General features: G+C 38.0%; 2 protein-coding genes across 9 annotated transcripts in view; both read left to right on the top strand.

Annotated features, from left to right (window-relative positions):
• TENT2 (terminal nucleotidyltransferase 2) overlaps positions 1-47,445 on the top strand; it is a 68,419-nt gene extending 20,974 nt beyond the window's left edge. For 6 of the 7 annotated variants that reach the window (XM_032335877.1, XM_032335875.1, XM_032335873.1 and 3 more), the window contains 11 exons: positions 5,543-5,657; positions 5,747-5,838; positions 8,058-8,136; positions 10,221-10,290; positions 16,979-17,055; positions 17,719-17,847; positions 22,829-22,872; positions 30,569-30,705; positions 37,875-37,966; positions 44,338-44,417; positions 45,983-47,445. In XM_032335877.1, the coding sequence (XP_032191768.1) occupies positions 5,543-5,657; positions 5,747-5,838; positions 8,058-8,136; positions 10,221-10,290; positions 16,979-17,055; positions 17,719-17,847; positions 22,829-22,872; positions 30,569-30,705; positions 37,875-37,966; positions 44,338-44,417; positions 45,983-46,057 (990 nt within the window). In that variant the 3' untranslated portion in view covers positions 46,058-47,445. The remainder of the gene's footprint in view (positions 1-5,542; positions 5,658-5,746; positions 5,839-8,057; positions 8,137-10,220; positions 10,291-16,978; positions 17,056-17,718; positions 17,848-22,828; positions 22,873-30,568; positions 30,706-37,874; positions 37,967-44,337; positions 44,418-45,982) is intronic. The other variant, XM_032335879.1, reaches the window with a different exon arrangement.
• A 2,477-nt stretch (positions 47,446-49,922) lies between these two features.
• On the top strand, positions 49,923-140,032 carry CMYA5 (cardiomyopathy associated 5). 2 transcript variants are annotated; one of them, XM_032335872.1, is made up of 13 exons: positions 49,935-50,351; positions 84,779-95,222; positions 98,398-98,493; positions 99,857-100,090; positions 101,859-101,881; positions 106,219-106,337; positions 113,030-113,179; positions 115,734-115,880; positions 117,008-117,155; positions 130,568-130,701; positions 131,957-132,056; positions 134,176-134,349; positions 138,905-140,032. In XM_032335872.1, the coding sequence occupies exons 1-13, from the start codon at positions 50,203-50,205 to the stop codon at positions 139,149-139,151; spliced, it is 12,165 nt and encodes a 4,054-aa protein (XP_032191763.1). In that variant the 5' UTR covers positions 49,935-50,202; the 3' UTR covers positions 139,152-140,032. The 2 variants fall into 2 exon arrangements, 1 of the variants encoding a protein (XP_032191763.1); XR_004283929.1 differs by lacking the exons at positions 101,859-101,881; positions 115,734-115,880; positions 117,008-117,155; ... (2 more) ...; positions 134,176-134,349; positions 138,905-140,032 and having other exon boundaries at positions 49,923-50,351; positions 113,030-113,136.
• The last annotated feature ends 4,147 nt before the right edge of the window (positions 140,033-144,179 follow it).

The raw sequence follows: 144,179 nt of genomic DNA, 5'->3' as shown, positions 1-144,179 counted from the left end.
AATGAACGTTTATATTTGGAAGGAACACTTATTTTAGTATTTTATATGGAGGTGAGACTTTTGTACAGTTTTGAACAGATGCAACTTTTACTTATAGTGAGAAAGAGATACCTTCTACAAGTACTTTTAAATTAAAGTAATAGACTTTGGGAGGTGGCCTAAACAGGTAGTATTGTAGACATTGAAACAACTATAAGAATAATCTATTTTATGAATACTTTGTTGGAGTAATTTTTTAAATCAACATGGGAAATATATACTTCTGAGTAAAACAAAAGCAATTAAAGAAAGTTCCTAAAGAGCTGTTACTCATAGTCACCTTTGTATTACATACATGATTTGAATATTTGATGACTGATACTTATTAGCCGAGGAGAATTCATATCATACATTCCGTCCCCCTCTGAATTAGAAGAACGTTGAGCCATCTTCTGAAATATTTCTCTAAACTTAAGTAGTAGAAGTCATATTTCAGCATGTATGTACATGTATTTTGCGTTTTATTTCATTTGTACTCTATATTCTATATGGTGTCTGTTCTAGGATGCAGGAACACAATTTGATAATGTGAATCCCGAAGTAAATAGCTAGATAGTGAGGAGAATTCTTTTGTATAGAAACCTGTTAGTTCTCCATTATAGCAGTACTTGAAAGAGAAGAAATGTTTCCATGAATGTAAAAAAAGGGAAAGGAGTAAGTATATAGAATTTTATATTTTTCACATAATCAAAAATTTTTTGTATAGGGATGTTTCTATATGGATATCATTCGGATGAAAGAACTTCCTAAATATGAGCACTGTTATGAAGAAATTTCTTTTTGCTACCCAAGAAAAGTAGTCATATGTAGGATAGTATCTACTATTAGTTCTAGGATTGTGTTGATCTGCCTAACTGATTCTCTAGATCATGGGATTGGCAAAACTTTTTCTATAAGGGCCAACTAGTAAATATTTTAGACATAATGGGGTATGTGGGGTTCTTCTGTTAAATATTCTTTTTTCTTTCTTTCTGAAACAATGCTTAAAAAATATAAAAATTATTTTGTTACTGCCTCTGCAAAACAGTCCTGGGACAGTATTTGGCTTATAGGCTGTAGTTTGCTAGTTCTGCAAATGAATAAAACTCAGGTTCAAGTGTTATTTAAGATTTTATATTAACCACTTTACTGGCAACTTCTTTCAAATCTTTTATAAACTTGGATGCTTTTAAAAAGTTTTTTTTTTTTTAAAGATTTTATTTATTTATTTGACAGAGATCACAGGTAGGCAGAGAGGCAGGCAGAGAGAGAGGAGGAAGCAGGCGCCCTGCTGAGCAGAGAGCCCGATGTGGGGCTCGATCCCAGGACTCTGTGATCATGACCCAAGCCCAAGGCAGAGGCTTTAACCCACTGAGCCACCCAGGCGCCCCTTTTAAAAAGGTTTTTATGGAAAATATAAAATATATGCAAAAATAGAATATAGTGACATAAATCTTCATATCACTGATCTTTGAAAACTACCAACATAACTATGAATTTTGTTTCATCCATACCTGTCTCCCTCATTAGTGTGAAGGACATGAAAGGTATATTATATTCATGAATATTTCAGCATTTTTTGTTATCTTTTTAATCTATCCTTTTGCTTATGCTGTACTTTTCTTTCTTGTTTACTGTAACTGTTACGGTAAATAAGGCAAATTCTCCCAACTTTCTTCTTCCCTTTTTTTTTTTTTTGCTATTCTTGGTCTTTTGCCTTTCAAATAAAATTTAAAATTACTTTCTCAACTTCTAGAAACAAACCTCCTGGGTATTTTAATTTGTTTTGATGGTATTGACTCTAATTTCAGGAGCATTAACATCTTAACAATAGTTACCTGATCCATGAACATGGTATAGCTCTGCATGTATTTAGATTTTAAATTTCCCACATCAATGCTTAGTAATTTTAAGTATACAAGTTTTATATATCTTTTGTAAATATATTTCTAAATACTTACTGTTTTTTTGCTGCCTTTGATAAGTTTTTAATATGTAGATTTCCAAATTTTTTTGTTAGTACTAGTATATATGCTTTATAGTCACTTATCTTTTTGGAAAATTAAAACATAAGAGAAAGAGCTCTGGCTTGATATATTATGTTTAAATTTCCAGTAGTTTTATGGACAGGTCTTTATGGTGTGCTTTATTATCTGTAGGAGTGTTACTGTATTCTCAGTTTTTTTACAAAAACTTTGTGTGAAGGGTGCTTGGGTGGCTCAGATGGTTGGGCATCTGCCTTGAGTTCAGGTTATGATCTCCAGCTCCTGGGATTGAGCCTCATGTTGGGCTCCCAGCTTATCAGGGAGTCTGCTGCTCGTTCTCAGCCTGCTTCTCCCCCGGTCAAGCTCTCTCTCTGTATCTGTCTCAAGTGAATATATAAAATCTTTTAAAAATAAAGCAAGAGAAGAAAACAAACAAACAAAAAAAACAAAAACCCAAAAAGACAAAAATGACAAAGAATTGACCAGAGTCCTTTTTAGGCATTATTTTTTTCTATCCTCTCATTTTCACCTTTCTTTCTGAGATACCAAAATTTGCATTTAACAAATACGAATAAAAGTGAGGTGACTTTTCCTGTACTAGTTTTAAATTAGAATGCTTGGGCAGACTAGCTTTCCTAGATATATGGCTTTAGGAATCCTCTTGTCTAGTTATGTAGTATTCAGAAATACACTTTCTGAGACCTTTTTTCTCCTTTCTCTTAACTTTTATCTGGACTAGGATTTTTCAGCATTTTGGGTCAGATAAACTTTGCCATGAGGGATTGTCCTATTCATTGTAGGCTATGTAGTGGCATCCTGGCCTCTCACTTGTAGATTCCAGTGACCACCCTGTGGCACATGTCTTCCCTCCAGTTATGATAACTAAAAATGTTGCCAGATGTTGTCAGATACTCCTGGGAGTCAGAATCATTTTCATTCTGGACTGTGTTTTCTTTGTCCCTATGGCTCTCTACTGTTTAGTTTAGATTTCTCTTCCTGGTGGTTCCTGCTGGTGTGTTGCTCTAAGAAAGGAGCTTTCACTTTGTTTTGAGATTTCTGATCTTTCTGTGATCCTCTTGCATTTACCTGTGAACTCTTGGGTATAGTCTATGCAGCTCTCCTCCAGTTTTGGTTGCTGTTCTACACTGAATTGGATTCCTCAATTTGAGGAAAGGGTCAGGAAGTAGTACTACCTATAGGCAGTTTGATTTCTGGATGGTCTGGCTTTGGGACTGTCCAAAATATTTTAACTTTTTTTCTTCTTAATGGGTCTTGCTGCTGTTTGGTCTTGCTATGGGTATTTGGTCCCAGTTGCTCATATTTTGGGGTTCATGAGTAATATGTAATCATTTGTATTTGTTAGCCCTGTTTTATTTTATTTTGGTTTGGTTTTATATGTTTGTTTTATTCTGGTTGCTCTATTTTTGGAGGGAGGGTTATTAAAAACTATTAAAATAATAATGTTAAGTATATTAATATTGTTGTCAAAGGAATATTAAGAAATGATGTCTCTTTCATTGCCTAATTGCCCAGACTGCCTCTGCCTTCTTAAAATGTGTATTCTAAACATGACAAAATGTTTTGTTTATTTTTTGTCAGTCTATTTAAAAATTCATTTTTTTAATTAAAAAAACTGTTTCTAATGAAGTACAGTTGACATATAATAATATATTAGTTTTAGGTGTATAATATAGTGATTTGACAATTATGTATGTTCGGAAATGCTCATAACATTAAGTGTAATTATTCTGTCACAATGTAAAGTTCTAAGTTACATTATTATTGATTATGTTCCCTATGTCCCACCTTTCAAATCTATAACATAGTTATTCTGTAACAAAATTTGTATCTCTTAATTGTTTACACCTATTTTGCCATTCCTTCACTCACTCCTTTTGACAACCACCACTTTGTTTATCATGTGTATGAGTCTGTTTCTTTGTTTTGTCTGTTTTAAGAAAACATTTTAAATGATGAGTGAGAGTTGTGCCTGGTCATGGGGAAGGCCTAGAGAGGGAGAGGTTGGAAATGCAAGAGAGATAAGGAAAAACTGATGGAAGTATTTGTGCCCTGGAAGGGACCAGGAGGCTTGGTACAAAAGTATTGGTAGAAGTATTAACTTTGAACAGGGAAAGAGAACAGTTTGTCTGACAGAAGGAGTAAAGAGATGAGATTCATTCAGATGTGTTAGTTTGCAAAAAGTTTGCAGTTAGCAAGCTGAGGAATGTTATATCTGCTATTTTCAATTTTCTTAGTAAACTTTATGTAAAGTTATTTGCTAAAGAGAATAAGGTAAGTATAGGGGACTTGAGGAAAGAAGTAAAGATTTTAGAATGATGATGATGAAAAATGAAACCATACCTCTAACCAGAGGTATGGAAGTCTCAATGATGCTAAGGACCAACCTTAGGCTAGGCTTTAAAATACTAAGTTGAAAGATACCAGTTTTATGATTTAAAATTTTTTTTCAGTTTTATTTTCTGATGTAAGAGCTAAGGATTTTTCAGGACAGGTGTTAGACTGAGCATGACAAGGGAATAATGTTAAAGCATGATAAAAGAGGGTGGTTGAAGGGATGGACTTTGTGATATAGACTGGACAGGGAAGCAAATTATACCATTCAGGTGCTAATGAGCTGGGGAAAAAAGGGAGGATTCAGAGGACTCCAGGTCTGTGTGGTTCTGGAGCAGGGGAGTAAAAGAGTAAGAATTGGATAAGAGATTGAAGCCAAGATAGTATATTGGAATTTAAAATATCAGTGGTCTGTTCTTTTTCATTGTAAAGGCCATGTTATGGCTGTGGGAGTTATGCTGATGAAAAATACTGAAGTAAGAGAAGTTCAGAAATGGTGGGAGTATGTTGAGATATCTAGCCCATTGTAGATGAGGAAATTAGCTGTGATGAGGTTGAGAGTTGGGTTGTAGGGGAAAGTGTGAACCGGATAGGTAGATGAGCAAGATCTCTATCTATAGATGGCAACAGGAAGACAGGGTTCAGGTCAGTACTGTAAAAATGGGGAAAGTGGGTGGTTTGCATGGGCAAGGACAATCAGGGGCTTTTCTTCTAAAAGTTTGTTAATATTTATTATTGGTAGTGTGAATATTGGGTTGGGCAAACTTCTTTTTTAAAGGGACAGATAGTAACTGTTTTAGACTTTGCCACTCATATGTTTCTGTTGCATACATTTACTTGTTTGTTTTTATGACCTTTTAAAAATACAAAAACCATTCTTAGCTCATCTGCCTTCCCAAAACAGGCAGCAAGTGAAGATTATAGTTTGCTGTGCCATGGGTTATACTCATTAAGAATTTTCAGTGACCAACTGTACTTTTCTGTGATTTATCAATGATACTTTGGAAAAGTTAGGAACTATTTCAGTTTTTAAGTAACTATTGAGTGACAGTAGTTTGGAAGGTGTTAAGGAGATAATAAATACTCATTTTTAAAATACTGTTGGTAGTGTTGTTTTATACTTCTTAGTATGATAATTACTTTAAATTTCTGAACAAAATTTTTGCTTTTTTTGTGGTGGATTCAAGTTGAGTCAGCAGATACTGGAGTTATTTGAAGCATGTCAGCAGCAAGTAAGTGATTTAAAGAAGAAAGAACTGTGTCGAACACAGCTACAGAGAGAAATTCAGCTGTTATTTCCACGTATGTTTCCCTATTTTGCATGCCCTTTTTATATGCATTCCTACTTTAAATTTTAAATAATACCTTATAATTCCATTCTGTTTCTCTAGAAAGCAGACTTTTTTTGGTTGGGTCCTCTTTAAATGGATTTGGTACCCGGAGCAGTGATGGTGATTTATGCTTAGTTGTTAAAGAAGAACCAGTAAGTAATGAAACATTTATTGCAATTGTTCTTTTCATGTTAAATCATTCAAGAGGTTTCATATAAAAATTACTGAGGAAGGACACCTTGGTTGGCTTAGTTGGTTAAGCTCTAAGACTCTAGATCACAGCTCAGGTCTTGATCTTAGGGTCGTGAGTTTGAGGCCCACTTTGGGCTCCGTGCTGGGTATGGAGTCTATTTTTTTTTTTTTTTAAGATTTTATGTATTTGTTTGACAGATAGAGATCACAAGTAGGCAGAGAGGCAGGCAGAGAGAGAGAAGAGCGGAGGAAGCATGCTCCCTGCTGAGCAGAGGGCGCCATGCAGGGCTCGATCCCAGGACGCTGGGATCATGACCTGAGCCAAAGGCAGAGGCTTTAACCCACTGAGCCACCCAGGTGCCCCTGGAATCTATTTTTTTAAAAAAAAGTCGTAGAAGGAAAAATTTTGTTTTGTTTTAATTAGTTCTTTGGATTCTCTGTTCATGGTAATTAAAGGAAAGCCAGGCAATGCTGCTTTTTCTTTTAAGGTGTGTGCACATACACAAATAAACATAACAGAGATTTTAGCATTAATTTATTTTTAAGTTGTTGAAGCAAGGTGGCTTCACTGTGTTTGCTCCGCCTCTGTTTTGAAATGTCATTGGATTGGATATGTTGCCAGGATACAACAAGAAGAGTATGTGTCAGTATTATTTTGATATATTTCCTTTCCATTTGAATTATCAGTGATTCTATTTTTAATCTTTCTTTACCCTTTGAAAATGCTATAGGGTTTGGAGTTCTTATTTTGGGAATACAAAAAGGGATTACACTGACTGACTTTTTAAAAAAAAGACTTGTGATTGAATATATTTTTCTGTGGTATTTGGGGTTTGTTTCTTTTTATTTTTGTTTAGCAACCAAATTTTGTTATTTAGTTTTATATTTGAATTTCCTATTAATCGATAACTCTTGTTTGTCCTTAGTACCACAGCAGTTGGTGTTCACTAAGCTAACTTGAAGCAATCTCTTTAATATGCTGAGGTTTCTTCTGAATTACTAAAGATTAATTTAACTATAGTTTTAATATGCCTTATTACATGCCACCTCTTTGAAAACAAGAAAAAATCTACTGAATCGTAGTATGTATCTTTATTATTTTTATTTCATTAACAAAATTGGCTTCTAGTTACTACAAATCAGAAAGAGATCTATTTATTCCAGGAAAGAAACTGACACGTTTCTAGGCTTTGAAATCATGTAAAGGAAAACTTTGAAAAAAAGCTTCAGAAATAATAAACATAGTGAAGAATCCTGGAGTTTTATTTATTTATTTATTTATTTATTTGACACTCTCAGAGAGAAATCACAAGTAGGCATAGAGGCAGGCAGAGAGGGGTGGGGGGAAGCAGGCTCTCCGCTGAGCAGAGAGCTCGATGCGGGGCTCGATCCCAGGACCCCGAGATCATGACCTGAGCCGAAGGCAGAGACTTAACCCACTGAGCCACCCAGGCGCTCGAATACTGGAGTTTTAATTAAATCTTTCTCTCAGAGTTAGACTCTACTCAGCCCCATCTCACTAATACTCTTTTGTTCATATGTTTGAATCATGTTAGAACTTAGAGTGAGACACCATAGATTTGAACCTTATCCTTAAGAAGCTCACACTCTAGATAGGGAAATGTAACAAGTTATAGAAGTTAAAATTCTGTTCTTTTTTTTTTCTTTCTTTCTTTCCTTTTTTTTTTTTTTTAAAATTTGAAGATTTTATTTGAGAAAGAAAGAGAGAGAGGTATCAGGAGTAAGGGGCAGGGGTAAAGGAAGAAGGAGAAGCAGACTCTTTGTTGAGCATGGAGCCTGGTATGGGGCTTAGTCCCAGGAACCCAGGATCATGACCTGAGCTGAAGGCTGACACTTCACCAACTGAGGCACCCAGGTGCCCTCTCTTTTGCTAGGAGAAGACTGTTTTATGTACATTTATATTAAAGTTAAAAAAAATGACAAATAAGGCTGTTTTAATATTTTTAAAATTTTGCCTTAAATTTATAATTAGGAATTGATTTAGGAATGTTGATGTGAAAGACAGCATATAAGTTGACATTTTCTATAATGTAATTAAATGTATATTAAAAAGAAAGGTCTACTCTGGTTTTTTTTTTTTTTTGATGAGAAACATTTAGAAAATAAAACACTAAATTTAGAAAGATAATGAAAAAACACTTTATTTTTAACTTTTCAGTGTTTTTTTCAGGTAAATCAGAAGACTGAAGCACGGCACATACTCACCTTAGTCCATAAACACTTCTGTACTAGACTTTGTAAGTCTCATATGCCTCAAGTTCATACGTCATCTGACATAATTATTTAATATGTCTTTCACTTTATTTTCTGGTAAGAGTTGTTTATCTGGTCACGATAGGTATAATGTGGATCTTTTTTTTCAAATGAATTCATTTTAACTCTTGATTAGAAAGATAACAGTTCTTTATTGAGTTTACTTGTAAGATAATCCCACAGCATGCACTGGGAATTCAAGTATATATAAGCTTCAGTTCTTTTTCTATTCAACAGGGAAAGCCAAAACATGAATATGAATAGCTGTAGTGCAAAGTACCTATGAAAAACCAAAAGAGTGATAGATAAAGTATTCATGTGGGGAAGTGAGAATTTCAACTGTTTTGCAGTGACGTGCAATTTACGACGTCACATTTTAAAAATAGGATCACTGAGCATGAAGCCCATAAATGAATTACTCCAACAAAAAGCAAAATTATTGACTTAGGCCATTTATTATAAGATTTTATTCTTGATGAAGTGAGCTAAGCGGATTTTAATCCACATGTTAAGCCATCTCAAATAATTTATTTTAAATTTCCATGGAATATTGTGGACAGTGGAAGTCATTGTACCTATGTGATGTTGGAAAGGACTGTGTCCATTTATTCAACAGATACTACTATGTGTCAGGCTTTGACCTGGAAAATACAAAGTAAAGTGACCAGTTATTGCCCTGGACAAGTTCTGTTTTTGGTGAAGAATCAAGTGATTTATTTTAGTGGACTGGTAAAATAAAGGAGTAATTCATACCTTAAATGGATTTTCCACAGCTATTATTAGAATAATCTAAAAATGTTAAAACATGTCTTATATCTAAATAATATAAATAATAATAATAAATATAAATCATTATTTATGTATTTATTATATATTTATATAATATACTGTTTAAATATATCTGATAAAATAGAAATATATTTATTATAATATATAATTTGTATATTTATATATAATTCATATTATTTATATATATTTTTATATTTAATATATAATTATTTATATAGTAAATGATATTAATTAAATTAAATTTAAAATTAAATAATATATATAATTTATATAATATAGAATATAAATGATATATAATATATAGTTATATTAATGTATAATAATATAGTTTATATTATAAATAAAAATATATAATATAAAATAAGTAATATAATCTAAATAATCTAAAATAATGTTAAAAACAGAAGGGACATTAGAAATCATCTAATTCATAGGTATTTTTGGTTGTTATTTTTCGTAGTTAAGGAGAATGATGATCAGTGGTTTAGTAATTTGCCTGAGGAGCATAGTTGGTTTGTTGCTGTCAGAACCTGTACCTGGAACTTGGGACTTTTAACTCTTAATTTTATTTTTCATTGAACCTCATTGAATTCCTGCACACAAATTATATTTGAATCTTGACACATTTTATGATTTTGGTGGTAAAAGCATTGTAACAGTAAAGTTTTTCACTTTTAAGTCTGGTATTATGCTTTTCTTTAATTATAGCATTAGGAAATTTTTCCTTGGGGAAAGTTAGCTGTTTGTTTTTTTAAAAATAATTTTCTATAGTTTCCTAATTTCATATAGTAGATCTGTATTATTTAAAAAATTATGAAGTTTGATGGAATAAAAATATGAATACATGTGTTTTTCCACTTAGAGATTATACTTACTTAAATGTATCACTACTCCATGTATCATGTTGTAGGCCTTTCCCATTAAAGACTGTTTATAAATAGGATTTTTATGGCTGCCATAATATTTTGCCTTGTGCTGTACCAGAATTTATCACCTTGATGCTAGTCTAGATATTTTTCATGTTTATAGTGCTGTGATGAATTTCTTTATGAATATTATTAGATATTAGATGACATTTCTGGATTTAAATATAAATCCCTGTAAATAGTATTGGGAATTTCAGTCTTAGAAGAATGTGATAGTGTCCTTCCTTTGCTTTCTTATCAAAGACTTTTACATTGTTTTGGTTTAGTAAAATACCATTTTAAAAAAATGTTCATTGGAACACTATGAATTTGAAAAACATTTACAGGTACTTACATTATCTTTTATCCTTCAGCTGGCTACATTGAGAGACCTCAGCTGATTCGAGCAAAAGTGCCAATTGTGAAGTTCAGGGATAAAGTCAGGTAAATAATTACTGAATTTTTGTTTTTCAGTTGCTTTAAATCATTTTTAGATGTTCTTTTAATGTAAATAATTAAGAAATATATGCTACAGTGTAATAGCTTATCTTTATCAGTTTTTAGAACTGCTTGATTTGGTCTTTGAGATTTTTTTTGGAATAGTCTGAGCAGTTTTTTATGCTTAACTGTACTTAGTTATTCTGCTTGACATTTCGAGTGTTTGAAACTATCTGTTTAAAAAAATATATATTTAGTTATACATTTCACATTTATAAATGATCTCTTGCCTTTTGGAAATGTAGTCACTCTTCAGAATATATCTTAATTGATGAAATTTGTTGTGTATTTCAAAATTTGATGTGTATTTCTATCAAGGGGGTTGTTGTAAATGTAATTACATCTGTCGGTACACTCTACCAGCCTGGATTCTGAAATTCTGATTGGATTTCTAATTGGCATTGAGATTGGAATCTTTTGTATAATATCTGAACATAAAATGTAAATAGGTGTTGACTATTTCATTGGTTAAACAAGATGTGTTGTTTTCTAAAGAATAGATGGAATTGTGAATATTAGGTTTTCTAGTCCAGTTTTGTAAAAGTAATACTGAAATTCTTTATGTAAATATAAGTGCAAATATATACATGCTTGAACCTCATTATTCATGGATTCTTTTACGAATTTGCCTACTTGATGAAATTTATTTTGTAACCCTCCAAATTAATACCTGGAGCAGTATCATGGTTATTTGTAGACATGTTCTGAGTGGAGAAAATTCCGAGTCACTCAATGCACAGGTTCCTAACTGAGGTTAAAGAATGTGACCCTTTGCCTTCTTGTTTCACCTTTTGTATTGTTAAATAATTATTCTTTTCACAGTCCAGTTCAGTGCCATGTTTTTTACATTTTGATACTTTTTATGAGTGCCTTTGCTGTTTAAAATAGTCCCCTGGCATAGTGCTGAGTTACTGTCTATTGTTTATGTATATAAAGCTGTGATGTGCCTTATGGAGGAAGTACATGTATTAGATATGCTTTGTTCAGGCATGAGTTACAGTGGGTTTGGCTATGAGTTCATTGTCAGTGAACAAGTTGTCTTTAAATGGAAACACATAAAAAAGAGTTATGTTTTGATCAATTGATGAAAATGTTTTGACTGAAGACTTGGGGAAACCTAACCTCTTATTTCCCCTAGGAACAGTGGTTTTGTATTCATTAATTCAGTGTTTACAGTGCTGTTGTAGAGCATACCTACTCAAATAGTTAGAATTGACTGAATATGTATTTTTAATTTAATTTAATTTTATTATTATTTTTTGAATATATATATTTTAAACAAATTCTTAGATTTGGCTCATACCGTCCCCTCCATTCATCCAAATATCCATCCAGTGTATAAATATTTATTGAATTTTTGCCAAATAAATAATGGTAGACTTTTCTAAAGCACTTTATAGGGAGATAAACTAAACATAAATAAAACTATTAGCTTATTATAATTTTTAAAAAATATACGATTGTAGTAATCATATAAAAATTTTATTCCTTTCCTTTTTTTGTAGTTTAAAAAATTTTTTAATTAAAAACAAAATTTTTTAAAGTAGGCTCCATACCAATGTGGGGCTTGAACTCACAACCCTAACATCAAGATGTTAGGGGTTGAGATGGAGAGTCAGATGTTTAACTGACTGAATCAGCCAGGTGCCTTCCCCTTCTCTCTTTTATTTTAAGTTTTAAATTTTAATTCCAGTATTGTTAACATACAGCTGTATTAGTTTCAGGTGTATAGTGATTCAACAATTCTGTGCATTTTTCAGTGCTGATCATAATAAATAATAAATCTACTCTAATCCCCATCACCTATTTCACCCATTCCCCTACCCATCTACCCTCTGGTAACTATCTCTTTGTGCTCTATAGGTGAGACTCTTTTTCCTGGTTTGTCTTTCTCATTTGTTTTTCCTTTGTTCATTTTTTTTTTTTATTCCACATGAGTGCAATTATATGGTATTTGTCTTTCTCTGATTGACTTAGTTCACTTGGTGTTATTATACTCTTGTAACTCCATCCATGTTGTTGCAAATAAGATTTTTTTTATGATTAATACTCCATTATGTATGTTTGTATATGCATATATATATATAGACACATATATGTGAGATCTCTCTATGAATCTATGTAGATAGATAGGTATATCGCCAGTCATCTTTTGGTGAAAATTTTGTTTGCTTCCAAACTTGGCTATTATAAATTATGCTATAAGTAGTATTGGGGTACATATATCCTTTCAAATTAGTGTTTTTGTATTCTTTGTATAAATGTCCAGTAATGTGATGTGATGACTGGATTATGGGGTAGTCCTATTTTTAATTTTTTGAGAAACTTCCATACTGTTTTCTACAGTGGCTGCTTTAGTTTGCATTCTCACCAACAGGACACATAGAGGGTTCTTTTTTCTCCACCTTCTTGCCAGCATTTACTGTTTCTTATATGATTTTAGCCAGTCTGACAAGTGTGAGGTAATATCTGATTGTGATTTTGATTTGCATTTCCCTGATGATGAATGATGTTGAGCATGTTTTTACATGTCTGTTGGCCATCTGTATATCTTTGGGGAAATGTCTGTTCATGTCTTCTGCCCATTTTTTAAAAATTGGATTTTGTTTTTTGGGTGTTGAGTTGTAGAAGTTGTTTGTAAATATCTTCCCCCATTTAGTAGGTTGTTTTAGTTTTGATGATTGTTTCCTTACTGCACAGAAGCTTTTTATTTTGATGTAGTTTATTTTTACCTTTATTTACCTTGTTTCAGAAGACACATGTAGAAAAATGTTGCTATGGCTGATGGGAGAGAAATTACTGCCTGTGCTCTCTTCTAGGATTTTTATGGTTCCAGGTCTCACATTTAGTGGCTAGAGTGAGCATCCTTTTCTTGTTCTTAGGGGGAAATCTCTCACTTTTTCACTGTTGAGTATGATGTTAGTGTTGGGTTTTTCAGTATATGGCCTTTATTATGGTGAGGTATGTCCCCTTTAAACCTATTTTGTTGAGGGTTTTTAGTATATACAATTGGATGTTGTACTTTGTCATGTACTTTTGCTGCATGTATTGAAATGATGGTATGGTTTTTAGTCTTTCTCTAATGGATGTGATGTGTCACATTTATTGATTTGCAAATAGCACCACCTTTGCATCCCAGGAATATATTCCAATTGATTGTCATGAATGACTTTTTTAATGTATTGTTAAATTTGGCTGGGTAATATTTTGTTGAGGATTTTTACATCTGTATTATCAGAGATACTGGCCTGTAGTTCTCTATTTTTGTAGTATTTTTATCTAGTTTTGGTATCAGGGTAATCGCAGGACTCATAGAATGAATTTGGAAGTTTTCCTTTTCTTCTCTTTTTTTTGGAATAGCTTGAAAAGCTTACTTACTAACTGTTCTTTGAACATTTGATAGAATTCACCTGTAAAGACTTTTGGTCCTGGACTTTTATTTCTGTGGAGTTTTTTGATAACTAATTTAATTTCATTGCTGGTAATTGGCCTATTCAAATTTTCCTTTTCCTTCTGATTCAGTTTTGGGAGGTTATAGGTTTCTGGGAATTTATCCATTTCTTTTAGATTGTCCAATTTGTTGTCACATAATTTTTCATAATATTCTCTTAAAATCCTTTGTATTTCTGCCGTGTTGGTTGTTATTTCTCCTTTTTCATTTGTGATTTTATTTGAGTGTGCTTTTTTTTTTTAAAGATTTCCTTTATTTATTTGTCAGAGAGAGAGAGAATACAAACAGGGGGAGTGGCAGGCAGAGGAAGAAGCAAGCTCCCAGCTGAGCAAGGAGCTAGATGCAGGACTCAGTCCTAGGACACTGGGATCATGACCTGAGCTGAAGGCAGATGCCCAACTCACTGAGCCACCCAGGCACCCTGCTCTTTTTTTTATTTTTTATTTTTTATTTTTGACGAGTCTGGCTGAAGGTTTATCAAGTTTGTTGATCTTTTCAAAGAACCAACTCCTGGTTTTACTAATTTGTTCTGTTGTTTTTTGTTTGAGTTTTTATTTAATTTATTTCTGCTCTAATCTTTATTGTTTCTTTCCTTCTACTGGTTTGGGGTTTTGTTCTTTTTCTAGCTTGTTTAGGTGTAAGGTTAGGTTGTTTATTTGAGATTTTTATTCCTTTTTGAGGTAGGCCTATGTTGCTATAAACTTCCCCTTTAGAACCACTTTTGGTGCTTTACAGAGATTCTTGGTCATTGTGTTTTCATTTTCACTTGTCTCTGTGTATTTTTTGATTTCCTCTTTGGTTTTGTTTTGGTTGACCCATTCATTGTTTGGTAGCATGTTATTTAATCTCCATTTGTTTTTGCTTTTTCCAGATTTTTTTCTTGTGGTTGATTTTTGTTTCATAGCATTGTGGTCAGAAAAGATGCATGGAATGACTTAGGTCTTTTTTAATTTGTTGAGACTTGTTTTGTTGCCTAATATATGATCTGTTCTGGAAATTTCTGTGTGCACTTGAAAAGAATGTGTATTCTGCTGTTTTAGGGTGGAATGTTCTGAATATATCTGATAAATCCAGCTGGCCCAATATGTTGTTCAGAGCCACTGTTTCCTTGTTTATTTTCTGTTTGGATGCTCTGTCCATTGATGAAAATGGGGTTTTAAAGTCCCCCACTATTACTGTATTGCTGTTGATTATTTCCTTTATGTTTGTTATAAACTGCTTTAAGTATTTGGGTGGTCCTGTGTTGGTTGCATTTCTTTTTCTATTTAAAATTATTAAACAAGCTTTTTCCGTTTTTAAGTATTCTTTATAAACACCATTTTATATTCTCTATACAGACCATTTTAAAGATTTTATTTATTTATTTGACAGAGAGAGAGCACAAGTAGGCAGAGAGGCAGGCAGAGTGGGGGTAGGGGGGTGGGGGGGCAAGGGGAGGAAGCAGGCTCCCTGCAGAGCAGAGAGCTGGATGCTGGGCTTGATCCCAGGATCCTGAGATCATGACCTGAGCCAAAGGCAGAGGCTTAACCCACTGAGCCACTCAGGCACCCCATATACAGACCATTTTTTTTTTTTTAAAGATTTTATTTATTTATTTGACAGAGAGAAATCACAAGTAGTCGGAGAGGCAGGCAGAGAGAGAGAGAGAGGGAAGCAGGCTCCCTGCTGAGCAGAGAGCCCGATGCGGGACTCGATCCCAGGACCCTGAGATCATGACCTGAGCCGAAGGCAGCGGCTTAACCCACTGAGCCACCCAGGCGCCCTACAGACCATTTTTTTAAAAAAGTCTACTTTTAACACTCAAAGATAAGTGATACTAACATTTTGGTATAAAACTTTTAGTCCCTCTTCTATGCATATGAATGCATAAGAGTTTTTAAAATTAAAATTAAGATTATCCTTTTTTATTTAATCATATGTCATGGATATTTGTTTATACCATTGATTATTTTCTGGCTTCATTTTAATGGCTTTACAGTAGTATTTCATTGAGTGAATATGTTGTGATTAACTTACTTATTCCCCTGTTAGAATAAACATTTTGTACATAAACTTTTTGCCATATATATAGGATTACTTTAGTATTTCCAGAAGTAGAATTTGAAGCAAGTACTGTGGATATTTTTAAGGTCTGAATTCCTATTTTTGGAAAAGTTTTTAATTGCAAACTGGTTTCGTTCTGGTTTTTTCCTCTGTATTGAGTTATATAGAGGAATTGCAGACTGGTTTCAATATTAGCCTTGCACAGACACAATTAGAGAATGTATCTTCATTGTTGCCATAAGTTTCCCGAAGACAAATATATATGATATCTGAAGTGGTAATACTACTATGCATGTTTAGTTGAAAGATTATAGGGTTTCATTTCCCAAAACAAGAAAACCTGAATTGGTAAATTTCAGATTTTGTAATTAAAAGTTTGTAGAAAGGAATTTTGTTAAGTTTTTATTTTAAGCAGTCTTTCTATAGAAAAATTCAGTGTGCAGAAGAACTTGGACCTCATAATGTAATTTTCATTAATCTTTCCTTTTATTTTGGGTTTAGGCTTTCTTTTTAGATCCCATCATTAATGCCCTATTTTCTAAATTGCAAATTGCATGGTATCTTTGCTTTCAAAGAATTAACCCTTCTGTTATGTGTTTCACTGTTCTTTCCAGATTATCAGTAGCTAAATTTGGTATAATATTATAACTTATATCTTATTTATGTCTTACCCTATAATGTATAACCTTCTATGTTTTTCATCTGTACTTTATGATTTTATTTCTATTGTTTTAAAGCAGTGTTGCTTTAATTCCAAATTAGTTGAGGGTATATAACTCAGTAGGATAATTTGGCCAGAAATGTTTTTTTGGTCACATAATTTTGTTTATCTATAAAGGACTGCGAAATTTTGAAATTTGTTTTATTAAGGATAATTGGAGCCTTAGTAGTACATTATGGATCTTGCAACTGTAATCCTGTTTTATATTTTTAATATACACTTACTCATATGTACTGAGTATGCATTTATTCTTATTCCTTTAGTGCCTCATTTTAAAGTATTTGGCCTTTGGGCTCATGCTGTTTTTGCATGATAGGATAGATGAATATTAATTTAGTTACAAGGGAGTTAGTTGGTTTGAAAACATTTGAGCTAATGTTTAAAAACACTTGAGCTAAGGTGTTTTTCTCTCTTCATAGTTGTGTGGAATTCGACTTGAATGTAAACAATATTGTTGGAATAAGAAACACATTCCTTCTCAGAACTTATGCATACCGTAAGTTTTTTATTTCCAAATAATTACCAGCTTCTCTATCCTTCATTCTTTATTCCTTTTTTTTATTTTTAATTTTTTAATTTTTTAATTTTTTAATTAACATATAATGTAGTATTAGCCCCAGGGGTATAGGTCTGTGAATCACCAGGTTTATACACCTCACAGCACTCACCATAGCACATACCTTCCCCAATGTCCATAACCCTACCACCCTCTCCCTACTCCCCCTCCCCCCAGCAACCCTCAGTTTGTTTTGTGAGATTAAAAGTCTTTTATGGTTTGTCTCCCTCCCGATCCCATCTTGTTTCATTTGTTCTTTTCCTACTCCCCTAACCCCCTACTTTTTATTCCTTTTTAAAGATGTTTGTAATAAATACTGACATCTGTTTAATTATATTTATGTATAGTGTCTTTTATTATATTTATAAAAATTGCTACACTAAATTATATACTACTAAAGTTACAGGTCAATAAAATAAATTTTAATGATAATCTTTAAAAGGTGATTAAGATACCTTTTAAAAGCAAGACAGGTTTATGGTGAGCAAAGTGTTTAATAAATAGGGAGGCAATGTTCTTTTTGTTGTAGTTTGGAAATGATAGAAGCTTTCAAAGAAACCATAATATTTTCTTACCATTTTTAAGTTTTAATTTTACTTTCAGTTGAAAATCGAGTTCGTCCGTTAGTACTGGTGATTAAGAAGTGGGCGAGTCACCATGAAATAAATGATGCCAGTCGTGGTACTTTAAGCAGCTATAGTCTTGTATTGATGGTTTTGCACTATTTACAAAGTAAGTATTTTCGTCTTTTTTCCCAATTTTTAAAATGAAAACACAGTTGAATTTCATTATGATGTCTTCTCTGTTGACTCTGTCTTCAAACAGCATTGTTTTAAAAAGTTCTTTCTAAAGCCCAGAAAACCATGTTTCCTAATTCGTTGCTTTGAATAGATGTTTTAGAAATATTATTCCTGGGGGTGCCTGGATGGCTCAGTCAGTTAAGTGTCCTATTCTTGATCTTGGCTCAGGTCATGATGTCAGGGTTGTGAGATCAAGCCTCATGTCAAGCTGAAGTACTTTTTGGAAAGTACTTATGGCTCAAGCTTAAGGATTTCGCTCTCCCTTTCTCTCTGCCCAACCCTTCCTCCCCCCACAAAAAAGGGAAGAAATGTTATTCTCTGGAAAACATTATAAAGGAAGTTTTACTGTGTTTTTTATTTTTTTTGACAGTTTTTCAGTATTTTATATTCAAAGAACTTCTACTGTGTTGTGGACCCATTATGTTGAGGCATGTGCATGTTCAGAAGGTCTATAAAAATAAGCTCAAGCACCATTCATCATGTTTTTTTATTTTTCACTTGAGACAGGATTTTCTTTTTGGTCAAAGAAGTTTTATTCATTGTGAGGTGGCATGGAAATTGGTTAAAAGACTTGATGTTACTGTAACAGAAGAACCTTTATCAGGATGTTTAGGGTCTGATCTAATGATATTTCCATAGTTTAGGAAGCAGTGTTGTAATATTTATGTTTTACCCTTTGACTCAGTGTTTTTCAGTGTTTGCATTTCTAGGAATTAATCCCAAGGTAATATCAGAGATACGTGTATGGATTTATATATCAGGCTGATTTTGATCGTGTTTATTGAGATAACAGAAGATTCAAAATAATCTTAAGTTTTTAGGAATGGATACGTTATGATGGAATTAATTATAATGTTAGCCAAAAGTGATCCTTTTAGGATATTTAATGATATAAGAAAATACCCATGATATACCCTTATATGCAACATGATACCAATTTTATTTTAAAAATAGTATCTGTATTAGAGTTTGTATATATACATATATATAAATATTGAGAAGTTATGTGCCAAAAATTTATCAGAGTTGTTTAGGTTTAGTCAAGTGTACTTTTTAAGTTGTAACTGAAACTAAAAAATGAATAGACCCCTAGTTATGATTTAAAAATTAGATATGACTACAGCATTTAACATGTATGAACATCTATAATATGTGTCCTTTCTTTCTATTTTTATGGGTTACATTAGAAATTTTAGTTTAATTGTCGTCTTTAGAAAGATCTACTTTTAGGGATACCTGGGTGGCTCAGTCTGTTAGTTGTTGGACTCTTGATTTCAGCTCAGGTCCGTGATCTCAAGGTGGTGGGATTGAGCACTGAGTCAGGCTCTATGCTTGGCAGGGAATCTGCTTGAGATTTTTTCCCTCTCCCCCTTTCTCCTTTTCAAATAAATAAATCTTGGGGGAATAAAAAAGAAAAATATACTTTAATCACAGATTCCCCAAGGTGGTTTGGCAAGAGAGTTGAAAGTTCTGGTGTTAATATTTCACCAGTGTTAAGAAATCATGCTAAAATTTTGCTAATGTATTTTAAGCATATTTTATTTTTGACAAAGTCCCGTTTACTGAGATGATTTTTAACTAATGGCTTTCTCATGAACCGTTTCTGGATCTTTGTTAAAGAACCTTACCTATGCAGAGCTAAAGTATAACTCAGTTATTTGCCAAATTTAAGCTGCCCCTTACTAGAAGAAATTAGATTGAAATAAGTAGGTGCATTTATCTATCTATCTATCTATCTATCTATTTATTTATTTATTTTTGGGTCATACAGGAGTCTTCAGGATGTCTTGGGCAGTTCCAGTCATGCCATGGTGAAGTAGTGTTTATAATTTTGGCCAAATTACTCTACCTTTCTGATCTTAATATTCTTATCTATAACAGGAATAGCTGGATTAGATGGACCTTTAGGTTTTATTTAACTTCATACATACTTTTAATGTCTTTTTTGCCATGAATAGAGCAAAGGGAACAGTCTTCTGAATGTAGAAAGGTTGAAAAATTTCAACAGTCAGTAAGAGACTATGTATGCTTGAAAGGTGACTGATGAAAGTATGAGGGGTAAAAATCTGATGAGAAGAGCTTTTAATGGCAATCTAAGATTAGTAATTAATAAAAAGGCAGAAGTATCAACTGGTTAGAAATAATGATACAAATGACTATTCATAGAATATTTACCATTTCCTAGGTACAGAACTATCTCAGGCATTTTAAATTGTGTCAGAATTGTTGCTTAGTGTTGTCGAAGATACGCTTTTTTTTTTTAATTTTTGATGAATCAGAATGGAATGTTTATATATATATATAAATCTGTGGGGGCTTGACCAGAAAACCCTCATCTGAAATGGAAGCAAAAATAAAATCTTAGCAGAATAGTTATTCTGAAAGTGTTATCAATTGATCAGATACTGCAATACTAAGTTTTATTTTATATAAAGCTTTCGAGAGAGAAATTTAAAAGATTGCAGTCCAGAATTTTGAAGTAAAAATAGATGTTATAGCCAGATTCTTTCTGAATGTGTTTTGCTTTGAGTATAAAATAAACATTGAAAAATTACTCTGAAGGCTTTGAGATTACTATGAGAATAGTGTTAATAAATAACTGCCATAGTACATCACTTGCTCTTAATGTGTTGGCCTTGAAAAAACAAAAGAGCCAATTTTTTTTTACTTACACAATGAGTTTATTCAAGAATAACAGAGGAATTGAAGTTCATTACAATCAAAATGGTGACCCAACCATTGGCAAGTCCAGAGAATGGAGGCCAGGGACTTGCCTTTATAGAGGAAGGGGAAGAAGATGGATGGGGCTGTTTCTCATTGGCTGGGCTGTTGCTGGGCAAGGAAAAATTCTTTCTTCATTCTGCTGGGGTGTGTGAAGTAAACTTCTTTTTATTAGGGAATACAGGGTATACTGTATTCCCTTTCAGGACTTCCTCACTCCACTGTAAATGAGGTTTCTTCTATTTCTTTTCACAAGTGACTAGTGTTCTTAAATCTCTAAGGTTGTCAGACATGGGATTTATGAGTGATACCCCTGCCTACCAGAATTTCCAAATTGCTTAGTTCTTTTACTTACTTTTTATATTATTTGTTTATTTATTTTGAGACAGAGAGAGGGAAGGCACATCTGAAAGAAAGTGAGAGTGGGAGAGGAGTAGAGAGCTTGGGAGAGAGAATCTTAAGTAATCTCCACACTCAGTGTGGAGCCCCATGTGGTGCTTGATCCCATGACCTTGAGATTATGACTGAGCCGCAATCAAAAAGAGGTGCTTAACTGACTGAGCCACCCAGGTGCCCCTCAAAATGCTTTATTTCTAAAGGCTCTTTGTCTAAGAACAGACCCTAACCCAGGGTTAGTACCTGTATTTCTATTCTAGCATTCTAGTTACGATTCTAGAATGAGGTAAGGTTTTTTCTAATTCTCTATAACCTTCTTATCATTTTTTAAATTATAATTTTATTTTACTAGGAGTATTCAGTGAGAAAGGAATTCAGGTTTTTAATTAAGTAAACTAATTCTAGTAAGAGTTTCTAGTTTGACTTCTGTATTATAGCAAAAATTATTAGAAAGTCATTAAAATGTTACATGAATATAAAGACTTTTAGAATTAAAGTAACTGGGGCTTGAGTTTATTTGTAGGATCTTCTAGAATTTTGAGCACTTGAATGCCTCTGGGAAAAAAATATTTTTACTTCCTAAGAGTGGTTCTGGTAAGTAATAAGTTTTCCCCCTCAGTTGCACACTGTGAACATTCCAGAATATCATGGAATTTTATTTTAATTTCCACTTCGGAATGAAGCATGATACAGACGAAACATTTAAATACTATGCAGTAGGAATTTATACATTTATAATCATAGTTGGAGGTTATGTAAGTTGGTAATAATGGTTGATTATATGTATATTAATGTATTCAGAAGTCATTTGAAAAGGTTTTTGCTAAATTGCAAATTAAAGGTAATGATAGTCACTGAATTTACTTATTACTACAATGTATTTCTAATTCTTCAAATACATAGCTTTTATAGTATTATATTTTGTCTTTAATCTTAAAGAAATCTTGAAAATACATTACTTGTGTCTTACCTTACTCAAGACATTGTATTTTATAGTTTTTTAAATTGTGAATATTAAGCACTTTACCTTTCATGTTCTTCCCTTTATACTATAATGATGTGAAATTACGGTTAATGCATTTCATGAAGTTGGATTTCAGTTAAGCTATTGGAGAATGAAGAATGACAGTTGAAAAGAAAATCACATATGAAATAATGAGTCTCTTATATGAAATTTTTATTTTTTATGGAAAATTGGTATAAATATCCTGATATATATTTCTAAACTTTGCTGAGGCCTTCTTTTTAAAAATTTGTGAAGTTGAAGATTTTTTTTCCAGTTTTTTGCCCCCAGCAAATCTATCTCCTGAAACTATTAAATTTTGATATTATTGTTTATGAGAATTAAAAATAAAGGGACAGTTATGATACAGCTGTTGTTCTTTTATGATACAGTATCATTGGACTGTATTTAAAAATTTTCTTTTTGGTAGCTACATCCATTTTAACAATGTTCATTCAATATCTGTAGAACAGTCAATCAATCCTTGTCTTGCTTATTTCATGTGTGTGTCTGATGTTGGACCAAATGATGTGTGTTCATTGATGGCCTGTTTTTCTAAAACCATGTAAGGAACATTGGTTTACATAGAAATATACATAATTTATTAATAAACCTTAAGTTATCAACTTAGGTATATTTGGAATTGAAATTTTTAGGGATCAGAATTCACAAAATATATGGAAACTATTGAATTTAAGCAGAAACCCTTAAACCTGGGGTATAGCTGACAAATTATTGCTTTGTAAATTGAATTATGTGAATCACGGAAGCTTTAAACTTTTTTTTTTTATAGCCCTACCTGAACCCATCCTTCCATCCATCCAAAAAATTTACCCAGTAAGTGTTTCTTATAAATTATTACAATACATATTATGGCAAGTATATGTGGAACTATTATATGTAGCATTAATGTGACTATAAAAGGTGTAATAGTTACCTTCTAAGTATATGATAACATTTTCTTTATAGGCTAAGGAGTTGGCCACTAGCACATTAAAAATATTTCATAAACTTTTTTGAAAGACTGATATTTTATTTGGTTATTGGCAGATAGTCTGGTCATTTATGTAAATGGTAGAATTTTTCATGTGATGTTCATGATTATCACTAATAGCAATTAAATATACTCAGTTGGGAAGGCTCAGTTAGGCTTCAGTTAGGCTTATTCTAGTTTTCTTTATGGTATTTTCAAATATAGTTTTATAGCATTTCTTTAGTTACTAACTCAGAAGTTTTTAGGCCAATGTATGTATACTTTGAAAGCAGGAGGAAAAACCAAGAATTTGAACAATTGAATAATCGTTTTATCTTTCATTTGATTTTACCAATACACCAAGAGAAGTAATATCAGTTTACTATTTCTGTGCACAATATTAAGACTCCTGAAGTTAATTGGAAACATTAAAGAAGTAAAGGGTGCTTACTAGAAAAATTTTGGTATGTACTCAGTTTGAGTTTAGAAAAACCTAGGTTAGTATACATACTCACAATCTTTTATACTCTTGTTTCATTTCCAGTTTTTTGTGTTCTTTTTTCCCAGAATTCTGTTCCCTTGTTTTATAGTCCTACTGTTTCTGTTTTCCTCCATAGTGATCCTTATTCCTGGTTTTATTTGGAATGATATTTAAGCTGTTTAGAATGTTTAACCTTCTGAAACTGTGTAATTTTTACCTGTTTTGTAAACTTATAAAAAGAACTGTTTTCTAAACTTACTAGTCAAATTGGAAAATGTAATTTCTAGCTTGAGTGATAAGTTTTCAAAAGACATACTTATTCTGCCTGTATCGTATAAAATATAAATCTACTTGATGTGGAATCTAAATTAAATATAACTTAATCTTTGATAATTGAGAAGAACTGATGTGTTTGTTTTTGAACATAGGTTCTTACTGTAATGCATACATTCAAGGTGCTGGATAATAAAGGTGTACTGTAATAGAGTTTTGCTGTAGTGGGGGCTTCTTAGTTTGTAGTGAGTCATCTGGTAAAGACAATATCTATAAGAATCTTTTGGAATCTGGATATCTTATCTTCCTCATTTTGAAAATTAATTTCTGCTCTTATGAACTGTTATAATGAATTTCAGTTATTTCTAAGGATCAGTATTTATGCTTTCATAAACACGAAAATGAAAGCATCAATAAGTGTAGAAATAAAAGTAACTTGAACTTTTGGCCTTATCCTTGAATGTTTTTCTCCCTTCAATAAAGTATTAATTCTTTAGCATATACTGAAAGGTCAAAGATGATAACTGGGTGTTTACAATTTCATTTTTTTGTCTCAACTTTTTGGTTAAGACCTAGGTTTCAGTATAGAAAGAACTGTATATTTTTTTCAGCATACAAAACAGCTAATAGTTAAACTTCCCTTTAAAGAGTCTATTATTGTGTATGGAATAGTCGTTTCTGCAGAAATCCCACTTAAAACCCTCGCTGCATGAACTCTTTTTAGTAATATAAAATACTAAGGAAATCTCAATTTAATGTACTATGTTGGAGAACAGAACAGACATATTGCTTTTATTATAGGATATCCAGGTTCTTTCTGGTATGTTCTAGTTTGAAGAGCCTCATTCTTTTTCACTTTTGTTTCATGTTTTTCATTATCTAGCTTTCCCCCATGTTGGAGTCCTGACTTCTCTTCACATACACCATCTCTTACCCTATACTCTCTACTGCTGTTTTGCTAATAATCATATTTCTGTACCTATAACAGGGAAATAGATTTAGTCCAGCCCCAAGGCCTTAAAAAATACTAATAGCAAGACTTGCTAGATTTAAGAATGTCTTAATTTGCTTTCAGGTGTGGTCACGTTGTCATAAATATTTAAAGTACATTATCTTTACTATAAGGTTGATGCTTACATGGGTAAGGACTTAATATCCACTCTAAAAGGATTTTAAATTGTATCTGAAACCTGTAGGTGATTGATCAGTAGAGGACTTTTCTCAGTGGTCCATCTAATAGAACAGACAAATCAGCTTATTTCTTACTATTAATAACTGTCACTTATTTAGTATGTATTTTATGTTAGCACTGTATGAATTTTATATACCTTATCCTTAATCCTAGTATTATCTAGTATAGTATTATCCTTGATAATACTATACTAGATAATAGTGAAGAAACTAAGTCTTAGGAAGGTTACATTATTAATTCAAGCTTTATAGTCACAAATTATGGATCCAGAAACTGTTATTTTTTTCTCTCATTCTGTGCTGCCTAAGACAAAATTATACTGTTTACTAATATATCATTTCATCTAATATTTGTTGCTTATTACATTTTGTTTGTATGTATCTGATTGTTCCTGTACAGATTTACCTTTCTTTAAGAACATGTTAGAATTTTAGCTTATATAAATTTGAGAATGACTTAAAACTTTATAGTGACCAAAAAAAAACTTTGTTATTTTACAAGGGAACAAGGTTCTTTTAAATTTTGAGCTTCTTTAATATAGTTAAATAGAATTAAGAAATAAGATAAAAACTTTGAATAGAATAACATTTATTCAGTGTATTATGTTTTTTAAAGTTATTTTCATATTTTCTCAAATTTATGTTAATATATTTTAAAAATGGGTATGGTGTTTGAGTTCAGTTAGAATACTAAATTAGGAAAGAAAAGAATGAAAAACTATACCCATATCTTTGTCTTCAAAAGCTTTATCATAATGTAGCATTATTATTACTACTTAATTCTTTTGACTTAAAAAAGCAACATGAGTGATAGAATATTAACTATTGAGTTAAAACAATGAAGTTGAGAGTGTTTAAATGTATAAACTTAGGTTAAGCTTATGAAGGGATCTTTATTTTATTTTTTTAAAGATTTTATTTATTTATTTGACAGAGAGAGATCACAGCAGGCAGAGAGGCAGGCAGAGAGAGGAAGGGAAGCAGGCCCCCTGCTGAGCAGAGAGCCTCATGCGGGACTGGATCCCAGGGCCCTGAGATCATGACCTGAGCCGAAGGCAGCGGCCTAACCCACTGAGCCACCCAGGCGCCCAGGATCTTTATTTTAATGTGAGCATATTATGAGACTTACCTAGATTCATGCTAGGTGGAGATTATTGAGATAGCTTATATTTGTTTGTTTCCCTAACAGTATCTTCATATTCCAGAAAGCCATCTTTATGGTTGTGAGATTAGGAATTCTGAGAATGTAGAGTTACTCTGTGCAGCTATGTATTGAAAGTATATTAAATTTTACATATATACATATGTATACACATAGAAATATAGCAACTCTTTTTAGTTTTAAAATGCATATAACATGTTGAAGGATTTTAGTTATGTAAAACAAGGCTATAAATGAATATCTTTGAAAAGACAAATTTAAAAATTTTGGTGAAGTCGGTTTTAATGATAAAAAACATCTTTTAAAGTTGATATTACTTGGGGCACCTGGGTGGCTCACTGGGTTAAAGACTCTGCCTTTGGCTCAGGTCTTGATCTCAGGGTCCTGGGATTGAGCTCTATGTCTGGCTCTCTGCTCAGCAGGGAGCCTGCTTCCTCCTCTTTCTCTGCCTGCCTCTCTGCCTGCTTGTGATCTCTGTCAAATAAATAAATAAATTCCTTAAAAAAAAATAAAGTTGATATTACTTAAATGTTAAAAGTTATAAGGAAGTTAATTTTGAAATAATACATTATTTCAGGAGGTAACCATACTGCATTATTATATGAATGGTACAGTTATAATAATGATGCCTGGCATATACTAAATAATTAATATATAGGTAATATTCTTGCTGCTATGCTTTACATACAGTATATCATTTAATCCTTATTACAGTTCTATGAGTAGTTATTTTTTTATAGATGAAGAAGCCGAACATTAGGAAAGCTAAGTAACTTGACTAAGTTCATATAGCAAATAGGTTTCAAAGCTAGATCTGACTCCTAAGCTCATGCTCGTAACCACTTCATTATAGTACTTCTACTTTATGATATTTATGTTGATTTCAAAACTTTAGAAGCTTCCAAAAAAAGCTATCAAAAACTTTAAAAGCAAATATAATTTAAAGAATTTAATGATCAGTCTTTAACATGTTATTACCAGATTAGTGGTAATCTGCATACAGTTAAATCTTGGTAGAACTTCAATATATCATTTAGCCCTTTCTCTGTTCAGTCAGAGCTCTGCTTTAGTACTCCATATCAGGTATCTTTTTCTTTGAGACTTTCCTCAACACATTTATATCCAGGGCCTAATAATTCATATTGTTAGAATAGCGTGGCACTTTGTTTGCTTGGAGTTTAGGAAATAGTCATCCTTCATTTAAGGTGTGTATCTTTTTTTAAAAAAGAGTATTTATTTAGAGAGTTTGTACGTGTGTGCAAACAAAGGAGAAGGGGCAGACAGAGAGGGAGAGAATCACAAATAGACTCTGAGCTGAGCGTGGAGCTCAATGCAGGGAGTTGGCTTCCCTTCTCTCTCTATCCCTCTGCCTCTCATCCCACTTGCCCACTCCCTCTCTCTAAAATAAGGGGCACTTGGGTGGCTCCGTTTTAAGCGTCTGCCGTCAGCTCAGGTCATGGTCCCAGGGTCCTGGGATCGAGCCCCACATTGGGCTTCCTGCTCAGTGGGAAACCTGCTTCTCCCTCTCCCACTCCACCTGCTTGTGTTCCCTCTCTTGCTGTGGCTCTCTTTGTCAAATAAATACATGAAACCTTAAAAAAAATCTTTAAAAAATTAGGTTAGGGAATAAATTTATTGAGAGAGAGAGAGTGCGTAAGTACCCATACACAAGCAGATGGTGGGGCAGAGGGCAAGGAAGAGAGAGAATCTCAAGTAGACTCCATGCTGAGTGCAGAGCCCACCTCATGACCCTGATCTCCTGAACTGAGCCGAAATAAAGAGTCAGCTGCCTAACTGACTGAGCCACCCAGGTGCCCTGAAAACATCTATCTTTTTAAAGAACGGTTATCAAGTGAAAGTTTAGCCAATCTAATTTATTCCAGAAAGTGCTTAATTGTCCAAATTTCAAACTTTGAAGGTAAGATATTGTGCACAGATCAAGAAATAATGGAATTTGGCAAAAAATATCTTTCCATTTTTGGTAGGCATTTGTATGAGTAAAAAGGTGAGACTTTGCAGTTGTTTTTTTACGGGTTGCCCATTAAAATTTTTCTTAACTTGGTATTGCAAGGAAAGGAAGATACATATCTTCAAAAATGTTTTCAGGAATTAAGTCATTATAAATTTGGTCATCAGAGGCCCCAAATAAGATATAACTTTAAAAAGTAATAAAGATGTCTTCCCCACTTTAAAAACAAACACAGTAAGTATCAGTAATCCCCACCTCAAATGCTTTAATAAATAGATGTTACATTGTGTCAGTTAAATTGGTTTTCTGTGGATTTAGGTTGTAATTTCTTTGTCTTTTGGATTGGTCTTTATATGTTTTCTAATATGTTAGCTTAAGTTTTGCCCAGCCATATCCTATCCAAAGTAATGTATATTATTCTTAAATACATATGCAATAGGGGAACTGCCTTTAAAAAAAAATCTTTGATGAAATTTTTCTTAAAGCAGAAAATCTTTCTGAGGTTAATGATTACCCAAAATGGGGATTTCTGATGGTTAGGTGGAATTTCTTTTAACTTGTAGCATCTTTTGGCCCCCCCCCCTTTTTTTTTCTTTTTTAAGTTTGGCTTTCTCCTTCAGTTTTCCTCTGGTATGTATGACATGGCCCTTTCTGTATATGACCATGTAAAAGAATAGTGGCACTAAGAGGAGACTGGTCAAATTGTTGGTTCAGAGTCATTCACCATTTTAGTAGAGTAGGTCTCACAACTCTAAAATGTTAATATACAATTGCTCATCTTTTTTCTTTAAATTATTTAACAAAATAAAATTTTTTAAAAGAGGTTTAAACAGTTTTAAGAAAATGACTCCTTTATTTTAGCATCAGTTAATAAAGTGAATACTTACTGTGGTATGTCATAGGAGTCAAAATTAGTAAGAAGCTTTCAGAGCAGAAGTTATTAAATAGTGACCCACTTCTCTTTTCCTTGTTATTTGAACTTAGGTTATACCTTTTTGTTTGATTAGCCAGAAAATAATATTGAAATTTTACATTTTAAAATACTTTCCAACAAAGGGTGGTAGAAGCAGTACATTTGCTCTTCCTTCTGCTTCCACTCTTTATTATAAATTGAGACATCTTTCCTAACTCCCTCTAGTCTTAGAGACAATTTAGATTTCTACTTAAGTCTCATTTTATAATACTAAATCTGCTAGAAGTGTAAGGGAAAGTCCGAAGTTTAGGAGTGTCAAATTTATGAACTGTGGTTGTCTTCTGAAAGAAAGGCAGTAACTTCTTGGTAGTTAAAAATTATGGAAAGAATTGTAGATATTAGGACAGGGAGGGAATTTTTTATTTTCTTGCTCTTTTGTTTTTCCTGCTGATTTTTGAGGATTGCCTTTAACTAGATGCACTACCCTATTTCTCTGTATTACAGTTTAGTTATTTGGGGAGCCTCTGTTTTTAAAAGTTGGATTACTAATTGAATTGATATCTGTATACCCAAGGTTGATTTATTAAGTATTTGGGAACCTTAAGCTATCACCCCTTAACCAGTTGCTTTAAAAAAAAAAAAATCTGTTATTACTCTGATGGTGAATGGTAATGTAGAAAGCTATCTTAGGGGCAACTGCAAATTACCTTAAAAAGAGTGTTTTCTAACATTTGGATATGTATTATTTGAGAATCTCTGTAGTCCATTTAGTATGTTTTAGAGCCAGAACGTACTGCTGGTAGAGGAAGGATTTATCTAAATGAATATTTATCTAAATGAAAATGAATGGCATAGGTTAGGCAAAAAGAAAAAGTACCCATTAGTATTCTTTCTAAGTCTTGTTTAGGTGTGGATTACAACCAAACAGTACCTTCCCTTATGAATATTGTGGCAAAAGTTTGCTGAATATTGCTTGCTGCTCAGATTCCTTCTTTCTTCTTTTCCCTGCCCTCTGTCTTTTCAAGTTCAGTTCCTGTTGAATGTCTGTCATCTCTTCCCATTAAGATACAAAATACAAAAATAAAACAAAATTTTAAAAATCTTAAAATTGGTGTAAGTACTATTCACATATTAGTTACTTTTATGGCCTCTAGGAGAAATTTTAAGTGCCAGTTAGAAAATGCTTGTATCTTGCTCTTGATATTGCCTGCTGTTCCTTGTAGAGGCACTCAAGAAGGAGGAACATGTATAAAGAAATCTGTGTTATTTGATGAAATCTTGGTATGTACAGTGAAGGTTTGTTTATGAGTTTAAAAAATCTTTTGCTATTGTAGGCTCTTGGTTAAATGAGTGATAGACCTCAGCCAAGGTTTAGAATGTCTTAGTTTTGTAGGTACTTTCTGGCATACTGCAAATACCGGTGAAATCTTTAGTGGAAGAAAATCTTCAAATTTCCAAACTGCCAACATAAAGATTTCTTTTCTCTTCTTCAGAGAGCATTAAGTCAGGATTTGAAAGTTTTTAGTGTATGTTTAAATGGCTTTATATTTCCCCCCCTTTCTTTTTGACAGGAATCTTTTAGTCCAGCTATACAGCTGCACCTTGTACATCAAGCTCCATGTAATGTTCCTCCTTACCTCTCAAAGAATGAATCAAATCTTGGGGACCTCTTACTGGGCTTTCTTAAATATTATGCTACAGAATTTGAGTAAGTGAAACATCAGATTGTGTTTTATTCATTTACATATGTGAATGCTACACTTTTGGTTAGAAACTATACTTGTTCATTTCAGTGCTACAAACTTGTCTAGAAATGTATAATTTATAAAATTAAATATCTAATGATTAATTATTAGAAACTAAATAGATTTTTATATTCCTATCTAATGAAAAATGATAGTTCAGTAAGCCAGTTTTAGTTGATTTCAGTAGTGATCCTGTCTTATGTTTAGCTCCCTCTTTTCATAGTAGGGCCTAAATAAATCTTTGTGTTGACCCTGGATCGGTGTTGGATAGTTTGAAGCACCTGCTTTTAGGAAGTTATAGTAAAAAACACAGCTAAGACAAACTTGGAAACAGATCTATTTGATATCTGAATAGTTGTTAGTACATAAAAATCAAGGAATACTCTTTCCTTTTATTTTCCTTTCTTCTGAGATATGTAAACTGGAAGACTAAGTGTATAATTAGACTGGACTTAACTGAACGTTCCTAAGGGAGTTCTAGAAGTCCAGATAGAGTGGGTTTAGGAATTGCAGCTCTTCTGATCAATTTAGAAAAGCTTGAAGGGGAGGGGGGAAGAGAAAGGACTTAGGAATTTTACAGAGAGGAGGAGGATACAATAACCACAGGGTACCATTTTGAAAAGATTTGGAGGGGGGAATAATAATAGCTTTTGTTATACATTGTAATTACTAGCTGGGAAAAACTGTTCCCAACAGATTATATGTATTTTCTCATTTACATAATAGCCATATGATACGATGTTATATCATGCCCATTTTACCAGTGAAGCATATATGGCGAGAGGTAAAGAGGTGCCCTAAGATCACACAGCTAGTCAGGGGGAGGATTTCTGATAGTTTTGACTGTAAAATTCATACTCATAACTATGGTACTTTACTGTAGTATTGGTATTGCCTTATTTGCTATGATGCAATAACTCTAAAGAAACTTGACTCATAAGAGACGATTTGAAACATACGGCATGAAGGAAGTAATGTTGCTTAAATTCTTCAATGCAAATCTTTCACCAGATTGTTTTGTTTACAGTTGTGTCTCCATTATCTAACCCAGTGCTATAGAGTGGGTACTGGAAAAATTCATGCTATAAATAAATAATTTTGAAGCAGAGGGTAAGATTATAGACATGTTGTAAAGATCCTTAAGATGACTTAAAAATTACTGAATCAGGTTAAGAAAAAAAGTAGGAAAAGTGCTGGTGGAAAATAGTTCAGTAAGAATGAAGTTATAATAATCATCGTTAAAGATGCTTAGGACCAGAGTTTAGATGCTTAGGACCAGAGTTTATATCCAGGCAGCAAGGATAAAAAGGAAGGAGCCTTCATTTATAAGGTGAAAAGATTTCATGGAACAGAAGACTATAAAGGTTATTCTAGAGTCAAGATTTGTATGATGCTGCAGTAACAATAGCTGATGTTTCATGAATATTTACTTAGTGACCTACAGTATGCTAGTGATTCCTATGTATTATCTCATTTAATCCTCATAGTAACCCCTTGTGAGGCTTAGGCAATTGGTGTACTTGAAACTTACCCATGGCAGTACAGCTCGATAGTGAGAGAACTGAGGTTCAGTCTCAGGTCTAACTCCAAAACTACGTTCTTTTTTTTTTTTTTTTTTTTTTAAGATTTTATTTATTTATTTGACAGAGAGAGATCACAAGTAGATGGAGAGGCAGGCAGAGAGAGAGAGAGAGAGAGAGGGAAGCAGGCTCCCTGCTGAGCAGAGAGCCCGATGCGGGACTCGATCCCACGACTCTGAGATCATGACCTGAGCCGAAGGTAGATGCTTAACCCACTGAGCCACCCAGGTGCCCTCAAAACTACATTCTTAATTGTTAGAATATATCTGCATTGTCTTTTCTATTGTAAATTAGGGAAGTTTGCAAATAGGGAAAAGGATTCATAGAAAAAGGTATATTTCTACCATGTATAGGTTAGGAATAGAGCATCTAGTTACCAGTGCCTTGAAAGTCAGCTGCTTTGTTGGACTGAAACAAAATGACAAGATGGACAGGTTTGTGTATTAGTTTAGTATTAGCAGAAACTAGCTAGTTGTGCCAGTGATACTGGCTAGGATGCTGAGACTTAAAAAGATGTTTTGAACTTTTGGATGCATTTGTTATCACAATGATAGATGATTTAGGAGACACCTTTTCTTTGATCATACAGTACATTTGTGAAGTGTACTGTTGTTTAATACCAGATTTTTTTCAGAAATTTGACTATAGGGAGCACTGCCAAGAATGTAGTCATGGCAGTGAACTCGGTGCTGTGCAAAGGAATTCTGGCAGCTGTTAGAAATGTTTGTAAGATTTTCTTCTGAACCTTGAGACATTCATTTTAAAAAATTCTCTTTACTCAAAGACAGAACCAAGTGCCTGTTAAAGTATAAGTGTTGCAGAAATTTTGTATGGCCATTTAAAAATTACTAGGATTTTCTTACCTACTTCACTCACAGCTTTCTCCTAACTCTTGCTGCTGAAAATTCTTAAAATGAAGCCAGGCTTCTAGAACTGCCTGGGAGCAGGGAACTGATAAATAAAAAAAAGATCAGGTTGCTCACAGAAACTAGGAAAAAATAACATCAGAATGTAATAATTTTGTATTTTAACAAAACAAAATAAAATTTGAGTTTTAAATATCTTACAGACACCTAGGTACTACAGATTCTAGGAACCTTAAAAGGTTTCCTGTTTTGTAATCCTGTATATTCCCTGGATTCCTAATCACATGCCATTACTGCAGGTCTTATCTCTTACGTTAAAAATGGATGCCTACATACTTAAATACATTTTTTAAGAAGGAAGTTACAAAGGCTCAGTTTTTTTGACTATCTCCTTTCTTACTCTGATTTTTTTCCCCTCTCATTTAATCAGTAAATCATTGAGTGCCTACTATATATCAAGCTTTTTTTTTCTCTGCACCAGGAATATGGCAATTAACAAAATAGGCAAAAGTCTCTGTCTTCATGGGGCTTACCTTGTAGTATGTATTGTAGCATGGAGAGATAGACAATAAACAAATTGTTTAGTATATACATGAGGTTAGGGATAAGAAGGAAGTAATTTATAGTCTAAAAAGGAAGGATCATTGAAATAGGAGGAAAGCCAATAGAATGTGTTGTCTTGGAATCGGAAGGGAAAAAATGTTTCAAGGGGGAAGAAATGATTAGCTCTGTCACATTTTTTGATGGATCAAGTACAAGATGAAAACAAAAAGATGACCTTTGCAATGTCGGTCCATGTGGACGCCACTGGGCCCTGGTCAAGGGCAATTTCTGTGGAAAAACTGGGATAAATAGCATCATTGTTGTGGCTCAAGAGTGAACAGGGACAAATTAAATACAGATAGGGTAGTGTATAGACACTAGTAATATGTAGAGTTTATATACTTGTAAAAGGGAGCAGAAAAAATGGAGTAAAGATTGGAGAGTTAAGTGGGGTTGAGTTTTTGTTTTTAGAAAGGAGAAATAACCTATCTTGATGGCAAAATTGATGATACCAGAAAAAGTAAATTGTTGAATAGTATGCTTCTTTGAATTAAGAAGGGTTGGAATCTAGAGCACAAGTGGAATGGAGAACAGATGATGTATTAATAATAATAAGAAAAAGCAGAGTATATGGATTCAAAGGAATGCCAATGAATTGATGTGGTGGGAGCTAGTGGAAACTTTTGGTTGCCTTAGGTTTTTTTAGTGAAACAGAGCGTGGTCATCACCTGGGGATGATTGTGAGGGAGGAAATTTGAAAAGTGAGGCAAAGTATGAATTGTCCTGTAGGAGAGTAAAGGAGTGAGTTAACTATGGAAATACAGTATGTTTGGTGGGTGTAGCATTTAGGGTCCATTTGAGCTAAGTCATCATGAATTTGAAGTGAATTTAAAGTTAACATGAATTTAAAGGTCAGTATGGTTGCTTATTTTTCTCCAGCCACGTTGAGCTGCAGGGGAAAGGACTGAAGTAAATAAGGATTTAATTATGGTTGTATCTCAGCCAACTAAGTTGAAGCATAAGAGAGTTGTGGGTAGGGTGTGGGTATGCAAGCAAGTGATTTTAATAACTGACCATGGACCGAACATAATAAATTCAGTTTTGAAAATGTGTACATAGGGATGCATGTAGGACATCCAGCGGCAGTTTCCAATTGTGAGTTGCAACAGTTGTTGTAGAGCTTAGTAGCAAGGTCAGAGCTGGAGAAAAGGATTTGGGAAAGAAAGAGATTGTTAAAGCCTAGGATGGGTACTATAACATTAGAAGAGGATTGAGAGAGGCAAGGCCCTGATGGACACCAGCATTTAAGGGGTCAGGTAGAAGAAAGGATCAGGCAGAAGAATAAAACAAAACTCTGGGATTAGAGCAGAATTTTCTGTTTGCTTATGAATTTTGAAAACCCTGACAACATTTTCTTTTTGTTTGCTTCCCAGCCCTTAATAAAGCAAAACTGTATATATTTGTTCACTTAATTTGGCTACTCTTATTTAATATATGTAGTCACATATATTTCAGATTTTTCAGACCCATAATTTTGACTTTCTTTACAGGACTTCAATTTTTGTTTGTTATGTTCTAGTGTAAGTAAGCATAGTATTTTGAAATAAATACGTAGTCACAAAAAGAATGGCTAGAAGAGAGTTAATAGATCAGTAGCAATCCATTATTATTACTGAAGAAAAGAAGCAAATACCTTACCAACGTAGGGTTGGTAAACCCAGTTTTACTTTCAAAAGAGTGTCATATATTATCAAATCTGTTTTAGATTAAATTAAACCCTGTATCTGCTCTTCTTTTCTGATACATTTCTCTTCTATAGACTGTATCTTATTTTACATTTTAGTTATTGAATAATAATAACAGATTTTTACATGGCAAAGAAATTATGGTAGAAAAATATGGTATGAATAAAAGGCTTGATTTGGGGCCTGTCTGTTTTAAAGAAAGAAATATATGGGGAAAATGTTTTTAAATTGCCATTTAGAAATTCTACATTTAAATTCACCTCGAAGAGTAAAAGTAGTATATATCAGTTATGTATATCAGGTTTTATGATTTCAGATACTAAGTAATTTAGAAATATTTAAAAGTGCTTTGAAAATGCAATAGATTGAATCAGTCCAAATAATAGTGATTTTAAAAATATATATTTTTTCTCTGTAAAGTACTTCAGGTGATAGAGTCACTTAAGTAATTACATTATTTGGGTTGATTATAGGTTGAAGCTTAAATGATACCTGTTCAGGGATGATAAAGTGAATATTGGTATGTTACATGTTTCTGTGACCCAGTTTAGATCCAAGTATTGACATGTAATAAAAATTCAGGATTGGATTTCACATAGGTATGGTGGTGAGGAGAGTTCTTTGATTTAAGAGACTAAAAATTATAATTTAACAACAGGATTCTAAGCTTGTCTGAGGAAAAACCGGTCTATCCCTTTTTAACATAATCTTCCAATTTTAATTTTATTGCAGATTTCAACTGTCCTATAAGTTCAGTGAGAAACAAGTGGTCTCAAGAAAAAAGTTAATTTTATTAGTGATACATATCTTAAGTGGTATAAAGTAGTACAAAGCATAATTCTGCTGTGATCATGTTTGGTTTGGGCATGTGGTTTTATAACTCTCCCCTTGACATTGTTACTTTATTTTATTTTATTGTTAGTAGTTATTACTTTATTTAAGTAACCTCTGTACCCACTGTGGGGCCTGAACTCATGACCCCAATGTCAAGAGTTGCTTGTTCCTTTTTGACTGAGCCAGCCTGGTACCCTTACATTGTTATTTTTAAAAAATTTTGGAAACACACCTGCACCAACAGAGCAGTGTACTTCTTTTCTCTTTGGAGTTTATACTAATGGAGCTGCTCTACATGAGATAGCTAAAACATGTTACTGTAATTAAAAACTGTTTCTCCTTGATAACCCGCTTAATTTTTAAAAAGCATAAATTCTGATACGATTCTTAAAGAACTTAAGGTTGTCTTTGCAAAGTATTTCTAAGTTGTATTCCTCATAAGAAAAAATAGAAAATCATACTTTGAGGATCCTTTTCAGTTATCAAATTTCACAAGATGCAGTGTGGGTTTTTTTTTTTTTTTTGCATATTTAAGATAGAGATTAATCAGTTTTTCAGAAAGAAATGCCATATTGGACCCTCAATTCTTCGGGATTCTGGTTTTTTTTTGGGGGGGGGGTTCTTTCATCTGATTATAGAGGAAGGGTAAGATAAGTGTTGGAGTTGGAAGGTCCCAAACCTTGGTCTTTCTATTCTTACTGCAATGGGGACAAAGGTAAATATGGCTGAAACAAACAAAAAAAAAGGCCTTAACTATTTCCCAGACTCATTTGTCTCTTGCATACAAGCTGAATGGTCATATGTTTTACAGTGTTCCTTGAGAAAAAGATAATTGTACTTGTGCAGAGCTATTATAATTGTAAAGAAAGTTTTAAAAAACAGAATGTAAGGTTAGTGCATACTAAAGACTGAACAGTTTACCTTCAGGCATGCTGAGAAAAAAATTGTTTTACTTGAATATAACTTTACGGTTAATAGCTACATCTGATATAAAACAATAACAGTATGTTTTCATAGAGTATTAATTTTTCCTAAAACAGCATCTACTGGCTTCGCTTGGGTAATTGTAAAATTTTCTCCCAAACCATACGTGGACATGCAGTGAACAATTATTTAATGATACCAGAAAACAACGCAAGATTCCATCTCTCTTAACAAATAAAAAATCCTTACTGCGGTGCTAACAGTGAAAATAGTTTTTACATTTTTTGCTTATTCGTATTACTTCATTTATTCAATAAATATGTATTGAATGCCTACTTTATACTGAGCAGTTATTTGAACAGTGAAAAATACATAAATCAGCATCTCGGAGCTCCCATTCTGCTTTGGGCAAGATAAATAATACACAGTAACATACTAAATAAGCACATTGTTAGCATGTAAGTGCTGTGGAGAAAAAAGAAGGGGAATAGGGATTGTGGTGCTGAGGGTCAAGGCAAATTTCAGTATTCTGTGAGAAAATTAGAGTGGAACTTAGTAACATATAGTAAATACAATAAATAAATACAATAAAAGGGAAAATTAAGAAAGTAGTTAACACAATTATGTTTTCTTCTTGTAGCTGGAACAGTCAAATGATTTCAGTTCGTGAAGCCAAAGCCATTCCCAGGCCTGATGGTATTGAATGGAGAAATAAATATATCTGTGTAGAAGGTAGATTTTCCGCAGCTACTCATTTACTATCTTGTTACCACCGTGGTACTAAGAGAATTACTTGAACAAGTTCAGTTCGTATTTCAGTTAAAAGTAATACATTTATATTCTGACTTACAAGTCTTTTAGTTACAAAAATTTTTTTTTTCTTCTGACTTTTTACTTAAAATTCCAGTTATAGTGTATAGAAGTTAGTGCTTCAACACTTTTCATACAATACCTGATGCTCATCACAAGTGCCCTCCTTAATCCCCATCACCTATTTCACCCATCCCTCTCTGTCCACCTTCCCCTCTGGTAACCATCAGTTTGTTCTCTAGTTAGCAGTCTGTGTTTCTTGGTTGGTCTCTCCCCCCACCTCCGAATGTTGGTTTGTTTCTTAAATTCTACATACGAATAAAATCATATGGTATTTGTCTCTTTCTGATTAGCTCCATTCACATTGTTGCAGATGGCAAGATTTCATTCTTTTTGATGGCTGAGTATTTTCATTTAATTTTTAAAAGTAATTCTTTAGCTGTAAAAATAATCAATATAAATTTAGGCATTTAATCTTCTAGTTCATAATATTTGGGCAGTCTTTATGCATCCCTCCTGCTTGTAGTTGTTTGAAGCTTAATTTCATGACATGAAGGTGGAAAAAAAATATCTTCATGTGATGGTTCTTACATTAAGATAAAGTGAGTTCTTGGGCACCTGGGTGGCTCAGTAGGTTAAAGCCTCTGCCTTCAGCTCAGGTCATGATCCCAGGATCCTGGTATCAAGCCCCACATCAGACTGCTCAGCAGGGAGCCTGCTTCCCCCTCTCTCTCTGCCTGCCTCTCTGCCTACTTGTCATCTTTGTCTGTCAAATAAATAAAATCTTGAAAAAATAAAAAAGATAAATTGAGTTCTTAGGAGCACCTGGGTGGCTCAGCTCGGTAAGTGTCTGCCTTCGGCTCAAGTCATGATCTCAGGGTCCTGGGATGGAGCCCAACATAGGACTCCCTGCTTGGTGGGGGGCCGGCTTCTCTCTCTGTCTCCTGCTCTCCTTGCTTGTGCTCATGCTTGCTTGCTCTCTCTGACAAATCAAATTTATAAAAAAAAGATAAAATGAGTTCTTTTAAAATTAAAATGTTGATATTTAATGCAAGTTAGATTTTTATGAATAGAAATTTATTTTACTTTAAAAATTAAATGCCCTGAAGATAATCTGTTTTCTAAAATTAATTTACATGTAGTTGAATATTTCTTTGAGTTGGTGCAAAATTGACTTCAATAAGTAAAATTATTCTTAGAGATGCTAAATTGAAGACTTTTGTAAACCTTAAGGTAAAAAAGAATAAAGTGTTAAGTTCAGGGTTTGTAGGAAAACATCAAATTAAGAATATTTTAATCTTGGATTATATGCAACATCTTACGAGTTTGTGAATATGAAATTAAATTTCCTGCTTTGGTGATTGGTTTGTTAAATTGCACAGTGGGTGTATATTATTTTAGTTACTTGCATTCTTTTGAATATTAAATACTTGTAAAGTGCTGTGTGTGATGTGATCCAGTAGCTTGGCATATGGCATTATGCTATTAAAAAACACAGGCATACCTTGGATATATTGTGAGTACTAATTTATTACTCACGTAATAAAGTGAGTCAAATGAATTTTTTTTGGTTTCCTGGTGCATATAAAAGTTATGTTTACCCTATGTTGTAGTCTATTAAGTACACAATAGCTTTATACCTAAAATAATGTACATATCTTAATTTAATAAGGCTGTTGCTAAAAAATGCTACCCATTATCTAAATTTTCAACAAGTTGTATGGCTGATGGAGGTTCTTGCCTCAGTATTGATGGCTGCTGACTGATCAGGTTGATGGTTGCTGAAGGTTGAGTTGGCTGTGGCAGTTTCTTAAAATGAGGCAACAGTGAAGTTTGTTGCATCAATTGACTCTTCCTTTCACAAATGATTTCTCTGTAGCATGTGAGAGCATTTTACCCACAGTAGAACTTCTTTCACAGTTGGAGTCAGTCCTCTTCAAACCCTGCCCCTGCTTTATCAACTAAATTTATGTAGTATTCTTTTTTTTTTTTTTTAAGATTTTATTTATTTATTTGACAGAGAAAGAGAGAACACAAGTAGGCAGAGAGGCAGGCAGAGGTGGGGAGGAGAGAAGCAGGCTTCCTGCTGAGTGGAAAGCCCAGTGCTGGGCTTGATCCAGAACCCTGAGATCATGACCTGAGCCAAAGGCAGAGGCTTAACCCATTGAGCCACCCAGGTGACCCAGTTTATGTAATATCCTTAATCCTTTGAATCCTTTGTTTTCTTTTCAGTATTGTCACCAAGAGCAGATTCTGTCTCAAGAAACCACTTTTTTTGCTCATCTCTAAGAAGCAGGTCCTGTCCACTCAAGTTTTATCATGTGATGATAGAAACTCAGCCACATCTTCAAACTCCTCTTCTAATTCTAGTTGTCTTTCTGTTTCTACCACATTTGTAGTTACTTCCTCCACTGGTGTCTTGAACCCCTCAGAGTCATCCATTAGGGGTAGAATAAGCTTCTTCCAAACTACTGCTAATGCTGATATTTTGACCTCTTCCCATGAGTCACAGATGTTCTTGATGGCATTTAGAATGGTACATCCTTTCTAGAAGGTTTTCAGTGGCCTTTACCCAGATCCATAGAGAAATCACGATCTATGGCAGTTACAGCTTTACAACATATATTTCTTAAGTAATGAGACTTGAGGGGTGCCTGGGTGGCTCAGTGGGTTGCGCCTCTGCCTTTGGCTCAGGTTGTGATCTCAGGGTCCTGGGGTCGAGCCCCACATCGGGCTCTCTGCTCGGCAGGGGGCCTGCTTTCCCCTTCCCCTCTGGCTGCCTCTCTGCCTACTTGTGATCTCTCTCTGTCAGATAAATAAATAAAATCTTAAAAAAAAAAAAAAAAGTAATGAGACTTGAAAATTACTCCTTGATCCATGGGGTGCAGAATGCAGAATGGATATTGTGTTAACAGGCATGAAAACAACAGTCTCATTGTACATCTCCATCAGAGCTCTTGGATGACCAAGTACCTTGTCAAGGAGCGGTCATATTTTGAAAGGAATTTTTTTTCTGGATAGTAGGTTTTTTTTTTTTTTTTTTTTAAGATATTATTTATTTACTTGAGAGAGAGAATGAAAGAGAGCATGAGAAGAGAGAAGGTCAGAGGCAGAAGCAGACTCTTCCCTGAGCAGGGAGCCGGATGCGGGACTTGATCCTGGGACTCTGGGATGATGACCTGAGCCAAAGGCAGTTGCTTAACTAACTGAGCCACTCAGGCGCCCCTGAATAGTAGGTCTTAAAATAATATGTTGTAAACAAACAGATGTGCTGTCATCAGGCTTTGTCGTTCCACTGATAGCACACAAGCATAATAGCTAAAGCAAAATTCTTAGGGTCCCTAAGGTTTTCAGAATGGTAAATGAACATTGACTTCAACTTAAAGTCATCAGCTGCATTAGTCCCTAATAAAAGAGTTCTCTTATCCTTTGAAACTTTGAAGCCAGGCATTGACTTCTCTCTAGTTATACAAATCTTAAACAGTATCTTCTAATATAAGGCTCTTTCATTTACATGGAAAGTCTGTTGTTTAATGTGGCCATCTTTGGGAATTATCTTAGCTAGATCTTCTGAATAAATTTCTGCAGCTTCTACATCAGCACTTGCTGCTTCACCTTGCACGTTTATGTTATAGAGACGGCTTCTCTCCTTAAGCCTCATAAGCTGGCCTCTGCTAGCTTCAGATTTCTCTTCTACAGCTTCCTTACCTCTCTCAGCCTTCAGAGAATTGAAGAGAGTTAGGGCCTTGCTCTAAATTAGGTTTTAGCTTAAGGGAATGTTGTGGCTATTTGGTCTTCTATCCAGACCACTGAAACTTTCTCCATATTAGCAGTAAGACTGTTTCACTTTCATATTCATGTATTCACTGGAGTAGCTCTTTTCATTTTTTCATTTCCGTGAGGAACTTTTTCTTTGCATGCATAACTTAGCTAACTTGTCCAAGAGGCCTAGCTTTTGACCTGTCTTGGTGTTCAACATGTCTTCTTCACCAAGCTTAATCGTTTCTAGCTTCTGATTTAAAGTGAGAGATGTGCATCTCTTCCTTTCACTTCACTTGGATACTTTGAGGGCATCATGGGATTATTAATTGGCCCAATTTCAATACTGATGTGTCTCAGAGAAAATAGGGAGGCCGGAGCAGAGGGAGCCAGATGGGGCAATGGTCACTGGGTGGAGCAGTCAGAACACACACAGCATTTCCTAGCCCATGAACAATTATAATAATGAACAATTGATATTGTATAATAATGAACAATTATAATTAATGAACAATAATGAACAATTATAATAATGAACAATTATAATAATAACAGCCTCAGAGATGGCTGATCACAAATCACTGTAACCGATAAAATAAGGATGAAAGGTTTGAAATATTATGAGAATTACCAAAATGTGATAGAGACAAAGAAGTGAGCAAATACTGTTGGAAAAATGGCACTGCTAGACTTGTGCAACATAGGGTTGCAATAGACCTTCAATTTGTTTAAAAAAAAAAAGCCCACAGTATCCGTGAAGTGCAATAAAGTGCAGTAAAACAAAGTATTATATACTATGACAATAAACTCCTTTAAAAATAGCCTTCTTAAGCGATCAAATACACACAGACACACACACACACACACACACACACACACACACACGCTTTTTTATGGGCTTGCTTAAATTACTTGACAAATCTGGAGTTAACCGCTTCATCAGATTTCCTATTCTTCCACACTTTTTCCAGGCCTTTCCCCTCCATTACATTTCATTTCCTTTCTCTCTAGTCATATTCTCTTTCATCTTTAGAGCACACATAGGTCATCCTTAAAAAATACTCTTGATTCTACTGGCTCTTGTACTTTTTTTTTCTCTTTTACAGTGCCAGAATTCTTTTTTTAATTTATTTTTATTTTTTAAGAAGGCTCCACACCGAACGTAGGGCTTGAATGCACGACCCTGAGATAAAGACCTGGCTGAGGTCAAGAATCAGATGATTAACAGACAGAGCCACCCAGGTGCCCCCTGTGCCAAAATTCTTAAACTCGAGTCATTTTAACCTACTTTCGGCATGATTTCAGCCATCTTATCTCATTTTAATGTCTTTAGTTACCTTCCTTTTCTCACTAGCATCCTCAGTTTACCTGTCTTCTCATATAGATAGTTTCCTAATGTCTACATATGGGCTCTTCTCTCTTAACTTGTGGGTGAAGAGTTAGTGGGTTGGGGATGAAGATGTGGAAGGTAATGTTGAAGACACACACACATATAAATTTTTCCTTTGTTCTCTTTCTGTCTTCTGTGCTTGCTATCCTGTTTCTCTCTCTCCTTTTTCTGCCAAATTTCTCTTGCATGTTATTGTACTAACTGTATCCTTTTCTAAACCACCTACTTACACCGTAACTGCATTGTTTTCTATCCTCATGAATATTAAACCTGTACTTTCAGAGGTACCCCTTTCTCCTGCTGTACAAATCTGTGGTCTTTTTTTTTTCCATTTTATTTTATTTCTTTTCAGTGTTCCAGCATTCATTGTTTAGGCATGACACCCAAGGGCTCCATGCAATACGTTCCCTCCATAATACCAATACCCACCACCAGGCTCACCCAACTCCCCCACCCCCTACCCTCCAAGACCCTCAGTTTGTTTCTCAGGGTTCCCAGTCTCTCATGGTTTGACTCCCCCTGATTTCCCCCAACTCACTTCTCTGCTCCATCTCCCAGTGTCCTTCGTGTTATTCCTTATGCTCCACAAGTAAGTGAAACCATATGATTATTGATTTTCTCTGATTGACTTACTTCACTCAGCATAATCTCCTCCAGTCCTGTCCATGTTGATAGAAACGTTGGGTATTCATCTTTGCCGATGGAGGCATAATACTCCGTTGTATATATGCACCATATCTTCTAAATTACTTTTCTATAATATTTGACATGACCACCTTTTTTGTGTACAGTGTTTAATTCTTTCTGATAATTCTTTATTCTTTATTTTCCTTAGCTTAAGGATAGGTCCTTGATCCCCTCTGATTCTTCAGAAATCTTACTCACTTTTGTGATTTAGACTTAACATATATATGCTGATGACTTTGTTTTTAGTTATCCTCTCACTTGAATTCCATCTACCTTATTAGATAGTTCATAATAAAATTATTTTTATATGCATATCATATATCTATTAAGAGATCAGGCTTCACAATATGCAGTTGCTATTAAAAACTATCAAATATTGGCAGTTTCATATAGTTCTACCTAATATAAAGACCTGATTTTAGTAATTTCTTGTTTATATGTACATTTAATATTGCAGAACCTTTTGATGGAACAAATACAGCCAGAGCTGTGCATGAAAAGCAGAAATTTGACATGATCAAGGATCAGTTTTTGAAGGTAAATTATGCTTCAGATTAACTCTAGAAACATTAGTGAATAGTATGGTTTGAAAATGAAAAAAATATTTATAATAGGACAGAGTAGCCTTGGTTTCTGTGTTAAGAAATCATTAGTGTGGCACAATAGGGAATTCATTACTTGATAGATAGGTATGCTTTTCCTTCAGAGAAATCTGTTTTCGTTCACATGGCTTTCACTTTGATGGAAGTAAACATTTCCTTAGTGAGCCAGTTAAGCTCCCAGAATGAGTGAGTGAAATCTGTTGGACTAATTTCTCTCCTTAAAATTTCAGGGAACTTAGTGTAGCTTTAGAAAAGAGCTGATGTTCCATGATTTTTCTTCTGCATACCCCACTGTAACAGTGAATTTGAGCATCTTTTTATCTTTGCTTATATTTTGAGAAAGTAAAAAAAAAAAAAAATCAATGTATGTATTTGTATACACACATTTTGTGTATATACACTTCAGCCATATGTATATAAACTGTTGTTTATTGCTTAGCTCTTTAGTCCATAGTGTGAATTGATTCCTCAGCAGTTTTGTTAGGTGTGGTTTCTGTCTTCAAGGAGTTCCACAGTACAGTGTAGAAACACATCAATGGAAATATACACTATGAGACATATAGGAGAGAATGCTTCATGAGGAAAAAGATCAGCGAACTATGAAGGTCATTTCAGAGGAATACTTTCTCATTAGACATACAAGTGGACTTTATTTTGGTGATAATTAAAAATGCCAGTGTATCATATTATAAGCTGTCCTTCCGTATTAGGCCCTCTTGGTTTGTCAGCCAGATTAGAAAATTTAAAATTAATGGAATTCTGCAGGGCAAAACAAATATCCAAGAGGGAATATTTTTGTCTATCATAACAAATTGAGAACTCAAAAATAGCACTGCTACATTGTTGATGTGTAAGCTTTCATTATGATGGGTGAGCTTTCATTTAGGGTTGCTTAGCTATAAAACCAATACTTTCAGTCAGTTGAACAACTGAGTGAGAATAAACTATGAAGATACGCAGTCAGCAAGTAGTGAGCCAGAGTTTTAGCCTGTGAATAAGAATTTAAGTTTTTTCTATTTTTCTTTTCCAAGTTACATTTACTCTTCTTTTTCAAAAGTATAAAGTGGTTTATTAGAGATTTACTCTTTACATAATACTATTTTTGATTAGAAAAGCTTACTAGGTGCAAACTAGTCAACCAAATAATTTTCTCACACCTTCTCAGACCCAGAGGTTTTGTCTAGATTACCTTGTTGTTATAGATGAAATAGTTTAAATCTGTGAATAAATGTTAAAATTGTCAGTTATATCTTTTTGTACCACCTCTCTGTCCATTTCTTCTTCAATGAATTGGAATCACACAGGTATAGCGTTTTAAAATGACATTTTCTTTTCTGATGGCAGAAATAAACTTGGGAGATAAAAACACGAAAAAAATTACCCCAATTTTACCCCCAAATTACCCCAATTTTACCACAGAACCACTGTTAACATTCTCTTTTCAGTCTTTTGTTCCACTTATATTTTATGTTTTAAGAATGATTTTTCTTTCTCTCCCAGTCTTGGCACAGATTGAAAAACAAGAGAGATTTGAACAGTATACTACCTTTAAGAGCTCCTGTCCTGAAAAGATAACTGGCCTCTATTTCTTAATAAAATCTTCTGAGAGATAAAGAACAATGGTAACATCATAATGCATTTTGTTTACCTCCATCATGGTTTCTTTTTAATTGTTCTTGTTTTCATGTTTTATTTTTAAGAGGACATACTTATATAAAGATTGCATATTTTATTATGACATTTCCTAATAAAACCCTTTGATTTAAAGATGTATTTTTGAAAATGTTTACATTGATTAGTAATATTATGGCATGACTTTTCAGGAGATCAGATAAAATATTTTTTGGGGGAATTATCTGAACAAATAAAAGTCTTTTGATAAAACTTCAATTAACATACCACATGCTAATACTGAAGAGATGTGTGGAATTTTGGAAAGGGACTGATTAATACATATTTAACCTATAACATACAATAGATAGTTTGTTGCCTGTCTGTTCTAGTAAAGTGAAGATTCAAGCCAGTTATTCAGTTACTTGAAGCAAAATGAAATCTGTTATTTCACTGAAATCATTGCAGAGGCATGAAATACTGGACAATTGCCTTAAGTCTTCACTTGACTCACCAGGATAGACTGAGGCTTCGGGTGTGTCTGTATTAGCATTTCATTAGTACCTCACGTGTTTTTGATGTACTCTTGAGATTGCTTTAAATTTTTTGTTGAAAAACAGTACATTTTGCACTGTAGTAATAAGAGCACTAACTCTGTATTGTTCAGCAGTTAGTAAATTGTTTTAAAGAATTAGTTCATTGTAGACATTTTGAAAAGATTATAAGTCCCCTGTGCTTTATGATAGTTTAGTGCATTGTGCACTTTTACTTTATTTCATGTTTTCTTGCCTTTTATTTTCCCTGTGACATGAAGCAACAGAAACTGAAAGATCAAAGTTGAGATTATATCCTATTGACAGTATCAGACTTTTTCTGTATACAATTATAGGATTGTAATCTAAACTGGAATTTTTAGGCAGTAAGCCACTATGAAATGTTTTAGGTAAGACATAAAATTATTATAAATAAAAGCTTAATGTTTGTAAAGATGACTTTTTTAGTATTTTTTTCCCATATGAAGAAGTAGTGGTGGCTGCTAAAAGAAAAGCTACAGTGTTTATTAAGGTTTTTTTGGTTGATGTAAATATTTGTAAATTGGTCAGTGCCTGTACATTTAAATATGAAAAATAATCTTGAGAACAATTTTAACTTTTTCAGAAAGACTATGTACAACTTCTTTTACACCTGCTGTAGTACAGTTTGTACCTCTAATGTATTTAGGTTTTTTGCAGACCAATTCAAATGCTAAGACTTTTGCTTTTCTTTGACTTGTAAAGGTGCATATTTTCATTTTCTTCTTTAAGTTTAAATTTTTGTACGATGTCATATGGAATAAAGTTTATATATAGAAATTGTTTTCATGGTTTTTTTTTTCTGTGCTAGTCTTTACTTTTGTGATGAGATTGAGGTTGTAGTTACCATCTAGAACTAAGTGAATCTGACTTTTATGCTTGTTGCTATAGATTATACAGATAATCTTGGATTTGAGTTCATTCTTGGTTAAGCCAGCTAGCTGCTTCAGTACCCTATTTCTCTGGCATCATTAGGAATGAAGCTTTCCACATAGGTGAATTTTTTAGATTACTCATGTTTAACATTTTTGAAGCAGTTGAGCTTTACATTACACATCAGTTCCTTTTAGGGGGAAATTTTCCTAAAATATACACTGTGCAACTTTATCAGAATTATTGAGTATAATTAATATTCTAGTGATGACTCGATATCATCATTAAAAGCAATAAAAAACACTCTCATACTCTGGTAATACTGTGTAGCTCTCAGGGATATGTAAGCATGCAGGGTATTCTGCCTCTACAGTATTGGGACTTTTCCTAAGAAAGCCCTAACATTCATTTACAGTAGTATGGACTCTTATTGTCACTGTTTTTTCAGTGCTTAGTGGCATGCTTCCCCCCATCATCTTACTGCTGCTATTTTTTAGCTGTCTTGCTATAACACATAGATAAAGAAGTTAATGTTAATAAATTTATACCCATTTCTAAATTAATAGACTGGAGCCTAAGATTATGTACCTTGTGATAGACAAATATGTCAGATAAGTGGGCTATTAATATATGAGGAAATTTTTTAGACGTTTTAAATTATTTTCAGTTTGAATTACTTATTTGTGCGGTGAATAATACATTTACTGTTTGTACTGATGTGGCCATTTCTATATATTTGCATGCATTGTTAAGAAGGTAGTGTTTAAAAAGTTAAAAATATGTAATCTGTACTACAGTTCTAAATTTTGGATTGGCTTGAACTAGGATCTTTGCAAATAAATCTCAACTTAAATTAGTGTTTCCAAGAAATTTTGAGTTAAATGGAAGGAATATACAGCAGCTTCCTGTAGTTTTGATTAGTGTTTAACAGGTTCCCACAACGATTGAATTCTTTTTGTCCTAGGTGAGCAGTCATTTGGGATTACTAGTGGGATAAGCCTAGCTCATGTTAAGATAACTTGTTGAGCCTGGTTTAATGAACTGGAAAACTGGACTCCTCTGTCTTCCCTTCTCATACACACCAGCCGATACTTTTGTACTGTATCTGAACTGTCTGCAGTTCTTTGCTCACAGACTTAATGTACACATGCAAGCTAGTGTAACTGGTGAACTTACGTTCATCATATTTAGTAATTGTGAATAGAATTTACTATAATTAAAAATAAATGTTAGCTATTCTAGCCATGAAATCATTCTCATATAAATATATCTCTACCTGTTCTATGTACTGAGCAGGTCTGGTCCTGTTTTCTTGAGGCAACATTAAGTGTCTACTCTCTGCCAAGCACGTTGCTTGCTTCCGGGCTTGTAAGAGATGGGGATGGTGTGGAAAAAGATGAGTAACAAATTTATAGAGTGTACGGAGGCAAAGAAACACAAACATTATTTGAATATAGGATAATGGAACCCAAAAGGGGTATTGAACCTAACCTGGGCGAGAAAGGTGTGATCTTTGGATCAATGGAGAGTCACCAGGTAAATTAAGGTTGGAAAAACCTTTCAGGCAGAAGGAACTAAGTAAATAAAGGCACAATGGTGTGACTTGATAAATGTTGGGAATCCTGACTTCTAAAGAAGAAACCAGACTAATGTGGGCTGTTGTTACCCAGTGTTCATCTTCCTGAGGAGCTTGGGCTTTAGTCCTTGAGCATAGGGAAGCCATTGAGGGCTTTTAAGCACTGGGCAGGCTCTGATCCAACCCAAGGTCTGGGGCCTTTGAGTCAAGTTTCAGACAGAACTTAGACTTCGGCCAAAGTGAGGAAAATTATTTCTCTTGAAGGTTTTTGGGGGAGATTAAAAAAAAAAATGCCGTGGCTGCATAGTCTACAGTCCACTAAAGAAGAGAATATACAATTAATTGATTTGCAGACACAAAAGGAGACCAAAATAAGGAACAAGGGTTGAAAACTGCGCTTTGAAAATGGCAGACCTTGCTTTGTTTCCCGTTGGACCACTTACACTATGCAAGAGACCTTGAGCCAGTTGGCTTGTCAAGCTCTTCTGAGCCTCAGTTTTCTGATCTCGAAAACCAGGATTGCCGTTAAACGTACCACAGCAAGAATTGTGAGGGGGTCATGAAAGGGAGACCCTTAGCAGAGTGCCTGCACTAACAAGCGCTCTGCTCAGTAAGGAGTAGTTACTTGTTTGGGATGAAGGGGCCATCAAGTAGCTGGGCACCAAATATACAACCTAGCAAAGCCACATTGGAGGGAAGAGAGGCGGGGTCTGGGTGCCTTTCCTCCTTTCAGCTCCCTGGTGCCGCTGGAGCCTGCCGCCGCTTCGAGTGGTGAACAAGAGTTGCCCCAAGGGCCGCCGGGGATTAGCCTCAACTGGGGCGGGGAGGGTCGCGTGGGGGAAGTTGGCAGACGCGGGGGAAGAGGAGAACTCGCTGAGCCCGGGCCCCATAAGCTCGGTGGCGAAACTTTGACGCCTTCTATTTAAAGTCTCGGGGCTAGCCCGCCCCCGGGGACGGGAACCCGAGCCGCCCGCTGGGGCAGGGCAGGGCAGGGCCGGGCCGGCGCTAGAGACGCAGTCAGAGGGAGAACACCAGGCGCGCGCGGGCGGCTCCGGCTCCAGCTCCGGCTCCGGCCCGGCAGAGGCACGATGGCGAGCAGCGACAGCACCTACGCCGCGGAGAGCTCCCTCGGCTCCGACGGGGACGAGGAGGCCCCCCGAAGGCTGGAGAGCGACGAGGAGTCGGAGAGCGAAGAGGATGAGACGGCCGCGGAGTCGGAGGAGGAGCCGGACGCCAGGTAGCGTGCGCCCCTCTCCTCAGGCCACGGCCCGAGCGCTCGACCTGCCGCGGGCCAGGAAAAGCGGCCTCGAGGGCAAGTGCTTCGCAGGGAGACGCCGCACGCCTTTTTCGTTTTCAGCGCTAGCGAGCATTTCCTCCCTGCTAAGCACTTTCTCTCAGGGGGTGTTGCCTTGGTAAGGAACTTGAAGGTGAAGGCGCTTGCTGTCAGCTGGAGTGACAGGCCCGCCTGCAGCAGCAAAGTTCATTACCGCCCCCCCTTCCTCCTCTTCCCCCCTCCCCCTCCGCCCAGCAACTTGTGACTTGGTGCTCTTGTTTATCACTGGGGATTTACTTAGGGTCCTGCCTAACTGCAAAAATGTGCTGAACCGCTTACACTGGGCCCAAGGCCTAGGAACAATCTTAAAAGCCTGAGCGGGAAGAGAAGGGGATATGAGGTGGGGGTGGAGAGGGAGAAGGCTGCTCTAGAGCCTTCAGATGACTGACTGGAGGTCTCTCGCAACCTGGACTGGGTCGCTTGTAAGAGGCCTTTAATTTGGTACAGAGGCTCGTAAATTACTTGGAGAAAAACACGAGTTTCAATAACCCCTCTTCTTAAAATCCTGCTTTTTTTTTTTTGTTCCAAATATCAATGTTTCAATGAATGGGATTACAATTAGGCAATACTGTATAAAAATACGAGTCTCCTACCTCTTCCATCTCCCAGCCTTCATATAGGCCCTAAAATGAGAATAGTAGGACTCATCTCCTATTTGGATTTGTTTCTACTTTCCCACGTTCTCTTTGGGGTAAATCTATTAATATCAGTAGAATGGCTTTGTAGGTGACAGAAGGACGTGCAACATTTCAGAATGCCCCTCTTACTCAAAGTTAAAAGTTCTGTGCAACCAAAGCCCGCAGAGCTGAAGTTGAAATAGCCCAAAGAGTACCACTGATGAAGAGGAAGGTCAGTCAGTTTAGAACTCTGGAATGTTGGTCCCGTATCTTTATATATATATTTTTAATTTTATTTATTTATTTGACAGGCAGAGATCACAAGTAGGCAGAGAGGCAGGCAGAGAGAGGAGGAAGCAGGCTCCCGGCTGAGCAGAGAACCTGATGCAGGGCTTGATCCCAGGACCCTGAGATCATGACCTGAGCCGAAGGCAGAGGCTCAACCCACTGAGCCACCCACGCGCCCCTGTTGGTCCCATATTTACCTCATAACTGCCAAGTGGGAAGCAGGCACATACCTGCCCTCAAGGATTTTATGGAAGAAGTTAGAGAGCAAATGGGGAGCATGAGTCTCTCTGCTACATAAATGAGAGGGGCAGGCAGGGAGGAAGACCGTGTATACCGCAGAAGCTCAGAGGAGAGTATGTAGATCTGTGAGTGCTTCGGCAGTGGGCATGACCTGGGCTTTGGAGAGTAGTCAGGAGATGCGGAAAGGAAAAGGGGAAGAGAAGATACCTGTGGGAAATGGAACAGGAAGTCATGACCTGTGATTCCTGGACAATACAGAGAAGGGAAATCTGTCAATCCCAGCCTTTATAACCTTTCCCACTTAATGGTGTTCAGGATCCTTGTATCCTTGCCCAACCAAAATTTACCACCTAGAGAATTTGAAAACTCATTTACTCTAAAATGGGAGCAGCTGACAGTGATTCAAAGCACCAGGCTGAGGTTGCATTGCCCTTTGACAAAGGTCAGGATCTTCAGGTGAAAAATAGGATTTATCTGCAGTAAATTTCAGCTTGCTCTGACTACAGATGGTAAGGTGGATATCAGGGCAAGAGTCAGAATTAGTTGAGTGAGGGCAACCAGAGAGAATAGGGTTGGGAGTGGAGGTATTGTTAATTTTTTAAATTTTTTGGATTTGACGACATGGGTAACAAGAAATCAGTAAACTTGGGAGCAAGATTTAGGAATACAGACTGAAGTTATGGAAGGGTTACTGACAGCCGATTGAAAAGTTGGTTTTGGAAGGACTCAGATCAGGGAGACAGTAGCAAAGAGAAAGAAAGATGTATAGGGATTGAACCATGGTGAGGGCCAGAGGAAAGGAGATGGGAACCATAGCTAGAGGTAGAGAGATGTCAGTGGGCAGGATGTCTCAGGGAATTTTTCCTACCTCGAAATGTTGTCAGAAATCAAACTATTTTGTTGTGTGTAAGTTTACAAATATGGCCTAAAGTTCTTTCTCCCCCCCCCCCCCGAGGCTAGAGGTGTGAACTTAGAATATTCTCTAAAGGATGGGAGGTAAGAATGCTGTCCCATCATTCTTAACCCCTTTTTCTTGGCTATTCCACCAAAGTTGTACAGTTTTAAGAGAGTCCACTCATTCTGTGCCAGTCTTAGTGCTAAATGTTCACAGATGTTTTCTCATTTAAACCCTCCCAGCAACATTATTCGATGACTGTCCTTTTATAGATGAGGAAACTGAGGCTTTATATAATTTACTGATGGTATGAGACATATACTGATGGTGTAAGAACCTGAAGGTTAGGGGTGCCTGGGTGGCTTAGTTGGTTAAGCGTCTGCCTTTGGCTCAGGTCATGATCCCAGGGTCCTGGGATCGAGCCCTGCATCTAGCTCCTTCCTTAGTGGGAAGCCTGCTTCTCTGTCTCCCTCTGCCTGCTGCTCCCCCTGCTTGTGCTCTCTCTCTGTGTCAAATAAAAAAAAAAAAGAACCTGGAGGTGAACCTGGGTTTGCTTCCTCCAGGCCACTGCTGGACTTTCACTACCTCCCTTCCTTTGCAGGAGAGAGACCCTTACTGTAGGTGAACCTAGAATAGTCCCAACTAGCTTCTACCTTGAAAAATTGGTAGACCTCATCTCTTTGAATAATAGTGGGAGATTTCCCCCATCTTGAATGGAAAAGTTGGTTGCATTTTCTTGAGGTTGGAACCATTCTCAGAAGTTAAATTACAAACTTTTTTTTTTTTTTTTAACTAAGAGGCAGTTATTAGTAAATAAATAGAAATAGCCTAATAGTAACAGAATGATTGATTACTGTGTCAACTTTATGTGATATTACTAAGCCATTATTAAAATGCTGTTTATGAAGATTTCTAACAACGTGGGAAGTATGTATATTGAATATGAAAGAAGTCTTCATTTTATAATTTAGAATGATCTCACTATAAAATACGAATTGGAAAAAGGCCTAAAATGTTAGTAAAGTTTCATAAAAGGTTAATAAAGGTTAACATAATAAAGAACATAATAAAGGTTATGGTAAGTTTTATTAACCTTAAGTTTAAAAAGGTTAATAGTAGCTGTCTCTGAGTGATGGGATAATGGTTGACTAAAATTTTTTTTAAAAATCTGTATTTTTTGACTTTTCTATAATGAATAGGTAGTGCATTTTATTATCAGAAAAATGAACTTAAAAATTCAAAAGGCACAATGTAATCTTCTTGTAAACCTTTCTTTACACTTTCAGGAATGGTAGATGGAATTATCTGTAGTGACCTTTCTAAATCAAGGAAAAAAATTCCCTTTAATTATAACACCCTTACACATGCCATTGCTTGCATTGAATCAGGGAACTACCCTCCTGATGTATTATTTAGTGATACGAGTATATCGCATGAAGAAGCCTGAGTGAACCTATCAGCCATTCTATCATGGGCAAATTCCCTTTTTTCTCAGAGCCTCAATTTTCTCATCTGTAAAACGGTAGTAATAATTCCTAATTTATAAGGTTGTCATAGGATTAAATGAACTGTGTGAATATGTGTAAGAGTACTTGCTTTTAGTAAGTTCCCGATGAGTTTTAGTTTCTTACCTCCCTTCAGATGAACCATTACTGGCAGCCAAGCTTTATCTTCTGCCCACCTTCATCAGTGAGGGGAGAGTAAAGGTCTCACATTTTAACATGAGTCATGATCCTGTTTCACTTTGGCTTTTCTATTTTCATTCATTTACTGAACATTCACAGAATGCCTACTAATTGCCATGGGCCATGCAAGGTTACTAAGGAAACAAAAATTACTAAGAATCCATTACTGTTACAGTTCACATTCTCAATGGAGAAACAGAAAAACACAATTATATCATTAACTGTTATAGGAGATTTAAGGGAAAAAGTTCTGTGGGAAGTACCTGAAAGTAGGGATCAAGTCTTGGGATCCATTGTCCCTGGAAGGATTGGAGAAGGCTTCCTTAGGGGTCTTTGGAGCAGGCTATCCAATCATAATGAGGTGCCTAGAAAGCTAATAATTTGTGAATATTGGAGAAGGATTTTTGCGTTGCTAAATCTTTATACAAAAGCTAAATGTAGAGAGCAACTCTATAGAACCCACAGGATTTTTGAGCTGGGAGAAGCTTTAGAAGCATCCTTTCCTAGCCAGTCCTTTTGCATTTTCTGAAACTGAATGTCAGGGGACATTTGTTCAAAGTCACACAGGTTTTTAGCGGTAGAACTAGGACTAGATCCAGAGGCCTCAGCTCCAATCCGATGTTCATTAGTTTATTCATTCAACAAATATTTATTGAATAAAGTGCCCGACACTTTGCAGGCAGAAAGGATATGGCAGTGAACAAAATGAACAAAGTTTCTTCCTACCTGGGAGTGACTTTCCAGTTCAGGGAGACAAACAAACAAATAAATATCTCCTATGCCAAGAGGCAATAGATGATAGGAGGACACATACAGCAGGATAAGGGTTATGCTGTTTTGGATACATTGGTGAAGAAGGCCTCTCTGAGAAGGTCACACATGAGCAGAAAAGGAAGGAACGAGTGTTCTAAGAAAAGGGAAGAGCGGTTCCAAGGGCACTGAGGCAGGAACACGTGGGGCTTGTTTGAGGACACGAGGAGGTCAGGTTGCTGGAGCAAAGTAAATAAGGGGGAGAGTGGTGGGAGGGGAACCCAAGAGGGAGTTGGGTTGCAGATCAGGTAGGGCTTTCTAGACCCTAGTAAAGACTTCACATTTCATTCTGAGTGGAATAGGAAGCTATATTCAGTTTACCATATCACTCAAGCTTTAAAACAAACAAGAAAAACATGGTGATCGCAGTATTTCATTCAACAGTAAGGGCCTATATGTGCATGTATTCATTAGTAATTACCGGACGCAGACTGTGTGCCAAACACTGTGGTCTCCTATAATGGAGGGAGCTATGTAAATTGGCACTCATTATTTTTACATTCTTCTGACTGGAGACCAGTGAAGCCTGACCCTTTTATCTTTCTGACCAATCCCTTAGAAGTTTTTCAGTATTTTTGCTTGCAATCATTTTCTGCTGTTCAGTTTTAATTTCTCTATTTAAGCACAGAGCATTTTTGCCACAGCACTACTCAAAACTTAAAATCATCTTGAATTGCAGTTTTACCAGTGCCTGTAGAAATAGGTCTGTCTGAGCTGATAGGAGTAAAATTATTAGTGAAATTTACATTTACCTAATCATCATAAGAAACAAAACTTTTGGAAAGTGAAGGGAGCTTGTAAGGGGTTTTTGTTATTAGTAGGGAGCACTCTGTTTCCATATGTCTATTTATAGGCTGTCTCCCACTGCTGTGCTTATCCAGGTGTTTTGACAAGTGTGTTATTTGAGCCAGCCCTCTTTTGAGGTCAGTGGAAAGAGCTGAGGTGGGAGGGGTGACTGCTCAGGATGCCAGAGATTGAGGGAGGAGAGAGTATAAAACAGGCCCTTGGAGCCAGAAACTGAAGAGCTATTTAAATATTGGCTGCATGGGTATTACATGCCCTTGGTTAGACTTTGACTCAGTGTAGGGAATGCAGCAAGAGTTGGATTTTTTTTTTTTTTAAACAACAAACCCATTAATGTGTGGAACATAGGGATTATGACTATAGAATTTTGCAAATATAGAAGAAATGTGTCTTATATTTCCTGGATAGTCGGAACCCAGGCTTAATGAAAACCTTGACTCAATTCAGACAATATAACCAAATTCCCCTTCCTACCAAGAAAATGTAGAGAACCAGGTATAAGAGACTGGATGTGGAGTAATCTTTGGCTTAGGTCAGCATTATCCAATGAAAATATAATGTGAGCCACATGTGCAATTTAAAATTTTCTAATAGCCACACTAAAAGACGTAAAAACAAAGAGAGAGAAATTAATTTTAATAACTTATTTAACCTCGTATCTGAAGTATTATCATTTCAACATGTAATCAGTCTAAAAATTATTAATGGGCTGCTTTATATGTATTTATGCCGTCTTCGAAATTTGAAGTGTATTTCACTTTTCAGTGCATCTTGATTCCTCCCTCACAGCTCCATTTCAAATACTCAATAGCCACATGGGTCTACTGGGTACCATATGAGACAATGCATGCCTGATGATACCTAGACATTCATTAGCTTCACTGGAATCCATAGGCCTTTTCCTGAAGATGTATATGCCAGGCCCTGTGCTAGGCACCAGGAGCATGAAGGTGATTGGGTGGCAAGGTTGCTTCTCTCAAGGAGCTCAATCTGGCACGGGAAAGCAGTTGACTCCAACATAATGTCATAAGCATTACACTAAGGATATTAACAAAGGAATAGAGAAAAGACATATATTCTCCTTCTTCTACTACTACTTCTTTTTTTTTTTTTAAGGTTTTATTTATTCATTTGAGAGCAACCAAGCACAAGCCAGGGGAAGGGCAGAGGGAGAGGGAGAAGCAGACTCTGCTGAGCAGGGAGTCCGATGTGGGCTACAGTCCCAGGACCCCAGGGATCATGACCTGGGCCAAAGGCAGACACTTAACTGACTGAGCCACCCAGGCACCCCAAGACATACATTCTTCTTAAAATTAGATTTAGAAAAGTTTTGCAGAGGTAATACAGCAGCTGGGCAGAAAGATATTTCAGACACAATATGTGTTTAGGTATTCCTTTGGCTCCTTGTTCCAGCTCTTGTGCTGCTAATTGCAGTTCCATCTAAGCTTTCTTCTTCTCTTCTAGAAGCCCTCAGGATTTCGAGGCTTGAGAATGTTGAATGAATAAGTGAATGGCAAGAATAACAACGAATGAATAAGCAAGTGAATTGTCAAATCATCCCGATTCCTGTGAGAAGCAAATTTAGTTGGGAGGTTGAACCCGTTAGACCAGGGAGAATTTTGGTGTCATTCATTTAGGGGAACTGACAATGTCCAGTGACTCTGGAAACACAGTAGCTTGGAGGGGACAGTGATAAGTACAGAGGGATTGTTCAATTAGGATGTCTGCGGTCATCATTCCCACCTTCTGTGACTTGTTGGAACACTTCCCCTAGACTGATCCTTGAGCCAGATCATAGATGGGAGGATAAGAATAGGCTTTGCTTTTTGTCCAGGGAAAAGTCCTCTATTAGGGCAACTAGAATGTATTCAGTTCCAAAATTCCATATCCTAATCTGATAAAGTCCAAGATATGTGGGAAGATTAATTGATGCTACTGTTGTCTACCAAACTGAATGCTCCAGACCTTCTTATGGAGCCGTTAATATGTTTCTTAGTTTGGTGATGCTTCTCTTTAAAAAAAAAAATTCAGGGGCACCGGGGTGGCTCAGTGGGTTAAAGCCTCTGCCTTCGGCTCAGGTCATGATCTCAGGGTCCTGGGATCGAGCCCCGCATTGGGATCTCTGCTCAGCAGGGAGTCTGCTTCCTCCTCTCTCTGCCTGCCTCTCTGCCTACTTGTGATCTCTGTCTGTCAAATAAATAATAAAATCTTAAAAAAAAATTCACATGATGCTAAACAAATTTATGTTTACCACAAATTTCATCTAAATGGCTGATTTCAATAGGGCACTTAAAATTGTCGATTTGTAAATAAGATTAATTTCCTCCTGTTATGACTTTTTAAAATTAACATTTGTTAAATGGAGCATAGAGGGCCAGATGGTGAGCCATTGTTCTTCAAAAGGCCACAAGAGAAATCACAGTAGAGAAGTTTATTACTCCAAGACCTGGAGGAAGTACATGGCGTAGCTCAAGGGGCCACACAGGGAGGTCAAGGCGGAGGGCAGAGAGGAGGTCAAGACCTGGGACATAGGCCTTTATTAGGGTCCATGAGTGGAAGATTTTGGGGCTTCCTGGGTTAAGACTGGATCAGTCAATTCAAACTAAAATGAGTATGGTTTCGGTAAGCTTCATGAGGTTCTTATCTGAGGGGCACGCAGCGGAGAGGCATTGAGGGGGGGAGATTGTTGATCACAAGAACTGTTGGGGAAGTCATATCAGGAACTTCCTGGGTCATGTGACTCTTCAGACAGTTACCCAGGGCATGTGCCAGCATGAGGGAGGCTGCTGTCTCTTCAAGGCTCTTGCAGGTCACTTAGCCAAACAAAATGGATGCTGAGACAGGAATACCTGGGAATGACTTAGCCAAGCTCGTGACACCTTCAATTTCAGAAATGTACCTACTATAAGAAAAGGGGCACATTCTGCAAATATTTATTAAGACACTACGCAAAGTGAGTGAACCAAACAGAATCCCTAACCTTTAGAGTTCAGTTTCTGGAGAGGGCAGACAGTAAACATAATCTCATGTGCAATTAGTCGAAGTGAACACACTGGTAAAATGAACTGGGCCTGGGGAACTGAGGTGAGGGTCTACTAGGATCCTGGCCCATCAAGTCTCAGAGCCTTAAGCTTCCCTGCTCATTTCCCTGTGAGTTTTGTGTCAGTCTCTGGGTCCATCTGGCTAGCCCTTCTCTCTCTGCCTGCAGAAGAAGGTTTCACTGTTCTGGGTCCAAGTCTGGCAGGAAAGCCTGGCTGCTGATGGCACTTCCCTGGAATGGGCCTTAGCATTATTTCCCTGAGTTACGTTGCTGATGAGTGAGCAGAGACCCAGAGAAGGGAAGGGAAACCAGTATTTACTCAAGGAATTAACGAGTCTATCCCTTGCACTATCACTTGTTATTTTGAGTTATTTTCACAGTAACTGTATGATGTAAGCATTGTTTCCATCTCTGTTTTATGGGAAGAGAAAATGGAGGCTTAGCAGTACTGAGTAATTTATCTAATGTCAGGCAGCTAGAAAAATGTGCTAGGATTCTAGCCCTAGTCTAATGGCAGAGTTAGTACTAGAATGGTCATGAGTTCAGGGCCCACCTCAGGATTTTATATATGTGTACACAGTATACACAATCTGGTCTTTATTAGCCAATTTCTTACTTTTTCACTTGAGTGTAAAATTACTTTAAAAAATTTTGAATTTCAGTTTGCTTCTAATTTCAAAAGCAAAGCATAAAAGATCCAGAAAATCTACGTAGTAGCAAATTCTGAGCAGCATCTTAGCATATTAAATTTCCTAGGGTGTAATGGGGAGAGAAGATCTTGTGTTTAAAAATAGACATTAGGCAATCTCGTGTGATTGAATTTTCATAAGGTCAAACAGTAACACCAAAATAACTGCTCTACTTGTTCTGTGGGATCATATGATAAATGTTCAATAGGTATTTACTCTTTAAAATTCAGATCCTTTGTTTAAAAGAATTTTTGGATTTAGCATGGTACACTTCAAAGTTTGCTTTTCTAGTGTGTGTTTGTTTTCAGGAGACAATGAGGAGAAGAATGAGTTTTTGGATCTCCTCTTAGAGTTTTTGGATCTCCAAGAAGGGCTTCAGGAAATCCCCTCTTCATCCAGCACCATTTGGGGCATAAACCAGGTTATAATGGAAAAACACATAATAGGATTGAAAAGACCTGGATTATCATCCTGGTTCTGTACTTGCTGTGTGACTTGGTGTAAGACATTTAACCTCTCTGTGTTGAGTGTTGCATAGACCTGTGTTGCATAGACCTCAAGGCCCTGCCTGACCTGCTTACCTCTCACAGCTCCTCTCACACTCTTCTGTGATGTTCACAACCCCCACTGGCTTTTTTCAGAACCTCCAGTGTGCTCAGCCTATTCCTGCATGCTTGTCTTTGACTTGCTCTTTTCTCTCTCTCTGGTGCTTCTTCCCCAGACCTGCTCTCTAGGTGTCAATACCGATGATGAGAGACTTTCCTCAGCCATTCTGCCCATCAGGCCCTCTTCTTAACTTTCACTATTACATTATTCACGATTTCAGATTGCTCTTCATAGCACCGTCACTCTCTGAAACGGTGGGTTTTGTTTGTTTGTTTGTTTGTTTATTCATTGTTTATTGCCACCACTAGAGGGAAGCTCCATGAGGGCAGGGGCCTTGCTTTGCTTCTCTGCTGCGTCTCCAGCAGCTAGGACACGGGGTCTGGTGCACAGTAGGTGCTTAAGAAATGATTGTCAAATGGACAAGTGGTTGGAGCTCACCATGAAACATTTCATCCCAGCGTCTCAGGTTTCCTTCTCTCAGATCAACGTTGCTTATACCATCACGGTCTCAAATCATTTTGTTCCTGGTGCCAAGACAAGGGCACAGAGAATGAGAACTTATAAGAGGTCTTTGAATTTGGCAAAAGGCCAGCCACATAGAGAGAAATTAGGACAGAAGTGCTCACACCTTTGAGAGGGTTGAAAATTTAAACCTGTCAGCATCTGGTTTAGATTGGATTCCCATTTTTTTTTAAATTTTATTTTTATTTTATTTGACAGATAGAGATCACAAGTAGGCAGAGAGGCAGGCTGAGAGAGAGGGAGGAGGAAGCAGGCTCCCTGCTGAGCAGAGAGCCCGATGCGGGGCTCGATCCCAGGACCCCGGGATCATGACCTGAGCCAAAGGCAGAGGCTTTAACCCACTGAGCCACCCAGGCGCCCCAGATTGGATTCCCTTTTGAACAAACCCCTCCAATACTGGACCTAAGACACTCTCCTGGGATTAGGGGGCACCAGAAAGGGGAAAGTGGGTGCTTAGGAGTGAGAGAGCACCAACGGCCCTTTAGAGCTACAGTTGCGGTCCTGCTCAGAGGAATGAGGGAAGACTATTACCTAGGACACTGCAGAACGACTTTCTTCACGCCCTCGGCCTCAGATCACTTATAACTCTGGGACAGAGGGATAATCTTATTTCCCTGAGAATCCAGGATGCAAAAGGAGGAGGAAAGAAAGCATACACAAAGTCGGCAGTGTTGATATATGAACTGAAATTGCCCAATAACAAAATGTGTAGTTAAATCGGCTGATAGAATTAGGACTCCTACTCCATTCATATACTTGGCTGGAAGAAAATCACTGGATACCAACCCAGGTTGACGGGAAATGCAGGTCACACAGCCTTTGTGGACCAAGGCGGAGAGAGGACTGCCAGCAGCAGAAAACTGGGGCCCTACCATCTGAATAACTTCCAACAATCAATGGCCTACTTAATCTTAGAGTAGAATGGCAAGAAATGGCAACCATTTCTTAGAGTTTTCTTTCCATTTCTCTTTGCTCCAGTTCTTACCTGCTACTCAAACTGCCAGAGTTTCCACTTGTCCTAAGTTCCCCTGGACTGAGTTTGCAGAGCTTAAGAGTTGAGAATCACAAATTTAGAAAGCCAGTCTTCCAAACAGTTTTCCATTTGCCAGTAAGGTTTTATGTGAGTGCTTTTCTCTAGGTGAGGAGAGCTGCCTTGGGTTGTAGTCTGCATCTGTCAGGTTTTAAGTTGTAATAGAGGCTAACTGTGACCTATTTAAGCACAAAATGACTGTATTCACAGAATACTGGTAGTTTAGAGACTCATGAGAAGTGTGGAAAAGAGGAATTAGAGAGCCAGGAACAACCATTAAAACCATACCTCAAAACTGGTCTGGTGAACTATAGAACTCAATCATAAAAAGACAAATATCCCAAATTTAAAATGGGCAAAGTATCTGAACAGGCAGTTCTCCAAAGAAGATAGACAGATGTCCAATGAGCACATGAAAAAATGTTCAGTATCATTAGCCATCATGGAAATGCAAATCAAAAACACAGGATACCACTTCACAGCTACTAAGGTAACTCTAACCAAAAAGACAATAATAGGTACTGATGAAGATAACAGGAAAATCAGACCCTCATACACCACAGGTGGGAATATAAAATGGTTACAACTGCTTTGGAAAACAATCTGGTAGTTCCTTTAACAGCTAAACGTTGAATTACCATGTGACCCAGCAATCCATTCCTAGGTACATACCCAAGAGAAATGAACAGATCTGTCTGCATAAAGCTTGTTCACAAGTGTTCATAGCAGCATATTCATAATAACCAAAAAGTGGAAATGACTGAAATGTCCATCAACTAATGAATGGATAAAGAGAATATAATACATTCATACATGGGACATTATTCGGCCATAAAAAGAAATAAAGTACTGATTTATGCTACATCATGGATGAACCTTGAAAACAATATGTTTAGAGAAAGAAGACAGACATAAAGGACTACATATTGCCCATTTCCACATTTATGCAAGGTCCAGAAGAAGCAAATCTGTAGAGAGGGAAAAAGTTGGTTAGTGGTTGCCTAGAGCTGCACAGGAAATGGTGAGAGGATTGGAGGATGCTTAAGGAGTGTGGAATGTATTTTTTTGATGATAAGAATGTTCTATAACTAATGGTGATGATTTGTTGCTCAACTCTGTGAATATACTAAAAACCAATGAATTGTACACTTTAAAAAAAATTTTTTTTTTAAAGATTTTATTTATTTATTTGACACAGAGAGATCACAAGTAGGCAGAGAGGCAGGCAGAGAGAGAGAGGAGGAAGCAGGCTCCCTGCTGAGCAGAGAGCCCGATGTGGGACTCGATCCCAGGACTCTGAGATCATGACCTGAGCCGAAGGCAGCGGCTTAACCCACGAAGCCACCCAGGCGCCCCTAAAAAAATTTTTTTTTAAATATTTTACTTATTTGACACAGAGAAATCACAAGTAGGCAGAGAGGCAGGCAGAGAGAGAGAGGAGGAAGCAGGTTCCCTGCGGAGCAGAGAGCTCAACATGGGACTCGATCCTAGGACCCTGTGATCATGACCTGAGCCGAAGGCAGAGGCTTTAACCCACTGAGCCACCCAGGCGCCCCTGAATTGTACACTTTAAATGGGTAATTTGTATGGCATGTGAATTTTATCTCAATAAAGCTGTGTTTTAGAAAAACTTCTTGGGTAAGGTAATGGTTGCCATCACTCCCAGGCACTAGATGTCACCATCTGTACTGTTGCCACACCCATACCAGCAAGTCGGAATTACAACGGCAGCCTATGCTACCCCAGAGAGAATGAGGATCTCTTCCATGTCGTTTCTTCATCAGTGGCTCTCAAGGCAGTCTGGAATGGATGTGAAGATCATTACGGGGAGAATATCTGGCATGGCCCCCTCCAGGACCCACAAGGTGAAGGGTTTGCCAAATGGGAGGAGAGGTCAGATGTCTACTGGAACAGCATGAGGCCCTGGACAAGGCTTTCTTCAGGTTTTGTTACCTGATCCTCAGAACGTTTAATACATAGTGTGGTAGATTTTGCTTTTTCTATGGATGTGTAACACTTTTTTTAAAACAATGGAACAAACCAGCTGGTTATTATTTCCATAAAGACTTTAACTGGAGATACAACACAGAACAATGAACAAATATAATCATAGAACATTGAGTTACCTTTTCCCCATGAAATATCACCTTAATTTAGCTATCACTGTTTATTCTAGCTTTGATTTTCCATTTTATGATTAAAAACAAGTCTTTAACTTAGGCCTCAACGTGAGCTGTCATGTACATCTTGATATCTCTGCTTTGAGGTTTCCAGGCTCTATGGAAATCTCCTATCTGTTTGCATTATTAGAAAGTTAATTGCCTTTTAATTATTTAAGTCCTATATGCCCAGGTCAATCCTCCTTTGGAGATTTATGTTCCAACTCACAAGGGGGGCTACTTCGACCCTGGTCAGGGGGTGAAATGAGACTCAAGTAGTATCATATGGTCTTTTCTGCTAACTTGGAAATGGAGACAAACTTTCTATGTAGCTAGTTTTAGAAACAAAAGGTTTGGGGGGACAGGTCTCAATTTTTTGGAGATCTACTCCATTTTATTTTGAACTTTACAGTAGTATTTTGTGGGTACACTGAGTGGCTTAGTCATTTAAGCATCTGTTTTCAGCTCAGGTCATAATCTTGGGGTCCTGTGATCAAGCCCCACATCGGGTTCCCTGCTCAGTGGGAAACCTACTTCTCCCTCTCCCTTTGCCTCTGTGATCTTTTATGCTCTCACTCTCAAATAAATAAATAGGTAAATAAATAAAGTCTTTAAAAAAATAATATTTTGGATAGAATACTGGTTTTTCTGTTTTTTAAAAAATTGTTAGCTAATTTTTCTTTTGGTCAAAAAATTCTAAATTTACTTCTGCAACCTGTCCAAGAAGAACATTAGCTAAAATTGCTGAGCATAACTTCGTGTCTGGGTTAGTACCCAGAAAAAAAAAAAAAAGTGCTCTTTAAAGCTAACTGAAGGCTATCTGTCAAGGCAGGGAGTCTGAAATATAGAAGATGGGTGGAGAGGAGATCCTATAGAGACGGGAAGGGTAGGACTGTGAATGTGGGATTACTCAAGTGAGCTTCTAAAACTGTAAAACAATCTATCCAAAATAGAGCACGTACAAGGAATGCCTTTGCTCCAGAATTCTGCGAGCATACCTTATTGTCTACGCAGGGGTAAGAGAGTGAAAGCCATTTGACTCTATTCTGTCACTGGGGAAGGCCTCTGTCCTTCATCAAGGCAGTTCATGCCATCTGCCAGAGGTGAGGTTGTAATGTTCTTCCTACCCCCTTCTCTTTGTTCTTTGAAATACAGAGGTTGAGAGAGGGAGAAGCAATAAAATACCTTTCCAGAAAGCCAGGATTCTGTTTTTGTTTTTGGTTTATCTCTTAATCTCCCTGGGAAATAATTGTTACAAAAAGAAACTAAGAACTCCAAGCAGTTGTGTAGACTCTGGGACTGAAGGTGCAGGTTGGGGGCAGCCCTATTGAGCCATGGGCGGGAGAAACTGAGGAAGCTATGCTAAAGACAGTCTCTGTCTAGAGACAGAGAGACAAGATGCCTCATGATTTTCTTCTGTCCTCTTCCCTCTGAGGCCTGGATACATCTGCCCTTGGATTCCGTGAGAAATCTCTATTTCCTTAAGTGCCCCTTCACCCCAACTTAAGCTAGCTTGAGGGCATTTGTTCTTAGCACCAAGAGTGCTTTAATCTCTCTTTAGTATTTCTTTCTTTCTTTTTAAAGATTTTATTTATTCATTTGAGAGAGAGAGAGACAGAGCACAAGCAAGGGGAGAAGGCAGAGGGAGAGGGAGAAGCGGACTCCCCACTGAACGGGGAGCCCTGGGTGGAGCTTGATTCCAGGACCCTGAGATCATGACCTGAGCCTAAGGCAGACACTTCACCATTTGAGCCACCCAGGGGCCCCTCTCCTTAACATTTCTATCAGATACTTTTTCTCCTGGAGTTCTTGGCTATACATGTGCCGTTCCTCAGGGCTAGCCAAAAGAACTTCCTTAAGGTGGAGTCATGCCCCACATTTCCCGAAATACTTTTCTCCTCCAATAAGGAATCTTTTGGACGTCAACAGTTACAATATTGAACCCAAACTGCCATTCCACTTCATCACCACAACTTACTGCCAGCAAATTTTTCAAAGCCTGCTTTAGATCAGGAAGAACTCATCCTTCTCATTCCCGTGCCTCCCTGTTGCAAATATTTTAAACTCTGTGGAACATAGCATTATGGACCTGAAGAGAGCTTTATGGTGACCTAACACGGACTTTAGCAGATACCATCCAGGCGCTGGTAGCTAAAAGTTCACGATCAATCTCAGTTTGACTTCAAGAATCAGAGTCCCAGACTTCTTTGGATCTCTCCCGGAGTTGTTAAAGCCTTAGGACTCGAAGTTCTTCAGGATGTACTGGTGAGAGTGGCAGGACCTCTTAGAACCACAGAGTCTGAAAGACATGGGTGTGTGTGGGAGCAAATGAAACTATGAGTGCACCAGGGTGTCATGTGCCCCTGGAAGAGAGGAAAGTGAGAATGGGTGTCCGTTCCCCTCCCCTCCTCTTAGTAGGATCATCAGGACCTCCTGACCTGAGCAGGTTCATGGGCTCCTGCTGCTGGCCAGCAGTGCTGCTCCCCATTGATGGCTTCTTCTCCACACCTTTATTGGGGTGTACTGCCAGATGCACAAGTTAACTCCCTTTGTTTGGTGTTTCGTTTTACCTTTTTTTTTTTTTTTTTAAATTTTAAGATTTTTTAAAAAAAATTTTATTTATTTGACAGACAGAGATCACAAATAGGTAGAGAGGCAAGCAGAGAGAGAGAGAGAGGAGGAAGCAGGCTCCCTGCCGAGCAGAGAGCCCGATGTGGGACTCGATCCCAGAACCCTGAGATCATGACCTGAGCTGAAGGCAGAGGCTTAACCCACTGAGCCACCCAGGCACCCTCGTTTTACTTTTGAGTTAAAGTTGGGAGTGAATGTCAGTCTGCTCTGTACCGAGCTCACTACTGTCTTTCTCTCATTTCCTCAGTCGGGTGGTCAGGAAATGTCAAAATTTTCTTGTTAGAAATGTATTTGAATACATCTCAGGGTCACATTAAAATACCCTGTCCTAAATCCCCACTACAGTAATTGTGAGCTTTGAACCCCAATAGGGTCAAAAATGATGTTCCCGCCACCCCTGGGATGTACAGTTAGGAAGTTCTCTCAGTGCAGTTTGGTCAATGGCTTTTCTCTGAATTCAGGTTTCAACATGATTGTGGCATCTGGCACTAAAAAGGATTTCATTCTTTCTCTTGTTTAGAGACTGTGTGTAATTTGTCTTTGGAATACACAGCATATACTCATAGATGTTGACTGAGAGAATGAGTAAGGATTGAGCAATACAGGGAAGAATAACCAGAAAACTCACATTTGCTTAGTTACACTTTCCTGAGGCAATCATTGTTAGAGAGATGCCTTCTCTCTTAATGACCACGTTCTGAGTAAATCAAAGTGGATCTATAGATCCTCAAAGTCTGGGCTTTACAAGGTGAAGTTAACATTGGAAAGGAGAAGGCAAAGAACAAACCTATGGAACATTGGCTATTTGCCAAGTATTGTACGAAGCATTTTACACATGTCATTGCAGCACAGCTGCCATAGAAAGTACATCTAGTCTCCCTGTTAACTGAGGATGACCTTCAAGCTCAGGAAAGGAAGGGGAAATAATATGCCCAAGCTCACACAACTAGGATGTGGTGAAGCCAGGATTTAAATGTAGATCTCTCTGAGGTAAAAAGTGTTATTTCCACCATTACTCCATCTGTCTGTATCCCATGGGCTCAGTGCTGTGGTAGATACTAAGGTAACAAGACATGGTTTCTGTTGAAGAAACTTGTTGTCAAGTAGAAGACCCACGGTAAATAGTAATTGTAATAATGCAAAATAACAATGAATAAACATTGTGGTAGAGTTATCAGAGAAGTGAGAATTCCAGTAGATCTCAAGTACTGTGTTTCATCTGAGAGAGTGAGCTCACTAACAACTAGCTCATTCACATTGTGATTTTCTAAAAACAACTTTCAAGACAGGGCTCAAACGGTACCCAGGGTTGATAAAAGTGTCGGTAAGGATAGAAGGCTCTTGTACAGGCTACTGATAGGAATGCAAACTGATAAACCTTTCTGGAGGGGAAATTGGCAACATGCATAAAAATCCTGAAAAAAGGGCGCCTGGGAGTCTCAGTCCTTAAGCGTCTGCCTTTGGCTCAGGTCATGATCCCAGGGTTGTGGGATCAAGCCCCACATCGGGCTTGCTCACCCAGGAGCCTGCTTCTCCCTCCGCCCTGCACTGCTTACTTCTTCTCTCCTATCTCTCTGTCAAATAAATGAATAAAGTCTTATTAAAAAAAATCCTGAAAAAATTAAGTTTGACCCTCAAATTCCTAAGGTTTTATTCTAAGAAAATAAATGTGCAGAAAGAGGTATATATGAGGGTGTTTGTCATAACATTTTTTAAAATAATAGTAAAAACTTAGAAATAGTGTAAATATTGACAGTAGGGTATGGGGTAAAGTGTTCTAGATGGTGATAGAATGCAGTGTTAAATATTAAATATGAAGTGACAGACCAGTAATAGCTCTGAAAGTTTGATCTCCTCTCAGGGTGTCCTCAAGATTAAAACTATTTCCATTGTAATACTAGCAGGTCTGCAGTCTGCATTTGCCACTTTCACTCTTTCATGAAAGTATAGAGTAGGAAAAGTCCATTGGATTTTTTTTTTTTTTTAAGATCCCACATTGCAACTAATCTTTAAAACACTACCACTTGTCAAGTTTAGTGTGGTATAAAGAAAAACACCCACAGTAATCTGAAAGTCACTCCTCCCTTTTTCAAGTACCTATGAGAGGCTAGATTTTCTTCATATACTTTTTGTCTGTTTGTTTTTTAGTAGGCTCCACACCCAGCATGAGCTTGGATTCACGACCCTGAGATTAAGGTCACATCCCCCTTCTTCATATTTTGCTGTTAAGAGAACGTATCTCCATTTTGAATGCAGAAGCAGATAAGAGAATTCAGCTGCCTTCTGTTAAGCCAAACATTTAAATTATTTGCAAAACTCTAAAATAATGTTACTTTTCTCACTAACTGTTTTTGTTTGTTTGTCTTGGAAAATAGAATTAGGTTTTGTGAAATATATTATGGGTGTTGACATGTAAGCATTACTTTATTTTAAAATGAATTAACAAAACTTTAAAATTTTTGTTTTAATTGCTAATACTATAAAAATCAAAAATACAATCCACATAAACAAAAGCTTTTTGAAGTCCTCAATAATTTTTAAGAGGATAAAGTAGTTTTGAGACCAAAAACATTGAGAATAGCTATTGGAACAGAATAATAGCATGGGAGAATGTTTAGAATATATTTTTAAAAATTTAAAAAGCACATTACAAAACATACCATTTGTGAAAAAAAAATTTTTTTTTTAAAAAGGACGTCTTTGGGTAGAACAAGAATGAAAGAAATCCACCAGTATATTGAAAGTAGTCATCTTTGAGTGTTGGGATTATTGATCATTTTAATTTTTTTTGTTCTTTTCTGTTTTCCCACATTTCTCACAGTGAAATTTATGAGTGACAATTAGGAAAAATTTTTATTTTTAAAACAACATTAAAATCTTGACTCTTGATTTCAGCTCAGGTCATGATCTCAGCTTCCTGGGACTGAGCCTCACGTCTCAGCAGGGAGTCTGCTCCCCCTCATACTGCCCCTCCCCCTACTTTTTCTTTCTTTCAGATAAGTAAATAAATATTTAAAATTTTTTTTGACTTTTCACCTGAATTCAAATGAGGAATAGGGAGAAAAGTGTTGCCTTTACTATGCTTTTTAAAACATTGTGCTAGATCTCATAAATATAATTTTTAAAAATTTTCTTGATTTTTTGGTCTTCTTTGTGGGTGATGAATAAGAGAATGTTATGGGAAATTCATCTTAATCTTTAGAACTGCTAAAGATGTCTAAGTGCTTTAAATTCTTAAAAAAATGATTCAGGGGATACAGAGTTTTACCTTAAATCTATTTATCCCAACATGGTCCCCCATAAAAACAAATTAAACTATTGAATCTATTTTTGCTGACTTCCACTTTTGAGATTTTACAGTCAGAAATGAAAAGACTAGAGCAAGCTACTGGCAAGTTATTCCTAGTGTATTAATTTTATTTAATCTCTGTCTCTTTTTCTCTTTGGAATTTAAGAGACTTCCTTTCATGATGTTGCTTTTAATGTCTGCATTATTATATAGGTAAAATGTTTTTTTTTCTAGCAGTGGTGTTTGGACCCGATGAGGGGATCATCAGCTAAGTAAAGGTGATCTCATTGTGTGGCCAGTGGTATCTCTGTGAGGTTCCTCCAAACAGGCCCAGGAGAGCCACCCTCTATCCCCCAGCCTCTCTGCTGGTACATGGAAGGTCTCTCTGGAAACTTCAGGGCCAGACGTTTCTCACCCATACTTGTTCAGCTCAGAAGCATCTGCTGGAGTGAGGTCTTGGTGTATAATATTATTTTTTTTCCCTTAAAAAAATGACAGGAAAGAAAAATGTTGCCATGTACTACATTAGGCGCACGGACCTTTCATTTCATAGGAGAGAATGGGAGCTAACAGAGGAGCTGGGTTTTATCTTTCAATGTCTTATTGTTATTTTCAAGACCAAAACCTAAGTGCTTTTTCTTTGTTAGAAACCTAAGAAAAATTACTAGAGGTCACTAAGGAAATGAGGAAAACCGATAAAAGTTTTCCTACTTTGTGGAACAATTAGTCCTCATCCTCTATGCTTTTATGGAGTTATAATTGTAGTATAAAAAAAAGTCGGTGGAACAGCAGGGGAGAAGTCTATCCTGACTCACTGACTTATTTTAAAAAGATCCTAGCCTGACACATTCTTTTCAGATGAAGTGCTCTGTCTCTTGGTAACCACCCCTCAACCTTCACAGGAATGTGACAGCAGTGGCTGGTGGGGCACAGTTTCTGTTCTGTGCTAATACTCAGTAGCTCTTGAAGAATTCCAGTGCTAAAGAGCTAAGCCTGTGTTTAAGTCCTCACTGGGAATCCCAGAACGCAAATGTTCTTATCCTCCATGGTTTTTCATTTACATGCCCAGCCAAGGTTAATGTTGCATGTGGGTCTATCTATACCAATGGTTCTCAACTAGTATAATTCTTGGGTCTATCTATACCAATGGTTCTCAACTAGTATAATTCTTGGGTCCATCTATACCAATGGTTCTCAACTAGTATAATTCTGAAGACATATTTGGTTTGGAGGCCAAATACTGTTAGCATCTGGTGGAATGAGGCCAGGGATACTACTAAACATTCTTAGCACACAGGACAGCCACTCCCTACCATGACAAACAATTAACATATCCCCAAATGTCAGTAGTGCCCCTGCTGAGGAACTCCCAAGGCCACAAATAATTGATTTGCCCATGTTTTGGTCTGAAATAGTCACTAAGCTATGAAACAGTGCTGTCATACCACAGTTCATTTATTTTGGTTCTCTAGACTTGGCACCTTTCTGTCCTTAGTTTTTTATAATAGTGGAGAATTTGGTGGATGAATTTTTATCCACCAAAGATTTAGACACTTGTCTTGTAGATTTAGGCACTAAATCTTGTAGATTTAGACACTTGTCTATAGTTTACTTAATTGAATCATGGCCCCCAACTCTTGGGCACACCCCGAATAGATAAATATCTCCTAAGTAAGTAAGTACGTATGTATATATGTATGTATGCATTTATTGTTATTATTATTGTTTGTAAGAGAGTGTGAGTGTGTGTGTGAGCTGGGAGTGGGGAGCACAGTGAGAGGGAGAGAGAAAATCTTAAGCAGGCTTCATGCCTAGCATGGTGCCTATGCAGGGGTCAATACCACGACCCCAAGATTACTGCACAGGCTGAAATCAAGAGTCAGAGGCTCAACGAGCTGAGCCACCCAGTCACCTCTTCCCAAGTATTCATAAGTTGATTGCACACTTCAAAACTCAAACTACTCTTTTTAACTCTGGAGAGATAAATGGCTCCTATAATTCCAGAGTCCTGATCAGTCCTACAACACCTTTCCCACTACTGGGTAGACATTTCCGACTTGAAGTAAATGGATAAGCTTATGATTATGGTCCACATATAATATTTTGGTTCAAGAGGGATGGGAGTCAGAAAGAAGAAAGATAGTCACTATTTTGAAACCTGGCACTTGCAAATGAATCATTTCTTCATCTACTCCTGGTTGAAAGTTCAGGCGCTTAGTGACCCAAGTTATCTCAAGCATATGTGTACCTCATCATTAACTAGTTATCAGGATGGTCTAAAGCCCTGAGTGATGGGTATTTTGCAATCTACTTGGAGGCTGTAGCGGCACTTGAAAGCATCTAAATAATACTAACATATATACCACTGGATCTTTCAATTTTCAAATTAGACTTTTGTACACCCAGACAGACCCTATGGTTTCACAGTTCCCTCCTTTTGTATTTGTTCCCTTTACTTGAATTCTCCACAACCATCCCTAAACTGGTCTTCCTAGGAAACTCATTTTTATTTTACAAAACCTGGTATCAGCCTTATATTCTATGATAATATTCCAGACCCCTCCCCTTACATGTATTTACACAGCCTGCCCCAATCTACTCCAAAGTTAAAAAATTTCCTTCTCGTATATCTGTGTCTGATGGCTTTTGCACATTCTGTTATCACATGTGTCAACTGTATTTTAATGCTCTCTGCTGATATATCAATATACTAGGGTTGATGTTCCTAGAAGACAGGCACTGTATTATTCCTCTTAGTATTCTCATTACTTTCCGTATTATGAGTACTTGTTAGAATTTGAAAATAGAGTTCCTAGTATTTATTTTGCCAGGCTCGTTTTTGTCTTTTTTTTAAATTACAAGATATTATCGATTAACTGGGTTCGCTCTGATAATGGGACTGAAATAGTAGTTGTGGTAGTTAAGGGAGGCTTATCAATGTTAGGTTAATATTTTACAAGAATGTTTTCATTTACTTGTATCACCAAATATTTCATATATATACATATATGAAAAAATACATATCTCCAAATCTCCGTGAATTATCATAATAAAAGTTTCTCTTGAGCTTGTGTAAAAGTCCCATGCAGGTTTTTCTGGCTGGGCAGCTCTCCTCCAAGTAGTGACTCGGGGACTGAAGCATCTTACCTCTTGTGGCTTTGCCTTTTTCATTATGTGGCATTTAATGTTGCTGTCCTTCAAACTGTGCATGGGAAAAAGTAGAGAGGGTCACAAAAAGTAGAGAGGGAGATTTTAATGATCCCGACCTAGGAATGGCATATGTTACTAGTGTTCACTTTCCATTGGCTAGAACTCTGTCACTTGGCTGCCATCTGGCCATACTTAAAGGAGGCCAGGAAGCATAGACTATTTGTAAGCTCACAAAGAAGAGAAACAGGCTTGGCGATAAGCTAGCCATCTCTGATAGCGAGCAAAGAAACAACTTTCTATATACAAAATAGAAAATAGAATCTGTTAGAAATTTGAAAAGCTCACAGAACAAATGGTAGACTGAGGAACTGGGCAAGAACTAGTGGAGTGCTAGGTGGGGCCCAGAGAACAAGAAAGTCTGATTATCTGTCTTGGGGGCTGTGGATTTTCAGCCATCCAATGACGCTTCTTAAATTTCTGGGGGCGCCTGGGTGGCTCAGTGGGTTAAAGCCTCTGCCTTTGGCCCAGGTCATGATCCCAGGATCCTGGGATCGAGCCCTGCATCGGGCTCCGTGGAGCAGAGAGCCTTCCTCTTCTCTCTCTGCCTGCCTCTCTGCCTACTTGTATCTCTGTCTGTCAAATAAATAAATTAAATCTAAAAAAAAAAAAAAAAAAAAGATTCAAATTCCTGGTTGGAATCAGGCAGGGTGGTAGATGGGCCAGCAAGCTTAGTCTGACTAGCTACCTATTTCTGAGTTATTAGAAGATGGCAGGGCTGATAGTCCAATGGCTTACTGTCCCATTCAGAGTGAAATCCAAATCCTTCCTATGGCCTTCATGCCCAGGTGAACCAGGTCTCAGTTACCCTTCTGGCCTCACCTCTTATTTTTCTCTCTCCCTTGCCCCGCTTCATCACACTTCCATCTTCGCTGTGTGTGTTTGCAAGCAGTCTCTTCTGAGCAATGTTAAGTATTATTGTTTGCTCTGCTCTTTCTGGTGGTATTTGCATGCTTAGTCCCTCACTCTTTCAGATCTTTGCCTAAATGTCTCTTTAACCGAGAGGTTTTCCTTGACCCCCTGTACAATATAGCACCGCAACTCAAACCATTGCCCTCAATCCCACTTTTCTGTTTTATTTTATTCATAGAACTTGTTGCTACCAAACATTTGTATGTTTGCTTTGTTTTTTCTCTGTCTTCCCCTCTACTAGAATTTAAGCAACATGCGAGCAGGAACTTTACTTTGTTTACATGCAAGAAATCACTGCAGGACCATCCTGAGTTGGCATGGCCCAAGGTTAAAGTAGCCTAAGCCATTGAAGAATACCAACTTTCATCTTTTTTGTACAATCTGACTCAGACTGTCAATGCGTATTGACATTGACAGTTCATGAACATTTTTGCCAAGGATATATTATTTATCACTGACCATGGGTAGTGCATTTTTAATACTGGTCTATGTTGCTTATGATGCATCATGTCAACCATTTTATTTCTGGAGTTGTGAAAACCAGTGCAAATAAAACTGTGCTCCAGTCTGTGTGCTTGTAAAAGAAACCCACATGTGAATAGGGCATTGCTGAAAGCTGACCGGCAGATTTCTCTTAGTCTTATTAGTCCACTTACCAGTTTATGGTGGATGCTCACAAGCACGTAGGTTAGCTATCATATCTGTTCTTGCTGTCAAGTGATGTCCTTTAGGCTTTGCCAACTACTGTGCTTGTGGTCATTTGTGTATATTGGGCTCTGACAAGTAGATTATTACATAACACCTTCTTCCGCCTGCCTAAATTCAGAGACACCTGATAAATAAATCAAAGTAATGGCACATAGAGATCAAAATGTCAACTTTATTACTAATAAGTTGATGACATCAAAGAATGTGGCTTAGGTATAGGATTACAATGTGTTTTCTAATACCAAGTCTCAGAAATAAACAGACTTATATACCCAGTCATGAATTCTGAGGATGTACTCTCCATAGGAGGGCCTGTTCTATATACTGAACAGTACAAGGAACAGAATAAAAATAGGAAACAGTCATAGAGGGAAGCTAAGCCAGGAAAGAGTGTTATACTAATAGGTGTCATTTCACATGGAAAGAAATACCTAGAATGAGCAATTCGTGTTTCAGTTAATAATTTAAAGAAATTATTTTCATGTATTTTATGAGATTTTACAGATTTAAAAAAACCTCCTTTTTTGTTGTTTTTTAAAAAAGATTTTATTTATTTATTTGACAGACAGAGATCACAAGTAGACAGAGAGGCAGGCAGAGAGAGAGAGAGAGAGAGGGGAAGCAGGCTTCCCATGAAGCAGAGAGCCTAATGCGGGGCTCAATCCCAGGACCCTGAGATCATGACTGAGCTGAAGGCAGAGGCTTAATGACTGAACCACCCAGGCGCCCCTAAAAAAAAACTCCTTTTAAAAATCTGAAAAGATGCGAATCTTTATATTGCACAATTTATTCATTCTCCCTTGTATAGATGAGCAGAAAAAATGTTCCCATACAACTGAATGTTCTCAAACTGGGTTGGGAGAATGTTGATTGTGTCTGCCAACACTCTCGTAGAGATGAGGGCTTAGGCAAGCACTTAATTTACTTTACTCTGGAGCTGCCTCCAGGAGCAGGCCAAATACATTCTTAGATTTCAGAAGAATAAAATGGGGAAAAATTAATTTACTGTTCTACCATAAATCTATAGCTGAGACCAAGTTGGTTAATTTGAAGCGAACTATAAAGATCTTTTAGAAAATTTGTGACAAATGGTTATCTTGCTGAGAAAAAAAATTGTGCCTAACACAGTGTCTCCTACATAATTGGAGCTTGGTAAATACTTGTTGAATGAGTGAATCTGGATTTTGGGCTTCAATGTGAAATCAGTTTAAAGTCAATAATGATTAAAGAAATTGTATAGTTTTGAAATTCATCTGAAGCAAATTCTATGGGTATAAATGGAAATTAGTAATATACAGAAAAAGTAATATAAACACTTTTAACTACTTTCCTCTAAAACCCAATGGGCTAGAGTAACAAAGATCCCCATTTTCTCCTTCAAACAGGCTGATGCCCAAGGTAAGCTAACCATACCTTGTAGCAATCCACTCTCTAATAAACTCATCATTTTTAAAATTATTAGGTTCAGTTAGCCAATTATATTACATCATTAATTTTTGATGTGGTGTTCAATGATTCATTAGTTGCATATAATACCCTGTGCTCATCACAACATGTGCCCTCCTTAATACCCATCACCCAGTTACCCCATCCCCTTTGAGTAACATTTTTACTAAGATCAGTTGTGACTATTCCAGATTTTACTTATTTACTTACTTATTTTATTTTATTCTATTCTACTCTATTCATTCATTTATAAGTAGGTTCTGTGCCCACTGTGGAGCCCAGTAAGGGGTTTGAACTCATGACCCTGAGTTGTACTTGTTATTACATTATTTAATTAAATATTACTGAAGCTGATGAACAGAATGCAAAAGTAGAAGAGCTGTTTTTCTGAAAATAAAGGTGAATATTTTAGGAAAACTTCACAAGAGGAGTGCTCATAAAATCTAAAAGACATGATTCCTCATAGGTAGTATATAGCTCATAAGTAGTTTATAGCCTTGTAGAGCAGCTAAGATATATGTAAAAATAACTCTAATGTAGAAAAGTAAATGTCATAGAAAATTACATGAAGATTCCAGAAGTTCAGAGGAGGAAAATGACTTTTGGCTCAGAGAATCATTGACAGGTACATAGAGAAGTTGATATCTGAGCTGGTTTCTGAAAAGTGTAAAGTTAGCATGTACAGAAATGATTCATTCCAAGTAAGAAGAGGGATGTAAGCAAAGCCATGAGGCATAAGGCTGATGTTTGGTGGGAACACAGGGTTCATGAAGAAAAATAGAAGATAAAAGTAGAAAGATAAATGGGTTTCAAGAAGTAGAAGTCCCTAACTCCACACTTACGAAATGTCTGGTCATTGTTAAAATAAGATACTTATTCTTTTCATGCACAATAAACTTGAGTGGTCTTTAGTATACTTACAAAACAAGGACTTTATATTAGGGTATGATAAACCTCTATAATAATGTTTTCATTCATGGATTCATGTATTTTTTTTCCTTAACTGCCTAATAGCTTACAAGCTCCTCTTAACCTAAGCTATTTTATATTACTTTTGTTGAGCAATGCATATGATTAATTTTCTGCTTAGGATATGGGTCTTCAATTAATTTTTGGTGAAAATGTTCATTGTATAATTAGTGATTATGTTTTTAAGAAATTTTGTTTCTTTTTTTAAGGCCCACATAAAATACTAACAATTTGTATTATAAGATTATAAGCTTGTTTCATATTTTATAGTTTAAAAACGTGTTTTTCAAAGTTTGCAATATATGCAAGATCAGATTTACTCTATTATTGTCTTGCAGCAGTTGAAACTTAATGCACTTTAATTAGATATAGTAGGAAAAAATTTCTGTCCATTACCTTTTTTCATTTGATACAATTTTAGTGCACTGTGATTGCTTGAGAGTGGAATAAGTCATCATGTAAATCTAAGGTATTGCTCATAATGATATTCCCATGAGGAATGTCACTTTAACTGTTGGTCTGAAGAAGGGACTGTTCATTCCAAGGGTATTAATCTTGAGCGATAGAAGCAAAAAATAGTAATTATATTAGCCTTCAGATACAAAGTTTGAGGACCTGTTTCATTTCTTTAGATATATAGTTCTTTTCCCTTTAAGTAAAAATGAGAGTACCAATTAAAACAAAGATGATTCTGGGTTAAGGGAAATCATTATTTTGGTAGCTCTACTTTGATGGCTAGCCATTTTCCTCTTTAAAAAAATTTTACTTTGGATATGTATGTATTTCCTTTCTTTGGTTTTCTCCCTCATAAAATGAAAAATATTATAAAACCATAAGGCTCTTTCCATTCATGACCAATAATTTAATTTTCAGTAAGTAACTAGTCTGTGTTTCAGCAAAAGTGAAATGGAAAGAGACAGGGTGTATCTAAGGAAGCTGATCACTGCTAAATTGCAAACACAGGAATTTTTTTGATATAGTCATATCCCAGGACCTTATCATTCATTTTGGAACTAAAGAAGTTAGATTTTTCCAGCACATTTAATAAAATTATCTCCTGAGAACTGATTTATACTAATACAATGCACACACACAAACATAAATTTAGCAAATATGTCAACTTAACAGTGAGATATAAAAATATCAGCAAGGATACCAAAACACCATTCAGGAGTTATCATATCTCCTCCTCACTATACAAAGGGGTATGTATGTCACACAGTGAAAATACAAATTAGGGTTTATTGGGGTAAATTTAGAAATGGAGAAGTAGCAGAGCACATGAATTCTTCAAACTCTTATGCCACAAAGAGTCTTACTTATTCAGGGCATACTTGGATTGCTATAGAAATAGTAGGGCTCTTGGAGGAGGGTGATGCTTATGTAATGCTGAACTTATTTATAGGGAGAGGGGGATATGAAAATAAAAGACAAGACAGAACTTTGTCAGAGGACTGGAAACAATTAGAAGAATGGAAATACTAGTACTGAAAAATACAATAACAATGACACATTTGATGGTTGTAGTAGTAGTTTAGACACACCTGAAGACAGAATAAATGTACTGAATGATAGATTGAAAGAAACATGAAAATAAAGCATAGATAAGACACAATGAAAAATTTTAATTTATGAAAAACTGGAATCTCAGAAAAAGAGAAGAGGGACAAGGGACAAAAGAAAGATTTGAACACAAAATGGAGAATTTTTCAAAGATGATGAAAGACATCAATGTACAGATTTAAGAAGCCATACAAGCTCCAAGCAGGATAAGATTCCTAAGCACATGATAGTAAAACTTCTGAAAACTAAAGATGACAAGATTCTAAAAATAGCTGGGTGGTGGTGGGGAGAAATAATCCAGAATATCTTCAGAAAAGCAACATTACTAAGGGTTGATTTATCAATGAAACAATGAAAGAAGATAGTGGAATGATATTGTTAAAGTGCTGAAAGAAAATATCTTCCAATCTAGAATTTTATACCCTGAAAAAAATATTCTTCAACAATAGAAGTGTAAAAGACTTTAAAAAAGAAAGAGTACAGAGATTTTATCACCACCAGATTCACCCTAAAGAATATACTAAATGGAATCCTTCAGGGAGGAGGAAAGTGATACCAGATGGAATGTTGGAAATGCAGGAAGGAATGAAACACAATAAAAAGATTCAGTATCTAGGTAAATATAAATGAACACTAACAGTTTAAAATAGTAATAAATTTATATCCATGGGATTTAAAAATATTTATAGAATTAAAATATAATTACAGTAGCATATAAATTGAAATTAAGGTGGTTTAGGGTCTTTGTGTTATCTTGGAAAAATTAAAAATACCAATTTGTATTAGACATTAATGGGTCAAGGATCCATATTATAATCTCTAGCATAATCATTAAAAAAATAGTAAAATGTAATTGCCAACCTAATAGTAGAAAATGGAATAATAATAAATAGTCAATCAGAAATAAGGCAAGAAAGAAGAGAAAAAGGAACATTAATCAAAACAAAGTTGGTATAGTTTAATTAATAGCAAAGTACTACTTTATTAGTATCAAAGCATATATAGGCAAAAATCATTATTTGCAGAGAGAAGTGACATTTCATTATGATTAAAAATTAATAAAATCAAAAATATATAACTATTCTACATTTGCTGTACCTAATCACATGGCTTTAAATATGTAAATCAGGTATTAACAGACTAAAAAGAGAGACAAATTCATACTTATAATAGATATTTGAACAGGTCTTTCTCAGTTGCTGACAGAAAAAAAGCAGACAAAACATTTTAGTAAAGATAAACAAAAATTTGAATAAGATAACTAATAAGTCAAACTTAGCATATATAGAATGCTGCTGAGAGACTGCAGGACACATATGTTTTACAAGAACACATAAATATTAAAAACAAACAGCTCCCCAAAATTTGGTCAAATAGCCATAAAACAAATCTCAACAAATTTCGAAGTATAACAATATAAATAATTCTTTGGTCACTATGCAATTAAACTAGAAAGCACCAACAAAAAAATAACTAGGAAATTACCTTGTGTTTTGAAGTTGAGAAAGACATTTTTAAATAATCTCTGGGTCAGATAAGAAATCACAGTGGAAATTCAAAAATATTTTGAAGTGGATAATAATGAAAATACTATATATACAAACTTTTATATGATACATCAAAATCTTTTTTGAAATTAATTTCTTAAATTAATACATTAGAAAAGAGGAAGGTGGAAATTAATGATGTAAGAATCTACCTCAAGAAGGTAGAAAAGTAATTATAAGTTAAAGTCAAAGAAAACTGGAGACAGGAAATAATGAAAAGTGGACATTTATGAGATAGGAAACATCAATAAGGCCAAATTTTATTTGAAAAGATTACCAAATGATAACCTCTGGCTGTTATTAAGAAAAGATACAAATAACCGATATCAATAATGAAAAAAATAGATAGCATTTTAGGTCTTACAAAAATTTAAAAGATCCTGAAAGGATATTATGAATAATCTTAATCCAGTTACTTTTTTTTTTTTTTAGAGGGAGAGTGAGAGGCAAGGGGCATAGGGAGAGGGACAGAAGGAATCTTAAGCAGGCTCCACACCAGAAGCTAATGTGGGGCTTGATCTCACAACCCTGAGATTGTGACCTGAACCAAAATGAAGAGTAAGACACAACTGACTGAACTACAGAGGTGCCTCAATCTAATGACTCTTTAATACTTAGGTTAAATAGGAAAATTTTTACAAAATACAACATACCAAATTGCACACAAAAATAAACAGAAATTTCAGATAGACACATAACTATTAAATAAATTAAATTACTATTTAAAAATGTTACCCCAAAGACTCCAGGCCCTGATGACTTCAAAAATAAAGTCTACCAAATGCTTAAGGGAGAAATAATACCATCTTCCATAAATTATTCCAGAGAATAGGGAAAGAGAACATTTCTCAATTTAATTTTTGAGGTCACAGTGATGAAACCTGATAAGCATATTGTAAGAAAATAAATTACAGGCCAATTTTTCATGAATACAGGAGCAAAATTCCTAAATAAAGTATTAGTAAATAAATTCCAACATTATATAGAAAGTTTAACAAATCAAAACCACTTGCAGTTTTTTCAGGAATTCAAGGTTGGTTTGATATCTGGAAATCAATCACTGTAATTGATATTAACAGAATAAAAGATATGGCCATCACCATAGTTGTATAAAAAATGCTTAATAAAATTCATTTATCATTTTAAAAACTTTCTAAGCAAATAGGAATAGAAGAAAACTTCCTTAATCAGATAAAGGTTATCCTCAAAAGAAGGCAGAGTCTTTGGCACTCAGCTCTGGTATCAATCTATTTTTTCCTGATCTAACTCAGACCTGCTAAACCTTTTCCTTGCTCAACTCTGAAAGGGGCTAGAAAGTGAGCTACATACTCAGGTCATCAAGATGTGTCTGTCTTCTACATGGGAAGCCAAGTAATAATGAGAAGTTTGCTCTGTGAGAATCAGAGGAGAATGAATGACATGATGTTCATAGCCAATATCCATTAATTATGAGAAGCTTATGTATACATCTTCATATAGATGAGAACACTTGTGTTTCTGAATAAGAAATATATTTCTGAACTCTGTGCAGACCATTTCTCTTCTATTAAGGGAAATTATTTTTTTAGACTGAGTGTAATGTGAATACTTGGGCTGTGGTTTTACACATGCTAATATAGTCATTCTCTGATTCCTGTTGGCTCTGTCATTCTTCTATTCCTTTGCTTCTCTCTAAAAATCCAGACATCCCAAAATACTTTGGGTTTTTCAGTGAGCCAGGCTGATTTATTCATATGTACATTTTGCATATTCTGTGACATTTTCCTGGAATAACCTCTCCATCCTCACACCACCTCCACGCCTCATCCATTTGGCAAACTCTTATTTATTCTTCAAAATCCAACTCAAATATCTTTCCTCTGTGAAGTCCTCTCTTCTTTACATTGTCACCGTATCTTGCTTGTCTTCTAGAATAGTACTAATCATACTGTGTTAAAGAGTTTAGTTCTGTTTCCTTATTAGATTTTTAATTTCTTGAGAGAAGCTTCTATGTCTTTATATTGTGTTCCTAATATTTAAGCCCCAAAAAAGTTCATTAAATGAAGGAATGAATGAGTGAATGAATAAACAAACAATTGAATGAATCTACCTCGGTAGCACTCTGTTTCCTATGATCACCATTTGAGTATTCTGCTAAGTACTCATGAACTCATTCTAGCTAGTAATGAAAACTTCTCTGGTTGAGTACATTAAATTTACAATCAATAATTAACTCTAAATTGAATTTATAATTGCTTTTATAATACTACTACAATCATGGGCATTCAAAATGCTGAATTCCCAGATGCATGTCACAACCTTAATTTTTAATTTCATCCTGCTCTTAAATAAACAAAAGGGAGAAAGAGTAGAAAGAATTGAAAATTCTGAGGAATAACTTTAATTAAGTATGTAAATAGCTTGAAAAAACATTGTAAAATAAGATTCAATCCAGAATCAAGATAGAGTATTAATTTCTAATTAAGTTCAGTGGCTTAATACCAAAGCAAATAAGCGAGAGCAGAGTTGCCAAGGAAGTAGAAGAACTAGTTCTTCCTACTACTTGCCAGCCCTTTGCACTCATGGCATATATAGGAAGTGACATTACTTATAGTTCCCTGGGGGTAAATGGATGAGGCTGCTTGCTGTTAAAGACCAGATAGGCAGGGGTTCTGGCTGCCCTAGTCTCTCCCTGGCTGTGGTGAGAGTTAAGTCAGGATCTCGTGGCTCATAAACTCTTTGCCGGAGACTGTTGGGGAAACACTGGGGTTTAAGAAAGGGGAGTAGAATGTAACTATAAGGATTTATGGTCTTGGTGCTTAGCCTAGGCTAACTAGGAAGTGTTTGAAGTAAGCAAGAAAGGCATATACTACTTAAATTTCATAGTTAAGATTGTTTAGGCTGGTGATTTTCAACTCTGCTTTAGACTGGAGTCACTTGGAAGCTTTTAAAACATAAAAACACAGCAGACCCTACTGGAGGTACTGAGACCCTACCCTAGTATAGTTAAATCAGAGTCTCTGTGGGGAGGGGTAAGGGATAGAATCAGTATTTTTAAAAAGTTTCCTACTGGTGATTCTAAAATATGTCCAGAGTTAAGAACCACTGACATAAGCAGTGATTGATGATTAAAAATTATTAGTAAGGGACCTAAATTCTGTGTATGTTTTCAAAAAGTTAATAATTAATATATATGTACTTATTAATATATATGTACTTATATATTAATATATATGTACTCATATATTAATTAATAATATAATTATGTACTTATATATTAATACTTATAAAAATCCATACTTAATTCAACACTTATGCTTCATGGGGTTTTAGGGTAGGATGTTCTTTGTTTTTGTTTTTATTGTTGTAGAAAAATATACGCCAGTCGGTAGTTTGTGTTCATTGTAAATTGCAGCCATATTCTTAGAAGGTTACAGCCCTTGGAGTTTTAATCTTCAACTTAATGCTTATGAGATAATGGCAAACATGATTACCAAATTGATCAGGAATAGTAACACTGGAGGTTTTTAAACTAAGCCTTGAAGAAGAGATAGAATTTAGATACACAGAAAAGGTGGAGTGAGATGGGAGTGAGAATTGTAAATGGAGGAACAGCGTGAACTCCCAGGAGGAAGAGGTATAAGAAAACTTCAGAGAAAAGTACTGCAGTGTCTGAGACAGGGGCTCAATGGCAATTGAAATGGCAGCTAAAGCCATCAGTCTCTCGAGGGCAAATGCAGTCCACCTATAGCAGTTGAAAATGGCTATGCCCAGGCTCTGTTGGTCTCTAATCCAATGATGTGTGGAAGCTTGATTACAGATAATGTTTAATGAACACTAACTATATGCCAGACACTTTTCCTGAGTGCTTCATGTGTATTAACTAATTTAATCTTCATAGCAATGTGGAGAGCTAGGTACCGGCTTACAGATGAGGAAATGTGCAGCCTGTAGGTTGTTTTGGGGATGTCTCTATATTTTCTCCATATGTCCCTATGGCTCTGATCCAGAGTCCACACGATGTATTTACTGGGCAATGAATTACATAGTTAAAACAGAAATGTCCAAGGTAGGAATAGAGTAAAAGTGGGTACTTGGAAATAAGGTCAACTAGGGATCAGAAAGTTTGAACTTTTTACTATAGGTATGAGGGAATTATTGATATTTTTTAAGCAAGGAATGGGATGATGGAAAATTTTAGTTAAGTAGGTCTGGAAAGAGGAGTAAGGTAGGTTAAGGATAAGGGAGGGTGGGAGGTAAACATTAGGAAGATAATGAAATAAACTAGAGATGACATGATAAAAAGCTAGGTCAGGGTGGTGGTAGTAGTAAGAGAGATGGCACAGATGCCAAGTGCCCATTGTGAAGGTCCTGGTGACCACAGCGGTAGCCTGAGTGACTGGGTAAGCCATGGGAGGTCAGGGGGACAATCCTGATTAAGGGTAGGTGGTAAACCAAATCATTCCAGCCTGGGATGTGTTATTCTACTTCATATCCTAACTATAAGTTTTAAATTTTATTTTGCATACTTACCTATTTTTGATATGGATGACAATATTTATCTGTATACTCTAATTTCACAGTAGCCCATTACTTAGTAAAAATAGGATATTGACTTTTTATTATGTGTAATTAATATAGTGTTATTTTTATTATTAATATATGTACTATTATTAATAATATTACTTTCTTTAGATTATCAGACCAGGATGAAGAGGGCAAGACCAAGCAGAAGTGTATCATATCTGATCCCTCCTTTTCCATGGTGACAGTTCAACGGGAAGATAGTGGAATAACCTGGGAGACCAATTCAAGCAGGTCTTCCACTCCTTGGGCCTCGGAAGAGAGTCAGACTTCTGGTGTGTGTAGTCTGGAGGGGTCAACTATGAATTCTCCTCCAGGGAATGTTTCCTTTATTGTGGATGAAGTTAAAAAGGCCCGGAAAAGAATGCCCAAGTCAAAGCGTGGCTCACCATCACTGCGTCGGAAAGGCAACAAAAAAAGAAATTCTCTTGAATCTCAAGATGTTCCAGCAAACACAAAAGATAATCCTTTGATTTCAGAAAGCCAGGTACTAAGCACCCAGAAAGAGAAGTCCTTTGCTGGCATATATGATAAAACGAGAAAAAAGAAGACCACCTCAAATACACCTCCTATTACCGGGGCAATATACAAAGAACACAAGCCCTTAGTGTTAAGGCCAGTCTATATAGGAACAGTACAATATAAAATTAAGATGTTTAATTCGGTTAAAGAAGAATTAATTCCGCTACAATTTTATGGAACATTGCCAAAGGGTTATGTAATTAAAGAAATACATTATAGGAAGGGGAAAGAAGCATCCATTAGTCTAGAGCCAGATATGAGCAATCGTGATTCTAATATAGTTTCTCAAACAGGCAGATTAGTAGGCCAAAGCATAGAAGATGATAAAGTAAAACAGCTTGCTTCACCCTGGAAAGCTGCGTTCTCTAAAGGATCAGAGTCCTTGATCTCTTCATTCCGTCATGAAGATGAAAAGAAAATTTATGTTGATTCTCCACAAAAGGCCACATCTGGCACCGACCACATAGCTTCCTCTTTCGCAAGTAATGACACAGCAGAACAGGAAATACAGCTCAGTCCTCCTGAGTCAGTGCCACAACAGCCAGGTGATGAAGCAAAACTCTGTGAAATGGAGCCGTCCTCTCTCACACCTGATACATCTACACCTGGGTTTTTGGAAACAGCAAAGGAAGAATTTGAGCCTGATTCACAAGAAATTGTGACTTCAGAGCATGAATCTTCAGTCTTACCACCTTTAGTGGATGAGGTAAAGAAGGAAGATGTGTATTCTGTTGACCATTCCATTTCATTGGAGGCAGAAAAGGATTCTCTGGAAATAGGTGCACCAGGTCTGGCAGCATCCATCGAGGAAGATTTTGGCCCAGAGATGGAAGAGCTGGACCTGACTTCACCAGAAAGGGCAGAACCAGTCTCTGAACAACAAAATCCTCCTCATCTTGACATCAAAGGAATGGAAGAAGAAAATGTACCTGAGCCAACCATTTCTCTTTCTGAATCTCTAGTGTTAGATGAACCAAAGAAAGAAGAAGTTGAAACTTCTCTGCTGAGAGCTGCTACACCTGAACCCAAAGATTCTAATTTAGTGGAAGAAGAGATCATAGAACTTGAATATCCAGAGAGTCCATCTATTTCCAAGAAGCCCTTCTCGCCACTTCTCCCTGAAGTGGAGCAGAAAGAAGAGATCCTTTTACCATCACTGAAAACATCCACCAGGAGTGACCATGTCACTTCATCTGAAGAAGAAAGAGAGGAAAATGAGTCTGTTTCTACTGATTCTGCTTTTGTATCAGAGTATTCAGTCCCACGGGATTTGAACCATGAACTAGAGAAGCAAGAAGTTGAGCTAGTTTCTCCATCCACCGTAAAAGGTATATCTGAACATCCAATTTTTTCAGAAGAAGAGAATGAGGAATTTGAGCCTTTGGCCTCTGCATCTGAGCGCTCTCTCTCACCATCCACAACTGAGCAGACTTCTGAATGCCAGTCCCCTCTCTTTTCTGCAGCTTTGTCAGAACGCATAGGCCTGTCCGGAGAAGAGGCTTCAGAAAGTGGATGTTACACACCAGATTCCATATCTGCTTCTGAGTATTTAACTCCATCACAGGCAACAAAAGAGTCACCGATGAAAACAGTTGACCATAAATCCCCATTAAAATCAAAAGGTGTTTCTGAACACGTGATTCCATCAGAAGAGAAAGAAGACACTGGACCATATTCCTTAGATGTGGCTTCTGCATCTGAGCGCTCTTTCTCACCATCCGCAGCTGAGCAGACTTCTGAATGCCAGGCCCCATTGTTTTCGACTGCTATGTTGGAACAGGCAGTCATGTCAGAAGAAGAGGATCTAGGAAGCGAGCGTTTCGCAGCAGATTCAACCCTGATTTCCCAAAATGCAGTTCCACCAAATGCAACACAGGAACATCCAAAGAAAATAATTGATGATGTGTCCTTATTAGAATCAAAAGATGTTTCTGAGCATATGACTTTCTCAGAAGAAAAGAAGGAAAGCACTGGATTGTATTCCCCAAATGTGGCCTCTGTTTCTGAACATTCTCTCCCACCATCCACAGCTGAGCAGACTTCTGAATGCCAAGCCCCACTGTTTCCAACCCCTACATTAGAACAGGCAGTGATGTCAGAAGAAAAGGATCTAAGAAGTGAGCGTTTCACAGCAGATTCAACACTGACTTCCCAAAATGCAGTCCCAACAAATGTAATACAGGAATCCCCAAAGAAAATAATTGATGATGTGTCCCCATTAAAATCAAAAGGTATTTCTGAGCACATGATTTTGTCAGAAGAAAAGGAAGACACTGGATTGTATTCCCCAAATGTGGCCTCTGTCTCTGAACACTCTCTCCCACCATCCACAGCTGAGCAGACTTCTGGATGCCAGGCCCCATCATTTGCAGCCACTGCATCTGAGCATGTGGTCCTATCAGAGGAGACAGTAGAAATAGAGCGGTACACACCCTCCTCCACCTCGACTTCTGAATTTTCAGTACCACCACATGCAACACCGGAATCACAGGAGGAAGAAATTGTCCACAGATCCCCTTTAAACCTAAAAGGTGCCTCCTCACCTGTGAATTTCTCAGAAGAAGAGCAAGACATTGGACCTTTTTCTCCAGACTCAGCATTTGTGTCAGAATTCTCATTTTCACCCTATGCAACTCAGGAAGCAGAGAAAAGAGAACTTGAATGTGATTCTCCAATATGTTTAACATCACCATCTGAGCATACTATTTTGTCAGATGAAGACACTGAGGAAGTTGAACTTTTTTCTCCAGACTCAGCATCACAAGTTTCAATCCCACCATATAGAATCCCAGAAACAAAGAAAAATGAATTTGAGCATGATTCACTGGTAACTAAAATATCAGCTTCTGGATATTCTTGCCCTTCAGAAGCAGATAAAGAAGACCTCATGCCAACTGCTGCCACACCCACACCTGAGCACCTTGGTTCATCACAGAAGCAACAAGCCAAACCTTCTCCTTCAATGTCTGCTTCTAAAGATTTGATTTCACCATCTTCAACAAATAAAAGAGAGATCACAGAAGTTGAGCCAGATGCTCAAACAATCTCAACATCTATATCTGAATATCTCATTTTGACACAGCAGCAGAGAACTCAAGCATTTTCAGAACCTGAGTCTGAAGACTTGATTTCACCATATTCAACCAGTGAAACAGAGAAGGGAGAAATCCAGACTAGTTCATCAGTAGCTGCAACACCTGTTTCTTCACCTGCACAATCATTTATGGCAAAGGAAGATGCCAAACCTGTTTTGCATTCATCTCAATATTCAGCTTCACCTGATTCAGTCCATGAATTTCAGAAAGAACAAGAAGCCAAAGCATCACTCACTCCAAAAGCTGCAAATGAACAGATGGCTTTGTTAAAAGTTAAAAGTAAGGAAGAAACTGTGCCTGATTCTCAAGAAGCCACAGCACATGTATTACGGGATCAAGAAATGGAGCTTCAGCCTCCAAATGTTCTAGGGTCTGGGATGAAATATTCAGTTCTGCCTGACTTGGTAGATGAGCCAAAGAAGGATGTGAAACCCAATTTAGCTCCAACTGTGACATCTGAACTAGAACAGAGAATGTTGTCAGAGAAGGAGCCTGAAGTAATAAAACCATATTCACCTCTAAAGGACACATCTTTATCTGGACCTGAGATCTTATCAGCAGTAAAAATGCAAGTGAAACACGACTCTGAAATAGCTGGTACACCTAGAGTGTTGCATTCAGTTCCATCAGGAGTGCAAGTGGAAGCTAAACATGGGCCACCTGCCCCAGAATTTTCAAAAGAAATAGAGAGAGAAATCGCACCCAGTTGTTCAATAACCACAACATCTATAACTAAGCATGATTCAAGCTTACCCAAGTCAGGAAAAGAGGAAACTCCAACAGGTTTATCTTTCACCACCCCTATAGAACACCCAGTCTTAACAAAAGTAGAAAAGAATGAGTTAGGAAGTGGCTTTCCGTCACTGGTGACATGTATAGATGACCATTCACTTCTTAAAGAAGAAAAGATAGCAAGGAAAACTAGTTCTTCTCCCACTGAAACTGCTGCATCTGAACATCCAGCTTGGTCAGAAGCGGAGAAAGAAATTAAATTTGATTCGCCTGCAAGAATATCCTCTTTATCAGAGCATTCTTTGTCCAAGGTAGAAACTGAAGAAATTAAACCTGGGTTGCCAATAACCAAAGCCTCATTGTCTCAGCATTCAGATGTATCTAAGGAAGAGAGGGTGGAAAATGAACAAGATCGTTCCTTTTTTACAGTCCTTGACTCTGAACAACTGGTTTTATCACAGAAAAAGACTTCTGTGTCTGCCTCAGAGGAATCAGGGCCTGAACGTGTCCTTTTGCTCAACCAAGGTGGTGAGGTGAAGAAGAAAGAAACTGAACTTCCTTCCTCACAAAGCGTGTCATGCGCACCCAAACATATAGTTCCAAAAGACAAAAATGAGGAAATTGGAAGTTCTTCTCCTGAGTTGGAAAATTTAGTGTCAGCAGACTTAACTCTGACCCCCAGAGGTAAGAACAGAGAGATAGCAGAGCCATCTTCTACAGCTCAGGAAGATTTCCTGTCAGAAAGACAAGATCTTGCTCTGGCAGAGCTTTCATTGGAACTTGAAAAGAAAGACAAACCACACCAAGTATCAGAATTACCAAGCACTGCATCAGAATTCACTCGTAGTTTAGGCGGGCAAGATGGATCCATAGATGCAAAACAAACAAAATCTCCCATAACCAAAACAGGAGATTCTGTCTCTGAAATTTCAGAGGTTTCATCATGCCTAAGGGAGGAACCTCAGATTCAAGAAATTAAATCTTTCTCTCCCAAGGTAGTCAGCTTAAGGTCAAAAGAAGCATTGATGCATCTAGTTGAAGGAGACAGCCCTGAAGAACCTCAGCCACATACCTTTTCTTTAAAAGGATTATCAGAGAAGTTGAACCATTCGGCTGACATTAAGACAGGAGGAAAACAAGAAATAAGCCCATTACTATCAACAGGAAATTTGAAGACACAAGTGATAGGAGACATTGAAAGGAAACTAAGTGAAGAAACAGATCAACCAGATTCATTCCGTGTGCCCCAGAGTGTAACAGAACCATCAAAGATGGTTTCTTCTGACCTTGTGGAACAAGAGAAGCCCGAAAAAACACTTCATTCAGATCAAGCTGTTAAGTTACCTGATGTAAGTGGGTCTTTTGCAGATAAACAAGGTCTAGGTGTTAAACAATTTTCATTTCTGAAAGAGAGTTTGCCTTTGGAAGAATCAAAATCATTTATCACAACTGAGCTTGCAGACATTAAAGAAACACAAATGCAAGAGGCTCTTTTTGTTCCCAAGAATGAAAGCTGGATGTTGGAAAAGCCAGAAAGGGATCTGGCAAGTCAGCAAGAAGAAGGAATACTGGAATCTGTGGAGCTGGGTTCCTCCGGCAGTAATGATTTGAAGACAGGGCATCTCAAGGCCGCTCTGCTGGATAAAGACCATACATGTGAAACCAGAAAGCAGCTTCTGCCACATTCTGCAGAAGAATCTCCTTTATCATTAGGAGAGCCAGTATGTACTCTCAGTACCTCCAGTGGTGACATAGAGACCTTATCAACTAAAACTTACTCTTCTGAAGAAACAAAGCTGGCTCCCAAACCAAAATCTTTAGTTCCAACTAGAAATGTAGAGATAAATGAAGCAGAGGAGAAGCAGATTCTCCCTTCTGTGGGGAGTGAAAGTTTGATACTGGAGAAAGCAACCCCAGATTCTTCAAGACCTTGCAAAGAAGGCAGCCAGGAAGAAATCAAACCACTTTCTGAAAGAATCCATCAGAAACCAGTGTCTGACCCATCAGTGGGAGAGATCAAATCAGAAACTATTCCCTCTCCCACCAAAGCAGCCCAGTTCCTGGCAGAAGATGCAGAACCTGCCTTGGGCAAAGAAAAAGAAGCACACAGGAGTATATCTCCTTTACCTCGAGAGAAGCCATTAGAAGAAGCAAAAGTCCTTCAGTCAAATGTCGTAGATGATGTTAATGAGAGAGGGAAGTCAGCATCTGAGGTGAAAATATCCACACCAATAGAACCCCTCTCCTCAATGCAAGAAAATGAAGAATCTCAACTTGCAGAGCCACTTGAGGTGACACAAAAGTTGCCTAAGCAACAGAAGGTGGTTGAGCCAGGCCTTTCTGAGGAGAAAGGGAAGAAAGGAATATTATCTTTCACATCATGGATGTCCAGTTTGTTTTTTGGATCAAGCACTCCAGAGAAGAAAGTTGCTGAAAAAGATTTAGAATCTCAACCAAGTCCATCTGTAGAAAAATCATCACCTGTGACAGGGTCTGAAAGAACAGCTTCAGCTGACTCTAATGCAACCGAGAAAGCAGCTGATCGTCTGTTACCTGAGGCAAAACTTAAAACTGCTGAAAAATCCAGAGGTACTTCAGTTAAATCTGGTGAAGGCCAAGAGTTTGAAGAAGAAAAACCCACATCTTTATCAAATGTAGAAATTTTACAACAGCCAAAATCCAACTCTGAGGTGTCTAGTGAAGATTATAGGAAAAAAGAAATTCTAGACTATTCAGAGGAAATGGACCTAAACTCAGTAGTTGCTTCTGCTGATGGTGATAAACATCTTGAAATTCAATCTTATCCTCCCATGGGTGAGAAATCCATTGTGGAAGAAGTGCAAAATGCTGTTCCTCTTCATATCACTGATAGTAAAAGAGCCCAGAAGCCAGAAATTTCTGATCCATCTAAATGGAATGTTTCTACTCTTAAGAAGGAGCCAAGAAGTGATCAAAGAGAAAAATTACTCTTTTCCTTTGATGCAGTAGATAAGGTGCCACAACAGCCAAAATCAGCTTCATCTGGCTTCACAAGTAAAAATATCACAGAGGAATCAGAGAAGCCAGAGACAATAATTTTGCCAGTAGAAGAATCTAAATGCAGTCTAATTGATCTGAGTGAAGACAGACTGAAGAAAGAAATGCTAAAACCTACTTCCTTGAAAACTTCTGAAGAGGAAACAAAACTCAGGCCTGTTAGCCCAACTGAGGAGAAAGGTGACTTGATAACCAGATCATATTCTGTGGCAGAAAAGAAGGTGCTGGCTGAAAAGCAAGAAACTGTGGCCCCATTAGAATTTAGAGATAATGAACTAGGGAAGGCACAAACTATTAAATTGGAAGAATCAAAAGCTGTAGCTGTGTTGCAGCAAGTCTCCCAAAATGAAGACCACACAGAAAGATATACAATAATGAAGCAGGAGAAAGAAGAAAAACCAAACCAGTCACAGGTATTTCCAGACGGAAAGCAGCAGCAAGAAATACAGCCTTATTCTGTGAATGTAGTCAGGTCTAAGCCTGAAGAATCAGATATCTCCTTAAGTCCTCCTTTGGATGAAACTCAGCCATTTTTATTAGTTAAAACTGTATCAGTTACTGAAAAATCAGAAACTATGCTCTTGGAGGGTCGCCCAGAAATCAGGGAACCAAGAGCAGTAGGAGTTCAACCACATCCAAGAGAAGAAAGTAAAGTTTTGGTGGAGAAAATCAAGATGTTCCTTCCAGCGGATCTCCCTTATCATGATGAAAAAGATAACTACTCTTCACCTAAGGAAGGAAATCTGATAGTGGAAAAGTCAAGCAGGGATATGGCAAGTCACAATGAGGAAAAGGGACATGTCACAGTGGCAGAGCCATCAAAAGGTGGTTCAATAGATGCCACAAAAGAAAGTACGAAACAAGGATCTCCATCTAAAGAATCTGAAAGGATTTTAGATCATCATTTTGATGAAACAAAGAGCTTAGGAACCCCACCATATTTGTTGTCATCCGTGAAATCACAAACACTTGTTTCAGGAACATCTCCAGAAATTAATGCAGTGAAGAAACAAGAAATACCATGGTCAGAATTGACTCCAGATAGGCATACAGTCCAAACTATTCAAACATCTAAAGATCTAACATCTGAAATGTCTAAGCAATCGGTTCTTGCTTCAAAGCACCATATGGAGGTTGTGGAAGATACCCATGTAAGTGAACCACACTCTTCAGCAAGCAGCAACTATGCTCAGTTTATAAAGAATGCGTCAGCAATCAATGCTGGTAGAATTGTTCCTCATAGAGAAATATCCAAGGAGCCTGAAGACACATATGTAAAAGGGGAAGACTTCACAGTGACTAGTAAGCCAGCTGGACTTTCAGAAGATCAAAAGAGTGCCTTCAATATTATTTCTGAAGGCTGTGAGATATTGAATATTCATGCTTCTGCATTTATTTCTTCAGTTGATCAGGAAGAAAGTGAACAAATGCAAGATAAGTTGGAATATTTGGAAGAGAAGGCTTCATTTAGAACTATATCCCTTCATGACAGTAGTGAGGCTGTTCCTTGCCATAAAACATTAAAGAGTGAGTTAGAAGATTCCGATCAGGTTATATCACTGCAAGAAAATAAACGAAAGGAATCTCTTAACACAAAACGGGAGGTACCCACAGATTCAGAAACTGATGATTTCACCTTTAATCAGCCCACAGCTCCCAGTGATGAAGATTATTTTGAAAAATACACATTGATTGATTATAACATTTCCCCAGATCCAGAAAAGCAAAAAGCCCCATGGAAATTAAATGTTGAAGTGGAACTCCCAAAGGAAGTTACACAAGATACTGTCTCTTTCCCAGAAAGATCAGAGGAAGGTGCCCTGGAACATGAATATGACTTGGTGAAGTTAGACGAAAGCTTCTATGGGATGGAGAAGGATTACAGCAAATCATCTCACCCAGAGACCCAGAAGCCTTTGGGTATTCAGCAATCAGCTGACAGAGATGCTTCAAAGAACATAAATAGAGATGTGGACTTAAAGTCACCTGGGATGCCTTTATTTGGTGCAGAAGAAGGAATTTTGTCACCAACCCAGATCTTTCCTACCACCACTAAAGCCATTAATCCCGAACTTCTGGAGGAGCCACCTGCACTTGCATTTTTATACAAGGATCTGTATGAAGAAGCAGTTGGAGAGAAAAAGAAGGAAGGGGAGACAGCTTCTGAAGGTGACAGTGTGAATTCTGAGGCATCATTTCCAAGCAGGAATTCTGACACTGATGATGGAACAGGAATATATTTTGAGAAGTACATACTCAAAGATGACATTCTCCATGGCACATCTGTATCTCAAAAGGACCAAGGCCAAGGTCTGGAAGAAAAAGGAGTTGGTAAGGATGATTCATACAAACTGATAGCTGCAGAAGGGGAAATTTGGGGGAGGTTTGGAACTGTTTTGGGGGAGAAGAGTCTGGAAGAGGAACAGAAAGCTACTTACAGGGAAGAAGAATCAGTATGCCATGTGGAGACCCTTGACAATGAAGCTATGCAGGAGAAAGCTCCCATCACTGAGGAAGTCACTGTGGTTACCCAGAAGGTAAGCTATGCAGTTCCATTTGAAGACACCCATCATGTCCTGGAGAGAGCAGATGAAACGAACAGTCAGAATAATGAAGCAGCAAGTGCAAGTCCAGAAGTCAATCTGAACGTCCCAGTACAAGTGTCCTTCCCAGAGGAAGAATTTGCATCTGGTGTAACTGGTGTTCAAGAAACACTGCAAGAAGAATCTAAAATAATGGTCCCATCTGAGCCAAGTGAAGACAGACTCCGCAGTAGCCCTGTTCAGGATGAGTATGAATTTGCTGAATCCCTGAATTATGAAATGGTTACTCAGGACACTTTATCAGAGGAACTGTATTCAGAATCCACACCAGAAGACGTGTTATCTCAAGGAAAGGAATCCTTTGAACATGTCAGTGAAAATGAATTTGTGAGTGAGGTGGAACGAAGTATGTCTGCTGAACAGAAAGAGTTGGGTGGAGAGAAAGCAGAACAGGAACAATTATTGTCAGAGTCAGCAACTGAGAAGGAACAAAAGGAACCGAAAAAGTCCCAGATCGACACATACTGTTACACTTGCAGAAACCCAATTTCTGCTGTTGATCACATGTTTGGCATGCACAAAGACCATGAGGTTGCAACGCTTGATACAGCTATAAATGCTGTAAAGGTAAAAAATATTTTAAAGCATATAAGTACATAATAATAATATGTTTAATTTCTTTTCATATTTTCTCAATTTAAGAAATACCAATATTTGATATATTCATATTTAGGGATAATAGTCTGAAAGAAAGATAAGAATTCTTCCCTAGGCATTTAGTTAACATCAATTTAACAAATGTTTATTGGGTATACACTATGTACCAGGCATTTTTCTAGGTTCTGGCAATAACAGTGTTCTGGCAATAACAGTGTAAATAACACAGGGTCACAAACTTTGAGGTGTTTGAACTTATGACAATAGCCCTTAACATTATCCAAAAAAGCCAAATAATTTTATTTTTATTTTTTAAAGATTTATTGATTTATTTGAGAGAGAAAGAGTGAACGAGCGAGCGAGAGAGAGAGAGCAAGAGCACAAGCAGTTGGGGGGCAGAGGGAGAGGGAGAAGCTGAGCAGGGAGCCCGATGTGGGGCGTGATTCCAGGACCCTGGTATCATGAGCTGAGCTAAAGGCAGGTGCTTGACCGACTGAACCACTGAAGCACCCAAGCCAAATAATACTACATTGAAAAATATGCTTTTTTTTGAGCATAGAACACAATTTATTTTCTATTATCTACACTATCATTCTTTAAAAATACACATTTACATTACATTGAGCAATTTCACTGCAGGTTTTATAAAATATTCAATACAGCCATTTTAAATTTTGGTTTTCTCCATATTTCCTTTGGGTATGAAATTGATATTAAAAGTGATCTTCTTTCTATGTCTATAGACTCCCAATGTTAAAATGTTAAAAGTTAGTCACAACACAAATCGTTTTGCATGTTATTGTAAATACTCTACTTCCCCAGGGATACTACTAGAAGTCAAGCATTTGGTCTTTGAGATTCTTATGTTCTTTCAGTAGCCTCCTAACTGGAATTCCCACCTTTCTCACTTTAAGCCATTCTCTAACACATTAGCCAGAATGATCTTCAAATGCAAGTATTCACAAGAATTGAGTACTTATTATGTGCCAGGCACTGTTTTATGTTCTTTATATAGAAGATAAATTTTACTCCTCATAACAAGCCTGTCATCATCACCAATTTGCAGATAATGAAACGGGCACAGATAGATTAAGTGATTTGCGCAAAGTCATGGAAGACAGACTAAGATTGGTACCCAGGTCTATCTGATGCCAGAGCTCATGCTCTTGACTGTATATCCATACTGCTTGGCCCAGTGCCTTGTTAATGGTACAGCTTGCAATATGATTATTCAGTTAGGTCACTGTTAAATAATGGTTAAGCCCATTTTGATTTCAAAAAAATGACAGAATCTTGGCATTTTTCCCCCCAGAAAATTAAATCTTCTCAATCCTGTAACATTTGTTTTGTTTCTCCAGGATGAAATTTTTTTGAAACTTTACCTGGTAATGTTTGGGGGTAGAGGATGGAGCAATTTTTTTTTTTTTTAAATGAACTCTCAGGCTTTTGAATGCTTTAACACTGGTGAAATGTGCCCTATTCTGTGATGACAGCTGTTGTGTTAACTGACAAGTACTGGGCGCTGTCAGCAGAAAGAAGACTCGATTTTTTTCAGCTTTCTAATTATGTTTTATTCATCTCTGAGTTTAAGAAGTTAAAAAAATAATTCTGTCTAAATATTATCAATGTAAAACAAATTTCAAAAGCAAGGAGATATGTCTCCTGATTTAAAACTATTTTCAAGTTTTTTCCCCCTGATCTTCTCTAAGCAGTATAACCAAAAGAAGAAAGAAAAAAGTGGAAAACTAAAGCCAAAGAGAGCTGCTTCATTTCGTTAAATCAACTATGAAGATTAAGAGTTGGTTGGCAACTCTTAAAAATTAGAGATCAATTTAAAGAGTTATAACTTGAGAATTCTCTAGCATCTTGTGAGGAGGCCATTTGTGATTATTCAGGAATTGGTGGCTGCATTCAGGATCATCCAGGTCCTTACTTCTCCTCCTCTGCCATTCCCACTGTGGTGGCTTATTTTTTGTCACTGATTTTCTTCCTTCACTCTTTCCTTCTTTCTCAGCATTTATTGACCTCCCATTCCATGTGCTAATCATTGGGAATGAAAACAAAAAGAAAGGAAGATGAACTTGCGGCTCCCCCCAAATCAATACAGCATTGTGGGAGCACAGTGTTCTGCAAAAGGAACCTTTTGGGAGTGTGCAAAATGGTGGAGTAGGACCGAGAGGGATAACCGTCAATAAGAGAGAGTTTTTCATCAATCAAGGGCATGGAGGACATTCTAGAGATAGGGAATGCCACATGAAAAAGCACATAGATGAGAAAGAGTTCAAGGAAAGATGGGGCTTGGGAAAAACAGGCAAGGGCTATAGAGCAGACCCCAGATCCTGAAGGGGCTTCCCTCATTCTGTGGATGGTGAAGATTCTGAAGGGGCTTCCCTCATTCTGTGGATGGTGAAGATTCTGAAGGGGCTTCCCTCATTCTGTGGATGGTGAACGAGGCAGCTGAAGCTCTGTTATTTTTGTTGTTTCTTGTTATGTTTAGTGGGATGGATTACAGGTGGGTTTATAACCATGGCTAAGATAGCTACCATCTTCCCCCACCCTCCATACATTTTCTAGTTGGCTGTCACTCCTTGAGTGTTTTTAACCCTTTGAGGGTTACTGGAACCTTTAGGTCTCTTTGTAGACAGTTTTTATCATTTAATATGCTAAACTTCTGGCCTGGTGACATTCTGATCCCCTTCTTGGGGTTGGGGATCCAGACATAACTGAAGCCATTGGTACAACTGTGAGGAGAATATTTGGATATGCTGGACCAGCAAAAAGTCTGCAGTCTTAGGTGACAATACGTAAAAATCAAGGCTTACTAAAGAGAAAGAATTCAAATCCATAGTTTACTAAAGCAGGTACGCTTTGAACTTACCCACTCAACACGAAGTCCTTCCTCTTGCATGAGAAAATAAACTTTGTCTTGATCTCACTCTCAAACCTCCTAATTGTTTATCAGATAGAATTATCTACAGTCTGTTTAGATGAAGCAGCAAAGAAAATTTAAAGACTGATTTGTTAGTAGACACGATACAGTAAATCTCTACTAAGCATACTAAATTTATAAGGAAATTAGAGCTCCTTGCTTGAAATTCTTTTCCCAAATGTCATATACTAAGCATATCTTAATTTTTTTCTTCAGGTCCAATTAGCAGAATTTCTTGACACTTTACAAGAAAAGTCCTTGAGGATTGAAGCCTTTGTTAGTGAGATAGAATCTTTTTTTAATACCATCGAGGTAAGTTACCATATCCATTTTACTTCGACCTGGTTTGTTCGTGTCATTACAAGGAAATGATTCTGAGACGGAAGAATCTGAATTAGGGATTGTGTGTGCATATGTGGTTTGCTTCTGTTGGTTTGGTTCCATTAAAAATGAAGGTCTTTAAAATCTTCCATCTGTGTGTAATCAGTGAAACTACTTCCTTTCTAAAGATAAACGATTTGCCCTTGAAAAGATATATCCATCTATTGGGTGTTAACTATGATAGGGCAAATGCTTGGCATGCTTTATCCAATTTAATCCTTATAATAACCATACAAGACAGGTGTCATTAATATTGTTCCTATTTTATAGATAAGACACTGAGAGTTAAGTGTATTACCCAAGGTCATAATAAGTTGACAGTAAGTTGAGAGCCAAAATCTGAATCGATCTGAGTTCTTATTTGCTCCTGTCCTTTACCAACTTGCTCTGCAGAAATGCTCAAAGCCACTGCCCAGTGTCCCATGCCCAGGACAAATGGGTGTCTCTTGTAGTACCATTGCCTATGATGAGTGCATGCCCTCCTAGCTGCCGGCCCTTGCTCCCTCCGCAGTGAAGGGAGGTGGGGCGCCATGCTCCATCCATATGTAGAGATGGCCCAGGCATCCTCACTCGTCACCCAGGAGTGGCGGATGGGTCCCCTGCAGAAGGCTGCTGCATAGTTTCCCTATCACTAGGGCAACTCCTCGTCCTAGTTTGCTTGAGGGGGAGTCTGCTCAACTCCTGTTGTAGATCAGCTAATACCTGCTAATTATTTCTAGTATCCTCCAACAAATATCTGTTTGAGTGAGAATGACTAGGCATCTGGATTTGTCCAGGTGGGCAATAAAGTTTCTCTTAACTGTGGTGGAAATCACCCCCTTGCTGGAGAGCCCTTGTGGATGCACCTCGCTGTCCAGTATCCAGCTGCTACCTCCCTCATTCGAGGATTTTCAGGAGTGGCGAAAATGGCAGTAATGAATGGGGACCTTCATTCACTGTGATGCCCATTTTCAGTTTAAGCCTCATGAGTGCAAGGGAGCGAGTCTTCCACACAAATCTCTCTCTCTCTCTCTCTCTCTCTCTTTTTTTTTTTGGTGTTTTGTTAACTAAATCCTTCCTGATGATACTCTTAGATGGTGAAGTTTACTGCAAAGTGAACTATGGCAAAGAGGGTTGGTAGATTGGAAACTTAGATTGTGCCCATCATCTGTGATTCTTTTATCAGGACACCAGAGGTCAATTATTTGAAAGGCTGATATTTCATTTAAGAGAAAAGAAAAGAAAAAAGACGTGAAAACAAGACTACTTGTTTCATTCAGAAATGGGTTTTTTTTTCCTTTTATTTATATTTTAGGAAAACTGTAGTAAAAACGAGAAAAAGCTAGAGGAACAGAATGAGGAGATGATGAAGAAGGTTTTAGCACAGTATGATGAGAAGGCCCAGAGCTTTGAGGAAGTGAAGAAAAGGAAGATGGAGTTCCTGCATGACCAGATGGTCCGCTTTCTGCAGAGCATGGACACGGCCAAGGACACCTTGGAGAGCATTGTGAGGGAAGCAGAGGAGCTTGATGAGACCGTTTTCCTGACTGTAAGCACCAGTTAAAACAGGACCAGACACCCTGCATCTGTTTTCCTCACCTAAGTCTATACTTTGGAATTCACCTTTCAATATTTCCCAAGATCATTTATATTTCTCCATAGGGTTTATATAATTCTGATACTTAAAAATGATTAGGGCATGCCTGATGCCTATGGAAAAGGCCCAGAAAATCCTTAAAGTCTTTTTTTTTTTTTTTAGAAGATTTTATTTATTTGTCAGAGATGGAGAGAACACAAGCTGGGGGAGCAGTTAGGGGGAGAAGCCGGCTCCCTGCTCAGCAGGGACTTGATGCCAGGACCCCGGGATCATGACCTGAGACGAAGGCAGCTACTTAACTGACTGAGCCATCCAGGCATCCCAAATCCTTAAAGTCTTGCCACCCAGTTAAGGGACACATGGGAGTTAGGTTAGGTATGATCCATTCACTGTCACGTGGATTGGTCACCTTCTCAGGGGGAAGGAAAGCAGCCTGAAAACCTTACTTGGGCTTTGCTTTCACTCTGGGTACCAGCCTAATCTCCAGTGTCTGGCGTCCTCATGCTGGCCTCTGGGTTCATCCTTTCCACCCCTACTCCCTAATCTGAAGTGCCATCTCAGAAGGACCGTTCCCTCCAGGCTTCATCAGGTGGCTGTGGGTAACATTCCAGTACACTTGCAGCATGCCAAAGGATGACATAATGTGATGCCTCTCTCAGGTAACACATCGATATTTTTACAAGGATCTTCCTAGGGACCAGATTCCCTAATTCAAACATATCTTATGGACCAAGAGTCCCTTGGGTGATCCTCAAATGGCACCAACAGAGGCAGCTCTTTGCTCTCTTTCTTCTCTAGAACATTCAGGAAGATACTGGTTCTGCATGGAACCTGATTTAAAGAGGGGTAGTGTAGGCCAGTCCCGCACCTAATTGTCCCACTGGCGGAAAGCACCATCTTATGATGAGCGGGGACCTCCCTTTCAAAGCTCCCCAGTCCTCCCAGCTCTCTAATAAAGTCTGGAGATAGAATGAGGCAAAATGGAATAATGTTAGGCTTCTGATTTGGGGATCCTTCCAGCCAGGACAAATCTGAGTGAGGTGGACATGGCAACCTCAAGAGAGAATGAAAATCATTCAGTCGCTTTATACTTAAGGCAAAGGTTGGTCTTTGAAAATTGGGCAGCTCTTGTGAAGTCTAACATTAATGAGGTTCTTTGCGTTCCCTAAGAAACTTGCTTTTGTTTAATAAGAATATTTTCTTCCTAGGACAAATTGTAAAAAAGAAAGCATTTTTTTTTTTTTTCCTGCTTAGAAAAGTAATATGTATCCATTTTAGAAAATTTAGAAAATACAGAAAAGCACAGAGAAGGTGTCACCCGGAGATAATTACTGATTACATTTTAGGTATATACCCCACATTGAACAAATGTAAGTCCTTTTTCTTGCTTCGGAGAATTCTATTCTGGAAGCCAAGCCACTTGCTAATGAGTAGAGAAGAGCAGCATAAGAATTCATTGCTGGCTTTGCTTATCATAGAGAGCAGAGCAGAACTGGAAACTAAAGCCCCCTCCATTCTTGCCCAATCCCCGTGCCCCTTCTGAGCATTGATTTCCTTGCTGCTGGGGCTGTAGCCATCCAGAAAGAAACAGCCTCCAGGAAGCTAAAAAGTTATGCGTTTAGAACATGCATAATCTTAACGCTCTTGGTTGGTTTTTCTTTTTGTTGTTAATTAGTCTCTCTCTCTCTCCCTCTCTCTCCTCTTCTCATTCCCTCATAAGTCGTTTGAGGAAATCAATGAAAGGTATATAAAACATGGCACAATGTAGTGGTGACTGAGAATAGCATGGTTGTATGCTTTATTTTTAATATTTTGATGCTTTCTAGAAAATGAGCTGCCAATTAAAAAATACATAATTTTACTGAGCTACTGAATTTTCACTTTTAGACACTGTGCTTTTAAAAGCTAAACGACAGCTTTGAAAGAAAATTGCATGTGCTTTAGTTAAATAACAATTATCATAATGTAGATTTTTAACTGCTTCCTTTAGATGTGTTCTGTATTTTCAGCCTAATCTGGACCATCTTAACTGTCATTGCATACAGAACATTGTGTAGATGCTTAGACTTATTGGCTAAATATGAGCATTTGAAAGAATCATTCATTTTTGCTTTGAGTAATTTTATGACTTATGTAATCTTAATGGAATGTTCTCTCATTTTCTCTTCAAAAGATAGGCATGCATTTATCTTTTTGCTCAGCTAATCTAAGTGAATCTTCCTCTTTTGATTATGTTTTGTCTTTGTTGCTGTTGTTAACACTCAATCCTAGGGAAATTTGTCATTATCTTAAAAGGCAAAACACTCAACAAGAAACTAGGAAATATTGTCTATAAAAACACATACCATCAGATCTATATTTATCTTCTGGAGCATCTGATTTTGAACTACTCATACTGATCTGACACGTTTTCCGTTTTGCCTCAGAGCAAGACTTGAGGTCCTTCTTACTAGTTAAGCTTAATGTTCTTATCATTTTTACCCCTTTCATGTAAATTTTTAAAACTGTAAATGGTAAAGTTATAAAATTGTGAGCTTACTTCACAATGCCACATTGCGAGAGTGCATAAAGCAAAATAAAAAATTTGTATTTGTGATACACTAAAATACAGAAACCTGACTTTTTTAGGTAATGAAAACTGCACAGATAAATCCTGTTTACCTTTAAAGACAATCTGTTAAACAGAATATTGTTGATAAGTCTTAAGAAAATAACTTGTATATTAATATTGGCATTAATCAATAAAGGTCTTATTATAGCAGCTCTCTCATAAATCAGATTACCCAGGGAGCTTTAAAAAGTGCTGACACCTGAGTCTTACCTCTTGAGATTCTGGTTTAATTGGTCTGGGAGATGGCCTGGACATTCTTTAAACTTCCGAGGTGATTTTAATGGGCACACAGAGTTGAGAACCTTTGGTTTCTAAGGGTCTGTCCTCTGGCACAGTGGTTCCTCAGACTGGCTATCTTTGAAATACTGGGGCAGTTTGTTAAGCTCAAGTCCCTGGAGCCTCACCTCAGATCCCAGGTGGGACTCCAAGGTGGGATGAGGGCTCTCCATGTTTGCCAGGAGACCAAGGCTCTTGAGGCAGGCCCGGAAGCTCAGACCCAGGCTTTGCCCCCAGTTTTTTTAATTTATTTTTTTATTTTTTAAAAATTATGCATTTCTCTAAGTATTAATGATTTCTATTTTCATTTAAAAAATATGGATTCATAGTGCCATTTCAAATATACTGTACAGTGTAGATAGATGCATTATTTGCTTCTTTGTACTTCATCTACTCATGGAACGTACTGATTGACTGGCAGGAAAATTTGGTGAACAAAAAATTGCACATGCTTGTCCCTTAAGAAATGCTGCAGTACATTTTTTTTCTCCACCTTAGAGTATTAACTTGCTAATATGAATTGGCATTCGTTTAATTCTAAATACCATTTCTTTGGTTTCATGCTTGAACTTGTTCATCCGTGTGTCATTTTACTTCATTATTATTTCATTGTCCATTTGACAATGAATTAATCTCTGCTAAAGCTGCATGAGACCTCAAGGAGAGTACCCTTGGGATAACCATTATTTTCTGTGGAGAAAAAAGACAACAAAATTTGGGATTTGAGATTTAATGAAAGCCCTGTTAGACAAGGGTACATACACGTGGCACACACACACACACACACACACACACACACACACACGGTGAAGCTTAATTGTTTCAACAAAATGAAGGCTTTTGTGTCCTTTTAGAAGACAACTTCTACCACACAGTCTCAATGGTATTCGTGTTCCTTTCCATGAGAAGTGCTTATTATCTAGTTGTTGGTTTTTTTAACCTTTTTCTTTTTTTCCCCCTTCATATGGTATCTCTAAAGACAGTGCTTGTCTATTTAATGATTTTTTTCAACACTGAAAATGCTTAAATTAAGGAATGCTGTCAAGCATATTTAGACTCAATATTTGCATATTTTGAAAAACACATTTGCTTAGAAAATGCTGGTCTGTTAAGAAGGTCCATTTTTTTTCTCTCTCCAGTTTGCTTTTTTGTGTTATAATAATGAAAAAGGAGAATACCAATCATTATAGGACCTGCTTTTAAAAAGATGTTCACTTGCCCTTTCATATACTGATGTTGAAATTGAACAGGTCAATGTGTACAGGAAAACTCAAACATTTTATTGGTGGTATCTACAACCAGAACTTTTGTGTTTCAGAAAGTCTCCCATCTAGTCAGTGATATGTGTTGACTGGGCTTAGTATATGTACTAGTCAGCATTGTTCATTAATTTGGAATCTGTCATCTCCAGCCTATGAGCCCCCAAAGCCTTCATTTAAGCCCTTGGTGTTTTCCCTCAACCAGAGCTCCCAACCCACCTCATTATGCCTCTGATCTGCATATTTGCTTTGATCCTTTCTCACACTCCTGCCTGCATATTCTTACTTCTGTGGCTCTCTTTGCCTTACAAGATAAAATGGAAGCTCTTGGTGAATATGAAAGCTCTTCACAAAACTCCTTTCCATTTGTTCTCTGTCTCCATTACCCGGTTCTCAAGGCACTGGTGGGCCCCTTGGGCCCTCAGCTGTGCCACACCCTCTCACAGCTCTGTGCCTTTATTCAAACCATTCTTCCATTTGCAACACCCTTCCTTCCTTTCCTGCCTCAGGAACTCCTACTCATTCTTTAAGACAAAGCCCCAATGCCACCTCTCTTGGAAGCCACTAAGGGACCCATTTCTCCCAAATCAGATGATAGTAAATTTTATTATTCCTAACACTAGTAAGTATAGTGGACACTCCTTAAATATTTCATTTACATTTTATAATCTCTCCTCGCACTGATGAAAACATTTTACCACACCTGAGATCCCGATATTCTCACCCAAGTGAAATCATCCTCTCTTCATTAAATATTCATTAAATGCCTGCTGTGTGCCAAGTAACACAGTACAATACAGTGGTGAACAAAACAAAGTCCTCTCCTGCCTGAGACTATATTCTGGTGAAGTAGAAAGACAGAAACAAATAGGTTGTGATAAGTTTGAGGAAGTAAAATTTAACAGAAGTAAAGGTATTAGGGACACATAGTGTTGTATGAGTAGTATACTCAGGACTGGCCTCTCTGAGGAGCTGATATTTGGACAGAGATCTAGGTTAAGTGAGGAAGGAACCATACAATATTTAGGAGAAGAAAGTTCCAGCAGACAGTGCAAAGGTTTGGAGGTGGATCTGTGCCGTCCAAACCAAAACGTCCAGGCTAATGAAGCTGATGGATTTCCTCAAAGCTTCCTTAATTGCTGGAATAATTCTTTTCCTCTGTGAGCCAGGTGCCCAGAGGAGAGCTCCTAACAAAATTTTAGGCCCCTCGTGCTAAAGTGAAATGCTTCTGCAATCTCTCCTTCCCTTTTTCCTCTTCGAAGTCAACCTGTTTGTTTTGTTTTGTTTTAAAATCCAGTTTGTACCTGGATACAAATGCTAAGAGTTAGCATCCCTCCTAAAAGGGTCATGAGTATATAAAAGCTGTTGATTTATAAACTGTGGTTTGTTTAGTCTTTCAAGAATTTGGAGACTTCATCCTCCTTCACTGCTGTATCCCCAGTACCCAGAGAAGTGCCTTGCACATAGTAGGTGAACATAGTTTTTGAAAGATTAAGTAACGAGGAGTGTAGTTGGGAGGGTTGAGAAAAGCAAGGACATCAAAGAGTGTGTGAATTTCCAGATGGGCTCACAACCTTTATATCCTTCAGGAAATAAAGAAAAAAAAAATAGTCATTAAAATATAGTAAATTTCAGGACTAACTTTACAGATGCAAAATTGAGACTGTGTAGTTTGATGGTGTCTATTCAGATCTCAGAGTAGAGACATGGAATTTCTAATATTAACCCATTACATGAAAGAATCCTAAGAATAAATAGATTTTAGACCTATCTTTCTAGACTTCAAAACACTTTCACTCCTGTTTGGCTACAGTGCCTCACAAAACCCACCACCACCACCACTAACGAGAACCACCTCATTTTAAGCAAATATTTCTAGCTTTCCTTCTGTACGTTAATTTCTTGACTTACATAAAAATGTTTTCCCCCTATAGGTTGCTTTCTGCAATGGAGAGCACTGCTTCTTTAGAGAAAATGCCTGCTGCGTTTTCACTTTTTGAACATTATGATGACAGCTCAGCAAGAAGTGACCAGATGTTAAAACAAGTGGCTGGTAGGAATTTTAATATATTAATTACCTCAATGAAATTTGGTAGTGTTTCCTTGTTCATTTTGTATACGTTTTTAAATTAAGGTATAGTTGACAATGTTATGTTAGTTTCAGACATATCACATAATAATTAAAAAATTCTGTACAGTAAATGTACCCTGCTCACCAGGGTAAGTATAGTTACCATCGTCACCATACAACGTTATTACAGTTTTAATGGCTCTATTCCCTATGCTGTACTTCTCATTTGGGTGACTTACTGATTTTATAACTGGAAGTCTGTACCTCTTAATCCCCTTCACCTATTTCACCCATTCCTGAAGTCCCCTCCCCTCTGGCAACCAACAATTTGTTCTCTGTATTTATGATTCTGTTTGTTTTTCTTTGCTTGTTCGTTTGTTCTGTTTCTTAGATTCCACACATAAGTGAAATTGTATGGTATTTGTCTTTTTCTAACTTATTTCACTTAGCATATTACCTCCCAATTCCATCCATGTCCTTGCAGATGGAAAGGTTTTGTTCTTTTTTATGGCTGGGTACCCAGTGGTGGAATTCCTGGATTGTATGGTATTTCCGGTTTTCATTTTTTGAGGAAACTCCATGCTGTTTTCCACAGTGGCTGCACCAGCTTACATTCCCACCAACAGAGCCCATCAATATCCAAAATCTCTACATTCTTGCCAATATATTTTTTGTTTTGTTTTGTTTTTTCCCTTTTTCATACTAGCCATCCTGACAGGTGTAAGGTGATATCTCGTTCTGGTTTTGATTTGCATCAGTGATGCTGAGCATCTTTTCATATGTCTGTTGGCCATCTGGATGTCTTCTTTGTAAAAACTATTCATGTCCTCTGCTCATTTTTCAGCTGAATGATTTGGGGGTTTTGGTGTTGATTTGTGTAAGTTCTTTATAAATTTTGGATATTAACCCCTTAGATACATTATTTGCAAATATCTTCTCTCATTCTGTAGATTGCCTTTCTATTTGGTTGCTTGTTTCCTTCATGAGACAAAGTCTTTTTATTTGGGTATAATCCCAATAGTTTATTTTTGCTTTTATTTCCCTTGTAAAGTTTTTATATGTAAGGAGATATAACTGGGGGGGGGGAACCTTCTTAGTTGTAAAAATTAAAAGCCAGATTCCAAATCAAAGCCCAAGACGAGCATACCATTTCAGTTATAATCTGCATTTCCATCTGAAGCTCTGCAACTGTCCTGGGATACCGAGGAGTTAGGAGGAAGCAGCAATGGAACCAAAGGGTCTCATCTTCTTTTGTTTTCTCCTTGTAAAATAACATTTCCCTCTCTGTCTTCTAGAGATTATTTGCTTCACACCAGCAGTCAGTTATAGAAGGAAAAATAAATCAAATATTTTCATATGTCTTGAACAGATTTTTCCTTATGAGTGGCTTTTCCTTCTCCAGCTGAGCCCCCCCCCCAACCCCACCGCCTTTTTCTCATACTAAACAGATTAGCTTAGAGAACTAACAGCTCAGCATCACACTCTGTGGCCAGGAGCCTCCTACTCAGCTGTCAGAAGCATCCTGCCGACTCTTCAAAATATTTTTTAATGTGCTATTTTAACAAACAAGACAATGAAGCTTATTTAGATTTCTCAAAGCTGCTATGTTTCAGTGAAGTTACCAAGTTTCACTTACTGTAAAATGTACTCTGCTATCTTCCTTTAAAAATGCTATTTCCAAACCACCTGAGAGACAACTGCTATTTTTACATTGACAATTAATTTTCACTCCTGTAAGAAGAATTCTAGTTTGGTGAAAGGCTTTTCAGGGGTCACCCACAACCTTAGAGAAAGTGAGAAATTCAGTCATTTATCCTAAGAGATTTTTCTCTATAAAAGTGTCAAAACCAAAAGGTGTCTTTTATAACATCTTTAAGAGGCATTTAAATTGAGAGGTGATTAGAAACTAAGAAATTCTGATGAACAGAGTAGGTTGTTTGCTTTTAAGGGATTCGTTATATGCTGTTGTTCATTTAGAAGGATATGCTTTTGAATATCTGACAGGCAAAATGAGAGGACATTCCATATATTTGAGAGACCACAGAGTTAAATTGTCACCAAGTGTTAATGATTCATTCAGAAATAGGGCGCCTGGGACTCCTGGGAGTTCCAAGCTGTTTATAGAGAGACTGATTTCTGTGAGGCAAACGCCACACATGGTATGGCTGCTTCATGGAATTGGAGCCCAGGGCTCTGACTTGCTGTTAAATAGTTTTTGTTCATTTTTGACCAGTAAACCCTCTCAGATATAAAATCCTCCCCAGGTACATGAAAAGTTAATCTGACCACTGCCAACACTAATCAGAAATTCTAAGGAAAGGCTGTGACTTTTCTACTGAGGCATGGAACAGCCCCTAGCAACTATTCCACACTCGCGTGATTATTATTACTCATCTATTTTTACTCGTTAATTTTACTCATTTACTATTATTATTACTCATGTTATTATTCCCATTTGATAGGTGAGGAAACAGAGGGAACAGAAAATTGTCTCATATATTGCCCTAGATATACAGCTACTTGAGGGTGCGGGGTCAGGGGGTAGGGAGCAATTCGACTTCAGGGTCTCTGCACTTAAACCCCTGCCCCACCACAGATGGGCAGAGTGCATTGCTGCGAAAGGATGGATAACCAGAGATTAGTAACATCCAAGGCTTCCTTGACTTTGGCTCCTATGGACTTGGTTTTGATTTTTTTTTTTGAAATTGTGGTAAAATACACATTAACATAAAACTTACATCTTAACCACTTTGAGGTGTACAATTCAGTGGTATTAAGTGCATTCACATTCTCAGATAACCGTCACCAGTATCTGTCTCCCAAATTCTTTTCATCCTGCGAAACTGAAATTCTGTACCTGTTGAACAATGTCCCCCCCAACCCCTGGCTCCCCAGCCTCTAGCGACCACCATTCTACTTCCTGTCTCTCTGAATTTAACTACTCTCAGTCCCTCCTGAGTGGAGTCATACGGTATTTGTTTTTATGTCATGTCCTCAAGGTTCATCCATGTTGTGGCACATGTCACAACTGCCTTCCTTTTCTCCGCCCGCCCCATTCAAGACTGAATAAAGTCTTATTGTATGTCTATACTGCATTTTGCTGATCTGTTCACCCATTGATGTTTTTTGCTTCTATGCTTTGGCTATTGTGAATCATGCTGCTCTTCTGGGAACACAGCTAGATGGAGTGGGGATCTATCTGGCCACACAAGTCCTGAAGTCCAAGTTGATCTGATGCTTAACTGAGTGTGACAGCTCTTTATGGGCACACTCCTTCAGGTAGAGGGGATCCATGGTATGATTTCACTGCCCAATTTCTTAGCCTCCCAGAGAGAAGCCTTAAAATCCCATTTTGTATATATATATTTTTTTGGCATTACTCCTTTGCAAGTTTATTCCTATAGAACTGTAAACAGAGTTGCTAACATATGAAATCTGACTCCCTGATATTCTGCCACACAGGAACTGCAAATCTAAGCATTATCGTTGGATTGCATCTATGGAATATTCTTAATCTCTTTTTAATTTTAGAATGCTTTGTAAAGTGAAAGTGTTTCCTGTTTTTGAAAAGATGTTTTAACTGTAATAATTTTGGGGGAAGGAGCACATGAGGTACAAAAATCACTCCTAGCCCACATGTTTTGCTTAATTCCCGACAACCACTTCCTTAAAATTTGGTGATTGCGGGGGGGGGGGGCGGGGGGAGTCCATATCACTTTTTAAGTTTGTTGAGTTACCTGAGAGAGAGATAGAGAGATTTGGAAACTTGTTGCTATTTTTAAAAGCAGATATAGCTCAATGTAAAATTCACAGGAAAAAAGAAAGGGAGAGTTTCATCATTCATGCCTCAGGGAGTTCGGCACTGTTTCAAAGATTGACAATAGTTGAAGTATTCTGCCTGGCTCTTCAGTAAATCTGGGCAGCATGAAAATTCACTGAACTGCATTTATCTGGATGGAATCCTTTAGAATGTGACACTGATTTCCTGCAGGGAAGACACAGGAAAGTCAAAGTGTGAGGGTCTCTGAACCATTATCATTCCTTGGGGAGGTGCTCTGATAGGCAGGCTTCTGAGATTATCAAGCAGCCTGCTCAGCATGTCTTACCTTGGTAGTTTCTCTGTGATTTACCAGATGATAGATCCACAGTTCATCTCCCATCTTCACAGACGTCCCTCCCCTTTTCTGTGTTCTTGCCAAGGCCGATTCACCTTTTGAAACTTTAGCACTGGTTATGTGTCAGACAATCTGCTAAGCACTAAATGTACATATGCTACTTACAACAAATGTGTTAGGAAATGGTATTATTATTATTGTTGTTTTCCCATTTCAAAGATGGGGAAACCAAGGCTAAGCTAACACAGCTATTAAGTGGGGGACCTGGCTTTTTTTTTTTTTTTTTAGTATTAGAAATGATTTATTATATTTCCATATACTAACAGAAGAACTAGAAAATAATTAAAAACAATACCATTGAAATAGCGTCAAAAACCATAAAATATTTAGGAATACATTTAATAAAAAGAAGTGGAGGATCTCTACACTGAAATCTATAATACATTCCTGAGAAAAATTATAGATATAAGTAAATGGATAGGTAATACTATGGGATAGGGCCCAGGAATTGTCAAAATATCCCCAGGTTTGAAACTGGGTCCTGGTTAAAGAACAGGATAGAATGGGTTTTTAATTTCCCACATAGTATTTTTTTTAATTTTTTAATTTTGTAATAAACATATAATGTATTTTTAGCCCCAGGAGTACAGATCTGTAAATTGCCAGGTTTACACACTTCACAGCACTCACCACAGCACATACCCTCCCCAATGTCCATAACCCCACCCCCCTCTCCCGACCCTCCTCCCCCCAGCAACCCTCAGTTTGTTTTGTGAGATTAAGAGTTTCTGATGGTTTGTCTCCCTCCCGATCCCATCTTGTTTCATTTATTCTTTTCCTACCCCCCAAATCCCCCACATTGCATCTCCACTTCCTCATATCAGGGAGATCATATGATGGTTGTCTTTCTCCAATTGACTTATTTCACTAAGCATAATACCCTCTAGTTCCATACACGTTGTTGTGAATGGCAAGATTTCATTTCTTTAGATAGCTGCATAGTATTCCATTGTATATATATATACAACATCTTCTTTATCCATTCATCTGTTGATGGACATCTAGGTTCCTTCCATAGTTTGGCTATTGTGGACATTGCTGCTATAAACATTCGGCTTCACGTGCCCCTTCAGATCACTACGTTTGTATCTTTAGGGTAAATACCCAATAGTGCAATTGCTGGGTCATAGGGTAGCTCTATTTTCAACTTGTCGAAGAACCTCCATGCTGTTTTCCAGAGTGGTTGCACCAGCTTGCATTCCCACCATGGTGTAGGAGGGTTCCCTTTTCTCTGCAGGGGATCTGGCATTCAACCTCAGGCTGGTGTCTCTGCTTTGAAGCCCATGAACTTGACCACCCTCTTAACCTACTCCTCACTTTTCATAACTCTGTATTTCCTCAGCTCTTATCTCTTTTTTGAATCTTTCCAATTTGCCTCCTTTTGTTCCATTCTTTAGACTCATTTCTTATTTTTTCTTTTCTTATTTTTTTTTTTATCTCCTTGTTGAACTAACCTTTGTTTTCTTTTCCTTTGGTGTTGACTTTTCATAAAGTAATCTCATAAAATTTGGCCTAAAGTATTTCAGTAAGTTTATCTCTCAGGAAATGTTGATTGGAAACAATAATCATGAAAACAAATGTAAAAGCATGGCATCTTTTCAACTATAGGAATAACCTTTTCCTCTAATTTGTAAATTTAACATTCAGTGCTTCATTGAAAATATTCAGTGCTTTTGTATCTTAAAAATGTGGGAAGAGAGTTGCGTAGGAGCTTGATTTATGGCCTTGTACATACTATTAATGTCCAATATGCATAATGTAAACTTTAAAAATCTCTTTGAAAACACTTGAGGATACTGTCCAAATTTAAAATTCAGAAAAATAGAGTTCTGTCAGACATCTAAACTTTACCTTTGCATGAGTTAATAGGGTACTTTTTCTCCTATGTAGTCTTTATATTTTGTTTATTTTTTTTTTTAAAAAAAGATTCTTTGGTAGAGTCATGTTAGAAAGAGAAAATGGGATAGTAATTTCACAAAGGGTATTTTGATATTTTATTCACACCAGTCTTTTTTCAGCTTTGATGATGCAGCAACTGGTTCCAAAAGGGCTTTATTTGTCTCTGTTCTGAATATAGATTCTATTTATGTAGAAGGAAACAACAGTGGTTATGTAGCAAAGCAACTCAAGTTTTCATTTTGAAGGAAAATCAAATCATTTGATGCATCCTCTCACCTGTGTAAGTTTATTATTCTGAATATCGAACTACAGAAGCGTATTACCAAGTGATCACAGTTTGGGGGTCTATGTTTATTTCTCGGTGTCAATAAGCATGCCTATACAAATGCATCAAAACCACACTCTAATGGCACAGTGGTTGCATCCAGAGAATATGCTTGGGTGGGTGTTGTTGAGAACAAGGGAGCCCTTCCATTTTTACTCCATGTATTTCTGTATTGTTTGATGTTTTCTCAACATACATAAGTTACTTCTGCAAAATGAAAATGAATCAATGAGTAAAAACAGCGTTGGTGGTAATAAATCTTGCTTTTATTCCAGTTCCCCAGCCTCCTAGATTAGAACCTCAGGAACCCAATTCTGCCACCAGCACCACAATTGCAGTTTATTGGAGCATGAACAAGGAAGATGTCATTGACTCATTCCAGGTGTACTGCATGGAGGAGCCCCAGGATGACCAAGAAGTAAACGGTAGGATTGCTAACACAGATACAGATACAGGTGTCCATTTCTGCATCTTAATAGGAAGGATTTAAAGGTACCTGTATTGCAACTCATTCCACAAAGCACTTACAGCCACATATACAAACCACAACAAGAAACCAACGACCATATAAGCAAACATAAAACAGCTAAGCAAAAACTGGAAATCCGAATTAAGGAAAAGAAAATGCAGAAACACCATAAAGGTCAACATGGATATTGTAATTAAGTTTCAGATTTGGCTTTGAGCTCTCAGGATAGTAGGAGCAACTAAGAGAGTCTCATTTGCAGAAAGGTGGTAACATAACAGCCCTTCAGGGAGAACAAGTCTCAATCAGTACTTGAGTTTAAAACAAAGTATAATATGTATCAATTTGCAGAGGAGAAATGAGCTGTATACAGGACAGAAATGAGTTGGATACAGAGGACTGAGCTGCAATAAAAGATTATTACGTCCAAAATAATTATAACGCAAATGCAGTACTGATGTCATGGTTGACGGCTTCTCAGATCCACTTTGATAAAAGCTGCAAACAAACCATAAAGGTTTGTTTAGGGTTCACAGATCTCAAGGTGTGAGCTGTGAGTAGTCTCCTTGCATCTCCAGTTAGTATGCAGATAGAAGTGAAAGTGATTAGCAGGGTGAAGATATGACACATATGTAGTTGAACTTCTGTAAGTATCTCTCTGTTCAGTAGGACTTCTAATAAGACCTAGAAGCCAAACACTTTGAGTTTGTACTTCTTGATCAATCAGAGCTGGCACGCTGGCGTTTTCTATTGCTTGTTGAAGACGGACACACATGTTTTGGAACGCCGATGAGCATGTGACAGGATGGACATGCCATTATGAAACTCAGGAGCCCAACTTGTCATGAGGAAAAAATTATAATATAGTTCGCTGCTACCAAGATTTAAGTCTTTTGAGATGTCAGGTGATACTTAAATAAGGAAAAAGTTAAAAAAAAAAGAAAAAGAAAAAAAGCAACCATAGTCATAAAGTTGGCTAAGTTTGCCTATTAAGGACTGCTTATATTCCTGGCAATATGACCATATATCTGTCACAGCAGAGCAAGGTGAGTGTCATTATCCCCATTTGCAAATAAGAAAACTGATGGGAGGTTAAGCAGTTTGCCCAAGGCCACACAACTTCTACATGACAGGGGTAGTAGGATTCAAGCATGAACCTTTGAGACTCCAAAGCTTATGTTTTGGTTTGCTTGTTTCTGTGTTTGTTTTGTGATAGCACACTTCTTCCTCCTCCATATCCAGCTGTCATGTCCTGGAGCTTTGTGGCTCTCCAAGACTCCTCTTAACACCAACTTATTGCCTTATTGCCTGGAGTGCTTTTTTTTTTTTTTTTTTTTAAAGTGCATCAGCTCCTCCCCACCCCTAGCCTCCAAACACTTATTTGTCCTAGGTCTCATTCATTCTATGCCTTGACATCTTGCTGTGTGGGGGGTCTCCCCCAACATAGGTCATGTGCATTGTTCAAAGAAGTGCTGAGGCAGCAGGACTCTGCTGAAGACTGCAACCACAGTTTCTAGGATGTGGGGGAAATGTTTTTCAGTGTACAAGTCCTTATGAGATTCTCTAAACCAAACTTTCCATCCAGAAAGTATAGCTCAGTGGGCTGGAAAGTTGCAATTAAAGAAACCGAGTTGAAGTGCTCCTAAATTTCCTTTAAAAGAAAATGATCTGGGCTTCTTAACTGGAAGAGTTTAGAAGATGTGACTTTCAAGAGAATTAAGGGAAGAAAACCAAAATGATTGAAGGCTAATTTTAAAAAGAAAATAATTCTTTGTAAAGGAGAAAAAGTTTCAGTATGAATGATCACATCGGTCCCAAAGGGCAGGTGTTCATACTGGTGTCGAGTAGGAAGGCCCCTAAAATAGTGAAAATAAAATAATGTAAGAAATTTTAGGAAATGTCTTGATCAAACAAGTTACTTTTTAGAATAGTTCATGACTTATCAAAGTTATTCAAGTATTTCTGTAAATCATGGAACTCTCTACATGAAAAGATTCTGGAATTTGTGAGAAGGAACCAGGATTTGACACTTTGAAAATCATACTGAGCACTAAAATTGTTTACTAATTTGGAAAGGTGTTTTATAACATCATAAATTTAGAAAAAAATGGAGTTGTCCATATTTTATTACATACTCTCCTGAAATATTGGCATTGCTTCTTAAGAATGTTTCAGAATGTACTATAGAGATTTAAACTAACATAAACTATGCAATTTTAGTGTTTACTATTGAAATAAGTTATTTTAATTGTGGCAGATGAAGCTTAGAATGTTACTAATACACTATTATTTTCTGGTAAGTGTTCACAAGTAATAATACATCACTCTAAATATCTCTTTTTACCATGCCGTTGCTTTCTTATGAATTCTAAAGTGAGAGCTATCACAAAAGTTATCTTAAGTTTATCAGTTTGAATTTTCCACTGAAAAGAACTGAGCACTTCTTTCAATAGCAATAATTTTCAATTTACTTTGGAAGACACCCAAGACTTTCTAATTGTGTTTTATGCTAGACTTGGTAGAAGAATACAGGTTGACAGTGAAAGAAAGCTATTGCATTTTTGAAGATCTGGAACCTGACCGATGTTATCAAGTGTGGGTCATGGCCGTGAACTTCACTGGATGTAGCCTGCCCAGCGAAAGGGCAATTTTTAGAACAGGTAAAGAGATGTTAAGGGGATGTTGGGAGACAATATTCAATTCTTCACACACTACTGAGATCTAATAAGCATTTATTAAGCACCTATTGTATGCTGGATGTTGTACAGTGCTGAGTATACAGTGATGAATAAAACTGGGTTCCTACATTCTAGAAGATTGCAGTCAAGTGGGAGAAATAAAAAACAAAACAAAACAGAAGATCATTAAAAAATTGTGGTAAGGACCATGATCTAGTTATTTATAAGTTGTTATGAGAACACTCCATAGGGATACATGAGGCAGGGGCAGGATCTGGAATGGCTCCTTAGTGTTGAAGCCTGAATAGAATCCCTTAAAGGATCAAGGAGCCTTTAAAGGATTAAAGGATTAAAGGTTAAAAGAGTGTATGCCTTTTGAAGAAGATATGTAAGCAGAGATATCAAGGTAAGAAACAGTATAGAGGGTGCAGGGCGCTACAAGAAGTTTGGTATTATTTCTTTGACTTAAAAACAAGGAGAGGAAAGACATGAGGTAAGAAAGGCTAGTGTTTGGGGGCCATGTTTGTCAAGATAAGAAGCTTGGGCTTCATCATAAGGGTGCTAGGAGCCCCAAAAGAGTTTTCAGCAATGATATTCAACTGGGAATGCATTTCCATGACGGGGCAGTTTCACAGGGGGGCTGAAGTAGGTGCGGCATAAGCCAAGTTTGCCTTGCCTTGAAGATCACTGTAACTACCTCAGAGGAAGAAATGACACTCCCACCATTTTATCCTTTCTTCTTGCTGTCTGAAGCAAGTATTTATTGAGTACCAATGGAAGACAAGATCATGGCTAACTTTTCTGTGAAGGGAGGTAGACGAGAATCTTCTTTTTTATTTGCTTGTATATATATAAGGAAACTGGTGGGATTTATGGGAAGCTAATATTAGAGGCTCTCTGGGGATGGGTGAAAACTGCAATTTGGAAGGTAGAGGTGGGAGGGAGACTTTTCATTACATAAATTTTCATATCTTTTGGGCTTTTAACCAAGAATGTACTTTTTAATCAAAAATTAAAATAAAATCATGCCCAAGCATTCTACCCAGGGTACCAGAGAAGCGAAGCTGATGTTGATTGTTCCATAATTGATTTGGTTCCCTCTCTTGCAGCACCCTCCACCCCTGTAATCCGTGCCGAGGACTGTACGGTGTGTTGGAACATGGCCACCATCCGATGGCGGCCTGCCAACCCAGAGGCCACTGAGACTTATACTCTGGAGTATTGTAGACAGCACTCTCCAGAGGGTGAGGGACTCAGGTAAGGATCTTCTCCTCAGGAGACTTCACCTCTCCATGGGGAGAGCCCAGGGTGCCTGGAACTCAGCTGAAGCTCCTAACCTGACTCTGAGCTTCGGCTCACGGAGGGAGAAAAGCATCCTAAAATCTTGCTAAGCTAATTAAACTATTGACTTGATTTGCAACTCCATCACTATTCATCAATGAACTCCAAGTTTGTAATAAAACACATGCTACAATGCAGAATAAAGACTCCCTTGTAAGAAAAATGTATGCAAATTTTAATAAGATGGAACATTCTTTGAGGTATATTTAACTTGAGTCGTTAGACAGGATTTATGCATATTTCATGCACTTTTTAGTAGTTATATCAGAATAGATACATCTAACTCAGGAAACTAATAGTGAGCTTGTATATAATGTAAATCTGTGTCTCCTTGATGTATTGGTAATATAAAGGAGCTAATTATATAAATATTGTTATAGAGACATACCTGCCTCTCTAAGAGCATGAAGGTTCTAAAGAGATTTTGCCAGGAAAAAAGAAATGGGAAGCTCTTTCACTAAACTTATAAAGCTTTAAATTTATCAGTCAAGAGCTGTGCATCCTGGGGACATTTGGTAAATGTTAATTTATTTACTGAGATGATGATTTCTTGGCCTATAATCCATAGCAATAGAGCAACTTCATCTTCCAGGGCGCATATTCAGATCATTATTAATAATGCTCATTTAAAAAAAAAAAGATTTTATTTATTTATTTGACAGAGATCACAAGTAGGCAGAGAGGCAGGCAGAAAGAGAGAGGAAGGGAAGCAGGCTTCCAGCTGAGCAGAGAGCCCAATGCGGGGCTCCATCCCAGGATCCTGAGACCATAACCCGAGCCGAAGGCATAGGCTTTAACCCACTGAGCCACCCAGGCACCCCTATAATGCTCATGTTTTAATAGTGGCATTTTAGTTTTTTTTTTTAATGAAGTTTACTGAAAGAAACTATTTTGGTAGGAGATAAAACTTAGAAATAATGGTATAGAATTAGACAGCTCTTTAATAAAGTGTATTATTTAAGCCCTTGATTATCTACATGATCAGTCAACAACTATTTATTTAGTTATATGAGGTTTCATATGACTGAGCAATAATTATAGCTTCTTTCAAGTAGGTGAAGACAGGCTTCATAAAATAATGATCAAAGATGAATTAATGTCGAGCATATGGGTGGGATGTAGGCATTTCAGCAGAAGTGAGAATGTAGTAAATGTACAAAAAACCAACACCTCTGTTAATGTGCCAAATGCTGGATGACAGGCTTCAGTAATTAGCAAACAGAGGAGAGGTAAACTCTGACCAAGATGGGATGGGAGAAAAGGAGAGAGAAGGAGGAGAAAAGGAGGGAGAGAGGGAGATAGAGACAGAAGAGATTATAACTGACTTTTATTAAGCATTTACTATGTGCGAGTCACTGTCTTCAATGCTTTATGCCCACTGCCTTATTTAATTCTTATAGGAAGTCTGAGAGAAAGCAGACACTTTGAGAGGGTACTCAGCTAGTGAGTAACAGTCAGGATTCAAACCCCATTTTGTCAGAGTTCAAAGTCCAGGCTGCTAATTCCTCTTTAATGTCACAAAGTGGAGTCTTGGGCCTTCTCCCCAAAGCTCTTGGTGTCCTGAGAACCCTGCCCAAGTCCCTGGGAATCTCTCCCTTTGCTCTCCACCAGCAGTGAGGAAAACCCAGTTCTTTCTGAGGCAAAAACAGACTGTTAAGGAGTGCTCTGAAATGACTCATCCTTGTCATGGTATCGTCCCCAGCTGGCATTTGCATAAATAATATCAGCACAGTTGGATTCTTAAATCAGCAGAGATCTAGAAACCCTGAAACCCAGTAGCCATCTCACTAAAGGAACTATGATGTCACCTCATAAACACGGCTACAGGGGGAAGGGAAAGGGGGAGCTGGAGGGGGAAATGTCCTTCACGGAGGGTCTTCAACGTTTCAGGAACTGGGCAAAATCTCATCCAGCCCTCTCACCAATCCTAAGAGGGAGGTGAGTGATGATCTCCATTAAATGAGATTCAAGGAGGTTCAATAAATTGGCGAAAGTATTAAGTGATGGAATGCGCATTTGAAGTCAGGATTCAAACTCAGATCTGTCTTATTCTCTCCATTAGTCCTAAACCTTGAGTTACTACATAGACTGAGTTAGTACATGGAGTTAGCATACGTCAGCAGCCTGACGTTGAGTTATCATGAATCCGTAGTTTCTTTTGTCACAGGGAAATCATAGATTTAAAGAGAGAATGCAGTACCATTATTTAAAACTTCTTTGATCAGTGATTTTCTTTTTCCTGATCACCTCGGGACCCTCAAAATAAAACGAAAAACATAATGTTCATTTTGTATCAACACTGATAATACATTCCAAACAAATCCTTCTATCGAAGCCAAAGAAACCAATGACAGTTCCATTTGTAGGGAAAAAAATGGCCACCCGCTAATTTTATTAAGACAAAAGTTGAGCTAATTAGAACATGAGGCTTGTCATTAGTTTATTCTGTCTGAGACTTTGCCAGTGGATTCATTTTAATTTTTCCGGTTAAAGGAGAGCATCTGAGAGGTTGGATAAGCAGAAGCTCCTAGAAGTTAAAGAACAATACAAGGACCCTTTGTTACTGAATGGATGTAGTGCAGCAAGTTTAAGGTGAAGGGAAATTCCACTTGCAGGGCCTTGTTGACAGTTCGGAACTGTATTGGAGATGGAGCTGTTTTCCAGTTAGGTGCTAAAAGACTCCTCAGTGCCAGGAGGTGGAATGGTATGTCTAATCCACAACCCAGGGATGACTCTCCAGCCTCTGGAGCCCTGCTGAGTCTGACAGAAAAATTAATTTCTTGAAGCAAGCATGAATTTGTGGGCCACAAATTGCTGCCCTGTCCCTTTGCTAAGTCTATTGCTGAGCTACCGTATTGATGGGGACGGCCCCCATCAATACAAAAGGCTCAATGTCGTATACCCCAGGTTAGCATCAAGGGACTGGAATAATTCCTCCGTAATCTCAGAGGCCCAGAACTGCAAAACTCATTTGTATGTCTTTTGGTTCTCCAATTTAAGACTTCCAGAAGGAAGGAAAAGTCTGCTCTTGGGGAGTGGCCATGTGCCTTACTTAGTCTTTCAACTATCTGGCTCTTAAAATCAACTTGAAAGCATTCCTTATGGGATCAGAGGGTTCAGAACTCTATAAAATATTAACTATCATCCGTATTGCTCTATCTCTAGCATAACAACTCTACACAGCTAGTCAGATAGTAGAATTGATAAAGAAATTTAGAATTTTATCACCTCTAGTCAACAAATGCGAACAATCCCTACTGTTGGAGTCTATTAGAACCACATTCTTCACCTCGATTTTTTTGCACAGCAGTGCATAATTAGAGTTATTTTGTGTCCTGGAAAGAACAGCAAGGCAAGAGTTGTCTGATCCCACTCACTTGTTGGCTCTATGAAGGGATCATTATGAAAATTTGCAGCCTCCGTGTCTGACAGTATCTGGTATATTGTAGCTACTCAATAAATATGTGTTACCTAAAAGGGTTAATATCATTGGTTCTGGGTTCTATCCAAAAACCCTATACTAAACCAGATTCAAAAATTGATCCAGAGGTCACTGCTGGGGAGTAAGGGGAGATCAAAGATTACTTCTTTTGATGGAGCTAGGTTGGCTGGGTGAGGACGGGGACCTTATCTGTGTGGATATTCAATAAAGGTCTGTTTAATGAATGAATGAGAGGGTGAATCAGGGGCATAGACAAACTTCTTTTGGCTTTGCCACTCTCACGTCATCTGACTGAGGACTAACTGAGTTCATATCTCTCACCCCCAATCCCTGAAAAGACAGACAGCCTTATGGGCTCTGGTCTGGAGTAGGAAGAGAAGTTGAAAGGAAATGAAAAGAACAGAGAAAGGGATGAGTAATAGGAACAGATACACAAACACACACACACACACACACACACACACACACACACACAGGGCATTGATTACCCTTTAGACTGGGGAATCTGATTTTGGCTGCCAGAACAGAAACACATTCATCCTTAGACCTGCATTTGTTCTCCCTGTACGATGGCCTCTAAATATTCTGATTTAAGATCAAAGGTGCTGGTTGAACTCTTATGGTGAGTGTTTATATGGAATGAGCCTACTGAGCCCCAAATTCCATGACGTGGTATCTGAAATAACCAAGCAATTGCCTCCATTCCATAATCCTCACAGAATACACATTTGCATATTTTTGTGTGTGGGCACTGTGGCTGGGTCCCAGCAGTCGGCCCCTGTTGGGATTGGGGGTGGGCGGGAGTGACAATCCCTGGCTTGTGTGTGGGGGCTGAGGGAGCTCCTACTCACCCTTTCCTGTTTTTCTTTGAATGCTCTCCTCAGGTTGGGTGGGCTCAAAACACTTTCAAAAATTTTCCACCGCTCGGCTGTTTCCTCAGCTGTTCTGTCTCTCCTGTGTGGAGAGAAGTCAGCAGAACTGTGGGTGGAGGAGGGAAAACTGAGAGAAATATAGTACAGGGATTAGCTGTGTGGGCTGTGCAGAGAGAAGCTGTGTACTGAATGACAAATCTGTGAGACTCAATACACCACAAAAGTAGTCAGTAGTGAACTTCCTGCTCCCTTCCCTGGCTGAGGCTATAGGGGTGTGGAGACTTTCTCTGGGTCCCCTTCCCCGGAAGCATCACGAGGGTTGGCTGGGCTCTGGGTGCTGGGCCTGTAAGCTCACATTCTTCCTGCTTCTGGCTTTCAGGGCCACACGCGGTAGGGCAGGAACAGAAATGTCTGTCACAGTTGGGTTTTCCAGCTGGGGACACCTGCTGCTCTGTCTGTGTAATAAGGACAAATAAGGGCGAGTTTTCTAATGAACTTAGTTACCTGAGCAGGAGATGAAGAATCCCAGCATTTCTTTCTTTTTAAAAAAAACTTCGTACTAAGTTTTCAGCTGGATTGGTGATGACCAAAGATCGGCAGCAAATGATTTGACCTTCACAACCTGTGGACGGAGGAGGCAGTTATTCCTGCCCCATGCTTGCTTCTCGGGGTGACAGGAGATCACTGACATGAATGGGTCCAAATTCACAAGTATTTAAGGACTAATAGCCAGTCTTTTTGTGGTATTGTTTTCCTCACCCAGGTGATAACCCTCAGCAGGGAACCCTTGGGAGAGCGAGCTGTAGGATGATTTCCAACCCCCCAACCCAGTATTCTTGACATTCAGCTTTTCCTAAATGAAATCTTTCTTCCCAAATGCATCTGGCTTAACTGTAATCATTTAGAATCCTATACACCTTCTGGTTGTATAGTAAAACTTCAGTCAATGAAAACCCAGGCTGTTCCTTCACTTCTAGCTTATGTTCTGTCAATTTCCACCAGTATTCAAGTTGTTCACGTTAAAAGACCCAGACATAATAGAACCACTAGAAACAATCCTGGAGAACAAGAGATCATTCAGGGGAGAGGAGACTGTATTGGAAAGTACAGGTTAAAAACCGTAGCTCAATGGAACAGAAAATTTAAATCTGAACTTCCTGGTAGCTAAGGTGAAAACAGGAGAGAGGGGGAGACAGCAAGAGGGAGAAAGAAAGAGATTACATAACTCATCTTTTTATAAAAAGGAAGCATAACATTTCACTAGGAGACAATTATATTTCTTGACATTCAGCTCTAAGATGAATTTTTCATGTAGATCTTTATATAAGGGCTATTGAACAAGATAATAGTGATTGTCTTTTAAGAGCAGTTTTACAAAAGATGCAAAAACATTCCTGATGTAATCATTTATAAACTGGATCTGAAAGCATGAAGTTAAATCACCATTCTGGGCAGGCAGTTCTATGGGGATCTCAAGTAATTGTCCACATATGTGGCCTTGGAATGGTAAAGGGGAGCTTCGAGAATCCAGAGGAATGGATGTTACTAGGCTCCTGGGATTCTCTGCCTGAAATAGAAATGGTACCATTCAGGCTCTGGATGGGAACTACAGAGAAAACAAAAATCCAGGATCATTCTGCTGGAATCCTTTGGCTCACTTGGATTTTGTGAGAAATCTAATTACAGGAAAGTCTAAGTGCCATGGTTGGCAGCATTCACCCTTGTGTTTATATCCTATTATGAACTAATAGTGATGTTTAGTTAACCCTGAATCTTATAATATCCTCATTTACCAGAAGAAATATAGTCCTGTTCAAAAATTATTTACATAGTTTTAAGAACAAAAATCAGTATATAAAGAATCTTCTTTTTCTTAACCCTGATTTAACCATAATGTTTCATCTTAAAAAGTTCCATGTTTACAGGTAGTTAAGCCTTTTTAAAATGGCTTCCCTCGGCAAGAGTTAGTTTTTGCATTTAGTGTTGCTTATGTTCTGGGAGATTTTCCTTCTTTTTCCTATTCCCCCTCCCCACTCTCCTCACCCCACTCTATCATGAGTAAGTTTCCCAAACCCAGCTGATCATAAAAATCACCTGGGCTGCTCATCTAAGCTTAGATTCTCAGGGCCCCTTAAGAGGTTCCGATTTGAAGGTCTCATGTGTCCACATGGGTTTGGGAAATGCTACTTTACTGGTCCAGCAGTGTACCCTGTTCACAGTTCACATTAAACGTTGTTGACTGCCTGGCTCAATGTGGGTGCGGCCAATAGGAATGCTAGCAAGAACCCACTGTGTTTTTTAACAAACAATTCCTATTGAACCATCTGTTGTGCATTGCAGTGACAGCACCATCCGTAGGCTGCTTCCAGCAGTAATGGCACTGGATTCCTCCATATTGTTTGTACACACACCGCCCCCCGCCTCCTCTGGGGAGAAAACATGCTTAAATCTAGGTATTAGACATGGCGGTGTGGAGGCTGTCACTCCTCAGGGTTACCAGCCCCTCAAATGACCTGAAGCTCATGTGCACTCCTTGCTTTCATTCCACACAAATTATCAAATTACCAAGTTAGGAGAGAAGCCACTCTACAAAATTCAAATTAATGTGTGTTCCTCAAACACGTCCAGTGAACTCCTGAGCTTATAATACAGCTCTAAAAGTAAATTATTTAATTGATTTTGGGTAATATGTACATATAGTATAAATTCAGAGATACAAAAGGGATACAGAGGAAGTGAAGTCTCCTTTCTATTTATCTGTCACCTACTCAGTTTTTCTCCCTAGAGGCAATTACTCTTTTTTTTTTTTTTTTAAGATTTTATTTATTTGACAGAGATCACAAGTAGGCAGAGAGGCAGGCAGAGAGAGAGAGAGGAGGAAGCAGGCTCCCCGCAGAGCAGAGAGCCTGATGTGGGGCTCAATCCCAGGACCGCGAGATCATGACCCGAGCCAAAGGCAGAGGCTTCAACCCACTGAGCCACCCAGGCACCCCAGAGGCAATTACTTTTACCTGATTCATATTTATCCTTTTAGGTAGTCTGTGCTTATACAAACATCTGTATTTTTTTCAACAAATGATAACTTCCTATAGATATTTCTGCCACCTTGCTTTTCTTGTTTAAAAATATTTCTTGGTGAGAATCCTATACCAGTGCATATAGAATGGCCTCCATTTTAAAAACAATTCTATTATATTCTGTTTTAAAAATATAATTTGATTTATTTGACCAATTGGAAGGTACTTAAGTTGTTTCCATTTTCTTGCTGTCACAAACAATGCCTCAGAAAAAAACCCCTTGTATATCATTTCACACATGTACCAGGATATATGTAAGATAAAGTCCTAGAAATAGGGGTGCCTGGGTGGTTCAGTGGGTTAAAGCCTCTGCCTTTGGCTCAGGTCATGATCCCAGGGTGCTGGGATCAAGCCCCGTTATCAGGCTCTCGACTCAGCAGGGAGCCTGCTTCCTCCTCTCTCTCTGCCTACTTGTGATCTCTATCTGTCAAATAAATAAATAAGATCTTTAAAAAAAAAAGTCCTAGAAATAAATGTATTAAGGTATGTACATTTTGGATTTTGATAGCTATTACCAAACTGTTTCTATAGAGGCTATACTTGTTACATATAGGCTAGCAGCTTACAAGGGTGCTTCCCTACCTACACAGGGTATGATAAAACTTTTGATCTTTGCACTTGATAGGTAGAAGGTGGAATCTTATTATAATTTCAGTGTGTATTCCTGTTATTAGGTTGAACATCATTTCATGTTTCAGAACCCCGTACTTTCTTTTCTGTGAACTGTTCATTTCCTATACCCACTTTTTTCCTGTTGGGCTGTAGAGTTTTAACTTATTGATTTGTAGAACCTCTTTGTTTTTTAAAGAACATTAGCCCTCATCTACAACATGAGTTGAAAATTTGTTTTGAAAATTTTTTGCCATGGATATTTTTTATTGATGTATAGTTGACATACAATATTATATTAAGTTCAGGTATATAATACAGTGATTCAACATTTATGTTGAATAAATGTTCACCTTATGAAGTGATCACAATAAATCTAGCTATCATCTGTAAGCATGCAAAATTATTACATACTATTAGCCACATTCCCTATAGTGTTCACTGTATCCTCATGTCTTAGTTATTTTATAATCAGAAGTTTGTACCTTTTCATCTCCCTCCCCTAGCTCCCATCCCATCGCAACCTGGTAACCATCCGATTGTTCTCTGTATTTATGAGTCTGTTTCTGTTTTGCTTTGTGTGCTCACTTTTTTTTAAGATTCCATATATAAGTGAAATTGTATGGTATCTTTCTCTGTTTGACATATTTCACTTAACATTATACCATCTAGCTCTATCCATGTTGTCATAAATGACAAGATCTTATTCCTTTTTATGACTGAATACTATTCCAGTGCGAGCTATATCTGTATCTAGGTCTAAATCTGTACAGAGATATATGTCACATCTTTTGTAATCCATTGATGGACACTTAGGTTGTTTCTATATCCTGGCTATTGTAAACAATGCTGCAGTGAACATGAGGTTACAGATATCTTTTCAAGTTAGTGTTTTTGTTTTTCTTTGGATAAATACCCAGAAATGAAATTGCTGGGTGGTATGGTAGCTCTGTTTTTACCTTTTTAAGGAAATTCCGTACTGTTTTCCATAGTGATTGCACCATTTTGCATTCCCACCAATAGTGTAAGGGGGTTCCCCTTTCTTCACATCCTCACCAACACTTGTTATTTCTTATCTTTTTGATACTAACTATTCTAACAGGTATGAGTGATAGCTCACTATGGTTTTGATTGGCATCCCTATGCTGATAAGTGATGCTGCATGAGCCATGGATAGTTTAAAATGTTAATTTAGTTGAATTTATCAATCTCTTTTTCAAATGTCTTTAATTTTTGTCTCATATTTAAAAATTGTCTCCCTCTTATGTTTTCTGTAGTATCCAATGATTTCATATTTTTATTATTTTTATTAACACATAATGTATTATTTGCCACAGGGGCACAGGTCTGTGAATCATCAGGCTTACACACTTCACAGCACTCACCAGAGCACATACCCTCCCCAGTGTCCATCACCCGCCCTCTCCATACCACCCCTCCCCCCAGGAATCCTCACTTTGTTTTATGAGATTAAGAGTCTCGGATTGTTTGTCTCCTTCCCAAACCCATCTTGTTTCATGAGCCAATGATTTCATTTTTAGAAACTAGATCTTTTATCATCTGAAATTTATTTTAGTAGAAAGTGTGAAATTAGTAATCTAACTTTATTTTTTTTTAGTATGGCTATCCAGCTGTCCCACTAAGAAAACCTATCATTTCCCCTTCTGATTTGGAATACTTCCATTATTATACACTCAAAACACTGTGTTTGGCTCTATTCCTGACCTTTAGAATGTGTAATCTGTTCTACTGCCCCATCTACTTATGTCCCAGTTCCATGCAGTTCTTATTATCATAGCTTTATAATTTAGAATTCTTGGTAGATTAGGTTGCCCCTGCATGAATTTTTTTTTTAAAGATTTTATTAATTTATTTGAGAGAGAGAGAGAGCGAGAGAGAGCACAAGTAGGGAGAGGCAGAGGAAGAGGTAGAAAGAATCTGAAACAGACTCCACACTAACCGCAGAGCCTGAGGCGGGGCTCTATCCCAAGACTGCGAGACAATGACCTGAACTGAAACCAAGAGCAGGATGCTTAACTGACTGAGCCACCCAGGCGCCCCTATGACTTTTTTTTTTTTTTTTTCTTCTAACCACTTGTCTCTAACTCCAACTTAAGGGAATGATTTTAGTATTTTCCCATTAAGCATTAGGTCCTGATTGTTTTTTAGTTCATAAAGACCCTTTTCAATTCCCATGGGAAATGATTCTTGCCCCACTGTGCATGGTGAATTGTGTCAAACTTTTCAATTGTGCCTTGCAAAAACAAAAGAATGAAAGGTCTCGAGCTATGAAGGCCTTCATAATATCTGACAAGGCAGACATTGCCTTCTGGTGGCCTTCACTCATTAGCCTTTTGAAACAACAGAAGAGGGAAACGGTCTCATTTATGATTTCAGATTTCTGAGGAGACAGTGGGTCTCCTTGAAATAGTTTTTCTCTACTTTATAGCATTGGAGTTAAACAAGTGTCCTATGTTCTACCAATGGAGAGACAAGCAGGGTGAGTCTTTCAAAGGCCTGTTGGGCACAGAGCACTAGGATTGTGCTTTGTGGGATGCTTATGCTTCACCAGCAATCAGCTAATTGTTGATGAGTCAGGGTTTCTAGATGCTTCCTGGCCTTGGTGTTCCTGGAAACCCTACATATAGTGCCATCCCTTTCCACTGTACTGTGGACTTGTAGGGAGAATTCCACACCTATGACCCAAAGTGACTCCATTCGAGTCACATTTCTTACTGTCTTTTGAATTTTATTCTTGGCATAAGCCTTCTAACAGAGTCACATCAGTCTATTACTGATGAGGCTAACATCCCTTCTTACCTAAACACCACGAACCTGCTGTGGTTCCATCTGTGGTGTCATCACTTCCCTCAACTTGGATATTCTTTGAATATCAGTCCTACTGAAAACTATACTTTGAATAAGGCATGTGGATTGAGTTGCAGTTATGACATTTTTGGTTTTGAAATTAAAATTTTTTGTGGAAGGGTACCACTCTTCAGATTTCAAATTCCAAAATTTTGAAGTTTTCATTTGGCTAAAAAGTAGGGAGAGCTAGTATGAGGACTTTTATGATGTTAAAGTGAGGTCAGACAGAGAAAGACATGGAAATAAACCATTTGTATGTGAGCTTTTGTTCCTGGTGCTAGAGCATAAGATGGCAACTTGTCAATAATAGTATTGGACATTTCATGTTACTTTGGTTCTCCTGCCTGGTGCTTTTGTTTCCCAGATTCAGTGAGGGCATTGTGTGTATCTGTCAAGTCTGCATGACCTGTTCACATACTGAAAGCAGGATCTGATCCCATATTCTGACTTCAATACCCTGTAAAACTTTATTCTTTCAACGAGTGATAAGACATAGGATGCAGTTGACTATATATATGGAATTCTTTCCTTGACAAACTTACTAAAACTGACAAGCAAATACTCACCCCCAAATCAGTACTTTTGGTATTTAACAAAACAAAGCCAGCATGTTATATCCCTTCCCTGGAGTTGAAATTTCCTCACCTAGTCTTGCCTCTTCCCCCCCACCCGCCTCGAGCTTCCGGGTTATATGGCCTGAGCACGCGATAAGTGATTGATAGACATTTGTTTAATGGCTAAATGAAGTAAATTCAGTTCAGGCGCAAGTATGCTTATGGACACAATAATTTTACTGCTTCTTATAATGAATGTACTGTTAGACCCTCTCTTCAGTCATCAATTCAAATAAGATAAGCAATACATTCACTCCAGGATAATATTCTAGATATCAGTCAGGAATTACATTCTCAATCACAGGACATGGTTTTTCATTAACTAACTGAAGCATAATTAGTTGTCACTGAACATGTGGCTCAATGATTCTGGCGTGGCTAAACATAGTACTGCAGAGGGCCTGGTTCGGGTGGTAGGTTCTGAAATAACAACCAATAACATCTGAGGAGTTTCCAGCCGCCTCCTCCACACAGGACATTAAATGGCACATGCGCAAATAGACGCTGTCTGCTCCCCGCCCCGACCCACTTCTTTCTGAGGAACACCCTGGGTGTTTTTTCACTTTTAGACTTGGTGGGGGCGGGCACCTTGACTTTTCTGCTTTTAAAAACCTTTCAATTAGTTTGCTTTCTCAATCAATGATGCTTTTCCTCCTTTTTCTGATTCTCCGTAGTGTTCTCTAAGGCAGTGTATTGAGAAACCAAATAGTCAACAGAAGTAGAAGTGACCTGAAGAAAATCTTTGATTCTGACGCTTTTGTAGTACATCTGTTAATAACAAAGCAACATTTGTTAATAACAAAGCAGAATGAAGACAAACAAGCAAAGAAATGGATTGAGAAAAACCCTATCCTCCTGAGAATGAACAGGAAGGATGTTGTACCTTTGTCCTCACTGACCATTATCCAATGCACAGCTCCGGGGAACAGGGCCCAGGCACTAGTGATCTGAGTAGGAATTCTTTCATTAGTAAGGAGCCTACCTCGTAACTGTATCCAAAGCCTCTCCAAATGGAGGCTGAAAAAAATGAGCAGTTGTGTAACTTATCTGTACAGATGCTCTAGGCCATGATATCCTGCAGATTAAAGAGACTAGAAAAGAGGCACAAGACTACTTAAGTTCCCCCCGGCAAGTTCAAGGAGCTCCATGTTCAAATGCTTCAAGTCTTTGTGTTTAAATGGTTTGGCTGTGACACACTGCCGCCAATTAGACACTACTACCAGCCGCTTTATTTTAATATACATGGGAGACTTAGATATAGCAACTTTGGAAATTTTACTTGGCAATTAGAACTGTCTTTTCTTGCTAGGATTAAGCGTATTTTAAAAGATACGGTCTTCTTTAGGGATCTTTTGTTTCTGTTAACTTTAGTGGCTTTGGTATGATGGCCATGTCCAAAATCATCACTCACCTTAAGTTTTCTGCTTTTCCTGATCTGCTAATTAGATAATTAGCATCCTTTATATTACTGATTGGTTTAACATCATCTTAATCCGGAAGTGCTTCTTAGGCAAAAATTGATAAAGAAAATAATATATTCTTAGAGACTCATTAACCACAAAATTAGCCTGTCTTCTGAATTTAAAAAAAGGTTTGGTTCATTTCAAAGAGCATTCTAGAAGGCATATATTGGACAAAAGTTGACAAAGGTAGAAGTGATTTGACAAAGTAGTCTTAGTGGACCATGACCATTTTAGAGAATCTGACTTGCTAACTCAGTGGTCGCCAAAAGGAAAAATAAGTTATTTCTTATTAATAAAAAAAGTTCATTCATGACAGGATTGAAATATGAGGAGTTGTTTAGCATGTGACCTAATATTTAAAATTATTTCTCTTTGGTGTTTAGATCATTCTCTGGAATTAAAGGACTCCATCTGAAAGTTAACCTCCAACCCAATGACAATTACTTTTTCTACGTGAGAGCCATCAATGCATTTGGGGCAAGCGAGCAGAGTGAAGCCGCTCTCATTTCCACCAGAGGTACTTTCTCCTTCACCTGCACACAACTGCTTCCAAGCCTTTCTGTTCCTTCCCTTCTACCAGCTAGAGAAGACACTCGAGAAGGCCACTTCTTAAAGCCTCAAACGCCTCAACCTCTTGGCAGTCCTAGGTTTTTGGCACGAGGATCCAAGATGGATCAAAGACCAAGATGTTTCTTTTTCTGATTTAAGAGGTTTTTATCTTTGGCTACCCATTAGCAATCAGGCAGGGTACTTAAAAAATACTGATGCCCAGGCCCCACTCCTGGAGTCCCTGATCTAACTGATCAGGAGATGGTCTCTGACATGTTCTTAATCCCCCCAGAGGACTCTTGTTTGGCTTACAATATGATATAATTAGTGGGTATGTTTTGAGTGTATGTTGGCAACAGTGGAATGGGGATATTCTTCTTTTATTACACAGTAGACTCCATGAACAAGCTTCCAGTATTATTCTTCTGTTTCTTTTTGGTGCTTAGCCCATGGTTTGTGCCAATTAATGTTTGTTGAATAAAAGAATGAATAACTTAAGGAAGCGATAAAGCTGTTCAGTGACATTTTGGAGAAAATAGCCAAACGATGCCAATAAAAAAACTGCTTGGCTGTTCTCAATTATTGTGAAAAGAAGAGAGAAATGGAAAGGTGATCATTGTCTTATCTTATCCTCGACCCAAAGATGGCAGAAGATTGAGGATGGTACATTAATTGATTTGCTTAACCAGCCAAACCTTGTGCCCATGCCTTGTCCGTGAGGCGCTCAGGGGCAGCCTGATGTCTGTGAGAGAAGACATGAGGGCTGCTTGTCCAGAAATATTCCCCCCGGTCCCAATAGGGTGCGTGCACCTTTCGTTGTTAGAACTGCTCCTGTAGCTTACACCAGCGCACGTGCAACTGTAATGTGCACATGGATCTCCGGAAGAGCTCGTTCAAGGGCAGATCTGGTTCAGTAAGTCTGGGACAGGGCCAGAGATGCTGCATGTGTAAGCTAGTCTCTGGGTGATGTAGATGTTGTTGGTCCAAATGAACCAGCATAGCAGAGGGCAGACCTGCAGCCCCAGCTAGAGGTAAGGAGCCACTGGCATTCAGGCATGCCTTAGCATGGATGAGATTTGCAGCCAGTGGGTCTGAAAACCCTGAGTGGGGCCTTTTGGCATCAGGGGAGAGGGAGAGTAAGGTCTAAAATGCAGTGCCATGACCCAGGGACAGCACTTACTGTTGTGATAATGTTATAATCTTATTTTTCTTCACTGCGACAGGAACCCGATTTCTTCTGTTGAGAGAAACAGCTCATCCTGCTCTCCAGATTTCCTCAGATGGGACAGTGATCAGCTTCACCGAGAGGAGACGATTGACAGAGTAAGTAGGAGGAGGAAGCCTCTTGCTTCTCAACGGGAAAGTCTACCGACATGCGTCCCTCTGCTGTGGCCTCCCCTGGGTATATCCTCAATTTAATGGTCATGCCTCGGAGTATGGTGTCAAATATCAACACGAGCACACCGGTAGGGTTTGGTTTTGGTTTGCCACTAGGGAAAATAAGACAGTAATTCCTAAGCTGGAGCCCGTGTCAATATTTGTATTGCAAACACAGGCACAGATGGTTTAGTTTAAAACATAGGCTCTTTTCAGGTACCATCTCTGGTTTAAATAAAAACAAAAACAAAAAACAAAAACAAAAAACAGTCCAGGCTAATTCTTCTTTTATTTTGAATAGGAAACCAGGTTTTGTATCCAGGCATTTGAAAAGGGTTAGCAGAGAATGACATTCTGTTGAGTTTCTGCCATCTTTGGCCACACAAGACTTTCAGATTTTCAGACTTTCTTATCCCTCCCCACCTGATAGCTCCCACAGAAAAAGAGCATTAAAGAGCTAAAAGGTGAGGGCACCCTGGGGAGATGGATCTGCGCTTTTTGCCAGCAGTCTCTCATGGTCACTTGGAGGGTCAGAACGGTCACAGGGGAGAAAGTCGGTGAGAGGCTTTGGAAAAGTGTAACCGATGTGAGCCCCAGCCAGCCGTGGGTGCTGAGGTGCTCCAGGGTGGCTGCCCACGAGCCCCACCCCCCCCTGTTTCGGCTGAGTTGCACAGATCTCCTCTCAGATGGCTCCTAACCTATGTGTAGCCTGGCTCAGGGGCCACCTGCTCCTAGAAGTCTTCTCTGGGCCTTGGTGCCCTTTGATCTTTTCCATGAAAAGGTCTGAGCATATGTGGAGTCATTTCTCAGCCACTCTGTCTTGAACATTCCTCCAGCGGCAGCCGTGTCTTCTGTGTCTTTGAATCCCCCCGAATCTAGCATGGGGCCTTCAAAATGGTCGGTGCCAAAAAATAGACAAATAAGTGAGTTCTGGGGGGAAAGGGGATGATTTAAGAAACCGATCGGCCTTTCCTGTCTTCCTCTGATTTTTCAAAAAATCAAAAAGAAAAGAAATAGACTGTAAGTTGATAAGAGTACATAGATAGTAACTGATGACAACTGTAATGTATCTCATAGAATTTTTATCGATTAGTAACCCATAAAGTAGCTCATAAATATCAGGCAACAGTCTGTGCTCAGGGAGCAAGGGGCTGTCAGTTTCCATCTCCTTGGACAGAGGTTATTGGGTAAAGACATGAGAAAGTGAAATACATTCCTTTGCAATAATCATTTTCTCATCTGTTAAAAAGGAGAGGGTGCTGACTATTAACACAGGTTAGATTAAAAGTGCTTTCTTGCTGTCTCAGCCATTTCAAAGCAGAATGGAGCCATTCATGCAAACAAGGTCACCCATCTGCAGTCCAGAATGCTTGGGTTCATTTCACAGTTCCTATTCTAAAAATATCTAAGGTGAGACAGAAGGAGACCTTTCACCAAACTCTCAGGTGCACCTGCATCCGAAGAGGCCACAGTTCTCAAGACTGTTGACTACAACTTCTACCATGCGCTCATCACACCTGCTCAGTTCTGTGCTCTGCTGTGGCCTCCCCGGCGGTCTTGCTGCCCCTCCTTCGGTCTCTGTGTCCAGTAAGGTCGGCAAACATGGGAACTCGCTGTTAAAGAAGATTTTGGAGACTTTTCCTCCTCCTCCTCCTCCCCAATATCTTCAAGTTTTAGAAAAAAACTTTGCAAGTTATGTTCTCTTGGAACTCCCCACCTGCCTCCCTCATATTTCCTCACTCTCCTGGAAAGCGGAGATGGTGCCATTTCTTTTTCTCCCACAATCATTCTGGTTATTTCCTGCTTCTTAGCTCCCTCAAGAGATGCAGTGGACTAGACATGCATGTTGTACATGGCAATGGAAGTATGTCAAATGTGTGTTGAGATTTTGTGGCATTCTGTGGTGGTCGAGTCAAAGTTGGGGTCACAAGAAGGAACAGATGTCTTTAGTCAAGTTCCAGCAGTTTCCAAGGATAGAGTCCTGCCTAAAATGTGTGTGACCTAATAAATGTTGGTGTTTATGAGATAAAAGCTGGTGATTCCTGTGCATCTACTTCGTCCACAGAATCCCATCTGTGCTGGGTGAGGAGCTGCCTGCTTGTGGCCAGCATTACTGGGAAACCACGGTCACAGACTGCCCAGCTTACCGACTTGGCATCTGCTCCCACTCAGCGGTACAGGCTGGGACCCTGGGACATGGCGAGACTTCGTGGTACATGCACTGTTCTGGGCCACAGAGGTAAGCCGGAGCACCGCCCTCTTGTTGGTCAGAGGGTCACAAGTTGATATGTAGGCAGAGGCCTCTGAGGCACCCAACATCTAGAATGCTACTTTCCTGCCCAGGTCTTAGCCAATCGAGAAAGAAAACAAAAGCATCAAATATACCAAGACTAAACTGTCACTGTGATTACTGAGGAAGCCAATTTTAGTGAATATGGTTCGTACCTGAGGGAAAGGAGGTTTCTTTTCTTTCCTTCTTTTTTTTTTTTTTTAAAGATTTATTTATTTATTTGAGACAGCAATTGTGTGCCAGCATGCGTGCACGCCCTTGAGCAATGGCTGAGACAGAGGAAGAGGGAGAGAGAGAATCCTGAGCAGACTCCAAACAGTGTGGAGCCTGATGCGTGGATCAGTCCCATGACCCCGAGATCATGACCCGAGCCCAAACCAAGAGAAGGATGCTTCATCGACTGAGCCACTCAGGCAACGTGGGAAAGGAGGATTCTTATACTGAGCCTTATTAATAGACTTGTGCCCACCTAGACCCCAGGCCCGGCGAGCTTCGGCACCCTGCAGGGCAGAGATGGTCCCTGGAGAAACAAAGAAGGATAGGTGTTCCAGCAGGAAGCTCATACTCCAGAGATAGGGGAAAGGAAGGAAATTCCAGGCCATGCATGGCCAGGTTTTCCTTCTAAAGTCACCTCAGGGAGGAGGGAAGGGACATGGGTAATACAAAAGAACTCCCTCCACAAAGGAGTCAACAGGAGGGAGAAAGGCAGTCAGTGGGTCCCCAGTACCTTCCCCTCACAGGTGTATATCAGGAATTGGCAAATTATACCCACAGGCCAAATATGACCACCACCTGTTTTATAAAATTTTATTAATAATTTTATTGGAATCCAGTCATCTCATTTGTTCACGTATTGTCTGTGGCTGCTTTTGCACTGCAGTGGTGGAGTCTAGTTGTAGCAGAGACCAAATGACCCTCAAAGCCTAAAATATTTATTATCTGCCCCTTTACAGGAAAAGGTTGTTAACTGTTTAGTTGGTTAATGTGAAGAAAGCATAGTCTGTGTTAGTCTCTAATAAGGCAAGCTTGGATGATTGGAATATGCTCACATTATTAGAAACACGTCCTTGACTAGCCTCCAACGGGCTACTCACTGGAAGTTCAGTGAAGCCTTTGAACCTGCCCGATAGGCCTTGTGTATCTTGTCAGGGGGCGGTGATGCCTGGCTGCTACCTTTTTGTGTTGTGAGGACCACATAAAGTCAGGTACAGGGAAGAGTCTTGAAATGGTAAAGTATCATAAAAATGTGCGGCCTTATCTAAATGTAATGCTTTAAAAAGGAAGCCTTCGGTGCTTATAAGTTTCCAGAAAAGGGCCTGCAGATTGGATTTTGCATATCTCTGGCTGCACATTTCTCCCTGCATCCTCCTGGACACAGTTTGATTTTCTGACATGGTTCATAAGGACACTATCTCCCAGAGCTATTCAAAGTCACATTTCATCAAGCTGGAGCAATTATGATAATTGATGTTCGTTGCTGCGCAATGCTTAAGGACCTAGCCCCTGCCCAGAGTTGAAAATCTCTCAACCCCAGAATTTATAACGAATAGATTTAGAGCTGGAACTAGATAGAGATTCCATAAAAAGTTCCCTAGACACTTGAACCTTTAAAACCCCCAAACCAAAGACTGGCCTCCAGTAACAAATTCCCGGACTCTAGAAAACAGAACTATATCTTGTCAACGGGCTCAACAAGCTTGGTCTTTCAAGCTTGGATTTGGGGCCCTGTGGATTTGGGGAGGAAGCGTGTGCTTACCTGTGTGCTCACAGCACAGAGACATCAGGCCTCACGTGCCTTCACTTCATGTTTCAAATAGAACACCCCTGGCTTCAGGCACTGTGAGATCCCCTGTGGCAACCCTCTACCTCTGTGTTTCACTTTTCTGGCTTTGTAATTTTAAACCAAACTTGATTACTCTTAACTCTGTTTGCATAGAATCCAAGCTTTAGGATGTCACTATTGGAAAGGAGAAATGGAGAGTCTGGGGACACAGAATCCATAGGAATTCTTCCAGTCCACTCCTAAACTTTCTCCCCTCAGTCACAGCCTCCTCGCTGCTTCTACCAGGTCTACCCCAGCCACCATGCCTGTACCTCCAGGGAGAGGTCTGCACCCACCCCACACTGTCCTGTTTGTCACAACTGGCAGATTTTTCTAGAACATCATTTTCATTACATCTCTTGCTTTTTTGCTTCAAAATCTACAAACATCTACAGCGATGCCGTACTCAGGTGGAGCCATGGTAAAGAGAGGGTCTAAGACTAAGGTGACCAGGAAGAGGGATGAGGAGCCCTGGGGGGAGTAGACACCAGGGCCAAATGGGGTCTGTACTCAGTCTGGGCCAGTAGTGAGATTCACAGGGGGTGGGATCACCTGGGCCTGGGAACCCCGGGACAGCAGTTCCAGGGTCACACAAGTGTCTAGTCAGGCTTCTAGATAATCTTTGTTTGAAAAGACTCTGGCAGTCCTAGGAAGGGTTGGGGAGATGCTGGACAGAGAGTCTGGCCCTTGACAGACAGGCTTAGTTTCAGACCAGAGAGCAGGTTGGAGAAGGAACTGATATGCTGACTAGGAAATGGAGGCAGATGTAGAGTGGGACAGATTCCAGGCCCTGCAGAACTAGTGGAGCCCAGACTTGGAGAAATGTCTCTCCCCCCTCAGCCTCTATGGTGGGGATTAGTTCAAGGAATGACAGAAGCTAAGCCTGTGAACACCAGGAGTCTTCTAAGCAGGACTGGGGAAATGGCTTCTTTGAGCATTCCAAACCCCCTAGACCAGTGTTGTGCAATCAGACATTCTGTGAAGACAGAAAAATGGTGTCACAAGTGGCTATTGAATACTTGAAATGTGGCTAGTAGGACTGAAGCACGGGGCACTGAATTTTATTTAAGTTTAATTTGAATGTTAGTGGCCCCCTCCTCAGAGTCACTCCATGTCCTCTCCAAACCTTCTCTGAACTCCGAGACCGTGACACTCTCCATGACCTAGGGCCTTGCTTGTTCTGGAGCCTCGTCATTGCTCCTGCTGCCCTTGCTGGTTGGATCTTCCTCTCCCTCTTTCCCACCTATCCAGTTTGGACCCGGAGTATGAGCCAATATTACTGAGTAGGAGCCCCTCTGCTCCCAGAGCCTTCCATAAGCGCCCAGCCTACACTGCTGCTCCCAGTGCTGTCAGGCCTCTCATTAGCACAGCACTGAAAAGCTCCTCTGTCACTGAGTGAGCCTTGCTTACTTTCCATCCCTGCGAACTGCGGCCCTATCACACGAGCTCTTATTCTGCAGGGCAGCTGCCAATTTGCCATTCCCTAAACACATGTATACTCCAGCTTCTGGGCCTTGAAGCCTGACATCATAGGCCTTAAAGGTCCTTGGCTCTTTCAGCCACATCAGAGGCTCTCACTTGCCCAGAGTCTTAAGGCCCCACCAGCCCCAGGGCTGCTGAGACTCCACCCCTCAACCTGCCCATCCTCACAGACCTTCCCCTCATCTCCTCTGTGTTTCATTTCTCCCCTTCCCAGCTTTCAGGTCTCTGTTTCTCAGATTGGCAAGAGGAAACACCAAACTTGCATTACTTTCTGCACAGAGCAATTTAGTTTCTTCTGTTCAGCGATTTCCCCTTCCCAGCCTGGTCTCACACCTTTCCTTCCACAACCACACAGGTCCATGAAATGTGTTTGTGAACACTTTTCCAGTCTGCGCCCTGAGGCGAAGCCTCAGCTTGAGCCCATGTTTAAGTGAGCAACAGTGTTTTCATCCCTGGTCAGGAGGGCCTGGCTTCCCCAAGGGCAAGGACAGCGCTCTGTGGTCCTTCATACTCCCCAGAGGGCCTCGGAAAGTGCTGGACTCACAGATATACAAATGAATACTTGTTTAGTTCAATTTATTTAAACTGAAGAGAGAAATGACAGGCAACCCCCACCCCCGCCCCCTGTCCCCTGCCCGGGGCTGCAAGGCTGCAGAGAACATTGAGAAGATGAAAAGGAAGTCGGATCAGGTTGGGGGAGCCTCTACAAAGGATGAAGTTGGGCAAAAAGAACGAAATTTTTTTCTTAAACTTCATTAAGGCCCTTATGTAAGTTACTTATAAATTTTTAAGCTGTAAAATTAATACATTTTATGGAAGGCGAGCCTGCAGTACTTTTTAAAATACACGGCAGCCTCAGAGGAGTTTTATTCAAAAGAATGACACGCCATGAATGCGGTAGTTAAAACATGTGGGCAGCTGGGAAAGAATTAGAATGTTGAGAAAAATCACAAGGGAGGCATATGCTGGTTATTCTGGGACCGCCTCCTAATGTAGAAGGAGCAAAATTATTAAAAATGCTGGTCTGTTGGGATGAGCTCTGCATTTTAGCATCTAGGAGGGATCTGGTTAAAGGATCTGGGACAACGTTATGGCAGCTCATCATGGTGAAGTGAAATTCATCACGGAAAGATTGGTTATCTCCAAGTGACTTTCTTTTCCATGGCCCAGTGTTTAATTCCTCGCTCTATTTCATTTCAGATACACGTTCTTCTACAGTGGCATCGTGAGCGATGTCCATGTGACCGAGCGTCCCGCCAGGGTGGGCATTCTGCTGGACTACAACAACCAGAGGCTTCTCTTCATTAATGCTGAAAGTGGACAGTTGCTCTTCATCATTAGGCACAGGTTCAATGAGGGCGTTCACCCCGCCTTTGCCCTGGAGAAACCCGGAAAATGTACTTTGCACCTGGGGATTGAGCCCCCAGATTCCACAAGGCACAAGTGATCATGGGCTTTCAGAGTTTGCCAGAGCAATCATTCACATTTTGGGGGTCTGTGGTTCTTGCCCTTGGGTGCTATGTATTATTCAAAATGTGTCCCACACACTCGCACTAATGATTGCTGCACGCACAGCGCTCAGCACGTGAACAAAACCACCAGGGAAACCTTGACTTTCTAGGTAGCGTGTGAGTAAAGAAGACGGAGAAAACAGCCTCCGCCCTTTGCTTTCTGAATGTTTGAGTGCTTCCCTAAATTGAAAGGATTTATACCTGACTTGGGAACCAAAGCAGAGAAGTGGTCTTCCGCCTGTTGTAGTGGCAAAAGACATCCTCGGATGGTCAGGTCTGAACAGGCGAAGGTTGTGGTAGTCCTACATTTCTGACAAGAATCAAAGGCTTTTACCCTGAAAGAGAGGTCACCTCACTCCACTACAGGACGATGTTTTCTAATCACTAGAGAAGGCATTTTAACTGTTCTAAGTTGATAACAAACTCTTTTGTAATAATATGTACTGTAGAACACAGGTCTTTTTCTCCCCTGAAATTTTAAATGTAGACAAGTGCTAGGTGTTAGAAATGTCCATTTTGTTAAATAAATGCTCATAGTCTGTAAAATAAAACATGTTATATGAACTTATTATATGTAACTTCTGAGCCTGGTGTCTCTGGACTGGGGCACACTGTAGAGTGAATGACCCTTCTACTTGAGTGGCCTGAGCTCCAACTAATTTTCACAGAAGATTTTTATATGCATCTTTTTAAAAATCCAAACACTTTTATCCCATAGTTACAGTCAACTATAGGAAGCTGGGAATCTCTTTTTGCCAAAAGGAAATGGTTGGTCATTTTTAGATACTATACTGAAATCTCTCGAAGTCTTCCTAAAATATGCGTGCAAAGTTGATAATCTAGAAGGCATTTTGAGATGATTGCTCTTGTTTTCTAGATTATAAATACTTTGATCTTAAATATAGATTTTTTTGGCATTATGAATTCATTTATTTCTTTTCATGAATTGAGAAATATTATCTTACTTTTGAGATCCATTCTGAGATTAAGAGTCTCTTATGGGTTGTCTCCCTTTCTGGTTTCTTCCCATTTCATTTTTTCCTCTCTTCCCCCACAATTCTCTGCCTTATTGTCCAAATTCCACATATCAGCTAGATCATATGATAATTATCTTTCTCTGACTAACTTGTTTTGCCTAGCACAATACCCTTTAGTTCCATCCCCGTCGTTGCAAATGGCAAGATTTCATTTTTTGATGGCTGCATAATATTCCGTTGTATATATATGCCACCTCTTTATCCATTCACCTGCTAATGCACATCTAGATTCTTTCCACAGTTTGGCTATTGTGGACATTGCTGTTATAAACATTTGGGTGCACGTTCCTTTTCAGGTCACTACATTTGTATCTTTAGGGTAAATACCCAGTAGTGCAATTTCTGGGTCATAGGGTAGCTCTATTTTCAACTTTTTGAGGAACCTCCATGCTGTTTTCCAGAGTGGTTGCGCCAGCTTGCATTCCCACCAATGGTGTAGGAGGGTTCCCCCTTTCTCCACATCCTCACCAACATCTGTTGTTTCCTGACTTGTTAATTTTAGCCATTCTGACTGGTGTGAGGTGGTATCTCACTGTGGTTTTGATTTGTATTTCCCTGATGCCGGGTGATGTGGAGCATTTTTTCATGGGTCTGTTTGGCCATTTGTACATCTTCTTTTCAGAAATGTCTGCTCATGTCTACAGTCCATTTCTTGATTAGATTATTTGTTCTCTGGGTGTTGAGTTTGGTAAATTCTTTATAGATTTTGGATACTAGCCCTTTATCTGATATGTCATTTGCAAATATCTTCTCCTATTCCATCAGTTGTCATTTGGTTTTGTTGACTCTCCTTTGCTGTGCAAAAGCTTTTAATTTGGTGATTGAGATCTGTTCTAACATCTATTGATTAATAGCTGGAAAATCCAAACCAGGTCTGTAGCTGCTTTGGTAGAGTCCTTTCAGAGTCATGACAATGCTGCTTTAAAATGAGAGGAGCTCCTGGGAAGGTAGATACTTAGTGAAATAGGGGGAACAATTTACTTTGTCGAGAATGTTGTCTTCACTTTTGTCAAATCTTAAAAGTGTTGCCATCAGGTTCTGAGTTGTCAGCAACCCATGGTCATTATTACTTTCTCAGTGAGAATGTCATGTAATTAAAAACAGGAAGAGTAGTAGCAACGACATGAATTTTAGAATTTGTCTCAGTTTGGGTTTCTTCAAAAGTAGACCTGGAGATAGAGATTTAGTGTTGGTTGTTTATACAGGAAGTAATTCCAAGAAGCACACTGGAGGAAGTGGGGAAAGTAAGACAAGAAGGGGGAAGAACCAATGAAGGACATATTTTATGAGTGGGTTAACTATGGGCAACTGGGGCTCACTAGTACAGGAGGCTCTCCAGAAGCCACTCAGAATGTACCAAAGGCTGACATTTAACCACTCTGTCCAAACCCTGTTGGTTGAGGGTTGTCCCAGGGCACATTAAATTCCCGTCCCCCACTTTTCCAGGTTGTGTTCTTTGCAAATGCCTAAGGTCATCAGAAGGTCTTCAGACAAAGGAAATAAGAAAGAAAGACATCCGACCCAGAGATGTCAGTGGACAGTTGCCCAATGTACCTGCTGGTGCACTCAAGTGAGCTGGGGGTAAGTTGGGGGTAAATGGGACAGGGCACCAGCAGCCTCTGCCATCAAGTTGGAAGCCACCCTGGTATTAAGGGGAAAGTCACAATAATGGGAAGAGCTAAGTTTGAATTAGAACTAAGTTAGACTTAGTACTAAGTTTGAAAGGATCTGGATTCAGCTTCTAGGTGTTAACTTTGGGCAACTCAGATTTTTTAGCTGTAGCTTTCTCTTGAGACAATTGCAAACATCAGATTAAGTAGGCATGTGAAATGTCACAGCACTCTTTAGTGTACAAAACATCCAGACAAGGGACTCCAGAGATCCTCGCAGGCTGGTACATTGAGTGGTCCTCCTATCTCGGCGTCCTTGGCAAGTTCATGGTGGAAAATAGGACTTTGGGGTCAGGAGAGCCATGTTTCAGCTGCCTTTATCCGTTGACTGATAGATTTCTTCACTGGTTTCTAGGGAATGATTCCCATGGAGACAAGCAAAATGAAGTTAATGCTTTTTCCTTACATCCTCAAGCAATTCTTTCCTCCTGAGTCCATTTTTCCTTCTTCTTGTCTTTCCTTCTCACATAACACAAACCCTCAGAGGGAGGAAAGGAAGTCAGCAAATTTTGTCAAAATTGCTTCTCTGGAAATCTGTCACCGGTGCTTATTAGTTTAACAACACGTAGAGCACATACATGATCTCTTCATCTTCATCAGAATCTTGCACAGTAAAAACCATTGCCGTCTTAGAGATGAGGAAACCAGGCTCAGAGCAGGTAAGTAACTAGTTCACACTCCCAGCCAGCAGGTGGCAGAGTGTGGATTTAGCTACAGCCCAAATCCTCAGCCAGGAGAATAAAATGAGGTTTCATTTTTGTATCACAGATTAGTTTTTCCATATATTTGTGATGTGTGAAAATTACATGTGGGTGTATATACATACATAATCTCTCCCCTACACATGTACATAAACATATGCATGCATACATTCATACACACCAATTTTCTTTCCTCCTGAACTGACTTCCTTCTCAAACATCTGTGTTGTCATTGTTGACACTGTTTTGGGTTTACCTTTGATTCTTTCTTCAGGACCAGTGACCTTAATTAGGATTCAAAAAAGTCAATAACATTTGGTTTGTGAAGAAAAGACTTTTAGTACATGAAACTGCAGTGCTTCCTCTGAGAGGTATAGGGTCAAAATAAAGGGGTTTGTGGGGAAAAAAAGAAGAAATGAAGATTAATACTGCGGTCCTTCTCTGTTTGCATACCCACCTGGGAGCCCTGGACAGGTAGGTTCTCTGTCAGAGGTAGAAGGATTTTTCTATGGAAGCAAACCAGAATGTGTTCCTGCTGTTTTTCTGGAGACATTTCCCTAAAATCCAACAGAGTTGAAGTGTCATACTTCACATCCACTTACAAAGTTGTGTGCTTTGAACACCAAACACTAATACTCTCCCATCAGGAGCATCCCTCAGGCCCCAGAGTGGCCTGTATTGGAAGTCATTCCTCATCTTTATTGTGTTAATTACCCACCAATTATCTCAAGTGTTCAATTGCAGAAAGAACTCACAGGACTCCAACAGGTGCTAAATATCACCAGAGAACTTCATCACTGGCCAAGGATCTAGTACAAATACAATTGCCCAGAGGAAGGTTAGGCATTGAAGGGGTCCTGGTATCTCAAGTGCAGCCTTGTCTGTGCTCCCACTGTAGGGTTGCAAAGTACGTACCGCGTCTCTGGGCCTCAAACCACCACCAGCGTGCAAGGGAGGCATTGTGATACCAGAACCCCGGGTTTTGTTTCTGGTGCTGTTGGGGTAGTGCTCTGGTCACACATGCATTTTCTAGCTATGCAACCAGCCCTAACCTTTGCAACTCACCTCCCTGACTCCTGTGGGCTCCACTCAAATCATGCAAATCGTAAATCCAATGATGATTCTTAAATGATACTGACAGACTGATAATTCTGCACCAAAACAACTGGTAGGTCCATGGGTACACAATGTCCCTTATTTTTACTAAATAGATTCCATGACAGTGTCAAGGGTCCGTAGCTCTGTGGATATGCATGTGATCAATTAAGACTAGCAGAAATGAGCCCATGCTAGGCATTTACTGTCCTGTGTTCATGAGCTTAGCTGTTAGCTGTTGGGGAGTATTCAAGAGCAACAATAATAAGGGCTGAGAGCCTCTACCCCCAAGGCACTGCCATCCCCTTGTGTCCCTGATACAGTGACTGCTAGAGAGTGACCCCAGGGACATCTCTGAGCTGAATGAAGCTGACACTGATTTTCAGCCCCTTTCCCAATGCAGGAGGGAGCACATTTTCTGGGCTGTTTTCCAAGGAGGAGCTCAACACCTCTCATTTAGT

This window comes from Mustela erminea, chromosome 3 (genome assembly GCF_009829155.1).
Source record: "Mustela erminea isolate mMusErm1 chromosome 3, mMusErm1.Pri, whole genome shotgun sequence".
In the NCBI taxonomy this organism is placed as follows: Eukaryota; Metazoa; Chordata; class Mammalia; order Carnivora; family Mustelidae; genus Mustela; species Mustela erminea.
The sequence above is the reverse complement of the archived record's forward strand: the minus strand, read 5'-3'. Positions and strand labels throughout refer to the sequence as shown.

Excerpts from the sequence above, each read along its gene's own strand:
- CMYA5 (XM_032335872.1), top strand. The coding sequence starts at position 50,203 with ATGGCGAGCAGCGACAGCACCTACGCCGCGGAGAGCTCCCTCGGCTCC. Across the intron at positions 98,494-99,856 it reads CTTTTTTTAATACCATCGAG|GAAAACTGTAGTAAAAACGA; the intron begins GTAAGTTACCAT and ends TTTATATTTTAG. Across the intron at positions 113,180-115,733 it reads GGATGACCAAGAAGTAAACG|ACTTGGTAGAAGAATACAGG; the intron begins GTAGGATTGCTA and ends GTTTTATGCTAG.